Below are 121980 nucleotides of genomic sequence, written 5' to 3'. Positions count from 1 at the left end.
AGATTAATTGTGATATATTATAAGTAAAAATGTAATTTGATTGTATTTTATTTATCACATTTACTACTGTATAGAGTAAAACAGTAATAATAAATATGACATACAGTATAGTAACGTTAATTGTAATGATAACGTAATTTGCAAATGCAGTTAGATTGACCACCTTTTACTTATCAACAAGATTGCATTTGATTAAGTTTTCCTTATACATTTTTTTTGGAAAATTTTTCAAAGATAAAATATTTGACAAAATATTTATACTTTATAGAAAAATCAAATGTAATGAACTTTGTCTGTTTTGTTCTATGGAGTGCAAACATAATTTATCTTTTTTCTATTTTAGAAAAAAAAAATTCATAATTTTCTCTTATTTTTTCGATTAAGAGAAAAAAGTTTTATAATAAAAACTTAGTTCAATTGACATCTGTATATATATTAAGAACTAAAATGGGCGCACACTGCTAAATTTTTTTATCTTTTTTAGGATTAACAAAAATATAATTTTGATACTTTGGAATTTGTTTAATTTTATTTGTGGGATGAATTCTATGTAATTTTAATAATAACATTTGTGATTTGATATTACCCATAATTCACAAATGAGATTATTACTCCCAACTACGAAGTTAATTAATTAAATTGGTAGAACAGAAATTAATGATCAAATTAAAGTACCGAAGAAGAATTAAATGGTATCCATTATTATTAGGAATAATTAAGAAATTGCAAATACAAATTAAGAGTATCATCTAATTTTAAGTGCATATGGTCGAATTCAACGAATATTCAGGTTAGCATTAACAAATAGGAATTGGTGTTCCATCCCACTCTTTCAAGCATTCGAAGATAGAGTCAATCATCTTTCCTTGACTTAAAGCGGTGAATACCTTCTCGGACTCTTCTCCGGGAGAAATTACCCTTTCGCCAGTTAGCAATCTTGTTCCCAACTCCTCTCTCACAAATTTGTATAATGGGTAAGATCTACAATCCTTGATTTGATTTTCAATTTTAGAGTTTCCATTCTCATATGCTAACCTTACGTTTTCAACCTCCTTTGGTAAGATTGCCTTCAACTCCTCTTCGCAAGCACCAATCTTTTGGAAGATTGAGGTGTTTTCGTTTGTTTCGTTATCGCTGTTTTTAAGTGCATGCTCAACAATAATTTGCCTTAGCTTTTGCATAAGTGGGTAGGTGGCACTGCATGGATCGTCAATGTATGCAAATGTGTATTCCCTGTCAACAACTTTGAGTAAATCTTTCTCACAAAATCTTGAAGGATGAAGTGCGCCATTGGAAGAGGTAGTCAACACTTTTTTTGCTACTTGGCTAACTGTGCTTTTCACCACGCTCTTCAAGTTTTCCTCCAAATGCCTCAAGTCAATTGCTTGACATAAAGCAACTAAGAATGTGGAAGACATGAGTTTAAGAATATCAATGGCTTCAGCTGTTTTCCTTGAGGAAATTAAACCAAGAGAGTTAACATCTTGGTTGTGTTGCTCGGCGCTTTGGACGTGACTTGTCACTGGATTTGCAAGATATTGAAGCTCAGAACAGTATGAAGCCATGGCAATTTCAGCACCTTTAAAGCCATAATCCAAACTTGGATTTCTACTTGCAGAAAGGTTAGAAGGCAAACCGTTATTGTAAAAATCATTGACTAATTCTGAAAATTGAGCAAACATTAGCTTTCCAATGGATGCAACGGCCAAACGAGTGTTGTCCATAGAAACTCCAATCGGTGTTCCTTGGAAGTTACCTCCATGTAGCGCCTTGTTTCTTGAAACATCAATCAAAGGGTTGTCATTGACTGAATTAATTTCTCGCTCAATTGACTTGGTGGAGAAACGAATCACTTCAATCAAGGGACCCAACCATTGAGGAGAAGTTCTAAGAGCATAACGATCTTGTTTGGGCTTTTGGAGAGGATCCATTTCATGCAATTTCTTTGCCGTTTTCATGTAGGAGCTTCCATCTAAAATGTGCTCCATGATTGCAGCTGCTTCAATTTGACCAGGGTGGTGCTTCAACTTATGGGTCAAATGATCGGTGAATTCAGGCTTTCCTTGCATCACCTCAGCAAATATTGCAGATAAAATTTCAGACAAAACAGCTAAAATATTTGCCTCAAAGAGAACAATGGAAGCCAACCCAGAACCAACGGCAGTGCCATTAACAAGAGCAAGACCTTCCTTCGGCTGCAACTCAAAGAACCCAGAATCAATACCAGCTTGTTCAAAAGCAACCTTTGCATCAAGGATTTCTCCATTAGGTCCAATAGCTTTTGAATTGTGACGACCGGTAAGCAACCCTGCAATATAAGACAAAGGAACCAAATCTCCAGAAGCAGTAATTGTTCCTCTAAGTGGCAAACATGGAGTGACGTTGTGGTTCAAGAGATTAGTAATGGCTTCCAAAATCTCGAATCGAATGCCAGAATACCCTTGAAGAAGAGTGTTGATTCTCACCAACATGGCTGCTCGTGTTGCGGAGTGAGGCAAAGTGTGATTCGATTCACTTCCATTTCCAAAGATGCCAGCATTCAAAAACCGAATCAACTCCTTTTGAAGAGCTCCACCTTGATTGGTTCTTCTATGGGAAGTGGCACCAAACCCAGTGGTGACACCATAGCTATCAGTACCTTTACCCATACTCTCCATCACCCAATCGCTGCTAGCTTTGACACCGGCCCTTGCAGACTCGGCCAATTCTACAAGGACATCATTATCACGAGTGGCAATGGCAGCAACCTGAGAAATGGTGAGAGTTTGTCCTCCAAGCTTAACCAAAGGCCTTCGATACTCTTCCACCATCCGCTTGACCTCATCCAGATGGCTTCCCTTCATGGAATCAGCGGCCAAACCCCAGTTGAGTGGATCCTGATGGCTGCTGCAAAAGCTTTCCATTGAACCATTTTGGTTAGCATTAACCTTTTGGGCCATTTTAATTTAAGAGTGTACTGCACAGAGAGTAAGGAATAATGAGAGAGGATAAATTTGAATTGGGTTTGAAATGGTTGCTGAGTTGATTTTGTGAGGAGAAAATGAGAAGCTTTGTGGTTAAATAGAGAAGAGGTGTGTGTTAGGTAAAGGACTTAGGAAGGATTGAGGAAAGAGAGAGGTGGGAGTTTGTTTGGTGTGGAGAAAGAAAGGTCAAAAGTAGTAATGATAAGAATAATCATAGTGCTATTTTATGTATATATATACATATGGTCATATGGTCATATGGTCAAAGTTGATCGCCAGTACTATTTTTTTGTTTGCTGGCCACCTCCCTCTCACTTTCTTTTACTCCATGTGGTTTTTTTAAATTATAGAATAGAGGAATAAAATTTCTCTCAAGATTTTTTTTTTCTGTGGCATTTGGTACGTTTGATTGATATATTGCACTCATTCTTCTTTGATTAAAATGTCTTTTATAATTGTTTTTATAGATTTAATGTTTGATAAATATTAACATCATTTTACAAAAATCTAAAACAAATTAGAGCTATGTTTGACCCATAATTAAAATGTACTTTTATTATCAGGGTGATTGAAGGCAATCAAACCCACAAAATTACTGTCCAACTTTTTAATTTGTTTTTAAAAAATTAAAATATGCACACCATTAAAATAAATCGATAATTATAAAATATAACAAAATTTTAAACTTTATCAACAATACACATTCTAACGATAATAGACATTTAATAGAAGTTTATCAAATTCTATCGATATTTATTATTAATATAGATTCTAAACTTTTATTACATATATAATTATTTTTAAGTGTTTTATTATTTGAAATAATTTTCTAAATCATCAATTATTTTTATATTTTTTCATGCAAGTAGAAGATTTAATTAGGTCAAGAAGTCATTATTCCAACCCCAAATTATTGGTAATCACTTTTATCTATAAATTTATTTGTCAGTATATTATTTCCATGTGTGATATTATTTGGTGTGAAAATTATGTTTCGTTTAGTTAAAGAATTTGTTGAAAGTCCAAACTTTAATTAATTCAACCCATTACATATTAAACTAAAATATATATCATTACTTAAAAATATATACGAGTGTGAAAGATGGGGTTGGTGAACTTTAACCCATTCATTTGCATTCCCAATTTAATTTTTGTTGTTATACTATAGTTTGATTAAAGATATATGTTGGTTGGAGATTTTTTTTATTAACCTAACCCTCAAACTGATTTCATGAAAATAATTCAATGTAACAATCTAAATATTATCCCACGCCATGCATATCCAACTATGAATAGATGATCGTAAAAAAATTATTACAAAATAGCATTTAAATCAAATGATTTTTTTTTTTATTTCTATGATTTTCAAAGAAGAAAAAATAAAAAATATAATGAGATGAAGTTATTGGAAAATGGAAACAAATTAAAACTTTAAAAGAAAATGAAATATATATAGCATAGGCCGAAAATGGATTATTGGTTTAATGTATATTCATTTTTTCCATACGTCTCTTTGGCTTTCCCCAACCTCTTCTAATTGCTACTCATTTCCTTTCATACACACACACACACACGTCCATTTCTTCATGTTCTTCATTTATATATCAAAAAAGAAGAAGAAATCCGAAGAAAGACATAAGATTATTAATGAGATCACAGATTACAGTGTAAGTACGATTAAGGATGGCCTAAATATACATGACGTTCATGAAGATATTATATTAAATGAGTGTGATCATTTTGTTCGAAACCAACTTGATGCCAAGTTATTTAGTTTGTTGGAGCCATATTTACCAAGCAAGTGATTATTGTCTTCCAATTTGATTCCAAAACAAAAAGGTTATAATCTCTTAAGAAGCGGTACATTAATCCAAGTTTGTTTAATTTTGGTTTATGTATCATCAATTAACTTCAATAATAGTTTAAGGAATATTGTTTTTAAATATAGTAAAATGAATCATAATATTGTGATGATAGATATTCATAAATGTTTAGTGTTGTCTTTCGTTACTATCTTTTTTTTATGAGTTACGTTTTTGTTATATTTATAAATATTTTTAGTAGTTTTGTTACCTTTTTCATTATTTTAGGATTTATTATTTAAAAAAATGTTAATGATAACATTTTTACTCTAAAATTTTAAAATATAATCCTATATTTTTTTTTAATGAAAATTAGTATTTTTTTATTCTATTTAAATAAAAATTAACTTTTGAAAGAATAAATTTAAAATTTGTTGGCCACATGAGAGACTAAAATTTTGAATAAATTTCCTACCGTATTATATGAAAAACTAAAATGATATGAACCTAATCTTTTTATTATTATTATTTAATACACGGTGGGGGAGTGGTTTAGCTAAAATCAGTTTTTATAAATGATTAAAACATATTTAAAAGTGATTTTAACATATTTCAAATTAATTTTAGCATCCACACAAATTCACTTTAAAAAATAAATTATTTTTGTAAACATATAAACATGCAATATAATCAAAGGTATATTTGTAAAAGTGATAGTTCAAGTAGTAATTTTTTTAAAAAAAAAATATTAAATTTATACAAAAGTGATTTTAACGATTTTAAAATTATTTATTTATATATTTAGTATTCTATTAAATCACTCACACATAAGTCATAACTTTGATACATTTTAATATATACTCTTTTTCTTTCTTCCTATTGACAACTTTGAGAAGGATTGATTATTTAGGAGACTAAAACTCTCTCCAAATTCAAGGATGTGTGCATATTAGAGTCAAATAATGGAACCATAATTCACAAATTAAATTAATACTCCCAACAACGATGTTAATTAATTAGATTGGAGTATAAATGAAATTAATGAACAAATTGAAGTACTAAAGAAGAATTAAATGGTATCAATTATTATTAAAAATAATTACGAAAATAAAAAGAAATTGCAAATACAAATTAAGGCTATCATATTTTTCAACAATCTATGGTCGAATTCAACGAATATCCATGCAAGGATTAACAAATAGGAATTGGTGTTCCATCCCACTCTTTCAAGCATTCGAAGATAGAGTCAATCATCTTTCCTTGACTTAAAGCGGTGAATACCTTCTCGCACTCTTCTCCGGGAGAAATTACCCTTTCGCCAGTTAGCAATCTTGTTCCCAACTCCTCTCTCACAAATTTGTATAATGGGTAAGATCTACAATCCTTGATTTGATTTTCAATTTTAGAGTTTCCATTCTCATATGCTAACCTTACGTTTTCAACCTCCTTTGGTAAGATTGCCTTCAACTCCTCTTCGAAAGCACCAATCTTTTGGAAGATTGAGGTGTTTTCGTTTGTTTCGTTATCGCCGTTTTTAAGTGCATGCTCAACAATAATTTGCCTTAGCTTTTGCATAAGTGGGTAGGTGGCACTGCATGGATCATCAATGTATGCAAATGTGTATTCCCTATCAACAACTTTGAGTAAATCTTTCTCACAAAATCTTGAAGGATGAAGTGCGCCATTGGAAGAGGTAGTCAACACTTTTTTTGCTACTTGGCTAACTGTGCTTTTCACCGCGCTCTTCAAGTTTTCCTCCAAATGCCTCAAGTCAATTGCTTGACATAAAGCAACTAAGAATGTGGAAGACATGAGTTTAAGAATATCGATGGCTTCAGCTGTTTTCCTTGAGGAAATTAAACCAAGAGAGTTAACATCTTGGTTGTGTTGCTCGGCGCTTTGGACGTGACTTGTGACAGGATTTGCAAGATATTGAAGCTCAGAGCAATAAGAAGCCATGGCAATTTCAGCACCTTTAAAGCCATAATCCAAGCTTGGATTTCGACTTGCAGAAAGGTTAGAAGGCAAACCGTTATTGTAAAAATCATTGACTAATTCTGAAAATTGAGCAAACATTAGCTTTCCAATGGATGCAACGGCCAAACGAGTGTTGTCCATAGAAACTCCAATCGGCGTTCCTTGGAAGTTACCTCCATGTAGCGCCTTGTTTCTTGAAACATCAATCAAAGGGTTGTCATTGACTGAATTAATTTCCCGCTCAATTGACTTGGTGGAGAAACGAATCACTTCAATCAAAGGACCCAACCATTGAGGAGAAGTTCTAAGAGCGTAACGATCTTGTTTGGGCTTTTGGAGAGGATCCATTTCATGTAATTTCTTTGCCGTTTTCATGTAGGAGCTTCCATCTAAAATGTGCTCCATGATTGCAGCTGCTTCAATTTGACCAGGGTGGTGCTTCAACTTATGGGTCAAATGATCGGTGAATTCAGGCTTTCCTTGCATCACCTCAGCAAATATTGCAGATAAAATTTCAGACAAAACAACTAAAATATTTGCCTCAAAGAGAACAATGGAAGCCAACCCAGAACCGACAGCAGTGCCATTAACAAGAGCAAGACCTTCCTTAGGCTGCAACTCAAAGAACCCAGAATCAATACCAGCTTGTTCAAAAGCAACCTTTGCATCAAGGATTTCTCCATTAGGTCCAATAGCTTTTGAATTGTGACGACCGGTAAGCAACCCTGCAATATAAGACAAAGGAACCAAATCTCCCGAAGCAGTAATTGTTCCTCTAAGTGGCAAACATGGAGTGACGTTGTGGTTCAAGAGATTAGTAATGGCTTCCAAAATCTCGAATCGAATGCCAGAATACCCTTGAAGAAGAGTGTTGATTCTCACCAACATAGCTGCTCTTGTTGCAGAGTGAGGCAAAGTGTGATTTGATTCACTTCCATTTCCAAAGATGCCAGAATTCAAAAACCGAATCAACTCCTTTTGAAGAGCTCCACCTTGATTGGTTCTTCTATGGGAAGTAGCACCAAAGCCAGTAGTAACACCATAACTATCAGTGCCTTTACCCATGCTCTCCATCACCCAATCGCTGCTAGCTTTGACACCGGCCCTTGCAGACTCGGCCAATTCTACAAGGACATCATTATCACGAGTGGCAATGGCAGCAACCTGAGAAATGGTGAGAGTTTGTCCTCCAAGCTTAACCAAAGGCCTTCGATACTCTTCCACCATCCGCTTGACCTCATCCAGATGGCTTCCCTTCATGGAATCAGCGGCCAAACCCCAGTTGAGTGGATCCTGATGGCTGCTGCACAAGCTTTCCATTGAACCATTTTGGTTAGCATTAACCTTTTGGGCCATTTTAATTTAAGAGTGTACTGCACAGAGAGTAAGGAATAATGAGAGTGGATAAATTTGAATTGGGTTTGAAATGGTTGCTGAGTTGATTTTGTGAAGAGAAAATGAGAAGCTTTGTGGTTAAATAGAGAAGAGGTGTGTGTTAGGTAGAGGACTTAGGAAGGATTGAGGAAAGAGAGAGGTGGGAGTTTGTTTGGTGTGGAAAAAGAAAGGTCAAAAGTAGTAATGATAAGAATAATCATAATCCTATTTTATGTGTATATATATATATATATATATATGGTCAAAGTTGATCGCCAGTACTATTTTTTCGTTTGCTGGCCACCTCCCTCTCACTTTCTTTTACTCCATGTGATTTTTTTTAAATTATAGAATAGAGGAATAAAGTTTCTCTCAAGTTTTTTTTCTTTTTTCTGTGGCATTTGGTACGTTTAATTGATATATTACTCATTCTTCTTTGATTAAAATGACTTTATAATTGTTTTTAAAGATTTAATGTTTGACAAATATTAACATCATTTTACAAAAATCTAAAAATAATTTGGAACTATGTTTGATCCATAATTAAAATGTACTTTTATTATTAGGGTGATTGAGGCAATCAATTACCCACAAAATTATAGTCCACCTTTTTAATTTGTTTCTTTAAAATTAAAATTTGCATCACCTATGTACTGATTTTCTTTTTTAAAAAAACAAATTAGTGATGTATATGTAATTCTAAAATCACAAATTAAATATAGTAATTCACCACCACCTTTTAATATATACAAATCGCTTTGAATAATTGTGAACCAAACATGTGAAAACCAATTTTACAATGGTATATCTATGTCAGAGATTCATAACAATGACTTAAAATAATTCTTCCAACATTTTAGAAAACAAGAAGTTGGGTAGTAAGCCAAAATATACAATAAATATATAACTTTTAAATATCATAAAATAGCTAGTATTTGATTAAAAATTATAAATATAGCAAAATAGACATTGATAGTCGCTAATAGACTTCTAGTAGGCACTTAAGTTTGTAGAAGATTAATCATGTCAAGAAGGCATTCCAACCCCAAATTGCCTTGGTAATAACTTTTATTTATAGTTTATTTGACAGTATGTTATTTCCATGTGTGATATTATTTGATGTGAAAATTATGTCTTGTTTAGTTAAAGAATTTGGAAGTCCAATATGGTGCATATATATATATATATAATTATTGTTATGTTAGTTAAATAAAAGGATGAATTAAGTATATTATAAATGTGGAGTTATGATATTGGAGCACACCTTCGTTGAACACTCACATAACTTTAATTCATCCATTTATATATCATTGCTTTCAAATATAGATATGAGAGTGTGAAAGATGGGGTTGGTGAACCTTTTGACTCATTTACTTTTGTTGTTAATATAATTTGATTAAACTTAATATGTTAGTTGGAGATTTCTTACTAACCTAACCCTAAATTTTTAGAAAATGAGAGAGTGATTCTATCTCAACTAACATATATATTATAAATATATATACGTAAGAGTCCCAAATTATTTAGTTTAAAAATAAAAATAAATGAACTTCAAGGGTGTCTACACTTTTCCTCTTTACATATAACAACAAAAAAAAAGTCATATAAAATGAAATTTGAGAAAAATTAAAAATAACTGTCAAACCGATACTATGAAAATTATTAAACGTAAGAATGACTTTAAAATGATAAAACTGTTGAAAATGTTTTAAAATATAGTAAAATGTTATTTGTCTATCCAAATTATTACATTAGTAAGTATGTTATCGATAGATATGCTAAGACAAATTTGTATATATTTGTTTTTGAAGAAAATATCAATTTATATTTTCTAAACCTTATAGGAGTTGTAGTAAAGAAAAAAAGTTAAAAGTATTATCAATTTGATGAACTAATAATTGTATTTTCGAACTTTCGTAACTATATCATTTTACCTTCTTGTTTCGTTTGAAGATAAATCTTATATATGTAAAATGATTTATATAATTATATTAATTAAATCCTTAAAGTTAATCAACCGTGTAGCCTCTAATAATCCTTTATTTTTTGTAAAATCAACATATGAAAAAAGTATACATGTGTTTGACAATTAATGCATGTGAACGGTATTCAAAGGTATTATTGTATAAAGAGAGTCTAACTCGATTGACTATGAAAATTGAGAAGTAAAGCAAGATTTAGAGAAAGGTGTGTCGCAATTAAATCAATTATAACTCGATATAAATTATCAAAATAGGTTTTAATTAATACAACTGGAGGATAGATTAATTTATACTGCTTGCCATTTTTTAATTACCTTACTGATATACATTACCAAAATATATATAATATCACTGAGGCATTATATAGTATTAAGTGCACGAAGTCTTACTAATACACTTCCATTCCATAATAATTTTGTGCAATACTCATAAATTATGTCAAAATATAATGTATATGGTGATTATTCAAAAAATAAAAGTTACATGTGGATATCAATTGTGTTTAAAATTGATTTAAAATGTGAATGAAAAACAATAGCCAATACAAAATGTAATCATATATCTTTCAATAATTTGAGAAATGCATCGTCCAACTAAACGAATAGCATAAGAATTATTATAAGCTATTAGCAAATAGGAAGGGGTGCTCCATTCCACTCCTTCAAGCATTCGAAGATCGAATCGATCATCTTTCCTTGACTTAAAGCAGTGAATACCTTCTCGCACTCTTCTCCTGGAGAAATTACCTTTTCGCCGGTTAGCAATCTTGTTCCCAACTCCTCTCTCACAAATTTGTATAATGGGTAAGACCTGCAATCCTTGATTTGATTTTCAATTTCGGAATTTCCATTCTCATATGCCAACCTTACGTTTTCTACCTCCTTTGGTAAGATTGCCTTCAACTCCTCTTCGAAAGCACCAATCTTTTGGAAGATTGAGGTGTTTTCGTTCGTTTCGCTATCACCATTTTTAAGTGCATGCTCGACAAGAATTTGCCTTAACTTCTGCATAAGAGGGTAGGTAGCACTGCATGGATCATCTATGTATGCAAAAGTGTATTCTCTGTCAACAACTTTGAGTAAATCTTTCTCACAAAATCTTGATGGATGAAGTGCGCCATTGGAAGAGGTAGTCAACACTTTTTTTGCTACTTGGCTAACTGTGCTTTTCACCACGCTCTTCAAGTTTTCCTCCAAATGCCTCAAGTCAATTGCTTGACATAAAGCAACTAAGAATGTGGAAGACATGAGTTTAAGAATATCGATGGCTTCAGCTGTTTTCCTTGAGGAAATTAAACCAAGAGAGTTAACATCTTGGTTGTGTTGCTCGGCGCTTTGGACGTGACTTGTCACGGGATTTGCAAGATATTGAAGCTCAGAGCAGTAAGAAGCCATGGCAATTTCAGCACCTTTAAAGCCATAATCCAAGCTTGGATTTCTACTTGCAGAAAGGTTAGAAGGCAAACCATTATTGTAAAAATCATTGACTAATTCTGAAAATTGAGCAAACATTAGCTTTCCAATGGATGCAACGGCCAAACGAGTGTTGTCCATAGAAACTCCAATCGGCGTTCCTTGGAAGTTACCTCCATGTAGCGCCTTGTTTCTTGAAACATCAATCAAAGGGTTGTCATTAACTGAATTAATTTCCCGCTCAATTGACTTAGTGGAGAAACGAATCACTTCAATCAAAGGACCCAACCATTGAGGAGAAGTTCTAAGAGCGTAACGATCTTGTTTGGGCTTTTGGAGAGGATCCATTTCATGCAATTTCTTTGCCGTTTTCATGTAGGAGCTTCCATCTAAAATGTGCTCCATGATTGCAGCTGCTTCAATTTGACCAGGATGGTGCTTCAACTTATGGGTCAAATGGTCGGTGAATTCGGGCTTTCCTTGCATCACCTCAGCAAATATGGCCGATAAAATTTCAGACAAAACGGCTAAAATATTTGCCTCAAAGAGAACAATGGAAGCCAATCCAGAACCGACGGCAGTGCCATTAACAAGAGCAAGACCTTCCTTAGGCTGCAATTCAAAGAACCCAGAATCAATACCAGCCTGTGTAAAAGCAGCCTTTGCATCAAGGGTTTCTCCATTCGGTCCAATAGCTTTTGAATTGTGACGACCGGTAAGCAACCCCGCAATATAAGACAAAGGAACCAAATCTCCCGAAGCAGTAATTGTTCCTCGAAGTGGCAAACATGGAGTGACGTTGTGGTTCAAGAGATTAGTAATGGCTTCCAAAATCTCGAATCGAATGCCAGAATACCCTTGAAGAAGAGTGTTGATTCTCACCAACATAGCTGCTCTTGTTGCAGAGTGAGGCAAAGTGTGATTTGATTCACTTCCATTTCCAAAGATGCCAGAATTCAAAAACCGAATCAACTCCTTTTGAAGAGCTCCACCTTGATTGGTCCTTCTATGGGAAGTAGCACCAAAGCCAGTAGTGACACCATAACTATCAGTGCCTTTACCCATGCTCTCCATCACCCAATCGCTGCTAGCTTTGACACCGGCCCTTGCAGACTCAGCCAATTCCACAAGAACATCATTATCACGAGTGGCAATGGCAGCAACCTGAGAAATGGTGAGAGTTTCTCCTCCAAGCTTCACCAGAGGCCTTCGATATTCTTCCACCATCCGTTTCACCTCATCCAAATGACTTCCCTTCATGGACTCAGCTGCCAAACCCCAGTTGAGTGGATCCTGATGGGTATTGCACAAGGTCTCCACCGAACCATTTTGGTTAGCACAAACCTTCTGAGCCATGTATAATTGTATTTGTATAAACGACAAAGATATAAGATTAGTAGAAGGAGTTGAACGAAGATAGGAGTTCAAGTATCAAATTGAATTGGTTATTTGGTGATGAGATTTGAAGAGAAATGGGGAAGATGAAGTTGTGATTAAATAGAGAGAGTTTTTGATCAGTAAGGCATTGGGTAAAGTGGGGGAGACGATGGCCTGTTAGGTAAAGGACTAAAGGAAGCGTTGAGGAAAGAGAGAGTAGGGAGGTTTGGTGTGGAAACAAAAAGGTCAAAGAATAATATATATATATAATACCAATCTTACTCTTATTCATTGGGTCAGTATTGATGTGCTTTCAATCAAGTGTTTGGTGAACTTAATCATGTGAATTTCTTTGATTCCAACTTCGTTTTTTCAAAACCGTTTTTATTTATTTTTAAGAAAAAGATACACTTACATGCAATAGTTTTAGTTTTCAAATCTCTTGTAATTTGAACACAAATATCATTGTACTACCCAACCACTATTTTAATAACTATAATAGATCCTAATATTTTGCTCTAAATATTTTTGGTTTAATTTTATATCTGAAAATAATTCAATGTATTTAGTTCTAAATTAGATTATTTTTCTTATATGTTGGTCCATAAATTAATTTAATATTTTTAGATCTAAAAGCAACTTGATTTAATACCTATTTATATTTTTATAAAATATAATTTTTGTTTTTTGAATTTGACTACGAACTCAACTACTTTATTCAAGAAAAATGAAAACCAATAATAAAAGACGAAGAGAAAAAGAATTTAAATTTCAAATGTTATCTTTTTAAACCTATTTTAATTTTAGTTTTGAAAAGGCTAAAACTAACTTTAGTACTTATATATGAAAATTGTTCCATTTAATTAAGCTAATAGAATATATATATATATACACATCAATTGGTATAATATTTTCAATTCATAGGTTTAATTCAAGGTTCTCATATATTCAAGGACACATATAACATAAAGATTCTTATCAATGAAAAACAAACAATTATTTACAAAATTGAAACAAACAATATATTATGTGGATATTATTTTTGAATTATTTCTATAAAATACAGCTTTTGTCCCTCAAACTTCATTGTGTTACTGTTAACTAACACAATAACCCAAATAGAAAACTACCCCATGAGAAAGAAATTGTCAATATATATGGCAATAATGATGAAATTTGACTAAAACCGATAGAGCATAAGAACTAAATTTCAAGTAAGTCTAAATTACAAAAAGGATTAAATTAAAACAAAACTCATAAAAAAAGATCAAATTTTTGTAATGGGTGAGATTTGAGAAAGTAGGTAAAAGTCCAATATGTTTCATATGGGTGGGTGGTAGTTATATGTATGTATGAATAGAATAATATGGCACGTAACTTCGTTAATTTTATTCAATCCACTTAGGTCTTTTAATTAAAAAAATAGTCTTAAGTTAGAAAAAGATGAGGTGAGAGAGAGTCTGAGTGCCATTGGTTGGTGAACATATAATTAATTAATTGGACTCCTATTTTATATTATAATATGATAGATTCATTTTTTTTTTTATTACCTATCGTTCAATTAATTATAATTTCGTCCTGTGGAAATGGAAAATTTTGGATAAAAATTTTGGTCTCCCAAAACAAAGAAAGATCAACGACGTCCAAAACAGCCGCCAAAGTAATGTATATAAATTTTAAAATTGGAATCGATCTATTTTGACCATTGAAAGTCAGTAAAGAGATAATTTCTCAACCAACCATTCATTTCCTAATTCCTTCTTACTGGTGTGCTGTTTCCACCACTTTTCCTTCACCTAACACACAATGCTTTCTCTATTTAACAACCTTTCTTCTCAGACTATCACCATAAACAACACTCTCATTTTATTCAATTCTTGATCTCTTCTTTTATTACTTCATTCTTTTTCTATTTTTCTCCCTTTACCTCTATTTTTTCCCTTCTTCGTACTGCTATGGCTTGTCAAAATGGTTCGTTAGAGAGCTTGTGCATGAAGGGTCAGGATCCACTCAATTGGGGTTTGGCGGCTGAGTCCATGAAGGGAAGTCATTTGGATGAGGTGAAACGGATGGTGGAAGAGTACCGAAGGCCTCTGGTGAAGCTTGGAGGAGAAACTCTCACCATTTCTCAGGTTGCTGCCATTGCCACCCGTGATAATGATGTTCTTGTGGAATTGGCTGAGTCTGCAAGGGCCGGTGTCAAAGCTAGCTAAAGGCACTGATAGTTATGGTGTCACTACTGGCTTTGGTGCTACTTCCCATAGAAGGACCAATCAAGGTGGAGCTCTTCAAAAGGAGTTGATTCGGTTTTTGAATTCTGGCATCTTTGGAAATGGAAGTGAATCAAATCACACTTTGCCTCACTCTGCAACAAGAGCAGCTATGTTGGTGAGAATCAACACTCTTCTTCAAGGGTATTCTGGCATTCGATTCGAGATTTTGGAAGCCATTACTAATCTCTTGAACCACAACGTCACTCCATGTTTGCCACTTCGAGGAACAATTACTGCTTCGGGAGATTTGGTTCCTTTGTCTTATATTGCGGGGTTGCTTACCGGTCGTCACAATTCAAAAGCTATTGGACCGAATGGAGAAACCCTTGATGCAAAGGCTGCTTTTACACAGGCTGGTATTGATTCTGGGTTCTTTGAATTGCAGCCTAAGGAAGGTCTTGCTCTTGTTAATGGCACTGCCGTCGGTTCTGGATTGGCTTCCATTGTTCTCTTTGAGGCAAATATTTTAGCCGTTTTGTCTGAAATTTTATCGGCCATATTTGCTGAGGTGATGCAAGGAAAGCCCGAATTCACCGACCATTTGACCCATAAGTTGAAGCACCATCCTGGTCAAATTGAAGCAGCTGCAATCATGGAGCACATTTTAGATGGAAGCTCCTACATGAAAACGGCAAAGAAATTGCATGAAATGGATCCTCTCCAAAAGCCCAAACAAGATCGTTACGCTCTTAGAACTTCTCCTCAATGGTTGGGTCCTTTGATTGAAGTGATTCGTTTCTCCACCAAGTCAATTGAGGCGGGAAATTAATTCAGTTAATGACAACCCTTTGATTGATGTTTCAAGAAACAAGGCGCTACATGGAGGTAACTTCCAAGGAACGCCGATTGGAGTTTCTATGGACAACACTCGTTTGGCCGTTGCATCCATTGGAAAGCTAATGTTTGCTCAATTTTCAGAATTAGTCAATGATTTTTACAATAACGGTTTGCCTTCTAACCTTTCTGCAAGTAGAAATCCAAGCTTGGATTATGGCTTTAAAGGTGCTGAAATTGCCATGGCTTCTTATTGCTCTGAGCTTCAATATCTTGCAAATCCTGTCACAAGTCACGTCCAAAGCGCCGAGCAACACAACCAAGATGTTAACTCTCTTGGTTTAATTTCCTCAAGGAAAACAGCTGAAGCCATCGATATTCTTAAACTCATGTCTTCCACATTCTTAGTTGCTTTATGTCAAGCAATTGACTTGAGGCATTTGGAGGAGAACTTGAAGAGCGAGGTGAAAAGCACAGTTAGCCAAGTAGCAAAAAAAGTGTTGACTACCTCTTCCAATGGCGCACTTCATCCATCAAGATTTTGTGAGAAAGATTTACTCAAAGTTGTCGACAGAGAATACACTTTTGCATACATAGATGATCCATGCAGTGCTACCTACCCTCTTATGCAGAAGTTAAGGCAAATCCTTGTCGAGCATGCACTTAAAAATGGTGATAGCGAAACGAACGAGAACACCTCAATCTTCCAAAAGATTGGTGCTTTCGAAGAGGAGTTGAAGGCAATCTTACCAAAGGAGGTAGAAAACGTAAGGCTGGCATATGAAAATGGAAATTCCAAAATTGAAAATCAAATCAAGGATTGCAGGTCTTACCCATTATACAAATTTGTGAGAGAGGAGTTGGGAACAAGATTGCTAACCGGCGAAAAGGTAATTTCTCCAGGAGAAGAGTGCGAGAAGGTATTCACTGCTTTAAGTCAAGGAAAGATGATCGATTCGATCTTCGAATGCTTGAAGGAGTGGAATGGAGCACCCCTTCCCATTTGCTAATTCATATGGGCTATTACTTGAATTGAACCAGAAGCATTTTAAATTGTTGATAGATATGATAACACATTTGTATTTGCTATATTATTTTACTCTTACTTGTTAAATCAATTTTAATCAGAATGGATACTATCTTATTATCAGTCCCTTATAGTTGCTATTTTTTTCAAATAAATAAAAGAAAAAAGTTCTGATATTTATTTTTTGTCTTCCAAAAAAAGCTATTGAGATTAAAATATGAAGTGTTTCATTCCTAAAGATAAAAAGTTCCAAAATCAGAAACTTCAATCTTTTGGTGAGGATTTGTACAAAATTATGTATGGGAATGAAAATGTACATATTAGTAATCTTTTTTTACTTAATTAATAATACATGGTGCATCAGTCATATTCTCACAAAGTATATCAGTAACCCATGAAAAGTTCATACAAATATTAATGTGTACTTCTAAACTTTATCATTCAAAAACTTGAACGGATAATCGTATCAAGATAAAAACGATAAACTTTCGTATGTGTATCAATTTGCACTCTTCTTCAAATTTTATTTGTCAAAGTCAATATATATCATGTAAAACTTACTATTTCAATCAACCAAAACACTAAATACATTATAAAAGTTTAGAATTTAAATTAATACAATTGCTAGTTTATGATTCAAATTTAATTGATACTACTCTTAAAATTTTATACATATGTGTATGAATTGATATTTCTAAAGAAACTAATACAATTATTAGTGAGGTTTAAATTAATACAAGAGTTTGTTTAGGTTTCAAATTCTATTATGTGATTAATATATACTATCAGTTTGATTATTGCTAATATATCAATAATAATACTTACAATGTACTGATTTGCATGGGTTAGTTTGTGGATTATTTCGTGGATTTTTCTATTACAATATAATATATCGAACTTACACAAACCTGAAAATATCAAAATGCAAATTAAATTGAAACTTACTAATTTAATTTTCTTCCAATAAATTAAATTAGAAATGCAAATATATTTTTTTTAAAGTAATGATAGATATATACTTAATTTATGTTTAATATGTAATGTGTTGAATTAATGAAAGTTATTTCAGTCGTTGTTATCCTTCTTTAATTAAACAATTTAATAATTAAAAGTTCAACATAGATGTAACCATGTGCTTGATTATTTGATGGTAAAATATGATAAATGTTCAAATCAATTGTGTGCTAAGTTAAATTTTAGGTCTTCCTAATTTATGTCCAATTTTGTTAAATGATCCATTTAAAAATTGTTTTTGTTAAGTTTGCAAATAATTTAGTGTAGGTTGGATTGATGGGTTAAATAGTGATTTTAGAACAAAAACATATTGCAATTGACTTTGTAAAATTATTTTTTATTTTTAAATGTAAGTATGATCTAAAGTTAAAATTTATACTTTATAGAATAAATCATTTTCAATAGTTTTGAGTATGATTTTCTAACCTCTTTGAAACCATAAGAACAAAATTTTAGAAGCTTATTATATACGTTTTAAATTTCAAATACTATATATATATATAAACAACTTTAAAAGTATGTGTGGATTAAACATGAGCGACGAAGTACATAAATTGAAAAACCAAAAACCAAAAAACAAAAAGTGAGTTAACAATTCTAGTGGGTTTATTCTTTGAATCAATTCTACTAGAAGCACATTTAAAACGAATCTTTGAAAAGTTGATTCGATATTTTGTAAAGAAAATTGTTTAGTTTATTTTGCTATATTATAAAACCTTTTTTTGTCGTGGGTAAAATGTATTTTAACAATTGTCCAACGTAAATCTTTGGAGAAAAAAATTAATGGGATAGTTGCAAATTTAACAATTAAATTCAAATTAACTGAGTATATAGCAACATTTTAAAAAATTTGTAAATATAACAAAATTTGTCAAATTCTATCAATGATAGAGTCTATCACTGATAGATTATGTTGTAAAAATTGGTCTATCACCGATAGATCATACGAGTCTATCAGCGATAGTTTTGCTATATTTGTAATTTTTTTAAATGTTGTTATATCCTTAATTATTATTCGTCAAACGATCGTCCATTACAATTATCCATATATTAATCACCCTCGTTTCACCTTGATTATTGGGCCAATCAAGCAAGTGAAGACCCAAATTCTAACTCAAGTCCAAGTCCAAGTGCAAGAGCCTAAAGACATTGTTTGAGCTCGAATCATGCGGACCCAACCTTCAATAGTTAGCCTCATGACTCTATCCTTAAGTTTTGACTCTTTGGATCAAAGGTTGAGTTTGAGTTTGAATTGGGTTTATACTGATCCATTATTTAGTCATTTAAAAGTATATATATATATATATAGTTACATTTATATGAGAGTGGAAGAGCATGAGTATTGACGAACGTAGAAGATAAGCTTAATAAGCTCCATTTGCACTCATTTTATGCATCTCCTTCCATAACAAAGAAAAAAAATCTAACTTAAACAGTTTCCTACTGAACACTTGAGTGCATTACATAAAGAGGAGGTGGACAATATATTTGTTTTCTTATAGTAAAAAAGATAGAGAGAGAGAGAGAGAGAGAAAGGTTGGATGGAGATCGAGATGAGATGAAAGCTGTTGGTACTCTTTTGGAGGGTGCTGCCACTTTTAGGACGACTTTGCAGTACACAACTTTCTTTTCTTTGCTATATTTTGTTTGTAACGTTCAATCCATTTTCATTTTCAAACCAAACCCCCCCTTCTCATTTCCCATCCCTTCTTCTTTCACTTTTGTTGCCCATCTTCGGACAATTCTCAAACACCCCTTCTTACCTACCCTTTTAACTTCTTTTCTCTCTCTCTCTTTTTTTCCCCTTTGAAATTTCCTGAAAAAAAACCATAATGGAGATGAGATATGAAACCTTTTGGAATGATCCAAAAGCATCGTTCAGATACATATGGAAGTTTCTTCTTCTCTAACAACATGAACTTTGATGAGTGTTATATCAAACTTAGTTTTTTTTTTTTTCTTTTAATTCTAGTATAACAACTATGAAGATGGTGAATTGAATTAAGTGGCATTAGAGCATCAGAAATAAGAATTAGAAGGCTAACATATATTGAAATAGTTTGTGTGATTTGATTTCATTCAACTATTTGCTAATGGTTGAATGATTTGTTTGTTGTGTACGTCAAATCAGTCAGCTTTTACTACTTCGCATCACATGTGTATTAACAATAAATGAACTTGATTAATGTATTTTTTAAGGCATGGTATCCAACTAAAATGTTTATTTTTCAATATATGGGGTGGAATAAAAATAAAATCGTAAAAAATGAGAACGATACAAAAAATAGAGTTTAATTAAAAATGGTTAAAACAAAATGACTTAAACTAGAACGATGGAACTAAGTTTTGCTCTTAAATCTTGTAATAACGTGACTCATAACAGGATTTCTTTTTCTTACTGTAGTTGGAATGGGGGATCGAACCTAACACGTGTTGGTGGATGAATGGGTGAAGAAAAAACTCGAAAAGAGAAAAATGAAACTTCAGTCTTGGGTTTGCTGAATTTTGAAAGAATGTAACATCAGTTGAAGAAGACTCTTTACCAACCCCTTTGGATGATTATATTTCTTCCCAAACACATATGATTATTATGTCAACCAATTACTCCATTCTATTCTATAATTATTTAACCATTTTCAAAAAATCTCTATACTATGTTGAATTATTATTAGCCAAATTTTAAAATAAAACATTTTTGTTTAGTTTTTAAAATTTTGCCTTAAATATGTAAACTTGATAATTATAAAAAGTGAACTAAATAATAATCTAAATTTTGGGAAACAAAGAAAGGTTGGATTTGTCAGGAAACAGAACCCCACTGCTTAGATGTTTGTTGAATGGTCATTTCATCAAACAATCATAACTCTCCAAAATGGAATTTCCTTTGCACAAAAAAAAAGCTTCTTTTTCATCATCAACAGACAGGTCAAAAACCACTTTACAGTAATACACCCTTTCTTCTTTTCAGATTCTAAAAAATTAAAAATAAAATATCCTAATTCAGCATTGAATTGGATGAGTTTTCAAAAACTATGCAATTGGGTTAACATGTGTACCAACTCATCACTTGAAGGTCTATCTATTGCCTGTTCTGATAAGCAAACAACAGCAATCCTCACTGCCATTAGCATTTCATCCTCTTCCCCTTCTTCTCCTATGATACTCTTATCTAGCGCTTCTCGTGCCTCCCCGGCAACCTGTAAATGTCTTAGCCACTGACCTAAACTACCTCCGCTTGCTGCTTCTCCAAAAAACGGATCTGTTGGATCTTTACCTGTCAGTAGAACAGCCAAAATCATCCCGAAGCTGAAGATGTCGCTCTTATCGCTATACCTGTTTAAACTTGAAACAGCAAAAGTCGAATCAACTACTTTTCGAAACAAGTGCTCATCAATCAAGATTCTAAACAGAGAGTAACTCTGAATATCCTTACTTATGTATCTTTATCAAAGTGATATTAGTTTGCTCTAGTTTCGGCATTAATTTTCTTGTACTATATGCTACCCATTTAACAAGATATCCTGGCCTAAACCTTTTTCCTTCCAAAGAAGATGCATTAAAAATTAAATACCAGATAAGCTTTTGAATTTAGAAGTGGTTTAATTTCATTTGTCAAGAAAACTTGAGGATATTAATTCACAAGTCGCCATTCCCCGGGATAGGTTAACTCATCTTCTAATAGTAGTTTAATTTGATACCAAGAATAAAAGGACTTTGGTTCAAACTCCTATCTTAAGCTTTAGCATAAGCACCAAAAGATATCCCAACCACTAAATCATTTTCGTACTAATAAGAGAACAAAAATCTCAACTTTTTAGCCTTTTGGATTCAATAGTACTTGGCTGTAGTATGAAAACAGACTGTCCAATGATCACAATTCTATAACATCATCATTCATCACAAGTTTTACCAGTAGTTTAACATTTTCAACATCGAAGTTTCAAAACACAAGAACAAACATGAATCAAAATGAAACGAGTATCAAATGAACGTGTTAGTTAGGAATAGAATTCTAACCTGCAGTCCTGCAAGCACTCAGGTGAGGTATAGGCAGAGGTAGAAGCCATGTTCAAGTTAGAGAACAACTTAGGCAAGCCACAGTCAGCCAACCTTGGTTCATACTCACCATCCAACATTACATTTGAAGGCTTCAAATTATAGTGAAGAATCTGAGGATCACACTCAAAATGAAGATACTGAAGACCCTTTATAACCCCAACTGCAATACCAAGCCTAATTTCCCATCCCAACCTTACTTCATTCTCCCTCACTCTCTTCATCACATCCTCAAGGCTTCCTGTTCCCACATAATCATAAACCAACCACACTCCTTCTCCTTCCCCAACATAAGCCCTTAAGCTCATCAGATTCCTATGTCTAAGCCTGGCCAGCCTCTCAAGTTGCAGCTGTGTTTGCCTCTTCTCCGACTTCCTTGCCGTGTTCTCGGACCCTTCGAGCCGTTTCACGGCGATCGTCAGCCCGTTGTCTAGAATGGTCCTGTAGTATTTCCCATGGGGATTGGACCCCAGAAGCTGATTTTCATTTCTGAGGGCGAGATGGAGGGTTTTAGGGTCGATTATGGGGGAGAATATGACAGGGCCTTTGAGAATTGGAGTTTTGTTTAGGTAACGGACGAAGCTGCGGATTAAACAAGCAAAAAGAAAGGAGCCCATTAAGCCTGTAACTACACCTAATAGAACACTGAAGATGATTCTTCGGACGCCATTTTTGAACTGTGGAGAGCTTGTTGGTGTTGATGATGTTGTTGGCAATGGCGGTCCTGAAGAAGCGAAGTGATTGCTTGTTCTTTCCTGGCATTTTGCGTCGGAGAGATGGAGAAAAGAGAATACTAACAGTAAGTGAATCATAAACTTAACGGTATATCTTTTCTTCCCCATTTGAAAACCAAAATAATTCCAAACAAGGCTTCTTCATTCAATTCCTACATAATAATGAGAAAAATATTCGAAACTCAAAACTGGGAAGCGAAGCTAATGGAGAAGTCCCTCAAGTTGAAGGAGACGTGGCCATGGATTCATTGGAGGAAGTGGCTAAAATGCAAGGGAATATCAAACAGAGGAGAAAAATCTTCGGTGGGAAGACTCAAAAGAATCAAAATTAGGAAGCAGAGCACTAGAGAAATTGATCCGTAATGGGAATGAGAGACCAGTCAAATGAGAATCTGCTACTCTCACCATTGAATAAACAACACCCACACTTTCTGTAGCTATTTCCAATAACAAAAGCGAGAGACCCAGAAAGGAAAACAACAAAATATGGGGAAGAATTGGAAAGTTTCAGATAACCAAATGAAAAAATCGACTCCAAAACTCCATTAACAAAGACAAAACACACAAACTGAGCCCGCCTCCCTGAAATGGACAAGAAGAAAATAGAAAAATTCAAAGAGAGAGAGATTGAATATGAACACCAAATGAAGGAAAACAGAGAGAAAACGCTGAAAAACAAAGAGGGATGTAAGAGACAGAGAGTGAAAGTTGAGAATGCAACTGCTGCAAGAGCAAAGAGAAGGACCCCATGTTTTCTTTTCTTCTTTTTCTCTCAGAGTCCTCAGCGACACAACAAAACAGAACAGAACAGAAGAGAACAGAGCAAAAACAGAGTTTTTCTCGTTCCCGCCTTTTGAGAGAGTTTTCAGTGGGTCCCATAGCCACGTCAACACCATCTTGGTTCTCAAACACATCCTGACCGTTGGTTGTCAAAGTCTTTGGAATTTGTGCTTTTCCTTATTTTTGCTTTTTGTTAAGTAATATTGATTACTGACCATAATCACTAAAACTTCCTTTTTCTTTTTCTTTTTCTTTTCCTTTTTCCCTCCAATAATTGCTCTTTCTTTTTTCTAATTATTAATTGAAAATTATACATAATAATACTCTCTTTTCATCTTTCACTTTGCTTTTTTTTTCTTTTTACTTTTTGTTAGTTAATATATCATATCCTCCTTTTACCTTTTTTTAATTCTTTTTCTTCCCCAATACGACCAAGGAGTTCAAATATTTACATAAAAGAAAACAATAATATATATATTTTTCAACTAATTTGAGATATTTTGTTATATTTATAGATATTCTCAACCGTGTTCATGTTGTCATAATAGTGATATAAGAAGTGATATTGATACAACAAACGGCTAAGGCTTCACTAATAAATAATAGGGAGGGAATAATAAGAAACCAATGTACAAATACACAACGCCCTAAAGATTAATAATAATCATCAATAGCTTCACCATGAAATGGAAGCAAACTGAATAAAACCAAAGAAAAGAAACAAAAGGGATTAGCCCTTTATGGCTTGGCTTCAAAGTTGAAGCTGTGCTATTTTGACTTCACACATCAGGCCACAGCAAAAACTCCAAAGCCAAACTGGGGCTATTTTACAACAATACAACTCTGTTGGACTAACTTGCAAAGATTGCCCAGGAGGGCAGGCAAGCTGACCTACCACTCTCTTTAACCCCTCTCAAAAACACTCTTGCCATTTTACTTCCCACTGGATTTTTTTTCCAAAAAAGAAAGAAAGAGAGAAAAAGAAAAAGAAAAAGAACAGAAAAAACACCCACCTCCTCTCCAAAGTCATAAATACATTCTATCTTACAAATTTCATTAACTTATATCTTGATGGTGCCTTCAAATATCTTCCTTTTTTCTGGTATCTCCACAACAATCTCATCCATTTGCATCAGATAGTATAGCAAGAATCTCCACATCATTAAATTTTAATTCTACTGCCAACTCGAGAGGGGTTTTACCATCTCCGTTCACTGCTCGTGGATCGGCTCCCCTGTAATGTATACACAGTCATTTTATAGAACCATTAGTGGTCGCATGGTGGAAAGAATTGAAGTTAAAGAGGGATCTCTTCTCATTTATCACTATCTTACCTGGAAAGAAGCAATCTGGCAAGTGCAGTTCTTCCTTTAGTGATACAGTGATGGAGTGCCGATTGACGTCGAGAGTCAATGGCATTAACATTTGCCCCACATTGTAGAAGGAGCTCGAGCATACCAATGTCTCCAGTTTCACAAGCGAGATGTAGGAGTGTGCAGCCATCTAGACCCTCCATAGCTTGGCCTTCACTTGTACCTTCTGAAATCGAAGAGCTCGTTGATCTCTCAACAAAATCACTGCCTTTGTAATTATGTTGCTCAAGGCCAGTTGGCTCCTGCATTAACATTACTTTAGCAAGAGTTAAGGAGCCACATGGCACTTGCTTATACACTGCATTTACATCTGCTTCTGAGTTTATGATGTGACGATAAACGGCTTTTTTGTCATTTGAGCGTACACCATCCCATATCTGTTGCGCCACTAAATGTGGATATTGAATTTCCTTTGGTTTCCGAACGAAAGCCTTTTCTGCATACTGCCATTCAAGAGAAGTGATAACCATGAATTCATTTAACTTCAAAACCAATACAAGTGATAGAGCACTAGTTACCTAATTTCAAACATCAATATTTGCTTAAGTAATCTTAATGCAGATACCGCTTACGAGTTGCATCATAAATGACAGGATTGCAACATCATTTATTTTCAAAATCAAGAAGTTGCTGTAAATAAAAGGATATTATTGTTGATGTACAAAAAGATGATTGTATTAATAATGAGATTCGGATTCTGTATTTACAGAAAATGATACAATTGCCTGAAATACACTCAGAAATCCAAAACTGAGAAATTTTGGCTTAACTCAGGATCGAAACACTAGGGGCCTTTGTGATTGTTGCTGTTATTCCTACTTCTACCTCGTCAAGCTGTTATGAACTTTGCTACCATTCGGTATCCCAGGAGCTAATCATGTGTATGTTAGATAGATGTTTACTCTTTAACTTGCTCAGTTTAATTGCACAGGTCCCACAAGTAATGGCCAGCTCATGAACTTGCCGGATGAAAAGAAAACTTTTGTTTCCGTTTCAAAAGAAGAAAAAACAATCAAGTTTCATGTTGATTTTCTCATTCTTGGAAACACAGGTGCAGATCATTCTGAAGAACTTGTCAAACTCTAGAAATTAGCTTATGGAAAATTGAATTTTTTTTCACGTTAAGGCCACATCCAACTAGGAAGTCTACATGTAAAGGTTTTACACAGAATCTTATACTAAAATTTTACAGGTACTTTTATCCAGTTCGTTGAGTTTCCAGTACAAATGGCTTTTGATAATCTACTAAGAGGAAGAAAAAAAATATCAAATATTTGTATAAATTTGATGACCTGAACAAACTAGAAGATTTGTGATCATACCTTTGCATGAATGAACTTCTCCTTCACTGATATTGGATCAGAGTGACTAGGTTTGCTGATAAAATGCATATTCTGTTTATCAGACTTGTACAAGCTTCACCACAAAAATAATAGGTGAATGTTAGCAAAACCAAATAAAATGAAAGTGGATATTGAACATTGTCTTGAAAAACTTATGACTGACTGAATAGTGAAGTTCATTTACCCTGCCGTAACAAGATCGACCTGAAAGGCACTTCTAGATTGCAGCATCTCCTCCCAAACCGAGTTCGCAAAGGTATTTCCAAGGGATTGAAACAAACTGATAACTGAAGGTTCCCACACTTTGACATCCAATGTAAGGGATCTCACCTACACAATTGCAGAGGTAAGCCGTAAGCATTTAGAATGCAGGAAGCAACAAGAATTACTAACCACAGAAATATCTTTATCAAAAACCAAGGGCACCACCGAGTGAAAAGCTTTACTTTTAGCAATCTTGTGTACTAACCCAATTAATTTCTAGGTTAATTTTTTTCACTTTTAAAAAGCAACAAGGAACACATTCACATACTTCCTGTAAACAGGACAATAAATGCAATATCATATAAAGGTTATAAAACTATTCTGTTTAAATGGAACAAAAGCATATCATTGATGTGGTGAAATGAATACCAAAGGCCCTATTATAAGGTAATTATATGAAAGCTAGTAATCAAACTATTGTGATGTAAAATTGTCTTACTTATGGCTGCACACATTGACCTTTAACGGTAAAGAAGTACAACAAATTTACAATGAAGCGTTAACAATAATCAACACCATTTCACAAAGGAAAACCACAATGAGATTAACAAAAAAACAGGGGCTGACGTAAAACAGCTGATGTAAGAAGGAGGGGTTAACTCGATAACTAATTAATATTCTAAATAATTTCCTTTCCATCCCCACTCGTAATAACTCTATAAATAGGTGTATTCCCCTCTCATATGAAACACATTATTCATTCTAATAAAAAGATTAACAATCTTGGTTCTCGGAGGATTCTCCTAAAGACCACTTAGGCAACATCAGCACCAGTCATTTATATGAGTTCTTCCCACATTACTTTCCACTAGGAACCCTTTATTTCACATATGGAACTGCCAAGTTTTTTAGCACCTCATCTACTCAAACAGAATTATGAACACGACAAAAGATCAGGAAACAAATGATTGTTTTATTTGCTCCTGGTTACATGAACTACAACACGAATACTGAGTGAATTTCTTCAACTACATGGTTAGTTCCACAAAAGTTTTATCATGCTAGGCTTGTCAGATTACCCAACAGCCATTTGGATACTGCTTTCATGCCACTCAGAACATTGTCATGGAATTAACTCACATTTTTAATAAATCATTACAAGATAATTACATATATCGCATGCATACACTGCCCTTTTATAATAGCATGATGCTTTCTTAATGGTAGAAGATCACCCACAGGATACACCACTACTGGATAAAGTGCATGAAAAGCAAGTTCAAGATACCTTTGATATGTGAACACCAAGATTACGATGAACACCAGAACATTCAATACAAACAAGAACACCAAGATTCAAAGATGCCCAGTCAGGTTCAGGAGCACCACAATCTGCACACTTATCGTTCCCGCATACTCTACGAAGTATGTCTATTGGCTTCTCAATTTTCATCACTGATCGTTGCTGTTGCAAGTTTCTTGAAGGGCGGTCCATATGAGAGGAACTAAGGCTTCTTTCCGATGTGTATTCTTCAACCGCAGTCTGATCAAAGTCAGAACTTTCAAAAGAACTACTCTCACTAGTAGATCTGTGATGACCACTTCCCATGGGACTACCCGCAAGACACTGATACGCAGATAAAAAAGTTGCACAAATAACTTCAAACATTAATATTTGAAGACCTCAAAAGTCAAGCAAAAAGAAAGGCAGAGTGAATACCCTCTCTGGAGCCTGAGAACTTAGTAATGAAGCAATAACTCCAGTTATTTTTTCAATCCAATCCATTTGATCAAGTGCGCTCTCTGCCTACACTAACATGCAGAAATAGATTTATAGGGAACCTTAAAATTATAGAATCTTCATACAACAATTCTGGAAGTGAAGCATCAATTTACAGCTCAAACTAGCCCCTAAATCAAACCTGCAAAGTATAACTTTTGGTTGGTGATATGATACGAAAGCAGAACCTAAGATCAGACTGGTCTGCATCAACTTTGATTGTTGAAGTGAGCAGGTTTACTGTATGATGAGCTACAGATTTCTCATCATGCACCCCACCATGATAATGGGAAGAAAGCCAGCGGCTCAAAAGGCCAGAACCAAGCTCTGAACTATTCCTCTGACCTGCTAGTTGTGATAGAGACGCCTACAAACCCACATACACATGAAGCAAATTCAGACACTACCATTTAACAGAGGGAGGGGGAAAATCTTCCTGCTCGTGACAAGGTAACATGAATAAATTACTCACAGATGATTTGTTACACTGCTTGCGATAATAATACAGTAATCCCCGGCTATCAAGAACAAAAAACCTTCTTTTCCAGTCACCTCTCAAGTTTGAAGAACGCTTTGAGAGATAACCTTGTCGAATGGTTTGAACCTAAATTATAGTTGAACAGAAAAAATTAAAGCCATGCGGCAAAAATGGAAAGAAAAATTAGTCACCCAAAAAAGATAGATAAATGCTCATGTCCAAAGATGAAATATTTGTTACACTGCTTGCACCTTGGGAAATCGGTGATATAATGCAAATGGACACAAAAATGAAATATTTCCTGACCTTTCCTTTTGCAGCAGATTGCATGACTTCTTCTATCATTTTATGTGAACTTCTACCAATGGCTTGAATACCATCTCCATTGGGAGAACCATTAGAACCATTTGACGACCACCTACTCTCCCGATCAACCTGCCTCTTGTACTCTTGCATCCGTTCACTAAGAGCTGCCTGCTCATAGTTGGACCTTTCTCTCGATTGCTGGGCATAGGTCAACACCTGCAAAATAAAGGTGCATCAGTTATTTTAACACCAGTATTATATAAATATACTGTTTGACAGAGGCTTGACATATTAAACCAAGTCAAGTTTCCGATAATTTAGTGTGAAACCATAAACTGCCTTTTCTATGAGAAACATGAAACCAGAAACTACCTCACAAGGAACTATCTTTTATCAAGTCAAAACACAGGTCAATAGATCAGCATGTTTTACAATGGTTTTTTTTAAATAAAATTTATTGGGATTTTAACACCAATAACGGAAAGGATTCCATTCTTACAACACCAATAACGGAAAGGATTCCATTCTTCCAAAAACTTTTTCTTTTAAGGAAACGAGCCTCTTCATTAATATAATGAAATGAGACTAATGCTTAAAGTACAAGTACAAAGAGCTTGAATTTCTAAGGGACAAAGAAACCGGAAACCAAATACATTGGACAAACAAAACGAGGTCCAAGAGCTTAACAAACCCAAACAAGGCAGAAAAACAACCAAAACAGCAGCTGGAGAAAAAAAATCAACCCAAACGAAATGCTGGGAAGGGAAAACAAAAGAGCACCAAAAAAACCTATAACCATGAAAGAAGAAATCTTTAAGAAGCTTGAAGAAGATGCATCTCAAGAGGACGAAACGAAAGAGCTGAACTATCTTGACTCCAACCAAAAACCATCTGATTCGTAAAAAATTTCCCAATTCAATTGCTGAAAAACTGCTGCCAAAACTTTAGATACACAACTGAGGTACCCACATTTGGGTGTCAAGGAAACTCATAGGAAATTAATCCTAGATAGGTGGCCACCATGGATTGAACTCATGACCTCTTAGTTAGTTACTGAAACTATGTCTCTTTTTAACACTAGATCAACTCATGATGGTTTGAGACAATTAACTTTCAATGTAGAAGCCTTCTTAAACACATACATTAGCAGTAGTTGACAGATTATCCAAAGCTTAATTTCCATCCCCACTAAACAAGAGACCATTATGAACAAATTGAACACTGTTTAGTTATATCAGGTCTTAGCCAAAGTCTCCTGCATGCCAACCCTTCCCGGGGACAAAGAAGTCTACATCCATATTTTCAAACTTGAGCAAGGCTTTATCAGCTGAAAAATAGCTTAGCCATGCCTTGAACAGTGGTGAGAAATCTACCCCATGGTTCTACCCTCAGAAACTAAAAAGTCTTCCATTCAAGGAGAAAAAAATAGGATTTTTCTCTGTTATTTTCTCCAAGTAATGAGAAGAAAATAGGGGGTTGCGGGAAGTTTTCTTTGCGGCTAGAAAGATTACAGCATTTTTGCTGTTGATTAGACTTTGAATACTGCCCTTTCTTTTCTTGGTGCTGGTTATTCCAAAAATAGAATTAACGCATGAAAAACAGTCCATCAATCCCAATTAAACCTACTAACTTTATCCTCCTACGCAGCAGCATCACATTAGGTTCCCTCAGGTTTTCAGCAAACTAAATTTGAAAATTATTCCAATGATGTAGCAAAATATCCTTGCTTGAAGTTAAATTTATTGAACATTCAGCACAAAGCTCTCTTGTCTTGTTGATCTTCCTTTCAGTAATTGTTGTTTTTTCTCCTTTTTTTTTTTTTTTTTGTTCTTTTTTTATAAGAAACAAAGAATTAATTGTTATTCTAAAACTGGGAGATGCAAAAATAATAATGATTGACACTCATTAAACAATATATTCAGTTTAGCCCAAAACAGATAGAAGCTAACCTGATTAATATAAGGCTCCATTTGATGCAACAATTCATATCCCTAAAAGGTAAAGTTAAAAGATGAGAAGGAACACAACAATACAGTTAACAAATGTGCTAAAATTAATTTGAAAGCTGACCTGTTTGAAATAACGAAGATGTGCATCCATTGTCCCACTGACCGCCTCTAAAAATTCAAACCTTTTTTTGGCCTCAACATTAGAAAGAGCAGTCACCTACAAAGATGGATAAAATTATAAAATATTGAATTGAATTATTAGGAAATATAATTTGAATCATATATCAGTAGTCAAAGTATAGTGCAGAAATTACTAGACTAAAGCGCGCCTGCTCAAATGTAGATCTTGCATTATGAAGTTCCTGGAAGACCAAATTAGACCTAGTGAGCAAAATAAATACCACTAAATTCTATGCTTAAAAAATGGGATGAGAACATTTAAAACTTTGGGGTTAGCTTAGGACCTCTTCCAAAAGACTAGCAACGTCACTTTTAGTCCCTTTTCTCAGTGACAGGAATTTCTCACGAGCCTGCATGTTATATTCTTTTAAAGTTAACGAAAAAAAAAAATCAAAGACAACATAGATACTTCAACATTAGAACTTACTAAAATAACTTCAAACGAACTGAAACTACTAAAGTGAAGTTGTTTCAGTCACTTGCAAACTACAAAAGTCACATTACAACATCTCTTGAATTTCAGGTCTCGCCAACCTAGCCACACTTTTAAGTTCACTTTATTATCTCACCCGAGTATCCTTTGCTTTCCCATTTCATTTATAAACAAAAGTGGGGGATGGGAAGAATGCTTGTTTTGGGGGGCATAAGAGGTTGGGACAGACCCCTATGCTGTTTGTTTTCACTTATATTCCATTTATCTTCGTCTAGAAATCATTCATTTGCATCTATCCTCTCCTGACTTGGTCCACCTTCTCTTATTTTGGGTTTCCAATCTTTGTTGACTAATAGGAAAACGACGGTTGTCTTTGCTCTTTTGTCCTTGCTTGATAGGTGGATGTTAACTTTTAGAGTCCTTGGCCTGCCTTCCAAGGGTTTTTCTTCCAGTTTCTTCTTCCATTGCTTGTCCAATCTCATCCCAGCCAGTGAGCCTATGCTTTTCTTCCATGAGGGAAGGTGAAAATTTTCAAGGTCAAATTGTTGGTGTGGAAAGTTTTGCATACACAAGTTAACACAATGAATTGAATCTTGATGAGAGGGCTTTTTTAGTCTGTCCGCATAGTTTGCAACGGTTGAAACCTGAACCATATCCTACAAAGTTGTGACTTTGCTCAGGCTGTTTGGTGTGGCTTCTTCAACGCATTTAGCTTTAGCCTCGCCAACTCTCCAAGTTGTAGGAGATGATAGAGGAATTTCTACTCCATACACCATTTCAGAGAAAGGGTTGTTTTTTAGTAGGTTGGGGTTTGTGCTATTAGGTAGTGGGAGAGAAATAATAGGAGTTGGGAGATAGTTTTCTGCAATATTTGGTCCCCTGTTAGATTCTCTATTTCGCTTTGGGCTTCAGTTTCCTGATCTATTAGTAATTATTTGCTAGGTCCCATTTTACTTTATTGGAGCTTTTTCAGTGAGCTCCCTTTTTCTGGGCTTCTCCTTTTTGTATGTTCGTGTTTCCTTTCTTCATTCTTTTTTTTTCAATGAAAGTCCAATTTTTCATTAATAAAATAAATGAGTGCACTTAATTATTACAGCTTCTTGCTTCAGAAGCTGTCCTTTAGGCTTACAAAGAAGCTGGATAGATCCAAGGAAACCTTTGTTAGATCAAGCTGGCACACTGGCCTCTAGAACCTCACAATATTTAAAGTAAACAAAATTTATAACAAACAATTAAATAACTATTTACTATCTAAAAAGAAAAATTATTTTAAATGACAAAAACCTCTGAATATATTAACAAATGTAGCAAAATATCACAATTTATATGTGATAGATCACAATAGACCAAGATAGGCTAATTGACAAAGATAGTAGCCTATCTTGGTGTATCGCGGTCCATTGTAGATAAGATTGATATTTTGCTATATTTTGTAAATATTTTGATTCATTTTGTTATATTTGAAAATATCTCATTTAAAAAATAATATACATATTTTCTCTAAATAATCTCTAAAGAAATCTCTAATTCTAAATTTTTGTTAATTCTTTTACATATTAAAAATCTAAATTTTCTGTTGTGCACCTCAAGGAAAAATATGGCTATGATGACACTCGTGAATCTTTTCCCACGCACATGGGAGTGTAGCTATATGTATTTCATACAGAACTACAGATGTTACAAAAATCACACACCTGGTCATAGAGAAGACTGGCCTTGTCAAAGCGCTTCCTTGCTTCCTGCACTAACAATAGATACCTTAAAAGAGGTGCTCAAGAACAAACGAACAAGCTGCATATGTTGTTCCTTATAGTCTTATGTAGGAAACAAACTTCAAAGAAGTATAAAATAGAGTTTTCAGAGAAAGATCCATAGCAAAACTTCGAAGTATTCCAAACCAAAGGAATCCTTTTTTTTTTTCTTTTTAAAGGAAGGTAAACAGGGAGAGATTCTTAAGCTGCCAAGCTAAAATGATATCTTAAAAGATAAACCATTCTCCATAAGGTTTGGGCTTAGGAACAATGGAAGAAGAGAAGATCAAGATTCTCCCAACTTTTCCACAGTTTCTGATTCAAATAAAATCGTACAAACTTAGTGATTACATGCAAAAATCAAATGTGGTTTTGTTAAACCGTAAGTTTTTGTGCCAAATTACGTGGATTTAGTCAAACAGGCAACATTTAGTCTCATAAACTCATAGGATATAGTATCTTAGATAGTTGAACCCATGGTAATGACATGGTTGTGTTTCAAGAAGCTTGTCCCTTGGACCACCCAACCAAAGGAAAAAGAAGTTTAACTGGCCAATTCACTCATCAAGAATGAATGTTAAAAGCAATTTGTAATTTGTAGTACCTTGACTTCAAGCAAATCAATATTGACAAACTGCAGTAATCTGTCATTAAGCATATGCTCCACCTGACGAATAGAAAACAAAAAGAAAAATGAAAATAGAAAATGTATTCTCAAGTTTTAAGACAATATTCAACGTCTAAAAACACTTTTAGCATCCTCGGCCTACAGAACTTGAATTCAGAGAAGAATATTACGCAGGAAGAAGTTAGTCACAGAAATTGATCACCAACTCAATAAAGCAAAATATAAATTTCATCCCACTTTTACAAGGCAAAACTATAATTGCAGAAAAGGAAAGTGGATAAGAACTTCAATTATTGACAGTGATTAAAGAAGAAATGATGGAAGACTAGAAGCAAATTTATACATGAGACAGAACAGACTATACCTAGTGAGGTTTCTGGCTCACTATGGGCATCGGTTTCAAAGCTTTTCTGTAATTATTCCCCAGATAACATCTTACTAAGTTGGAATTGGAAACCCTTTCTTTAGAGGGTGCTTTCATGGACTTTTCTTTTTTTTGTATGCCCTTGTATTCTTAATTTTTCTCAAGAAAAGTCATTGATTCTATAATGCGTGTGATATATATATATACCTGGGAACGAAGAACTTCCTTGTATGTCCCAATTTCTCTCAAAGCAATTGTAAATTTGGTCATGACAGGTCCTGAAATATCATCTAAAAGTTAATTGACCGCGCATAACTAGCAGATATAGCTCAACTTCAAATAGGAAGAAAATTTATAATACAAGCCATACATGCAATTATCAAGTGAAAAATAAAGGAAACAAAGCAAGAGTATTCACAAATAAAGTGATGTCGATATGACTACATTCAAACAAAGCAAACAAAAAAATGCCACAAAACAATCATAACCATCAAGGCAAGAGTTACCCAAAATTATGCGGTCTAACATCTCAAGCTTGTGTACAACTCGCACATCTAACATTACCAAACAAGTTCTAAAATAAACAGGCATACCTCCAAAAGCAACACTGATTGGGTCATTATGCCCGCCCCCAAAAGTTTCCAAGGAACTTGCGAAGGCAATATCACCATCATATCCCTCACCAAGTCCTTCACTGCAAAATAGAAAAAGAAAGAACAATTAGAAAATTATTGCAAAATCTTGGCCTTGAGAATAAAAGTTGACCAAACCCAAGTATAACCAAAACTACATTGAATAGTAAAGAAAATCCTTGTGTGAGTAGCTATGGTTAAGAAATGAACTTTTATAAGTTCTACATGTGTGAGAGTAAATGAAGAAAATTAATGTCATTGGTGTACAACCCCATCAATAAACCCAAAGAAGTCTGCACATAAAACATGAATAACCATAAAATAACCTTCTATTTCAACTTCCATATCATAGGAAAACAAGAAAACGTGAAATGCTATCATCATCTCCCATGTAACGAAACAGATTAGGAATATATACATCATAGAAGAAGGTTATAATGGAGAATGGCAGATTAAAGAGTCTTTTTTATATATATAAAAGAACAACTTTTGTTGAGAAGAAATGAAAGAAGCAAATTAGAGAACTTAAACACTAATTGGAATTTCCAACTTGAATAAGTTTTCTATTCTAAAGAAGACTCTGATGTCAAGTAGAAGCACAACTGGGTTGATAAAGAAACTCTACATACTTTTTAAACAATAAACCAACTAAAGAATCAAAAATGCCAAAGTAAACATACGTGTATTTTCGACATCCTTTATAAAACTTCAAACTCCGCTCCCTCAATAATTCAGCACTTTCCTCCAAGCATTGTATCTGTATCACAAAACGAAATTAACAACAAAAAATAACACCTACAATAAAACAACTTTCGTAGCTTTTCATTCATGGGTGCCACAAGAGTATGCCCATCTTTAGAATTAGGGTAAGAAAAACTTAGCAAGACATGCATATTTGCACATAAATTAATCTCAAGATGTATTTAACTGCATTCAGAGCCAATGACAGAATTTATAATAGCCATATTTCTTTCTTTTTTCGTTGCTCCTCCTTTTTTTTTTTTTTTTTTTTTTTGGGGGGGGGGGGGGGGGGGGGGGGGGACGTTTCATTGATATTAGCATGGTTGTGTTGGCTATCATATTCTGCATTGTCTTCGGCTTCCCATGTGGATTTCTTGCCTTATTTGGTTTATTCACTGCTGGGCCCTTTCCGGACTGCCTTCCTTGATATTCCCTTGGTGGCTGTCATTTTAGGTTAAGCCGCTCTTGTGTGTTATTGTGCACAATTCTAGGAGAACTCATAGAAAGAACTAGTGTGTAGAAGATTTGTATTTGATTGATCAAATTGATATCAAGTTAAAGGCACTGTTCTAAATGTTAGGAAGTAACATCTAGAGGTTGAAAGTGAAATCTCTGCAAGTTGCATCTGATTGAGGGAGAGCCTTGATCAGACGACTCATTATAAGAACACTGAAGTTGAAGTTAGGGAAGCCCAACATGTTCGCATGTGAAAAGTTAGGTATTACTTAAACATCATTTGAGAGTGTTTTTATTTGTACATGTAAAACTCTTATCATGTTAGTAATCATCTTTCACCCAAGCATAAAGCCTCCCAGACGTATGTGACTTTGCACCGAATTGGGTTAACAAATCTGTGTGTCCCTTATTACTTGTGTTGTTACTGTTGTCTGAATCTTTGGTGAATTCCTCCTAGTCAAGTGATTTTGTCTTTTCCTCAGTCTACAGGGTGAAGATTCCCAAGAAGGCTAAGTTTTTCGTAAGGCAGATTATGCACAGAAAGACAAAGGGTTAAAACCTTGAATTGGATCTTGAGCAAGGGTCAATTTTGATTGGCATGCCTTCTTTTATTCTTTGTGGAGGGCAACTAAAGACGTCAACCATATCCTCTAAAGAAGTGATTTTGTTGATTTTGTTTAGAGTTGTTTCTTGGAGCCATCCAGCTTTTGCTTTACCAGCTCTTGGGAGTGTAGGGAGACAATCTAGAAGCTTATCTCCATTCTCCTTTCTATGAGAATGAGTTGTGTGGCAAGCAAGAGTTTGAGCAATTTTATAGGATCTTTTGAGTGACAGAAATAATAGAATCTTCAGAGAGTGCGCGACATTATCTAACAATGTTTAGTCCATGGATGAATTCATGTTTCTTTGTGGGATTTGATGACAATGCCTTTTTGTAATTGTACTCTAGGTTTTATTTCATTTAATTGGAGCTCCTTTTGTAGCTAGGTTCTCTTTTTGGGTTATTTTTATTATGTCTGTTTTTTTCTCATTTTTTCTCATTTTTTCTCATTTGAAAACTTGGTCATTCTTTAAAGAATAGTAGTAGTCATCAAGTCATATAGGATTAATTCACAAATAAAAAAAAACCAAGACACTATTCAATCGTGAATGAGCCTGCCAAAATAACTGCCATCTTCTTTTCCTTTTCCCCCCTTTATGAGTGCTCGCTATACACTCATTGGGAGACCTCCAGATGACACACACGCACAAACATACAGAAACTTCAAAATCCTAATTGGAATAGTGAATGCACAAATCAGAGCCTATACACTTATCAAGGACCATAGTTTATTTTCTTTTTTGTTGATGAATACATAACAAAAAGTTTTAAATATAAAAACAAAAAACATTCATGTATTATGGGAAATGCACTCAAGCACGAGAATAATTGTCTATTATCCTTTCAGTCTCAACCACGATTTGTCAAATATCCTACTAAAGTTGCTGTAAAGGACTAGTAAATCCCCATGCTAACACAGTTACCAACCCAATTTTCCTGAGCAAGTAAATTTCAAAATTGGGAATACGAGATAATCTGAAATAGGCTCATTGAGACAATATCTAACCATTTAAACAATGACTAAACTAGCTAGTAATCTACTGAATGGTGATAGTTATAACTGGCATATCCGCTCATTAAAGGAAGTTTCCGAGAGAATGAAATTGACTGTTTGGCCAAGAAACAAATAAGGAAAGTGTTCATTAAAAGAAAAGGACGGTTTTCCAGGATTCTCAGAAGGGTTCGTCGAAATATAAAAATACCCTTAAAATTTCTTAAGCTAGTTTCCTTGTATGTCTCAGAAACCCAATAATAATTAATACCCATCAAAATTGAGCTCAATAGAGAAGATGAATTAAAAAAAAAAAACACACACACACACACAAACATTAATTATAAAAAGTGAAATGGAAAGAGAGAGAGAGCTAACCTGCTTGCGGAACATGGGAGAGTCATCAAGCTTCGCGAAATGCATTTTGAGAAAAAACTAATATACTTGCAGCCAAGGAAGGGAAAAACAAATGTCAATAACAAGGCGCCATTAAAACTCGATCAAGGTAAAGGGGAGCAAACCAAGACATGGATCCCCCAAAAATCGTGAGAAACAGAATCAGATCTTCCACATTCTAGTCCATGATCAACAACAAGACAACCCCACAAAAAGAAAAGCAAGAAACAACCACAGGAAACGCCCCCTATCAACAAACCCAGAAAAAGAAACCTAACAACAACAACAACAACAACAACAACAACCCAGCATAAGAGAGAAGGAAAAAGAATAAAAACCCAGAAATCAAAAGGGAAAAATTATTAACCCCAAAGGGTACAGAGAAGGAGGTGATCAGAGAGACGGGACTTTTTTTACAGAACCCAAAAGAGAGAAGAATTAAGAAGGAAAAATTAATGATGTAATTAGCTGAAATTGGTGGGGATTGGGTATGATTCGGTTTTCAAAACCCTAGAAGGAGCGAATGAGTGGCAAGAAAAAGAAAAAGGGAAAAGAGGGAATGAAGAGGAGGAAGAAGAAGAAGAAGAAGAAATGAAAAAGAGAAAGAGGGAGATTAGAAAAGAAACATTAATGGATGTGGGTTATGGTGTAATTTTGTATTGGGAATGGAATTTTGATTTGAGATTTTGAAAATCTCTAATCTAATCTGTTTCTTTGGTAACATTAAACCTGAAAATGTCGAAGGGAAAAACAATGTGTGTGAGAGACGAGGAGAGACAGGGCACAGTCATTGATTAAAGCGAAAAAACAGAGCTTTTTTCCTCTGTCTTTGCCCCCTCCTTTTTTTTTTCCTTTCTTTCTCTCTCTCTCTCTCTCTCTCTCTCTCTCTCTCTTCTTTCTTTTTCATTTTTCTTCCCTAAACTTTTTAGTTTTTTCTCTTTCTTTTTTTTTTCAAATTAACTTTTTACATTATTATATTTTTATTTATGTACCCTAAAAAAAATTCTTTTTTTATTTATTTCAACTTTCATAATATATTTCATTATACCTTCATGATGTACCCAAACAAAACAAATAATTATCTTTCTATATAATTTTGTTCATTGGAATTTAATAAAAATAAAAAGATCGACAAATGTATCAATTAAGCTCGTAATCTCTTGCATACTACAAAGATCCAACTCTCATAGTTTAGCAACGATAGGTCATGTTATCGGTAAAATTTATTATACTTATCTTTTTTTATTTAATGTTTTTGTACCCATAGTTCTTATCCCTAAGAGTGTTTCTTGTTACAATTACCGTTTTTTAATTTATTATCTATTGTTACATGTTTAGTCTTTTAATTTGTACAAATATATCAAGTTGCAATCAATCGTCTTATGGATATCATCAAGCCCTGCGATTCGAGGGATCATTTAGAAAATTTGGCATTTGCCTTCTTTCTTTTCTTCTGTTTGATTTCATTTTATTTATCAAGACTCGAACATTGCTGATAAGTATCGCTCTTATTTAAATTTTTCATATTTTTTTGTTTTTGTTATTTTATAAATTTCTTCCTAGGGATTGGGGGTGTTAGGTATCGATTTGTTGCTCATTTTCATCTAAAAAGAGTTGATTCTAAATTTTAAAATATCAAGAATTCGACATTAAAATTACAATGTTTTAAAAGTTTGTATATCTATGAACATAAAATTGAAAGTTTACGACAACCTTGAAAGGTCATAGATTAAACAAACATACACACAAAATTTAGGAGCACGAACAAACCAAGTAATTTATAACCATCATTACGTCGCTCTCGTTTATCTTGATTACTTTCCCGTGCATGTGACATAGTGTTAGTAAATATACCTTATATTCAAATTTCTTTACCTTACCTATCTAAAGCAAAAGAAAAAAAAAAAGAGAAAACAATGTTGGTTGAAATTATATTATTGGGTACCAAAATTTTAGGTGGAAACATAATAAGACAACAACAAAAGCACTTGATTTCTTTAGTTTAAGTAACTATATCATTACCAAATTAATTGATTTTTATAGTTCCATCTCTAACCCTTTGTTTTTTAGTTTTATTATTTTAATACATGTTTTTAAAAAAATTCTTTCTATTTTTTTTAAGTTGACTTTATTTTTTTAAAAAGTGAAAGTACAATTTATAAGTTTAAATTACATCAACAAAATTGATGTAAAATGTAGAAATGAAAATGAAACGATAGTAGAGGAATAGTAATACATAATAAATTATTTTTAAAAATTAAATAAGATAAATTGCATAGTACGTACATTATTATTTTAAAATTTTATAAAATATAAAAATAAAATTCCATATTATCATCTGGTAAAATTGAAATATTAATATGGTTAGTATAAGTTAGTGTTAAATTAAATAAATGACACATAGTGTGTTAATTAGATATAACGATATAGAGAGAGAGAGAGAGAGAGAATATTTGGAGATATTGATAGAAATATAAAAAAAGCAAAATTGAAATTGGCGTTGAAAGGATTAAATAAGAGAGGAAGAAAGGCGTTGAAGTTAATGGCGCGTGTTCCTCAAACCTTATATTACTCACAAACCCAAACAAACAAAACAAAACAAAACCTAATTATTTATTCAACTTTTCTTTTTTACTTTCTTCTAAACATATTTATCCAACCTTACTTACACTTAATTAATATTGTTTACATTAATTGAAACAATTGATGTACATAATAAGAGAATTCAGAATGTGGAGATCTGAAATATAAGATTATAAGTTTATATATAGCAAAATAAAATACTTACTTGTAAATATATCAATTTATCAAACTCTATTTTTAAATAATTGTTTGTATTATTAGTTTAGAAGAGATTAGGTTTTCACTTCTCATTATGACATTCTTACTAAAAATGTTAACTTTAGTTATTAGAAAATTGTGTTTTCGTGTGTTTTATTTTTTGAAAATTAAATTAAGTTTATTTCGTCTTGTTTTTTTTACCAATTATTATTTACCTTTTACTTATATGAACAAATGAAAATAACGAACTTTTAGTCCATTTGAAAAAACAAAAACAATATTTTATCTATTTTTTTAGTTTTTAAAACTTAAAAGGTTTATAAAAACACTTTATTTAAAAAAAAAACTAAAAACAAAATATTAAACCGGAGCTTTTTTAAAATTAAAAAAAGATGACAAATTATTTACCCTTTGTAGAAAAAAACGATTAAAAGACAAAATTCTTTACATTTATTTTTCTGCAGGACGTAATTATTTTGTCAAATTTTCTACTAAAATAATCATGGAACGATGTTAATTTGATTATTTATTAACATATTTAGAGCACGAATATGTAAGTTAAATTATATATTACTCATACAAATGATAGACAAATCTAACCCACCCCTAAACACATTAATTTTGTTTGGAGTAACATGTTCTAATGACACACCTACCTCTTTTGAGCATACTATTCAATGCTCCAAATTTAATGGCATATCAACTTCTTTTGGTGAGTACGTTTCAGCACATTTTTTTATTCGAGGATCTACTAGCAATTGCTTACATTTCAACCTCTTACCATTTTATATCTTGAGAATGAGAACAAAATGTGATATTATGTTAAATATTCACAACAAGATGAATGTAAATTGAAGTGTAAGAATAAGATAACATAGTTGAGATTAAGAGTCCGTTATACATAAAGGAAGTGAACGAGGAGACGCCCAGTGGAAGGGCGTGGAAGTGCAGAGAGGAGAAAGAAAGGACAAATAATAAAGAGAGAAGAAAAATTGATGCATAGGTTGTAAAAGAAGAAGAAGAGAATGGTCCAAAGCATACACAAAAGTATATTCCTTTGGTTTTTGTTGTAAATATTAGATGAAGGAAATTAAATATTTGACTAAATTCTTTAAAATAATTTACTTATTTTTATATGTTCTTTTTTTTTTTTTTGCAAAAGTGAAGTAATTACCATTTATCAAAATACATTATGATTAATGAAAACATAAGCATGGCCAATTAATTAGTAATTGTTAAGTCAAATAATTTATTTATTATATAGTTTATAATGCAATTAAATAATGTGAACCAAAGTAGCAGATTCATTATTTCATCCATGAAACAAGCTATGATTTGTTTTATTAAAATACAATTCAATATCTGTTTTAGATTGATTACAATCATTAATGTAGAACATAGATTGTAAAGCTTTGCCTTTTAATTCCCTCTCTCTCTCTCTCTTTATTTTTTAAAAATCATTACATATAACATTAATTATAAATGTGATTTATTAGAACGTGAGTTAGAACTAAGCATTTTTTTCTGTCACGTGAAAAAAGACCATGTAACAACTTCTAAATGATCATTTATAAAGTCAAAGTGAGTTTAGCTCAATAATAATTATTGACACGATTTCTCATACATGAAGTGGGAGGTTCGAACTTTAATGATTCTACTAAGAAAATCAAAACAAGAACTCTTAAATATGTTGGGAAAAGCACAAACTACTTAAAACTTTGAATGGTAAGAATTAAACCTTCAAACTTGTAAAGTGTTAAAATTAGACCGTGTTTGTATGGGTGTTTTTTGCAACTTGACCTTGGATATTTACATAAAATATATTAGTTGATATATATTCTACTTTTATTGTTTGTATATACTTTACATTATCTTTTAGGGTATTCGTTTGAGCACCCGTAATGGAATTAAAATGCAATGTAATGTAGTCCAAAAAAAAACATGTTTAGATCGAGTGCTTTAAACCCAAATTATAATACTAAACTCATTCCATTCCAACAGTTTTCAAATAAACTCTCTTTCTCATATCATTTTCATGGTTTACAGTACCATTTTTGTTCCTATGGTCAAATATTCAATACAATCTCTAATTTTCATCAATAATTCTGATTACATTCCAATTTTCAGGTACTCCTAACATAATTTAAAATAAAAGTTAGATCCGTTTAAAACGATGATAGTTTGATATATTTATATTATATATATAAGAGATGGAAAAACATAAGAAATGAAAGGAAAGGTTGTTGGAAAAATAGACAAAGATGATAATTTGTGGGGTAAAGTTCCTTAGAGTTTCTTCATCAACTCTCCAACATCATTGAGGAATATTTCTCTTTCAATCATCCCTTTATGTTACCAAAAAGCATACCCTCATTTTTATTTTATTTCTTTCTTTATTTCTTTTCTTTTCTTTTATTTTCTTTCATGCATGAAAAGAAAAAGAGAGTACAACAAAATTGTAATCAAATATTCATATTTCAATTAAGAAAAATAATTTCCTTTTTATTACCAAATAATTTGGAACTGTTGAATCATTCGTACAAACAAAAAAAAAAAGGTCACAAACAAACAATATATAAATATAACCAAAGAAAACAACAAAATAATTTGTTTTTCATTATTTTTAGAAGAGTATCCTACCAAATTAACTTTAAATATAAAAGAAGAAAAAGATTTTGTTTTTTGTGCATGATTTTCAAAAAAGTATTAATGAATACACAATGAGAGAGAGAAAAATGAAAATAGGGTTTTATTTGTTGGGAAGGTCTTTGATGGACTCTTCATTGCTATGACTTAGGGAAATACCTATTTTGACTCCATCAACTTTCATATCAAACAATAATTCATTATGTATATTATACCCACACACACACCTTTATTAATTACTTAGGGGTAAGCTATAGATAACAATAGACCACATTGTTTTTTATCCTAAAGTTTGAACCGTATAAATTTATCCCTAAACTTTGCAAATGTATACATCAACATAAATTACTGTTCAAATTTAGCTTGAAGATTATCATGCAAAACGTAGTCGTTTCAAGTAATCGAACCTTTAATTCGTTTAAACCATCTATTAAGATTATTACAATTTTAAAAATCATCAATGCAGTCAATTCTTAGAGTGTGCATATTTCTTCAAATGTCTATAGTGTTTGAGTTGCGAAAGCGTTGAAGCTTAATTGATAAAATGATAAGTCTCAAATGATGCGCTCACGAAAACCCTACAATTTAAAATGGATACTACACTGAAGTTAATTTAGACGGGTAAGTTAGTATATCTTTCCTTAAGCTTATTATTATCTAATATTGTTTGAAAGAAAAAGGAAAAAAGGAAAAGAAGAAAACATAAAGAGAAAAAGAGTGGGTATTAGATGGAAAAAGTTGATTAGAAAATGAGGAAAAAGAAGAAATGGGAGTGGAACTTTATGATGATTGATGAAGACTAAGGGCTATGGGTTCTTCCACTTTTTTGACCATTTTGCATCTCTTTCTATGTAAATTGGATCAAACCCTTTTGCTTTTTTAGGCATACAATCCTTCCTAAAAACACTTCTACTCTCTCCCAAAAAACACTTTCATTTCTAATCTCAATACTCTTTTACAAGAAAAAAAAAATGCTCATTTTAAACTCTATGAATAGTCATTTTCAATTTCTATCACCAAATATATATTAATACTTTTCTAGTAAACGTTAGGGAAAGAGACACTGCATTATTCAATATAAAGGTATCAGATTTCCAATTTGATGTTTTCTTGATAGGTTTTTTATGGTGAAAATTAAATAGTAAATTCAAATTTGAGTGACTAAAAACATATTTGGTAATATGAAAACCTCAAAAAATTGGAAGTTGAAGTCCTTTTCGAGTGAGAATCTCTAAATCTAGGTCGTTATTGAGATAGACACAAATTGACTAAAAATCATATACATTGAAACAAATAGTTAACAATGTTCTTGATCAAAGGTTCGAACTCTCCACACGATAGGTTCATCTATCCTACTAAAATGTTTTTGATATGCAACGTCTCCAAGACTTAATTCATTTATCATAAAATATCATCCACCGTATTAAAATTAATAAATTAAAAATAAATAATAATGTAATGTTTAAACGGTCCATATCATTATTATTTCAAAGTTTTTAAAAAATTAACTATTTTAAAATCACTCTTCCCCAACAAAAATCTACCAATTTGACAATTTATCTCTCGTAAGTTTTCTTTTAATAGTAATAAAAAAAAATCAAACAAATAATCAATGATTAAAATAAAAAGAAAGAGAAGTCCTAATAATATTTGAATACAATTGAAACAAAGAACACGTGCAAATGTTCAATCAGTGACAAAAAAGAAGTTGATGAATTGATTGCAAAAGCATAACTAATACACAAAATAGCAACAAACGAAATTAGTAAGAGAATTAATAATAATAATAAAAAAGAGTAAAAGTAAAAGCCAAATTCACACATTGGAGTTTACAATGTTAATTTTATTTTTCTCACGAAAAAAAATCGAACCTTAGACCTTAAAATTAAGTAAATTATTTTTATTAGTTATTGTTGTTATTCTCTCAATCCAGTATAAATTGAAAGAATACAATTTTAAGTTAACTTTTGAGTTCAATTGCATCTAAAGGTTGAGAATTTTTCAGAATGTTTTAGTATTTTGTGTTGTAGTATTTTATATTATGTTGTTTAATTTATGTTTATTTCTCATATGTAAAAGTTTGTTAAATTGTTGGTCTCTATTTAAACGTAGTGAGATAGAAACTATGAAACTTCAATTATTTTCTATCTCCAACTATTTCTCTTAAAGATTCCAACTTGTAAATTTTTTGAGAAATTACAATACCTAAAAATATCTATTGAATTATGCAAAAACAAATTTGCATAATTGATAAAATATCAACCCAATATAATATACAAGTGAAAGAAAAAAGCAAGAAGAGTGGGCAATGATATTTTTATAGAAAACTCCTTGATGTATTGGTAAAAGAGAATAAACTTGATTGCAATTTTCTTCGTGCACTAAAAATTTGTGGAGAAAAAGAATAATATATATATTTTTTTCAAAATGGAGAAAATCTAAACTCTACCTTTGAATCCAAACTCTATAAACTCTATCTTTCTATCTTCTTTCTATCTTTGAAGTTGATAGTACGATACTACTCTTAATCTTTTATTAATTAACCTTACAAAACTATTTTGGAATAGTAATTTTTTTTGGATGTTCGACATCTAAGACATTGAAAACCTAAAATTGTGTAGATTGAGAGTAATTTCATCACTTGCAATTTTAAAAGAATATGAATTTGATGATCTTGTTCAATCTTAAGAAATGATAAGAAGTCCCTCTATTCAATCCTTTTCTTTCTTCTTGTTGTATATCTCGTTCCAGACCTAGGTTTCTATTCTCTCACCAATCCAATCGTCATTCACATTTTTTCTTTTTCTTTCTTACCAATGCATATCTTTACTCAGATGTCTCATATTTCTTGAAAGAGAATAAAAAAAAAAGCAAACAATTTAAATGATGGGATTTGGTATGATACTTATGAGATAGTTGAGCATGATTTTCCAATCTTTCTTTTCTTCGAGCGATAAGCGGGACTGCCACTAGAAGTAGAACCCAATATTTCTTTTAAAGAATGGAATCTCCTAATTGTTAGGGAGCAACTAAAAGAGATTCTTTAACTACAAATAATTCAATTCAGATGTAGGATATCTATCCAAAAGTTTGAACCCTGTCTATAACTCACTATAGGCTCAAGAAACAAAGAGAGATGTGTACAATACAAACGGCATATACAACAAGAAAAATGATTATTTCTTGATTTTTCATGTCACCAAATAATAATGCTTGTACTGCCCTTTTAGACATTAATACACCAAAAACTTCAATCACTGAGAATATGTTCTGCTACTAATATATTTTTGAAATCATAGCAAGATGCATCCATTTTGGCTCAAAATGTACATATACAAATATGAACTTCTCTAAATCCTAGGGTTGAATTGTAAGTTATTAGAATTTAAGAACATCACCCCAAGTAATAGTGTCCCTGTATTGAAATTGGATTGAAATACTATATCTCAATTCTCAAACATTCTAAGAGATTGTGTAAGGAAATCTATTTGCAAGATGACTGAAAAACTCGAAGACTGATTCACATGTATATTTCAAATTTCAGTTAACTGGTGAATATAATTCCTTTCTTTTTTTACTCAAACAAGCTCATCAGTAATTAAAATCAGTACAGAACAACATCTAGCAATTATGAAGATCCAACCTTTAATCTTGTCGAAGCTTGGATCCATGTCCGCCGTGTCAATGCAGTTCAACTCTGAGAGCCCCACCACCCTGAAATAAATAACATATAATTCAAGCTGAACCACCCAGAACAAAAATCCTCAAGTGAATCAAAGACTTGAACAAATTTGCAAATAACGGTAGACAACTACAGATGAAAATATCATTTTTGCATGCGGAATGAGGATATGGCAGCCATAATATACTCTTAATTCTTAAACATCAACATTTTATAAAGATTAAATTTGATCTGTTGCATATAATAGGTGGGGAAGAAGTGATATTTCTATGGAAAATTTTCCAATAAGTTCGTGAGAGAAGTTTACCATCATTTTGGATAAAGGATATCATAATGACCAGGGCGATAGAGCAAAGTAATGAAAGGGATCTTTATCTCAGAGGCAGCACTACCACTTGCGACCTCAGTGGTAGCAGGAACAAAATCATGGTGGTTTACACTGAGGCCACCAGAATCACAGGAGCTTCGATCAAGGTACAGAACACGAATCGGCACACCCAAAGCATCAGATAAGGCAATTATGTGTACATGATCACTCTCTTCACCCATTGGTTCAACTGCTGTCTTGCAGAACTGTGCCAAAGAGGATGAGATTGGAAGTCATGATAAATAGGTTCTCTTTCTTCTTAAATAAGAAATTAAATGTTCATTTGACTTTTTACAAAGTTAATACGAGTCCAACCATGTTCAGGTCTATGTCTAGTTTCCCCACCAAACCAAAAACTAAAAATTATCATCATAAGTGACCAACCCTTGGAAAAGTTAACCCCCAAACACAAAGACCAAGGCTTACTGTTGTTTGGGATTCTGATCCACCAAAAAGGGAATAATAGCAGACCAAAAGGTCAAAAGTTTAAATTTTTTTTTTTTTTCTTTTGAAATGGAAACAAGGTTGAAAAGTTTAAATCCCCACATGTGCACTCAAAAAAAGGGAAATAATAAGGCTAAAGTGATTTCATTTAAATATAAATGTGATGATAAAATCATGAACCCAAGGCTTAGTTTATTTAATGAGGGAATAAAACCATATGGCAATCCATCATGTCTGATTGAATAGAAAAAAAAAAAAGGATTTGAAATAGAATTTCTGAAACTTTGTTTACTACAATTATTATGAAGTCTGGAATAAGAAAACGGTGGTTGATACGATATTGTTTGTTAACATTTAGATTTTTAGAATGAGGAAAAAAGGTCAACAGACCCACAGAAAAGACTTTGAACCCATAGAACAGCAATAGGAGAGAGAATGGTTATCTATTATGAAGTAAAGATGTTGCTCCAAAATAAGAGCAAGGTTCTACATTCTTAAGTGGGTTATACTTATTCCAATCCCAAGAAGAAGTAAACAAGAGCGGAAATCGTAAATATCCATTCTTATTCCTGTCCAAGGTATACATGGTCTAAATCATCATTATTGCTTTATAACAATTAGCTGCTTCTGCTTGAAACTACACTTGTAAAAGGGTTCACCTAGCCAAATCAGCTTAGATTTCAAATATCTTGTAGGGTTGAATTTCCAACATAAATCTAAAGATAAAAGTCAAAACATAATGCAAAACTTATAGGGGTTAAAAATTTAGGAAACCTGATCAACCGTTCCATTTGTCAATCCCATAATAAAAGGCTCAAAAAATTCTGAACGCTTTTGTATTTCACCTGATGTAACAAACCTGAAAAACATAACAACTAGAAAAACAATTTTGTCAGTAGAAATGGAAAGAGAGAATTCAATATTGAATATAAAACATCACTGACCATAATCAGAGATAGACTGGTCCCGACTCCTAATAACAAGTTCTTCATGACTGCATCCAAGAAAAATAAGAGTCAAATGCAATCATGAATGGCAAAATTTCATAATTGATGGCAACAGAAAATTGCACTATCAACTAAAAATTCAGGAATCAAAATTCCAAGGTAGAAGGGCAGGTCATTGACACCTTATAGAGGATTCATTTCCTTGAAGAGCACTTTCCAGCTGCTCAAGGAATAGCTGTAAAGATATTTTAAACATATTTATTAATAAATAATTTATATTTATGGCACCCATCATTAACCACCAAGGATATCTAGCCAGTTTATACCAAAATGAAACAAAGACAGCAATAATAAAGAAGGACGAGTCTAGGCTCTAGACATCTTTAAGGTAGTATAAATCTGGAACAATGTATTTAAAAGTTGGTCCACACATTTTTAAAGAATAGCTCTAGAGTCTATATATGAGTTATGAAAAAGACTGGACTTCGATGAGGTAAAGACATAATATACAAAATGTTCGTATTCAAAGTTAATTCAATATGAGATGTCATTGCAATGACGTTAATGTTAAATCTGGCATCACAAAAAATAGATTCTCATCACCACTTTTTTTCTTTTTGTTAAGAGACAATTTCATTAATGGATGAAATTACAAAGTGGAGGGGCCAATTTCATTAATAGATTCTCATCACCACCTTTCCATCATTGAACTTGCAGCCCCCTATAGTCCTCTTTAGTTTGGTCTAATTTCCTCATTCATATCCATCAATTGGAGAGAAAGCACATACTTAGATGGAAAGGTTCAAAAAAGGGAAAATAAACCTACTATACCATCACAAACTGCAAAGAAAACATCTCAACAACAATAAAATTGATAAAGATGGAACTACGAGATAATCCAATATAAGGCACTTGGAACCTTCCTCTTGAGTATGGCATCCCAAGCCCTATAACACTCGACAATTGCTGGGCACCTTCCCTCACTGACTCTCCTATTTATAACAAGATACATCAACTCCCAATCTAATTGCCCTTATGCCCCTTACTAATACCATACCAATCTCCCTAATTAAGTATCTTACACAATATTTATATATGGTATGTTCAATAACACATTTAGAGACTAGTATGAATAGTTCTCAACTTCCACCAATTCCAGTTGAATGGAAGAAATAAGCCATACTGCTTAGAGCATAGGGCGATAATGTGCAATAGATTAATTGTTTTTTTTTAAAAAAAAAAGGAATGGTAGGAATTTACCGCAAAAAAATCTTCAAAGGTAAATTCTGTATATCCCAGACTTCGAAGTGTTTTCCTACAATTTTCAACATTTGTTTTGATGCGATCAACTTCAGTTTTGTCTTGTGACTCTAAAATGTGTTCCTGATTTGAGAGGCCAAGTCAGTAACAGCTGATGCTCGATGATGCACAAAAAGTATAATAGCAAAGTAAATGAGATAAATTAAAAGAATTAAACTTACAAGATAAGAAAACATGAAGCTTCGGAAAAAGCAGTTCCCATCACCACGTGTTCGACGAATGGCAGCATACTGGCCACTGAGCACCTGCATAACATGTAACATAAATAATTATTCCAAGGACAACTCTACTAAAATAACAATAAGCAACAAGTAAAACCTTAATTTTCTCCAGCAAAATTGGACTTCCCGATTTATATTCAGCTTCTAAAGAAGAAAGTGGTTCCTGCAAAACCATTGCCATTAAGATTCATTACGGAGTAAAAGAAAAATTAACTGATAAAAACATCTTACTACAAGGCCACAGTTGTAAGGCATTCAAAACATACGTTAAAAAGGTAAAAAGAACTTTCAAAGAGTCATTCACTTCTTTCTTTTTTAATTAAATTTTTTTATGGAAAACTATTCATAGAGAAAAAGTGAAAGAGTTCAAGGGCATACAAAAAACCAAGCACACAAAAGCCCTACTAGAGAAAGTGGACCAAGAAAGTAAAATGTAAACTAAAGAGTAATTACAAAAAGTCCTCAAAATTGAAGCCCAAAGGGAAGCTTGAAACTTCACCAAGCCCAAACATCACAAGAGTCCCTTTCCACCCCTAAAAAACAAGAGAAAGAACTACTTTGAACAGAGAGACTATTGCTCAAAGAATACAAACTCCAAAAGGAGTAAAAAGAGTGGAAAAAGCAGAGAATACAGATTCACTTTCAGGAAATGAAAATGAAAAAATAGAGCCAAGCCAAAATAAAGTAGGAAAAATAATAACTAATAAGATGGACCTCCAATTGTTAAGATACGAATTAAGAACAAACAAAAACATGATAAAAAGGGTTAGAACTGTAGGCCCAAAGGTTAGACACCAAAAACGCCATTAAACATACAGAAAGGGTGGCTTTTGAAGCAAAAAGCAATGCAGAATCCCACAAACATTTCTAAGTTCTAAATAATTTCCAAACCTAGGTTACGTTTTGAGAACTTCCCAAACATGTTGCAGCAAATAAAATAAGAGTACTACTTCATAGCATAATTTATGGGAAAAGAAAGAAAGACTAAGGAGTAGAACTCCGTTTCCTACATGCATAGAATCATAAATAACACAGACACGTGAAGGAAGAGGAGGGAAAAAGTGTGGCAAGATCAAGACAGGACAATGCAGGAGACTAAAACTTAGTTGGGTGAAACATGCCTTGTCACCGACAAATGGAACTTTCTCAGCTTCCTGAACAAAAATTGCAGATTTCTGCAGCATGATATCATCATCACCCAAATTGCCCCAGGAATCGTATTCTGATGTTTGAATGGATATTACAGACTCCGCTTTCCCATCTGCATCGAGATTTTCCTGATTCTGCATTCTTTTAACGAAATACTTCTGTTTCAAGTCGGGTTTGAAAAACCTATTCAAGAATTTCCCTTGGAACTTCACTGTAATGATCCACCCAGCTCATAAACTTGCCTACTAGGAGGCCACCTGCTGAGCGTTGAAAAAACATTATCTAGCAATAAATAAACGTGTAGCAATAGCATTCTTCTTCTCATCTTTCAAGTTAACAACTCGATCATTCTCAAACCATATGATACGGATAATCGAATGCCAGTGAATATAGACCAGGCCAGTAATTAAAAAAAATAAAAAAAAGAAAGAAAATATTGCACATCAATATCAAACCACTTGCAACAAACACAGCTTTAAAAACCTAATACAGTCGGCATCCACTTTCTTAGCCGAGTTCTTAAAGATCGTGATGCAAGCAAGTAATCTATCCTACTAAAGAACTAGAAATTGCTCGTAGTTATAATGGACACAAAAAAAGTCAGGTTCCAGTTCGGTCATCAAATAAAACATAAAAAATCGAGATAGAAACTGCACATCTTCACACATTGCTTCTCAATGTGCATTAGTGATTAGATTGAGCACTTCGCATCAGAAATTAGGGCAATCAACAGGAACTTAAAATATGGAAATGAAAGTGTAATAAATCACTGATTCGAACTTAATCTATAAGGAAAAAGATATCGAAATCCAAAATTATTAAATCCCCTCAGCCTACACGGTAAACACAAAAATAATTTCCCATGCACGTAGGGTAAACCCAAGAAAGCGATGCAAACATCGAAGCTCAAATCCATCCATACTAGAAACGGGTAAATCAGAATCCAGATCCGACAATAAGCAAGAATCAATAGGGGAGAGAGAGAGAGAGAGAGAGAGAGAGAGAGAATCTTACAGAGGACGAAGGGAATGAAGGACAGTGAGTGGTGAGTTGTCAGAGGTAGGGGGAAGCAGATACTAAAAGAGGAAAGGGAAAAGGGCGCCATGGAGGGGAGAGATAACCATTGTTGAGGTGGGAAATAATGGAGGGAGCGTTGGAATGGGAAATGAAGGAGAAGTGGGAGTGGTGGAGGGAGGGATTAGGGCTGAAGAAGACGGAGAAGAAGAAGAAGAAGAAGAAGAAGATGAAAAGAGGTCAACTATGGTGAAAGCTAAAATTAAAATTTCCGATGAATCTGAATCTCAATCCGGCCTTCTCTTTGTTTCCAAGATGGAACAAAAATACAATAAATTTTATTTATGATTTATGACATCAATTTTCTAAATTTTTTAATATTTCAAATTTATTGTATTATTAATCAAAATTATTTATAAATTGTAGTAAAATTTTCAATAACTAACTTGATACAAAAACCCAAAATCCGAGAAAACCAAACCAATCTAGGTAGATTTGAATTTGGAGTTAAATGTAAATTTCATAATTGAAATCAAATCTCCGTATCTCATTTATGAAAGAAATATAAAAAAAAACGACACACATTGTTGAATTGTAAGAACTATTTTATTCATATCGTAACTTTGAAATACCTAAAAAAAGTGTAAATCGGAAGATAAGAAAGGTAGCATTAGAAAAATGAACCAAAATCATTGAATATACTCATTAAGATCATTCAACAAATACTTAAGTTCTTTTAATTCTAACAACAGGTGAAAATAGGTTTAGGGTACTTCTTAATTGATTGCACCCTCTACGTAAATTAATTGCCATACAAATAATGATGATGATCATTCATGCAAGCAAATACGTGGATGGAGTTTACCAGTTTAAATAAAGTCACTTAAATTGCTTTCAATGATTGTTATCAAATATCCATCCTCAAATGCTAGCAATTAATTGTTTGCATGAACTCTCATATATGTAGTGTGTACATGGAAGAAATTTAATAACTTACCATTTTCAAAATATGAAATAAATTAAAGCTCAAAGTAATTCTTTTTTCTTTTTTAGTGCAAGATTATACTTAAAACTTATTGTGTATTACTACACCGTTTGAAACATGTGTTTAATAAAAAAAAATATATAGTTAAAAGATTATCTTTCATACTTTAACCTTAATAAATAATAAACGATTTGCCACTTAGAGATAATTTAGACATTGATATTATTTAAATCATGAAGAAATCAAATCCATTTGACTTAACAAGTAGTATAGGAAATTAAATATTCTCCTCTTTTAGACTTGTGAAAATGCATTTGGAAAGAAAAGATTCTCACCTACAACCAAATTGAATTATATATATTATGAATTAGACCTAAAAGAAACATTTTGAAACTATGAACACCAAAATCAACTAAGGCCAAGAATAATACTCAAAAGTACTATTTAAACCCAAAAAAGCTCCCAAGTTGGGCTAATGGCTATAATTTCTGACTTTTGTATATTAACTGTTTTTTAAACCACAAGGTTATAATTCAAACAAGATCTGAAGAAAGGATGAAAAATATTAAAAGAAAAAAAAATTGATCTCTAGATTTAGATTTTGAATCTACCATCCACATGTTTTTCAAAATATTACACTAAAAGTTATGAGTTAGTTTCAGTTGAACCTCTTAATTTCAAAATGTGACATCTTTATCTTCGAGACTTAAGTTTTATTTAAATTTAAGAGAAATTGCATTAAATGAAAAAAAAGAAGAAAAAAAACAGGCTTATAACATCTATTTTTCATATTGCAATTTTGATAAATATGACCGTAATTAACGATAATATACTTTTAAATACACTATTTTTACAATTTTAAAAATGTAAATGATGTAACTACATTATTATAATTTTCTTTTGCTATTTTTACGAATTTTTTTAAATTTAATTCATAAATTTCAATATTTACCCTTTTAAACCATTTTTCGTCCGTATTATTAGCATTTATTAGTTACTTAAAAATAGTTAAGAAGTGAAATTTTAATAGGGTTGAAAAATAATAAAACTTAGTAAATTATAATTTTTAAATTAATTATTAAAGATAAAAAATGAGTATCTAGGAAAAAATTAAAATTAAAAGCATAAATCTTTAAAAAAAAATTAGGCCAACAAGTAAACAAAATTCAAATTAAAACAATAATTCTAGAACCTAAAATAAAATCCATCTTAGAATTAAAAACAAGGTACAATAATTTCTTTAAAATGAAATTATTTTAATTGATTAAACTGTTTCCATTTTTTTATAAATATAACAAAATATACGTTACTATTTTACTATATTTTAAAAATATTTGAATTTATTATTTTATATTTAAAAATAATCTTATTTTAAAATTTATTATTTTTAAAAAATAAAAAGAATTAATAAATTATTTACAGAAACAAAATATTTGACAAAATTTATTAAACAATTAAAAGAAAAAAAATTATTACAAAGTGTAAATATTTTGTTAAATTTTATTTTGAACCATTTTTTTATTATAAAAAGCTAAATTTAAAATAAGTTAGAATATATTATAAAAGGTTAAAACCATGAGACCCACTGTTTTAAGACATGTGAAGGGCAAAAGCAGAAATAGGGATAAACCCTTAAGCCCCCACTATGGAATCCTCACTATTGTTACTCACACGCACCTGTTGTTAAAATCTCTCCTTCACTCTCTCTCCCCAGCTGTCTGTTTCTGTCCTCTTCTTCCCCTTCAAATGCCTTCCTCCTCATAATCTCCCCATCTTCAATCTCAGAATTACGATTCCATTTTTCTCTCAATTCTCTCTCTCCCCCTCTGTTTCTTCTTCAATCTCCTCCCCATTCCTGGGAAGATCTTTCCCAGGTTCTTTGCCATGGAACCTGATAACATCAAATTCTTCAATGTGGGTCTTCTTGTTCTCGCCACTTTACTCCTCGCAAAGCTTATTTCTGCTCTTCTCAATTCCAGATCTAACAAACGGCCTCCTCCCACTGTTAAAGGCATCCCCTTTATTGGGGGATTGCTCCGTTTTCTTAAAGGTCCGATTGTGATGCTGAGGAAGGAGTACCCTAAACTTGGGAGTGTTTTCACCGTTAACTTATTGCATAAAAAAATTACCTTCTTGATTGGCCCTGAGGTTTCTGCACATTTCTTCAAAGCATCTGAGTCTGATCTTAGCCAGCAGGAAGTTTACCAGTTTAATGTCCCAACTTTTGGCCCTGGCGTTGTGTTCGATGTGGATTACTCCATTCGTCAAGAACAGTTCAGGTTCTTCACTGAGGCTCTCAGAGTCACAAAACTGAAAGGATACGTAGATCAGATGGTTAGAGAGGCAGAGGTCAGTATCAATGCATCATAGATCTAATAAATTGATAAGAATTTAATAATGAAAGGGAAAGGACTATAATATTCTTATTCATTTAATGCAAGCGTCAGATAAGGATTGTAAATATTAGGATTCTCTAAGAACCTGTGCTCTGTCTAGTTTTACTTATCTCCTTGCTAATGATAATGCATGCTAAATTTAACATCCATCCTACTTTTCTGATGATTACGTCCAAGTCTTCGATTTCCATTCTCTTTGTTGTACATTATTCTTTAGAATCTCTGTAACCTTGGGATGTGGTGGGGGTATTTTGAGCAGGATTTCTTCTCTAAGTGGGGTGACAGTGGGGAGGTGGATCTCAAGTATGAGTTGGAACATCTTATCATCTTAACAGCTAGTAGATGCCTTTTGGGAAGTGAGGTTCGTGATAAGCTTTTTGCGGATGTTTCAGCTTTGTTTCATGACCTTGACAATGGAATGCTCCCTATCAGTGTTATGTTTCCCTACCTTCCTATCCCGGCTCATCGTCGTCGTGATCAAGCACGCAGCAAGCTTGCGGATATCTTTGCAAAAATCATAGCTTCCAGAAAATGCAACGGGAGTTCAGATAATGATATGTTGCAATGTTTTATTGACTCAAAGTACAAAGATGGGCGGTCAACAACAGATTCTGAAGTCACTGGTTTGCTCATAGCTGCTCTTTTTGCAGGTCAACATACTAGTTCTATTACCTCAACTTGGACTGGGGCTTATCTCCTCTGCCACAAAGAGTACATGTCTGCTGTTTTAGAGGAACAGCAAGAGCTGATGGGTAAGCATGGCGATAAGATTGATCATGATATCTTGTCTGAAATGGACAATCTCCATAGGTGCATTAAAGAAGCTCTCAGACTTCACCCTCCATTGATTATGTTGATGCGAAGTTCGCATAGTGATTTTAGTGTTACAACCAGAGAGGGGAAAGAATATGATATTCCAAAGGGTCATATAATTGCCACATCTCCAGCTTTTGCTAATCGACTTCCTCATGTGTATAAGGATCCAGACAGGTATGATCCAGACAGGTTCGCCCCTGGGAGAGATGAAGACAAGGCAGCTGGAGCGTTCTCCTACATCTCGTTCGGAGGTGGCAGGCATGGGTGCCTTGGCGAACCCTTTGCTTATCTACAGATAAAAGCAATATGGAGTCAGTTGCTAAGAAATTTTGAACTGGAGCTAATATCTCCTTTTCCTGAAATTGATTGGAATGCTATGGTTGTGGGTGTCAAAGGCAAAGTTATGGTCAGGTACAAGAGAAGGAAGCTTTCTGTTAGTTAATGGGAAGAACGTCCAAGTCTTTGTAAACTTAACCGTATCTAATTATTGCTGGGATGTTTGTTTCTCCCCCCCACCTCCACCAACTTCATTTATGCAATACTTCAACCGTTTGTGCTTCTAGGAGGTTTCTATCATCGAGTTTGACCACATGTCCCTTTCAGTGTTGAATCTAATTTATGTTAGTTTGTAATATCAAGTTTTGTTATTGTTGGAACCATTTAGAATGGGTGTTTCTGCATTCTAAGTTTATTAAAACCTCCAAGTTTCTCCATAGCCTAAGCTGAAAATAATGAGAGAAGACATGATACAATCAAATTGAATTTTCATTGCCATTCAGAACAAGTTTGATGGGCGGAACAATATCATATTCCATCGCAAATGGACCTGTTTTTTCTTTATTTTTTATTTCGTCATTATCTTTCCTTCAAAAAAATGTTCAGACCAAGATCATATCAGAAAACTGGAGCGTATTGAAAATTGTTATAATACAGACGAAGTGCACGTGATTCCTATATACGTTTTCAACGGGCATAAACTAGCAATTAATACCCATTCGCAAAGAATCTCACAGCTTGCAGTTAACGGTTTTTGTTGCCTCTGAAACCCCTGTAAAATGTAAGGAATCCAGTAGTAAATGAGAAGGCTTTATAGCCTGTCAATCAAATCGTGATACGTATATATATTAAAGGATGGAAAACAAACCTTCACGGAATCATGTTTGCTGAGCAGGATTTTGCGACACGTCAACCAACCTTAAACTGATGAGTTTGGAATGATTTTCAGAAGCTCAATGTCAAACAAAAGAGTCTTGTCTATCAATCCTTGGTTCCTCAACACGAAGGCCAATGCTCGTTGGCCCTGAAAGTGTTGCAGTCAATAGTGAAAAAAAAATCCTCCCATGTGTTCATGTAACCGTATATAGGTTTAGTATAGAAAAATGAAATGTTACCGAGAATGTCGTTGGCCTTGGACCCTTTTTATTATAGTCATTATCAGGATATCCCAATTCTGGTGGTACTATAATCCTGCTCGAGGTCATGTGGATTATAAATATAGTGCATACATTCAGAAAAGAAAAATGCACATGCAATTTGCATTTATGTACAAGTATAGTTCATTACATTTTAATTTATTAACAACTTGCGTTAGATCAAATTGTATATAGTTTGTACAACAATGTCAGAGGCCACGCAACTTTATCTCAGTAAAGAAAAGCTACATCAAACATTTCACGAATTGATAAGCGATGAAGTGTAACCAATAGTAATTTTATTTAAAAACGCGTCAGTTAATAAATATTCAAGGTTAATAAAGAAAAGGCAGAACCTTCTAACACCACCCAAAGTCATTCCCACAACAGCTTCCTCAAATGCTTGAATCACCTGACATAGAGGAAAACCTAAGAAAGCTTAAATTTTCAAAGAAATAAGTCACTAAGATTTAAAGCTAAATCGAAACCTGTTAAGAAAATTAGTATGAGCGATGATAACACCATGCAATTAAACAACAGCAAAAAAATTTAACATATTGAACAAGCAAACAACAATTAGAGATTTCACGAAAAAGACAATAACTACAGTTTAATTTAGTACACCAACAAATGGAACACAAGTCATAGAAACAGTACAGTAAGTTTCCGAATCATCACAATTAAGTAAAGAAAGGCGCATCTTTCCAAATGGTAACATATCTCTCACCTCTTGAGATCCTAGCCTAAATTTGAAGAAGGCCTTGTCGTCACCCTGAGCAATAATATAGCAATAATATATTAAGATTCAATTAAACGGTCGAGAACATCCTTAGACTCCAAATCTGAGAAGCCAAAGCATTGCCTACCTCGAAAGAACCACCCTTTGTCTTATTTCTGGCTTCAAATATGCGGCCATAATACCCAATTGTATAGCCATCCCAATCAACCTAAAATAAACATATAGGCCTTGAAAAGATGCAGGCAATATCAATTTTCAGTTTGGCTTTGCTTCTTGCTCAATCCTCAATTAGAAACTTCCACTCAAAACATAAAATATTATAAATAGCATATCAATTTATGTTCGTGAGAATTATATATTCTTATATAAAAGATATAATATTGAAAAATAACTCCATTAAGCATTAAACATGTAATGGAAGCCATCAACTTGACATATTTGAGAAATAATTTCTTTCCAGAGTCTTTAGTTATCCATAAACTGCACTATCTTACCACAACGGTATCTCCCACTTTTGGTGAGGGGCCTTCCCCTTTTCTCAGATCCTGCAGTCTTGTTAAGTAAAGTTAAAACAAATAAGACTTGTGAGAGCATGAACAGAAAAATATAGTATTTTATTATAACTTCATAATGCGTGACCTTATATTGAAGACCTGATTCTGTCTCAGTATAGTCCGAATATTTCATTTTAGTCTTGCCGTAATCCTTCCCCCTAAGAGCTGGCACTGTATGTGTGTTCAAATATACCAACTATTAACAAATCCAGGTTCCTCAATTTTTATTCTAAGCAAAAATTTACATAATGGTATCAAATATACCAAAAGGGATTGAAACAAAGCGTGACCACCAAAAGATACTTCAAGGTACATAATATCAATAACGAAACCACGGTAAAGTACCCAAATATTTCTGTCTCATTAAAAGATGGCTATCCTAAGTATTTTTTTTTTCTTTTTCGTAATGGAAAACCAAGTTTGCTTGAAGATTAAAAAAAAAGCAGTTTCAAAAAAAAAAATAAATAAATAAATAAATTAAGCATACTAAAAAAAGATACTACACTCTAACAATTACAAAAATTCTCCAATTAGATTTTATACAGCCATAATGGCGTATTGGCGTATTATTCAAAGATAAATATTGTACTATTTTAACAACATAAATTATTCAAATCTAATTGATAAAGAACTAACGTCTATTCACACTTTAGACCATAACTTAAACTGGACAACAAATAAAGGATAACAATTAACTAACAAGTCACAAGATAAAGAAAAAAAAAAACAAAAATTTGCTAGTAAAAAAAGATTTATCTGACAGAAATCTTCCTATATCTCAAGTCTCAACAAGTTCAAATGCTACCATACATCTAGAGCCCTGTTCTGTCATACAAGAATTTCCCCAACTCGGTCTTAGTTCTTCAAAGTGAAGGTTTTGTTCTGACTAAATATAATAAGCTATTAGCATCAGCAGAGTTTGTTTTGGAAACTGCCTAGTTTCCCAAATACTTTGTTCAATCATACTGCACAAAGTAACAGCTAAAAATGATAGTATTTTTATTACAGTATGATAGTTATGTAGGACTTCCAACGGTTCTTTTCTGCATAGCATATTTGAGATAAATTTAGTTCAATAATACCCAAGTCAAGATCTAGATCTCTGCCCCAATATTTGACCTTGCTGCCAATAACTCCTCCTACAAGTCACTAAATTTAATAGGAAAAATGCTAATAACTAGACGTTCATCTTCTAATTAGATCTACTTAATCGGCTATATTAATATCAAGATTATTACCTTAAGAACTCACTATTTGTCTGTGGAGTAAATATTTTGGTTTCACTCAAATAAGAATCACCAGCCTCTAAACTTAGCTGGATGGATCATTAAGATTAAAGTTGAAGGAGTTGTTGAGACCTTTTTCTTTCTCCTAACCACTAGGCAACACACAATATCCTAAGAGTGCAAAAGTTTTCATGGGATCGATGAGTGTGGACAGGGGCAAATTGACTACAAAGTTTCAAGATGTAAGGAGAAAGTGGTATTGAGATAAGATAATAAAAACAGAAGGATATTCTAATGGATTTCAATCCACTGCAGATGGAAACCCAATCCCTAGACATGTCCAGCAACAGGAATGAGGGAGTACCACATGAAATTTTACCCGTCCTACAACAGTTTGCCCACGTTTCAGCTTTTGTTGTATTACCACCAACCAGAAGGAGGGAGCATAAAGTCGTTCGACCCAGGTCAGTGTGATCCCTTATCCTTAGTTTAAAAAAGAATGTGATAGATTTGCTGCTCAGGGATATGCTTTCAATAGGGGTAACTGGACCAAGTATGAGCCAATTTCTACTCCTGTGTTGATGGAAAAGGAGAAAACGGTAGATGGGATTTCTTTATAGATTATTAGGCTCCTCAATAGGGGGGCAATCCCAAATAAGTTGACCATACTGCTGCCGTTTATTTATGACCAATTGAGTAATTGCCTGGCCCCTTACCTAACATTTCAAAAGAGACAATTTTGGGTGGAAGGAGGAAGTGAAAGCCACATTTTAACAACTGAAAACCATGAAAACTGTACCTGTGCTGGATTTTCCAAAATTCAATTGCCGTTCATAACAGAGATAGATAACGTGCATCATGAGTTGAGGATCGTACCAATGCAAAAAGATCTTGACCCCTATCATGATCATGGTCTACCTCAAGGTTATATCCGTTTATGAGCAAGAATCGATGGAGGTTGCGTTGGGAACTAAGCAATGGCAGCATTATTTAGTGGGATGAACGTGTAGATCAAAAGGCTCTAAAGTTTCTCCAAGAACAGCAAGTAATTTCAGGGGATTATTGGACAACAATTTTGATAATCAATACAAACCAGGGTCAGAACACAAGGCATCTAATTGCCTAGTCTAAGCGGGAAGAAGATTTAAATTCATAAATCACATCAAAAGTGGCAAGAGCAGTTGTACCTTAGATACCCATATCTAAAACCAAAGCAAAAAACTACAACGTGAAGGAGCAGGCAACGGATAACTCAAACACCCACTATCCCTAAATAATCAACAGAAATGAACGAGCGGTAAAGCACAAGAAATTACTATCAGCAAACTCAGATGCCACAGCTACTCCATCATCTGCAACCTTCAACAAGGCTCCAGCGAGTAGACCAAAGGATGAGAAAACCACAGCCCTTCGATCAAATACAACCTTGAGACATCCCGCAGTAGTGTCACCACCTATACATAAGAAATGCAAACAAGAATAACTGAAAAATACCAATCGACAAAACTTTGCAAACCCAACTCCAGAAACAACAATGAAACAAGTACCGGAAGAAGAAGAAGGGTGAGAATCGTGGGGAAAGTTAACGAAATGGGGTCCGCTGCAGCTCTAAAAGAAAAAAAAAAAAAAAGAATAGCAAAATGCATTAGGAAGCAGATGGAATCGGAGTGGTGAAGAGAAAGGGAATAGAGTGAAGAAGGTACGGTGTTGAGAGTCTTCTTCCGGGAGAAGAGAGTGGGGAATTTGAGAAGAGAACCAGTAGCGGAAATGGATGCCATTGTTGAGAAGTGGAAGAAGGGTTCGCGGGAAGATAACGGCCTCACATTTGTAATTGGACCAAATTGCCCTCCTTCGCCTTTTATTTTGGTTTCTACATAAACCTAAACTTATGTTTTTAAATATTCTATTTTGATATCATTATATGTATTAAAGTATTTTAATTTCAGTTTAACTCCAAACATTGCTTTTAATTATTTTAACTTTAACCTTTATAATATTGTTTTGTATTGTAGCTTTATGCTCATGTATTCAATCTTTTTTACTTAAAAGATATCTCTTACTTTTCAACTTTTGTTCAAAGTTATTTTTGCTCTAAACTTAGAGAATGTGTTTGAGATTGATAATTGGAACATTGATTTCCTAAGAAAAAATGATTTAGGTAAAATTGGTTTTGTAAGCTTGATTTCTAAAACAATTAAATTTATGTTTGGAAACAAACTCTTAAAATTAATCTTCAATCCTTATGTTTGATAACAACAAAAGTGATTTTTAAACTAACAAACTACAAAAGAAAATGTGTGTTTTGGATATTAAAAAATTATATAAAAAAAGGTGGTGATTATCGGTTAATCACTTCTTCACAATCACCAAATTGGCGATGCTTCAAAAATTGATTTTAAGTGATATTCTATTTTCATTTTTTAGGTTATCAAACCCCATATTTTTGTGTAACAGTGATTTCGGATAGTGAAAAAGCGATCTTCGTAGAGTTATCACATAATTACCGAATATTTTTGTATGAAATAGCAACTACAATATTTCAACCAAGTATACAAAAATTATTTTATTTTGGGTTTAGATAAAAGTTAGTCAAATCATTCCAATAAAATAAATAAAATATTTTTAAAAATAGAAAAAATTTAAATTTGAAAATAGATAACTAAAATTTTAATTCAAACTCAAAATATCTAAAATACTTTCTATTTTCTTCCATTTATATAAATTAATTATTTATTAGATAACAAAGTATGTTTAATTATATATATATAATAATAATAATAATAATAATAATATAATTTTTATGTTAAATGCATATAACAGTTAGATATATTGTGAAAAACATTTGCACTGTAATGATTTTAATAACTTAAGAAAGTTGCATTTAGTGATAATTAATTTAGATTTAGATAAATGAATCGAAGTTCCAAGGTTTTACAAGTGTATTATCATCCTAGAAATAAAGAATTCAAAGAAAAAGAGAGTTTAATTAAGAAAATGACTCAAAAGAACAACTAAATATAAACATATATTGGATATAATCATTTACAAATAGGAAATTAAAAAAAGATGACAAATTTAATTTCCTTTTATAATATAATTGTGCCTAATAATTTTCTCCTCCCACTACAAATTACAATTACATAACTAAATTACAGAAGGATCATCAAACATATTTAATAATGAGGACATTTACAGAACATGACCATCTACCAATAATTATTCCTAATTGTAAGTGTAGAGCTCTAATCAAATCAAATCAAATCAAGGGGAGTTAACCATTGATGGTTGGTTAATTAGGGTTAGCTTGTGAAGTTGAAAGTGTGTTGTTGCTTTTTTCAAGTTCACTTATCCTCCCACGTAGCTCGTTATTACTGGCAGTTGCATCCTGTGAGAGACCCAACCCAACCCAACAACAACATATAAATCAAACTTATAAATTGTAAACTAGAAGGTTTTATGTATATATGTATGTATGTAGATATATATATAGATGTTACTAACCCATAATCTCTCAGTCAAAGTAGCTATCTCCTTGTCTTTTTTCATAATTTCAGCTGAACTAAAATCAATCTGAAACATACGTTCTTTCTCCTTCACTTCTAGCTTCTGGATTGCTTCATGCAATTGGTTTCTAAGAGTATCAACCTTTGAGGAACAAAAATATGATCACACGATCAAATTCTCATAACCCTATATTATTTTATACGAATTCAAAAAGTTCAACACAGTGTATTTGGAGTCATGGATATGCTTACTGTGCTTTCCAAACATCTATACTTGTCCATTTCATTCAACAAATAAGTCATCAAACTGCTGAAATATGGATCCTTAAACCTGTAGACAAAGTGAAGAAGAAAAATTAAAATAATTTAAAATTGAAACTTTTTCTAAACCGAAATATAATATATATTGATGATTTTATTTAGTCACCTTTCCGGCCTGAGCAGATCAATTAACTTATCTTCATCCCCCCTTTCCAAACTTGATATTATACTGGCCATATTACCAAATGACGTTCCATTTGAGTTGACGGTGGGTGGCTGCAAGTTGGAAGAATGACATTTGGTTTAATTTAATTTGAATGCCTTTATGAATTTAATTGCATCCATCGACAAAACTCGAATTTCACAGTATTCTTATTATCAAATCAAAAGACACATAACAGCTTGAAAGTGAATATGTATTGTACTTTTATTCTTCAAACTTATTTTGTACTATCAATTTAATTAGTCCATGCGATCCATTATTATAACTAAAATCTAGCGTGATTTAAATATAAAATCTTACAAATGCTAAGTTCTAAAGATGTAAATTATTAACAAGCTAGTCTTGTTGTCTCTAATCCAATTTTTATACTTCTAATACATTTGCACTTTAGGTCCCTAATCATTTTTCCATTAAGAAACTAAAATAGTTCATTTTTTGTTAAAACTTAATAGCAATGAGTAGAAGTAGAGTTTATTAACCTATTTACCTGTACAGAAGGTCGTGGTTGTCCGATGACGTGGTTGGCCATACTAGTGGACGGAGGAGAAGGTTGGTGAGATGTGTAACTGTACATGGTTGATCCGGGAGTCGATCCAGGTTTAGCTGTAACTTTTACAGTTGGCAGTACTAGTTTCTCAAAAACCCCATTAGGCTTGGTTGTAGTTGTAGTTGTAGTTGTAGGAAGGACCATCGAAGAAGTAGTAGTAGTAGTACTACTGGTACCTGAGAGATTTATACAGTTACCCACATTTGCTCCACCATTCATTTTATCCATATTATTATTCGATTCTGCTAAACGTCGTCTTGGAGCGTAACCCACCTCTTGACAATTTTTCGTCCTATATCATCAACAAACCATTATGTGGGTCAGATTAAACTAAACATCCTAATGAGATTTTAAGGTTTTATTGATAGCCATTTGGTTTTTTATTTTTTAATTTGAAAAATAGTGTGCACTTATATCTTCTCAATTTCTTATAATTTGTGTACTTGTAACTTATATATTTAAGTGTAAGAGTTACGAAAACAATCTTTTAAAAATAGGGTTTAATTCTTTGTTAAAATGAACTTGACTCTATAATATAAACATCATCTTTGTTCTTAGATGTCAAAAGGTAAAAGAGGAGAGTTTATAAGTTGCTAAGTTTTTTCAAAAAATAACTGATGGGTTAAAAGAAGGTTTTACCAGTAATCTTTTTGAAATTGGATCAATCGTGACTCAAGCCTCGAAAGTACGATGGTTTTCTCAAACCCTTGCTTGTCGTGAGCTGGTTCCACAAAATTAGCTTCCAACACACCTGATAATTGTATATGGAAAAGTACTTAAGAAATTGAATATATGATCGATCATATCCCACGTTTTCTACCAATTCTAGAATGAACAAAAAGAGCTAACCAACAACTCCACGACCGTCACTACCAGCCGGATTCCATATCCTCCAGAATGGCTGACGCGCGACAAAAAAGAAGAAAAAATAAAGTCAGGCAGTTTTAAGAAATCATAATTGTTTTATTTCATTCTCTTATAAGATCTCAATTTAAGAAAATAAGGATGACCCCAACCTTTATTAACCGATTTTTGTGGTAAACATTGAATCCCTGAACGTCGATATGAGATCGTGCATCCTTCACAAATCCAATTGTCACCTTTACACACATCTGTAAAATCAGTTGAGGTGAGTGTAAGTTACTCCGAACATCATCCATGGATTTAAAAAAAATAAGAGAAGAATGGAGAATTAACGATTACATCCGATTGTTTTTTAATTGCCTTGACAGGAAGTTGATGAGGTTTATATATTATCTCCTTTGTTAACATTAAATCATCCGCAAGATTATGATGTTCTACGTCTTTTCCTCGCAGAATAATTCTAAACCCTGATGGCAGACTGAGATACAGAATTGATGCATAAATCTACCGTTCACCAAAAGCAAAGAAAAAAAATGTTAGTGGCCAAATATGTATAGACAATTAATTCAAACTACATGTATAACTTAAATATAATGGCATTGCATACCCTCAGTGAATGTCGGTAGGTTAAGTAGTGGCGTGAGTTAGGATATTGTTGTGCCATTTTTATGTTCTTCTCATCTCGATTCACTCCTCTAATTTGAATGTCCTGTATCGCATTTCAAGGTAAAACATACTTACACAATTAAAAATAAAATGTGTCTTTTCTAAATTAATATTAAAAGAGAAATAAGTTATAAATCTTACATGTAAATCAGTATCGAAATCAAGTTCAAGATGATCTTCGTCATCTTCCCAAAGGTTATATATAATAATGCGTGTCCCATGATCTTTCACAAAATTGAACTGCAAAGTACATCAAGTAGAAAGATGATGACTGTCTTCAATTAAGAAAAGACTATAGTATATAGATAGAATAATAGTAATATTCTTCGTAATTTCTCACTTATTTAGATAAATAGTTAATAACTATCATCATTATCGCCTTCGAAACCCTTTCTTATTAGATCATCCTTTATTTTGATCTCTAAACGCAAACATTGAGGCTAAGCTTGTCATTTCTGTTGGCCTTATTATGATTAGTCGCTAAGAAACTAATTAGATAATAGATTTATATATTTTACCTGTTCTAATAGTTCTTCGATTGAATAAGGAGACCATTGGGCTATAATTTCTAGATTCCTATTCCAATCATCTTCAGAGCGCATCATCTTGCTCCAACAATCTTCTTTAAACTCAAAGTCAACCTTAACATAATTATAAAAAAAAAGTCATTAAACCATCATTTTTTGAAATATTACATTTCATGTATATATACACAATCTATATATGAGCAAATAGTCTTGTCTTACCATGGGAACCACAATATCTTCCTTCCCGGTTTCTCTCAAAAATGTGTATGACAACATGCCAATGCTTTGTGTTGACCTATAAAAGAAAATCAACAAATGTGTCAACCAAAGTTATCCTCAGTCTAAGTTCATAGGTGAATAAATTTACTATTGTATCATCTACAATTGTTTAAAACTACAAATTAATCACATGAGTTGAACGAAACAAACAAATCAAATTCTAACCGCCCATCTAAATGTCGTATTATATGTTACATTAATACATAAGAACAATAATTTAATACGAACTCCTAAGTAATATAAAATGAATGGTTATTTAATCGTAAGTCTTCCAATATAAATAACTCACCCTCTTTGATCACTTCCATTAGAGCGGGAAAACACAATAACATCTGCTCCAAGCCTCATGGTACTTGTTTTGAACCCATTACCATCTAAAACAAATTATTTTATGTATTACATCGATATAGAGATTGAAGAATTGAAAAAAGTTTATCAATCAAAAGCTAAAAAACAGTGAAAGAGTTGCATACATTGACCAATAGTATTGGGCATGTTTCGTTTTGAAGAATAACCAAGAGACATACAACGCCTCATTTTATCAGGGCACATCCCACCGCCATTATCTGCAACAATAATGTAATAACTATTTGAATATTGATTGACAATATAGCAGTTTTATTCCATTGAAATAAAGGAATTATATATTTGATTCACATTTACATATTGATCGTTACACATTACCTTCAATCAGCAACATTCTACTCCCATCCCTTTCGTTTATCAACATGTCAATGTTAACATATGTAGCCCCATTGCAGACCTAATAAGAAATTAATTAACATCAAACACATGAAACTAAAGAAAATTTTAAGTATTTCACCTAAATCAGAGACAAATTCTCAATACCTCATCTAAAGAATTATCCAAAAGCTCTGCAAAAGCTGTTGAAAGAGAAAGATATATTGAACATGTCAAATTTAGAAACAATATGAACTAAAAAACTACAACTTTTACCTCCCAAAGCCCACTTATGGCTTGTTGCATTTGAGTGCAGAAATTTTGGATGAACTCTTACGTGATCCATACCAACTACAAAAAAATATATATATAACTTAATGTCACAACTAATTTTGCTATGTTTAATCATCACTATACTAAGCCACAACAAGATTTATGAATCTATATAGTAAATAACATTGTTAATCAAGAGAAACAAAGGATTATAAAACAGAGAAACAGCTGTTATCCTAATACCTGAGCTCGAAATAGGATGACCGTTGCAATTTCCTTCGTAATCCCCAGCTTTCCAGAACTGTCTACAACTGAGCGGATTATCCTTACATTCATCTTCCAAATTATCCTCCATCGGAGAGATATAAGGAACAACTTCCAACCCCGTAAGATTCTCTACTTTCAGTGAACTTGAGGAAAAATGGGTTTCGTACTCAGAAGATTTCACAGACCTAATCGGCTGAACAAGAAGCGGTATAGTACTGAGTTTAGGTGACTTCAAAATCGAAACAGAACCATCGTCCTCACTGGAACTACCGTTTCCGCTTTCCGAACCGTACTTCCTCTTTTTTGGATTAGAGGCATTAACAGAATGGGAAAACGAATGGTCACTGTCATCACTAATGACGAAACAGGAGGCGGAACCTGCATTATCAGCGGTATGAGCGGAACCATTAATGACGGTGGAAAGGGAGTGAGCGGCATTAACGTCGTCGACTGCGTCTGCGGAGTTGGGATTGTGAATAAGGGAAGAAGCCATGAAGAGAAGAAGAAAGAGAATGGGGAGTTGTGGAGGTTTTGAGGATTTAGGAAGTGAAATTGGCGCGAAGAAGATTTAGAGAGAAGACGAAGAGAATTGATAGAGAGCAAAAGTGCGGACGGTTTCGGTTTGATCGTTATTTGTAGGCCAATAATGTGCGCGCTAATTTAGATTTCCTTTCCTATTTTGACGTAGGAAATAAATATATAAACAATATTCTTGACTTATACAAATATTAACTTTTTAACCCTAAGTTTTGATGAATATGTTACACCCTTTCATATTTAGGTGTTTTCTTTTTTAGACCATGATAAAAGTCTCAGAATTTTATCTATAGTTTATAAATATTTAAATTTATTTTGTTATTTTTAAAAATGCATTATTAAAAAAATATTTTTTTTTAGTATTTGAGTTTTTGAAAACAGTTTTAGAAGCCAACTTTAAATAATTATATGATATTTTAAATTATAATAATAACTCTTAAAAATCATACCTTTCTAAAACTATATTTTTTCTAATTTTAAAAAAATCAAACATAAATGTCATTTTTCAAAACTCATGGATATTCAAGGAAACTTGGGACTAAAAATAAAATTTATTATGAAATAATAAATTACTTTTTATTTTTTATTAAAGTTAAATAATAAAGTACTATAAAAGTTATTTCCTTTTGTTAAATTTTTATAAATATAACTAACATAGTAAGTGTCCGTATAACAATTTAAGAAAGATATATTTAACCGTGATTATTTTTTCATAATTTCATATTTGTCCTTATTAATTTTTAACAATTTTTTAATTATCTCTTTTATTATTCTTTATGATTTTTTCACTTTCGTTTCGAGTTATTTATGTTCTATTTTAGATATATTACTTATTTTCACTCAACCATAAATCTTGTATCATTTTTTTAAAATTGCTATTTAGTTAAAAATCGTGTACCAAATATAAAAGATGTTTTAAAAAAATTGTGGGGATATCGACGCTAGATTTGGGTAGCCAAGGAATCAAAGAATCTTAAAAAAAAAAAAACATTTATATTTGACAGATAGTGTAAAAAATAATTTTGAAAAAAATCGTTTAGATCAGTCAAATATATTATGCACCAGAGTAGCTAATTAATAGCTCATTGATGGACATTTTTGATAGTTTTAACTGCGGGGGCATTTTTTATTTATTTTAAATATATTAAGAACTAGTAGAAATTCAAGTTTATTATATACCACAAATCATATATCTTAAGTTTGATCTTTCCACACACTAACCTTATTAAATGAGTCAAATTACAACAATGATTTTAAATGGCTAATTTTTTTCTTCATGAATAGCTTAATAATATATGTTAGGATATTACTTGAAACTTCATGACAAGCCTTATTAATTTCTAGTTTTTCTTATTTAAACAATTCTAAAAGACACAAATATGGAAAATAATGGAAATCACATGCCTTAATTGGAAGATATTTTATTTCATTCCTAATTTCTCTTATTACAAATTATTCTCTTTACAAATTTACATAAATATAAAAAACACTAAAATATTTACTGCTCTAATAATAAAATAAAAACACACCAAGTCAGTTATTTTTTTCATTTTTCTTTCCATGGTTTTTCTCTCTTGTTGTATTTATTTTTATGAGGGTATATTTTTAGTCCATGAGTTTTTAAATATATATGTTCACAAGGTCGTAAAAGTATTTTTCTATAATGAAAAAAAAAATATAAAGTTTCCTATTACATTATTAATTTCTTATTTCCTAGTTCCGCTATGTTTTGAAACCCACACATCACAAAATCTTTCATCTAATTCTAACTTTAATCTAATATGACAAAAAAAATTATTATAACGATAATCTAATATGATCTACTTTTAAATTTGTTATTTTTACAATTTAAAAAAGATAGTTGGTATTACTATCTAAAAACCCGAAAAATGGTGAAATGGCAGGCAACTTTTTAATCATTTACTAATTTTTGTGCTGTATATATAATTACTACCTGCCCTAAATTTCAACAAAAAATAATAAGACAAATATGGAAAATAGCATTTTTTTGGAAAAACTGTTGAACTATTTTATCTGTTTCAAAATAGCCTTTTAAAGGTTTCATAAGAAGAAACCTACTCTTACTTTCTATAATTTTCATAAATTGTGTTTGAGATTCAGATCTCTCAGAATATTGATTGAGAAACAACAAAACATTATTTTGTTCCAAATTCTGTATACAAAATGTTCCATAGAAATGAAAAATGGCGAAACCAAATATATTCTAAAAAACCTGAAAGGAAAAAACAACAATATTACTAAAAAAAAACCCCTCAAAATTTCAATCCCTAAAAAACATGCACTAACCAACATATATATATAATATATATATATATATTACATCCAAGATCAAGGTCTTTTTAAGACACTGAATGAAAACATTTTACAGCAGCAAATAAGAACACGCCACTTTTTTTATTAACTTTCTCCTCATCACAACACTTTGATCCTCAACTCACAAGTTTTAATGGCTTACCAATTTAAGAGAGTTGCCCTTGTCTTGGAGAGTATTAAGCAGGCTGTCAAAGCTCTTCTTGAAAGAATCCACTCCTTCAATTTCAAGCTGATTCCCAACTTCATTCCAGTCGATTCCCAGCTTCTCCAGTGCACTGTATATTCCTTCCGCCTCGGACACGTTTGAATCGATAGTCCTTGAAACGATTCCGTGGTCAACAAATGCCTCAAGAGCTTGGTCAGGCATGGTTGAAACCTGAGAGGGAAGTGCCACAATTCAGATAAGAAAAGAGAATGCGTGTTTAATCGAATTTGATAGCGTGCCATGTTAGTCACTTACAGTGTCAGGTCCAATGAGTGGGGCAACGTATAAAGTGTCGGGGTATGCTGGGTTCTTAACACTTGTAGATGCCCAGAGCAACCTTTGCTTTTTTGCACCCTTCTTCACTAGAGCCTCCCATCTTGGGCCTGAAAACTTCTTCTGGTAGAGCTGATAAGCAAGGGCAGCTTGAGCGACCGCAGCCTAAAATATTCAGCATTCCAAATATTGGTCAGCGAATCTTACCATAAGTTTGCATAAGTGAAAAGTTAAATTCTGGAAATAATGATGCAGTCACCTTTCCTCGCAGATCAAGGGCCTCTGGGGTTCCAATTTTCTCAAGCAATTTGTCGATAAGGGTGTCGACTCGACTTACAAAGAAGGAAGCAACACTTGTGACTCTAGAAAGGTCGCTGAGACCTGAAGCTTCAAGCCCATCCAAGTAAGCATCAATGACTGCCTCATATCGAGCAATGGAGAATATGAGCTGTGTAAAGAATCATGAAAATGAATGTTAGGCTACCAACCACTTTCCCAGATGTTGCAAAAAGACTAAAAACTAAGAACGTCAACCTTCTAAATACTCAAAAATACCTTTTTCCACTCCAAAATATTTGTTAACATTTAAAAAGTCAACCAAACAGAGTTTAGATTTCTAATTCTAGCGTCAATGGATATTGCAGCTGTGACAAGCGCATCCAAGTATGCAACAGTCAATCATAAAAAGAACCAAGGATGCATCTTGCGTAGAGAAAAAACTTACAGTCACATTGACACTTATGCCATTTGCAATTGTATCCCTAATTGATGGGATGCAAGCAGCAGTAGCAGGGATCTTGATGTACACATTGGGGCGGCTAACGACTTTGTGGAGCCACTTTGCAGCCTCAACGGTTCCTTCAGTATCATCAGCAAGCTTTGGAGACACTTCGACTGAAACATAGCCATCACCAGCATCTGTTTGATCATAGATAGGCTCAAAAAGTTTGCATGCATCTTGAATATCCTTCACCACGAGCTCCCAATATGCACTTTCAATATCTTTTCCCGATTGAACAAGTTCTCTGAAAATTCCATGAATGCGATCAACATCCATATAATGTAGAAGTGATCATAGTGTAATAAAGTACAAAAGGTTTGAAAAAAAAAACCTGAATTGGTCGTTGTAAGCATTTGAAGACGAAATTGCTTTCTGGAAAATCTGTTAGATTATAGAAGGCAAAAGTTACAAAAAAAAAAAAAAAAAGATTGTCAATGAAACCACAAGAAACCTGCATTGCTGATTTCAAAATTACTTGTTCGTATTCTTTCTTTTCATGAAAAGAGTAAGATCTTAACACTTACTGCTGGGTTGCTAGTTACACCTCTGACACCCTTAGAAATAAGAGGGAGCAGATCGGTGACAGGGCGGCAGAGATTATCATACCATGGGGACTGTCCTTCCTTTTCATAGAGATCATGAAGCACTGTTCTCTTCACTGGGATTCCATTTCCATCACCTTGGGAACACCTAACACTGCAATAACAACATATCCATAGTTTCACATAAGTAGCCCAACACAATCAGAGGATAAACAGATGTTAAACATAGACAAGCCTCCAAAGTTTGGAGTGCTAATCAATTCATTTCGAGCATTCAGACAGACCCCACTTGGAGGCACAGATTGTCCAACCAGCTAAGAACAATCGCACCATTGAAATTTATATACAATAATGCAAACGAAATAATCATTATAAATCAGAAAATTCTGTAGGTTTCTATTCAACTTCAAAGTCAAAACCCAATCTCTGTTGTCAGAGACTTGCGAGTTCTCGAATGAGTTCAATCCAGACGAAATATATGACTGCCTATATTTCTCAGATTATTATCATTTCCAGAACTGAACACACTGAAGCACAGTAAGAAATTAGCTAAAAAACCATGAGGTAACATCTATAGAGAGATTAAACAATCCTATTCTATGCTAGATCATCAACTTGAAAAGCAAACCCACAATTCAAGACGATGCATGATACACTAAGATCTAAGAATCATAAAAAGAAAGAAAGAAAGAAAAAAAAAGACAGATCCTTCTAATGCAGTTCTACACACCAGTCATTCAAACAGGAAGAAATGAACCATCCATAGCCGGGAAAAGAGAGATCACAAAATTGAAACAAGATAATAAAAAAAAAACCCATCGCCACATAAACAAAACGAAACACATAGAAACCGACAAAACATAAGCATCAAACAGATCTTCCCAGAAAAACAGAAAGAAGCCGAGAATGAAAAATCGCCAAACCACCGATCAAAATCACATAAAACCCAAGAAAAGAAAAGAAACGTACAACAAGGAGCCCTTCAAATCGGAGCCTCTCTGAACGGACAACCTAGAGGCGGAGAGCTTGGTGAAGAAGTCAGAAGAAGGGCGGAAGGCAAGGAAGGAGTTGGAGGAGAGGGAAGATCGAGGGTTGAAAGAGGAAGATAAAGTAGGAGAAGAGATGGGAGTGGAAAGCTTGGAAATGGAAGCCATGCGAGGAAGCGATCCAAGGAAGAGCCGCGAAGGCGAGGAAGAAGATGGTTGGTGAAATGGGAAGATGCTTTTGGTGGGTTTGTAGAAAGGAAGGAAGACTCTCGTTATAAACGATGAAAAGGGTACAGGGTTTTAAGCTCCCAACGACCTCCTCCTAACTCTAATATAAGTTAAAAATTCAAATACTCGTATTCATAATTCTATCTTCTTCTTTAAAGGTTTATTAGAACAATAAGTTGGAACACAAGATTCATGTAGAAGGGGAAATTCGAGTCATTCATACAATGTAATTAGTTGTTATTTGAATAGGTGAGAAAACAATGAAGGGATAGAGATTAAAAAAAGTGGAAAAAAGAGGATAGAATATGTACTTCAGAGATGAATTGAATTGGAAGAGTGGTTTGAGTTTGACCCAAACCAACTCTGCTCTTTTGAGATTTCTTTTGTGGCGGCTGGTTGGTGCCAACCAACCTCCGATTATAATAAAGAGTAAAGCTAGCTGTACGTATTTTTAGAGGCTGGAGATTTAATTCTGAATCGTACGATTGTTGTATTAAAAAGATTATCACAAAGAGAAAACAAAATTTAATTCATAAACTTCAATATTTGTCATCTCAAATTGGTTCTTTTTCTTAATTAATACACTATTGATTTAGAAACAAAATACATATTTAATGGTCATTGTGATGGTTTTAAGCCTTCTTGAGAGTACATCAACCAAATAATATTAGATTTTAGATACGATTGTTGTGGATTGAACACTAATAACATATATTTATTTCGGTTTAGAAGTTTGAATTTTTTTCTTCTATCTCTCATACTAAATCCCTGTTGAAACCTAGAAACGAATACAAAATATTTTTAAATATTTGTAAATTAAATAAGAGATAAAAAAGATTAATTATTTTCAACATAGTTGGATTATGATATTCAAGGATAGATCAACCAATTCCCAGTGGGGCAGGAAAGACAGTGCCTTTTTCCCTTTACCCACCACCTGATATTTTAACCCAAACTTGGATCATGTGAAAAATAAAAACAAAAAGAGAAAAGGTCACAAAAAAGTTTATTAAAAAATTATAAATATAACAAAATTAAATTAAATATACCGAAATTTTAAATCTAATAAACACTGATAGAAGTTTTACTCAGTTTTGTAAATATTTTCAAACACACGATAAAAATAGAGACTTTCCTTAATAAAGTTAAGTGTATATATATAAATAATAAATAAAAGCAAAGTTCAATATGGTAATGTCAACAATGACTAATAATGTTTATTTTTCCATCTTTTTGGTGACAGTGACCAAAAGTATCAAATATCCATTTCTAAAAATTCGAATTAACTCGAACGTAGGTTATTTTAGATTGAGATGTGTTTGTAGTGTGGATTATTTTAGTTTGAAAAAAATAGTAAATATTATAGAGAATAATAATAAATAATGAACGTAGATAGTAAAAACAGTAACAAATAATAAATTTTGTGGTAATTAAAGGTTTTTAAATAGTGTTTATCACGGACAATGGAGAATTTTGAAATAATATTTATTGTAGATAGAGGTGTAACAATTTAAAGATTTTGAAATTGTGTTTACGGTAGATAATTGAGGATCTTTAGAGTCTTGCATAACCATAGCCCAAAATATGCTCTTAAGGTTTTTTCTAAAAGGAAAATTAAGTCTATTTTATCTCAAATTTTTATAATATTTTGTTGGGCTTTTAATAAAAATAAAAGCTGAATTATTCTTGCCAAATTCTACAAATAAAGAAAAGCTCTTAAAAATGTTTTTTCAAGAGCTTTTAAAATAGCAAAACAAATTAAAATATTTACGAGTTATAGCAAAACTTTGGATTATATCAATGATATTATTTTATCACTATAGCATATCAATGACTAATCAGTGATAAAATTTGTTATATGTTGTAAATATTTTGTAAATAATTTATAAAATTTGTTATTTTTTAAAAAATTTCTTTTTTTTTTTAAGTTTAAAAGAAGTAGTTGAATAGGGAAACAAGAAACTTAGGGGTGGGTGAAATTAGTGCCTAATTGGTTTAATTTTGAAAAACAAAAACCTAAATAATTACCTAATGGAATCTTAGTTTAGAAGCTTTAGATTGTGATATAATTTCTTTACTTTTAATCTTGTAATATCTTATGCCTCAAACTTTAATGTAGCAATTTACCGGTTTATATATATTTAAAATTCAAAACAAACAATCATCATTCTAAAATACATAAGTCAAAGTGAGTTTAGCTTAATGTGGTAATAATTAACATAAACTTCAACTTAGAAGTTAGAGGCTCGATCTACCTTCATATATTTATTGTTGCACTAAAAAACTATTAATACGTTATCCTAATCTTGCTTCTATCAAAGTTTGAAAAAAATGTAAGAATATATATATATATATATATATATATATATATATATATATATATATATATATATATTTAATTTAGAATAAACCACCATAATAAATTTTGTTTTAGGAAAAAGGTGAGATTGGTGGGTCATCATTTAAAAGTGAAGCAATGGTATAGTCAATATGACCCCAGCCCTTGTTGTGTACGAAGGGATATATATTCCTTTGTGCCTCTCTCTCTCCCTCCCTCCTAAGTCCAAACCAAAGGTTGTATATGCATGTGCAGCCAAGCAAGTAGCCATCAATTAAAGGACCAAATCCACATGTCTTCTACTTCCCCATTCTTACTTCAGTTTGTATTGAAAATAACAAAACTGATCAAAATATTTACAAAATATAACATAATATCATATTCTATCAATGATAAACATTAATATTTATTAAATACACGGGTAGAAGTCTACCATGTCTATCATTGATGAAATCTAAAAGATTTCTATATTTTGTAAATATTTTGATTCATTACGCTATATTTGAAAATGTCCTAAGTTTTATTTTATTACTAAATGACAAATCTTAAAAATTATACCGGAAGTTTAAAGGGTGGCTAATTGCAACCATCGATTAATTTTAAGGGCATACTTGATTAAATTAAAAGTTTAGGGGTGTGATTCCGACTAACTCGATAGTAAAAGATCCTCGTGAACTTTTAAAAGATGTAAAAATTTAAGTGTTAAAATACCAATTATGTTTTTGTAAAACTCACAATAATTTTGTAAAGTTGGCTGATGATATAAGCAAAATGCCAAAAGTTCAAGAATCATTTTGGGCTTGGGAGGGTATTTCAAAAATTTGCGAACAGACCGCAGCAATTCACTTGTAGTTTGAAAAAGTTTTAGTTACTGATTCAGCCATTTTCTTTAGTAAGGGAATTCTTGCCTGCAGTTCATAAGACCTTGTTCTACTGGCCTTGGAGAACAATAAAATGAGTTGAATATTCATCAGGGATTGTTACACTTTCTTAATGTTCTTAATCAAATGGATCGCCTATACCATGGAACTAAGAGACACTTAAAACTATGTACCTGTAATCAATCAAAACTTTGAAGGATTCTTATATATTTTGTATGGATTACAAACAGCATCCAAATATTATGAAACATCTTATCTACCAAGGCTTCAGGTCCCCCACAGGTCCTGCAGTCCAATTCAAAATCCTCTCACCAGGCTTCAAGTAAACACCCTTATCGTGCGGCAATTTTCGAGCCAAGCCATTCAGAATCTGATGGAAAGCATCACCTGATTGAGCTGGTTGTGGGAACATCATTGCTCGTTTCATTGATGGATTTGCTAGCAGTCTTTGCTTCCTCAGTATCACGTCGGGTGGTATTGATGTCAGGATTGTGTCGAGGTTGGACACGTCTTTTTCGTCTACAAACACACCAATTTCTTCCCATGGAATAGCATCGGCAAAAGGCAACACAATGTCATCTGCTATGATAACTGGGATACAACCAAACACCACAGCTTCCACCAGCCTTGGACTCCATGGCGCCCACCCAAGAGGACATAAACAGAAAATTGCCCGCTGCATATCTTCATAATATGTCGTTGGATGGTCGGTAGAGATGTCAAAGAGAGGATTGTTTTTGAAGTTCTCCCACACAGCTGCTCTTGCACCTCTGTAGGTTCAATTAAATCGTCAAAACACAAAGTCGAACTTCTATGCCCTATTGGTGTTGTACTCAACCCTGTTCCATAATAGGAATGTAAAAAACTAATAATGGCATAACTGATACGCACCTTGCGTAATAACCACCTTCTGGGTCATTGTTAACATCATAAAACAATCCACGGAAATAGACGAAGATAGAACGAGGAGTTTCCGAAGGGATCAGGTGAGTTTTCATTTTCTGGGGAGGACAGTATGGAGGAATAGTGATGGAACCCTCATTCAAGCAAACATGGTTCCTTTGTCCAAAAGTTTGAACCAAAGTTGCACGTTGGAGCAAGGGAAGAATTCCACGGTCAATAGCCTTCTCCTCCTACACAATACAACAATCAAGATTCAAGAGCACAATGATATATATAACCATTTATACAAATTCTTAATGAACTTATTTTGTGGATTTGAAAATGAGCACAAACCCAACAAGTGATTACCAATACTAAATGAGGAAGAAATAGATTTCAAGATAGGATTTCATACTCCGATATCACATCGAATGATAACTAAAATTAAGAGGTTATAACGTATTTAAGTTTTCAATACACTTTGTAATACTCCTCTCTTGCAAGCTTGAAAATTGATATAAGATCCACGAGTGACCAACGACATTAATTAGAACGAAAATGTTATCATGGCAGTTCGACATATGACCACTTGCTCTCATACAATGTTCAATAACACCTAAGCCCAAACAACATATTTAACCAAGGATATCACTATATGTAATCTTGTATACATACTATAGCAGTGGGAAAGTATGTTAAGGTACCTGATAATGAAAGCAGGCACCAAAGTCATGAGGCACAACAAAGAAGTGATCGGCGCCCTCTGTTCTATTCCAATAAGGCCAATTGGAAGAGATAAGTTGAATGGCACTTCGCATCATTCGAGGGGATTTAAAGGGCAACGGTAAGCCATTGGGGGTGAGGTCACAGGTGACATAAATTGGAGTATAAAACCAATCGGCTTCGTCGGGATTGAGTGTTCTGACAGGACTGTTCAACAAGAACCTATGCATGTAAATCTCAGCAGCAAACATATGAGTGAGACATCTTGGATCCTTTTGAAGAGTCTTCTTATTGTATTTGCTTGGAAGATCATAAACATATACTTTCAATCTTCCAACTGGGTTATCTTCTAAGACATCACCAGCACTTCCTGAATCCATAAACAAACCACATTACCAAATATGCCAACGGTTGAGATCAAACTACAAATCACACTGAAATTCAGAGATTTTAGAGTTCAAAAAAACTTGCAGAATATGAACATGAAGTTCTCGCTATGCCAGCGAGAATCTATGTAATCACTGAACTAGAGCAGAATCTGACTCACAATAACTCAACTAGTTTTACAATTACAGAACATAATTGGGGAAACAAGAAATCTTGGAAAAATAGAAAATCCCAATACTGATCAGAAATGAGGATCAAGATAACAGTAGTAAAACCGAGCAGATCAATACAAAAACAATTTTGAAAGTTAAAAGCAAAAGCATAAAAGAACAATAATAAACCTGAAATTCTTTCAGTGGGAACAGCATTGGGAACAGCGGCAATCCTCGAAACCAAAAAAATGGCGAAAACCCACAACCAGAGCTTCATCATCTCCCACCTGAAGAACCCAAATCAGAGAGCTGGCGTTACAAAAAGAGCAAAAACCAAAATGGGTTGTGGGTTTTCCTTTGAAGAAGAGGAGAAAGAGCAGAGTGTATTTGAAGAACTAGGAAACCCAAATGGTTGGGATGTCGAAAGGGAGGTTGTTGGAAGGAGAAGGGTTTCTTAGAAAATAGATTTAGAGACGAAATGGGGAAATTAAAGAGTTTAAAGAGAAGGGGAGAGATAAAGAAATGGAATTGCTTGAAGAAACAGAGAAGGGATATGTTGATTTGGTAAAGAACAGTGAAATCACAGCAAGAATGGAGAACCTTCCATGGGAAAGAGATGAAAAAATTAGTAAAGTTGGAAGGGAGTAGGTTGATACAAAGTCCAAATCTCTGATAAGCCATGGAAGATGGCTTAAGAGAGAAACCCATTTTCCTGCTTTCAGAAAATGGTCTCTCAACCTTCGGCAGGTCCGCTTTCTGTATCAATTCCCTCCCCAATTAACATTTTTGTTCATCTTCTTCTTCCCCATCCATATGTGGTAGGTAAGTTGGAGTAGAAAATTCTAATGCCACAGAATCCAAGACTATATATACCCATCTTTTGATAACGAATTTATATTCCATGAAAATTGTGAAATGATTCTCTATTTTGAGTCGTGACATAGCTATAAAGTTGTCATACATCGCCCTATGTTATTGTTTTGGGACAAGTCCCTATGGTTGGATGAACTAAGATTATTTATCAGAATTTTATTAAAATAAATAAATTGCTTATAAGATTTTATCAAAACATATAAACAATTCACTTTTTCTTCAACCATACACTTCACATTAAAATAACAAAACAAAATATATGGCTTAATCAACCATAAACTCCTCAAAACATGAATGTCAATAGCTTTCTCCTCATTCATCTTTCTATAGAATGGACAATAAGCTATCTCATCATACCCAACAGGCAAGAACACTCACTTGTCTATTTTAAAATTTTATAACTAACATTAATTATCATAAATAAAATATTTGACAAAATATTTACGCTTCATACAAAAAAAAAACTATACATTTGACTAGAGCAGAAAACCAAAACTTCTTCAAAATTTTATTTTATTTTTCCAGATCTTAGTTCTTTTGTTCTCTTTCACTTTTCATTTCTTTAAATTTAATTTAGTTAATGTCTTAAAAGAAAGTAATCAACTTAGTATGGATTTTAGATACATCGAATGGATGTCAAAACAATCTTTTTAATAGTAAGTTAGATGAAGAGACCTACGTACAACAACGTGAAAGATTTATTTTTTTTCGGTCACGAAACAAAAGTTTGCAAATTAATAAAACAAACACCAAAACAAGAGCATGAAAAATTCGACAAGGCAAATGTGAGTTTAAAATTAATGAATGTGACAAATGTGTATATGTCAAAAGTAATGAGAATAATGATGACAATGATGTGGTTGTATGTCGATAATATGCTAAGTATAGGTCAACATCTCAACATTATTGCAGCTGCAGCTACTATACTACACAAATGTTGACCAATAAAATAAATTATTTGTGATGAAAGACTTGGGTATTGCATATATTGGAGGTATTAAAATGGACTGAAGCTAACGTAGATTTTGATTCACGTGAATAAACTTTTCTTTTCCTATTTTTGGTAGCTAGCATTCACGTTAAAATGAAATTTTTACAAACCCCTCTTCTCCGATTATAGAAAATGTCTCTTAGAAAAACGGAAAAAAAAAAAACCAAAATCATATATATAAAAGAAAAGGTTTGTGACGTGGCAGAATAAGAATGGTCCAACTATATGCTGGAGACAAGTCTGCAGGTAAGTTTTAGTCAATTTAAATGATATATATTTCATTATTTATTTATCATTACATATAATATATATTGTTAATTGGAATTAATTTGCTGTGTATATATATATACAAACAAAACAAATACATTGCTAGACGTAAGTGAAATGAAAATGGTTTGTTTTAGGGTTTAGGGTTGTTTTCAAAAGAAAATGGTTTGTTTTAGGGTTTAGGATTGTTTTCAAAAGAATATGGTTTGTTTTAATGTCGGGTGATGTGGGATTTTGAGTAGTAGAAGTGATAGAAAAAGTCTGTCTTGATCGACTTTTTATTAAGAATCTATTTGAAATATATTCCTTTTGGAAATGTGGTTTTCTTCCAGTTCCAGCCGCTTCCCTTGACTTTCCAGTTTGCCCCTTTCTTTTCTCTATTCAGATTTCTCTCCCATCTATCTTCATTCATCTTTCTATAACAAGGAGAATGGAGATCCACTTCATCTACACACCTTGCACCATGTTGGTGATATATAATTAAATTTGCCTTCAACTACTAGCTTAAGCTTTTGGATGAATTGGTGGTTCAAGCCTTGTATTGTTGTTTCCTCTCCAATTAAAATCAATTTATACCTCTTAAATATTTAAAGCCCACAAGTGAGATGAGTGTTGGTGATATGTAATTAAACAGAAGGACATGAAAAGTAAGTATTGTATTTGTAGATTTTAATTATACCACTTAACCTTGGCCCTATTATAAATGAACAATACCTGTGAACCATGTTGCATAATTTTCAGTGAATGCATGGGAGATCCTTTGAAAAGATACAGAGGAGTTCGGAAGCGGGGGTGGGGTAAATGTACATCTGCCATTTACTACCCCAAGCAGGGGAAGCAGAAGCAACTCTGGATTGGAAGTTTCGACACGCCAGAGATGGCGGCTACGGCATACGATGCTGTCGCCAACTTCTTCCATGGCCCCAAAGCACGTTTAAACTTTCCCGAACTGCGCCACACTCTCCCCAAATTCCCACCTGATGCAACTGTCCGTAAAATTCGAGCGCTGGCTCGAGGTGCCGCTGAAGGCAGCCATGGAGGTGGAGGTGGAAGTTCTATTTCCGGCGTCACGGAACCAATCCAATCCCTCGAGGAATGGCAAATCCAATCCCTCGAGAAAATGCCAATTTATTCTCCATTATTACACCAAACAATGATGGAGGATGATACTTCGGGTTTTGATCTTTACGGCGGTGACACATACGATACTTCGATAGATCTTTGGAACGACCAAATGCACTGAATTATCTCTCACGGCCTCACAGGGGAGGCAGAGGGCAGAGGTAGGGGCTTAGTTTTTATCTCTATATATATTTTGAGATTAAGGGTGTGTTTAGAATTGTTTACAAATGAAAAAGTTTATAAACCTTTCAAAAGTTAGTTCAAATATACCATTAATCTTAAACAACAATATACAATGTATATGGAAAACAAAGAGTTTTCTCATAGATAAATTTCTGCTGTTATTAGTATATGGTTTGAGTACTGTTATTGTTGAGAATGATATATTATTGGAAGCGTGTGATGCACACGCCAACAAATAGAAGATGTATTGTTGTAAGCGTGTGATGAACACGCCTCTAGATAATCACCAAATAAAATATCTTGAAAGGAAATAAAATAAATTTTATTAGAAAACTTCAACTTTTTTTTATGTGTATTCTACTTATAATTTAGATTACAACCTTTCAATCATATTTATAACTCATACCGCAAATTAAACGCAACTTAAAATCTATACTTAATTAATATGAAACTCTTACTAAATTAATTCTAACATTTCAACCCCACCCTCTAACTTCTTCTAGCTCCCATAAATCAATTCACATCAATCATATTTATCTAAAACAGGTTTAATTTTCAAACATATATGGCTTCCCTGTTGTATTAGGGTTTATCACTTTGGAGCTGAGTATGTGCAGAAAATTAAAGGCTGTGTAATAATGCAGTATATTTTCATTTTCTGGGTGATAATTCCTATGTTTAATCTTCCTTCCCTATTAATTGATCCTTCTCTCTGTCTCTTTTGGTAATTTTACGTGTAGACTTAGTTGAGTTTTAGGAAAGGAGGACAGATCTTGAATAATTCTTTAACCATGCATGAATTTAATACTTCATATCATGGTTGGGTTGGGGATCTAACTTTATATCACAAGAGAGGATTTCAGATCAAGTTGAAGAAGAAGGGTCCAACAGAGGTACAAAAAGTATATGGGATTGGAGGAAATCGGACACAAAAAAGCATATAATGTCAAAAGATCAGAGGATTGTTTTTTTCTGTAACAAGAAACTGCCTGAGAGTTTTCAACTAAAGGTTAATAAACAAAAATGGTTATGGGGATAAACACACGTTGATGTACTTATTTTTTAACATCTTTCATCTCAAATGATTGTTTTTAAAATTTTCAATACAAATTAACTAATCTATAATTATATCTATAGTATGTATAATAGATTTTTAACCATTTATTTGTAGACATAGATTTTTTTTTAATATTAAATCCCGTACACAAAATAAAATGTATTGGTTTTTTTGGTTGTGTAAAATATGTTTATAAAATTTATACCGTAAATTCAATTCACAAAAAATTGTATTTAATTTTTCATTGGCTTTCAATTTGTAGTTCATTTTGATTTCATTTCTAGTGTAACTCCAACCCACAACAAATATATATTAATTTTTAAATTGATTTTGTAAAAAAGAAAATTAAACCGTACACACAATACACGATACAAACAAATTGTATTATTTAATTTTCTATATCATAGTATCGTAGTATCGTTCCGAAGATCTACCGTACCGTAGTATCGCATGTTTCGTTGCCATAAAGATCGCTGTAAAGATCAAAACTTAATGTATCATCCATCATTGGTCGGTGTAATGGAGAATATAGAACTTCCACCTCCACCTCCACCTCCATGGCTGCCTGCAGCGGCATCGCGAGCCAACCGTAAAGATTATACATATATAAAAAGAAAGAAAAAAAATGAAATCAAAAGAAAAATTATGAACGACTGTTAAAAATGAAAAATAGATAATTTAACTTCGTATTATTGCAAAACAAAAAGTGAAACATTTGTTGTTACCACGTTAAAAACTTTTTACTTAACTAGAATTTCTCTATTTAATTATCTTTTTAAAATTTACTGCTAAATCTTTTTAGACGAAATAAAAATAAATTTTCATATTAAGTTATTTAATTATTTATACAAATAAGAGTTGAGAATATATTACTTGGAAACATATCAAATTATTTTACAACGATTACCCATTAGTAGTGAGTGAGAATGACATTCTTCCTCCTATTTCATGGGTGGGATAAAATAGAAGATTTTGGAGTTAAAATCTTGAAATCAAAATAATTTAAATATAAATAATACACATAAATATATAATTAATCAAATAACCCCTCGTCCCTCTTACTCTTTCTTCTCAATCCCTCTTCAACTCTTAATAACTCAATCCATCAATTTATTATTTCATATATTTTTAGTTTTTTTTTAACTAATTTAATAATCTTAAAAAAATATTATTTTTTAAATTTATTTTATTTATAAAAATAATTTTAATTAAATATTAATTGGAATTAGTGTATTCTCTCTTTCTAACTTTTCTTTGATTGTATTAAAGAATCAAACAATAAATTTTAACAAAAACAATTTTTTTAGAAAAGCTACGGTGAATGAAAAAATTGTCAATTGTAGACGTCTTAAGGGAACGGTGGAAAAAGATGGTGCAAGTTGGGGGCGATATAAAAAGTTCAACGTGATGCAAATAACCGCCTCAACTCTTAATAATTTCTATCCATTCAATCCTCCCTAATTTTATTATTTCATTTATTTACGAAAGCTGAAAAGAAAATGGTTATGAATAGAAGAACTATTTACAATTAATAAAAAAAAAATATTGTAAATTCACCCACCTTACATACACATGAATCTATATAATCAAATAATAATATTACATACAAATTATTAATATATAATAGTATAATTAACCATTGACATGCATATATAAGACTGATCCCAACAATAGTAATACTAATGATAACAAGATTTACAAAAATCTATGTTTTTTAAGGGAATGAAAAATGGGTGTGGATGTGGGATTTTGAGTAGTAAAAGTGAAAAATAAGAGCACGTGATAGAAAATGTTGAACGATAATAAGAAAACGGTGGGTGGATATTATATATGAGCTATCTGATATGCATGCATGGGCCCAAAAGACCCACTTGTTGTACTACCTTTGGCCACTCAGCATTAGGAGAAGACCGATGATTCAAGGAATTGTATCTTTAGATTTTCATACCACTTATCACCGTAATTAAGGTTATTTAGCAATAATCTATCATCGTAATTAAGGTCATTTAACAATAATCTAGGAATACATTATTGTAATTAGAATATTTTTGATCATTTTCTTATAGGTTGTCCAATTAAGTGTATATGTACCATTGTATTCTTTATTTTATACAAGAAATCAAGAATATCTAGAATATTCCCCGTAATATTCATCACCACTTAACCAAGTTTATGTAGATCAATCCAGCGTCGTTGAGTGGCCATCGGCAAGCCAAATCCAATCCCTCACGGAAATGCCAATTTATTCTCCATCACACCAAACACTAATGGAGGATACTTGGGGGTTCTGATCTTTAATTAGGTGGTGACATTTGAGATTAAGGACGTGTTTAGAATTGTTTATAAATGAAAAAAGTTTAATTTCGCTGTTGATGGGAAGGATATATGACTTCCCTGTTGTATTAGGGTTTATCACTTTGGTGCTGAGTAAGCAGAAAATTAGAGGCTGTGTAATAGTTTTTTCTTTTTTAGGTGATAATTCGTAGGTTTAAATCTTCCTTTCCCTTTTCCTTCTCTCTGTCTTTGTTGGTAATTGTATGTGTACTAGTTGAGTCTTAGAAAAGGAGGGCAGATCTATTGAATAATTCTTGAACCAGGCATGAATTTGAATTTATCTTATAGGAGAAGAGTGTGAGCTAGTTCTCTTGGTTTTTCCAATGTAAAGTTTTTAACAGTAGCTCAACCAGACAATTACAGAGAGTAATGATTGCAAATTCAGGAAATTAAATGAGTCTAAATTGGGAGCCTGCAGTTCCTTTGATGAAGAAACACAAAACAACTAAGGGATGATATCAGAAGCATGAATTTAGGGTTTAGGGATAGCATTAATAGGTATGAAGCATGTGGTCATACTGTGATCCAAATTTACCCAATTAGAATTTGGACCAAACATATCTGGCAACAATAACACTAATTGTGCTATGAAATTAATCTACTGTCAAAATCTTTCATAAAAGAAAATGGAGTACTGAATGCATAATCGTGAATTTAATTTAGTATCAAAATAATGTAACTTTAAGAAAACTTCCTATATACAAGATAAATGTTCAAAGCACATTACAAATCAATTAAACACATTCAAGATTAACAAAACAATGTTACAAAGTCCAGACAAATAATCCTTGATAATTAACTACCATAAGCTTGTGAAATCCTAGCTTTGGCCCCTCTCCCTTTTCCTTTCTCTTGGTCCCTAACTACTACAAAAATAGTAGCATTACTTTGATGCTTTTCTTCGGTTAACAAGTGTCGAGATGAAATTTACTTGTTCTAAAGTACACTTTATAAACATCAAGTATAAGAGATCAATTGACATGTTTTACATATCAAGAATAAACTCTTGACGTGTATTGTTCGCTGAGAATATTTAACTTTGACACTTATCATGTGTCAAATATATGGAAGCTTTTCTTTGACGATAAAAATTGATAATTGAGTTAATTTTTTAACGTTTTGTATGTCAATGTTTTTTTTCAAATGAAAAATTGTACGATTTGAAATACTACAAGAATATGAAACACAACACATAAGCGTTTGAGATCACACAAAGGAATCAATCCAAACTTTCCATAAAAAAAACTAATCTTTAACAAATTTCATATATTATTGAACCACATGTATAGTTGTTCATTAAGCCCAAAAATCTACTGTATAAAAAAATTGTTCTGGCTTGCTCAATGTCTAATAGGAACAAAATATATTTCTATAGCTGAAAAGTCTCCCATCATAATTAGATTGCTCCTCTCCCCACCAATAAAAGTTTAATTAAGAATCTTGAGAGTGGAGTTTACACAACAGTGCTGCTATGATCAAATCATTTTCTGCCTATCACTCAAACAAGGAAAAGTACTATCAAGTAATACCCATAACCAAGGGCAAGGATAAAAAGTATCCAAGCAATATCCTTTTCTTATATATGTTTAATTTAAATTATGTTTTCTTTTTCTATATCGATATATGTGTGAATCTTAAGTTAAAACTTTTTGTCTTCATCGTTGCTTCTTCTTTTGTTTGCTCTTTACTTTTTAACACAGTCAGCTCAGCCAATGTACTTAGAAGTTAGAGACATGTGCATGTGTGCCCCTCAAATGATTTTTTCTCACCCTTTGATTATAGTTTTGTTTAGTTTTGCTAATTTAGGTGGCAATTTTGTTGTTTACATATATTCAACATGGTGAAAGTTACATTTAATTTTTCATCTTTTCTTATTTAATATGAGACCATAATTTTTACATGTAAGTTATATTATTTAATAATCTTGTATGTGTTGTGGATAGAGATTCATGTTCAACTTTGCTCACGGGAATAAGGATAAGGAATGCATTCCTCGACTCCAACTTTGTTCTTGATCATCGCTATTGTTTAATTATTTAGTATATTTACGTAAGATTATGTTATTATTAATTATCATATAAATAATATATTTAAATTTAAATTTGGATTGTTTATAAGTCAAGATAGAGTATGTTTGTATTCAATATTTAAATTTAAATTATATATGAGAATAATTTTATTTATGTTTATTTCTTACTGCTAAAGAATTTAGTTTCTTATCCCAAAATTTAACTAATTTATCTTTAAATTCAAATTGTGGTAAAAAAAAAAAACTAATTTAAATAAAAATTCAAAAAGAAAATCTACAAAATAATATAAAATACTGAAAATTAGGTACAAAATGAAATGAGATGAAATGATCAAATATTCGCAACAACTAAATTTCCTTGTTATGTTGGTGGAGTTGAGTTGTTATATAATTATTCACCGACTAATGTAAAATTGATCTTATAGTGACAAATCTGACAATCACTTGTTGGACATTTGTATCTCAAACTCTCACCTTACAAACTAGAATAAAAAAGATTAACAATTATAAATTAGCAAATAATAAATAAAAGTGAGAGAACGAGGTTGGAAGATATTTTAGTTCGCCCCAAAATCAAAACTAGCTAGGTTCAATCTTATATGTAACTACAAGGTTAGCTATGGTTTTATGGAGATTACGTCTTCTTTCAATCAAATAAAAACTCGAAAACACAACACAACAATTAAGCGGTAAAATTCTCCCAATATTTACAGTCACACACACAAACAAATTGTGTAAGTTTTACTTAAACAAAAAAAAAAACTTACTCACAGTAATAAGTTTAAAAATAGAGTAATATAAATATAATAGGTAATTTTATGATTAATAACTAAGTAGAATGTTTTTATGCGATTTATATATTTATGAAACCATGAAGGTATGTCGTGTGATATGTTATGAAATTATGAATGTTTGTTATGTACATGTTTTCTTAGGGTTCTCGTGCATGGAAATCAATGTATTAGATCGGTTTACATTATTATGATATTATATGAGATCATTGGATATGTGAATATATATTATATAAGACTCTAAATACATATACCCTAGCTTCTTACCATCGAAGTGGTGCATGCATGTCCAAATAGCTCTATATATATGAAAGAGAGATGTGTATGCCTTAGATTCGGTGATACATATCTAGAGGAGATTGAAGTGTACGAAAATGGTACACATGCCCAGTAGGACGTACGTTGTGTGTATGCTAAAAGTCTTGTATACGTAATTATGTGTATAAAAGTGGTGCACACATCCAAATATTTTTAGAAAATTACACTCCAAATAACTTTTAAAACATATTTAAACCCTTATTATTAAAATAAATAAATAAACAGAATATTTAGGGTTATGATCAATACCTAAGAAGGAGCCAATGCGATATAATTAGTGAGGAGTTGGCAATCGACCTTATTGAGATTGCGCAGGTCGAAAGTTTGGTGATCATCATCACAATTATTAATATCATCATTATTATTACTTAATATCTCTGGTTTTCTCTCTAACTCTTTTTAATCATATATTGGATCAGACCATTTCGCTTTTTTTTTTTTAGAATTGCACTTTAACAGACAAATTTATGACAATTTTATAGGCTGTGGGGTAGTTTAGAACATATGGGTGGACTTATATTCATTATTCCATCTAAATCTAATCGTTCGTACATCTATATTTTAAAACTTTTCAAAACAAATTTAAAGGTGTTATTAAAAATTCTATAAAATTTAAGTATTATAAAACAAAGTAACAGATGGAAGTACATTAATTTTCTATAATGTAGCCAACATAGATTATAAACTTTAGAAGTACATCAACTACATAAGTTTTAAAATTGGATGAATAATCTCACACTTTCATTTTCACAAAAATATACTGAAAGATTTGGACAGGCCTAGGGAGTTTCTTCTCAAACAATAATAAATATATATCAGTTTTATCATAAATGTACAACATGGAAATGTATTTGTGGAATTAAAATATGTGATGGAGGTGTGACGAAGGTTGTGAACAAGTGGAATGGACATGTGCCACGAAGAGAAGATTTTAAGAGGCTTGGGATCGCCTCCAATGTACATGTGCCCACACTCCCCACCAAAATTGGAAAGATCAAACTCTCTCCCTGTGTTATTTTAAAATTAATAGCCACAACTAACCACTTTACCAACATCAGAACAAACCCAATTAATTTTGATATACAATATACAATGTAATATAGTTTAACATATCTACATATACTTATATATATATATATGTACAATGTCTTACAAGATTACATTGTATAATAATTTACTCGTAAAGTTACAGACAAATCTATAATGATGGTGTTTATCTCTCATTAATCTTGTACCATCTTCAATATATGAAATCATTTTGGAGAATTGGAGTTTAATAAAACTTACTAAAAATCAAACGAGTGTTACAAAGTGCCAACAATTGAAGATGGAATGAAAAAAGTTAGAACAATGGTTCAACGTTAAAAAAATGTTTCGAAAAAATGTACTCAAAATGTTCGATCTAAACTACGTTACATTGGAGTTTAGCTAACATGATTGAGCACGTACCAGTGAAGCATTGTAGAAATGGGTGCTTTTATAACGTTTGAAAAATGTTTACGTCGATATTAAATATGGTTTTTCTAACTCAACTGCATGCCTTACGTGTCATTGATTATATGATGTCCTAAGGCTAAAAGTCGAACTTTACCTAAAAAAAATCAATTTCTTCTAAACGAAGAAAATAATGCATTATTTCCTAAATAAATATTCATAACAAAGAAAAAAAGATTATTGTGTTATTATTATTATTATTATTTCATGGTTTGAAAACCAATTTCTTGTTGGTGAAAAAAGAAAAAGAAAAAAAGACTATCGGTTGTAATTAATTTCAACTTGAGATAATTAATTTCAGTTTATATATTTTGTTTCCATATGCTTTAAATTTGTACGATCATTATTATATTTTTAGATTTTTTTTCTTCTAAAGTTATAACTTAGCTTTAAAAGTTTCAACTTCCATCCCTCCTATTAAATACTTCTATTTAATAAATAGTTTAAAAATATTTAATGATATTAAATGTGAGAAAAATTGAGTGTTGCATGCACCTAACAATTTAATTTCTACATACCTACATGGACTATTTTCGAAATAATTAAAATTACTTCCCTCCAAAATAGTTTGTATTTTTATATAAAAATTAGGGTGAAAACGAGTTCTCGTTTAAGAAAACACATACTTAATTCTTGTTGTATTGTTTGTTTTACTAGAAGTTAATAACAGAAAGAACAATTACGAAAGTACATAAAAAACACCGTGAACCTTTGTAACCCAGTTCGATGACACTGCATCTATATTTGGAGTTTTCGACACATGATAAGATATTATATTGCTTGTGCAATTATAGATCATTGTAATGTTATGATTGAGGGTACAACAACATGAACAATGGACTGACTCAATAAGTAGAACTAAGGACAGCTCCCTTTTGTCAATATTCAAGTATAAACTTAATTTCAAACATCCTTGAGAGCTGCGTGATTATCACGTATGTTCGGTATGCTATATCGTCGTCCAATAGTTCCTCAAGATACATTCCAAACACTTACCACGTCTAAAAATATATCCATCATAATGCAGAGAAAAAATTGAAGATTATTATTTTTTTCAACACAATACAAACTTTCAAGTGAAATCACCGAGAAAAAGAAAAATATCCGACCACCTCAACCTTCGTATTTAACAGAAATAATTAATAATTTTAATAAAGGTAATGAGACCATAATAAGAGAGACACCTATGAATTCATATCCCAAAAATAATAAAAGGAAAAATTGTTTTAAATAATGTCAAAACAGTTGAAAATATTTATAAATATAGCAAAAAAAATTAATTACGTCTTCACTCGATTTTGATTGATCAAAATCACCAAATCCAAAATAAGGGTCAAATAGGCCACTCAAATGACCAAAACAAGTTTTAACTTAATGATAATCAACGTAACTTTAATTTCATTCTAGAATTCGAAGATTCGATCTTCAATATTCACCCAGAATCATTCTACTAAAAAGAAAGCCAAACAAATACTAACTTAGATTCACATGTTCATCCAACTATATATTTATTATTAATTTAGTTTGAAAAAATAAATACAAAGACACCTTCTAAATAAATAAAACAAAATAAAGAGATCTTAGCAATCTTTTCACATCGTGTAACAACTATATATCAAGTAATAAATAAACGTGGCCAAGTCAACCAACATTCTTTAATCTAAATTCTAATAATACATCGAGATTTATATAGATTTCTATAGCATTTCTATGTTCTCTATAATTAACTTAACTTAGTTGTAATTGACATGATTTTTTTGATAGAAAGCCGTACATGGTAGTTATTAAATTCGGTGGATTCAATTCAAAAAGTCTAATTTTAATTTAAGACGAAGTTGTTGTAGTAAGGAAATATCATTTAATTCGTTTAACCTAATCCATTTTCAATAAATTAAATGGATGATACTGATGACCTAATTAATTCAATAATAGAATCTGCATGTTGTAGTTTATTCATATCATTACCAATTTTTCTTGCCTTTTAGTTTATTCAGCAGAAAAAATGGGCATAATTTCAATGTTTAGACCATTTTATATGTAAATTATATTCCATCATTAGTCAATAGTCACATACCATTTTCGATTCTCAATTTGAAATACTAATTCTATAGGATTGGTCAGATTCTTTTCTTTATTTTAATAAAATCTAAAATATATTTATAAAAAGTTTTTAAAAAATTCATATTCTTTTATATAAAGAGTAATTTACAACCAACAAAAAAAAATACTACAAATATTTATAGTTAATACACCATAATAAGAAAAACTCATGACACACAGTCATTTCTCATAAATTCCATATATATCAGTGTGATTTATTAATTTCAGACCATCTCGATGTAATTAAAATCCGAAATCGAATAACTAAAACTAGAAGTATTTCATCCCAGCACATCTTGAGACAATATGAGATCAAATAAAATAAAGCAAAATATTTTCATCATAGATCGTCTCAATGTCACTAAGATCTGAGATACAATAACTAAAGGAAGAGTTCTTTCATATTAGGGCATCTTAAGGGTATTGTATGTCAAAGATCGTGTATCAAAATTTATGCGATCATGTATTGTGCGCGCGTGGCCAATTCAATCATGACTTGGGTAATTTTGGTATTTTATATTGTAGACAGCGGTGGATCTATAAATCATGGGTAGAAGGGGCATTATATGAAAAAAGAAGGAAATAGTAGACAAGATTCAAACTCAACCGTGAAATTCTAAAGGGGCATAGTCACTATACAAAGGTAAAATTTAGTAATAACAGAACATTATTTAATATATATTGTAATTTAATCTTTCAAAATTAATATTAAAATATAAAATTGAGAATATAAGAGAGGCACGTGTCCGTGGCCTCGTGTTCAAAATTATTATAAGGTGACGGTTTATTATATTAAAGAAAAAAAAAAAAGAAAAGTTCCTAAATTTATATTGGTAAATAATTTGTGTATACATTGAAATTCTATAATTTAAAAGTAGAGAAATGAAAGGTTATTACAAAATTGATTGATTTTATTGAAACCTAAGAGACTAAAAGAAAAAAGAAAAAAACAAAACGGAAGCTTCATGACGATTACCCGAGGGAGAAATCCGGTTTAACCGCTGGAGACGGCGCGTATAACAACACGCATTTAATTAACTCGTCTTCTTCTTCTTCTACTTCGTCTTCTTCTTCTTCTTCAACTCTGTTGAAATGGAGACTCACACAGCAAGGGAGATCTAGTACTATTACAAGTTCCTCTCTCTCTCTCTCTCTCTCAAATCACACTCTCTTTCATTCATGGCGACTCACCATTCGACTCCTCTACAGCCCAACGGAAAGTCAATGGAAAACTCAGAGTGGACGACGGAGGAGGAGGAGGAGGAAGAAGATGACTTCAAGGAGTGTGTTGAAGAATCGAATGGTTCTTTAACGCCTGTGATCAATGATACCTTGGATTGGAATGATGTTGAGAAACAGAAGGTTGCGATCATGAGAGCTTTTGTTGAAAAGGAAGACTCCTCTGCTAAGGTTAACTTTACTTATACTACTCTTCGATTTCTTGTCATTCGCCTGTTTTGATTGCGTGTTTCTTCTGTTTTCATGTTTTAATTTGTGTTCTCGTGTGTTTCTTTTGAAATTTTTGGTTCTTCTTAATGGAAAGATCTCGAGGATTGTTTTTCTCGATATACATTTTACTACGGCTTGTGTTCATTGCTCCAGTTCGATCTGTTCTGTTTTCCTGTTGTTCTGAATTCAATTTGTTGATCAGTTCTTGTCCAATCCTTCTATTGGATCCATATTTTCCCTCCTTTTAAGTACTTTTTTCGGAGGTTAATATGAATTTTACGCTCTTTGGATTTGTCCAAATCTGTAATTCGTGTTATTGTGTTGTTAGAAGTTATTTTTTAAATCCTGATGTTGAATTCTGTGTTGCTTTTACTTCAATTGGCCCACAGAAATTGAACCATACGGATTCTTTGAAACTATTTTTGAAATATTTTGGTAGAGTTGCATATTTTGCGGACTGTCCTTATCTTTTTAAAATATTCAAACATTCAAGAGCAATTAGCGTCTGTAAGAAAATCCTGTGAAACAGAATCTGTGCCGACTAATTCATTTGTTGTTGTAGGGATATTTGTTATGAGAATCGAGAGGATAAATTTTACCTAGACGCGTACAACTTAGATTAACAAGCATTTGTCTCTTCCATTGAAGAACTTGTTAGGATATTCGGATGAATTGCTCTTGTGCAATGAACTTTTTCCACAGAATTCTTAAAACTTTTTACTATTTCCTATGACTTAAGAACATTATGTGCATGCAAACAACTCTTGATAACTTTGTTTTTTGTAAAGATCCTGAACATTTTCTGCATGTTGGCAGGATGTAGATGACTTCATGATCCGAAGGTTTTTACGAGCTCGTGATTTAGACATAGAGAAGGCTTCTGCCATGTTTCTGAAGTATTTGAGCTGGAGAAGATCTGCTATTCCTAACGGATTTATATCACCGTCAGAGATATCAACCAATCTTTCTCACAACAAGCTGTTTATGCAAGGTGTTGATAAGAAGGGACGTCCAATTATAGTTGGCTATGGTAACAGGCATAAACAGGGAAACATAGAAGAGTTTATTCGTATGTTATGACTTTGAACTCATGTGATTTGAATCCAAATTTGATGTTAGTTATTTCACTTTAAAATCACAGATGAAGATTCTGATCAGTTTTATCTTTTAATCTTTTGCAGGTTATGTAATCTTTGTTCTAGAGCAAATAAGTTCCAGGTAATTTCTGCTCCTCAAGTATTTCAGTTGGTTCCAATGGAGAACAGTACCTCTTTTCTAGGGGAAATTTCAAACCTTCTATATTTTTCAGGATGCCAAGTGGGCAGGAAAAGTTTGTGTGTATTGGTGACCTTCAAGGATGGGGATACTCTAACAGTGATATTCGTGGATATCGAGCATCTCTACAAATCTTGCAGGTTTGACATTTGATCAATACTCAAGAAAGATCATACCAAACAGTGTTTTTAAACAGTTGTTTGATTGTTTTGATCACAGGATTGCTACCCTGAGAGGCTGGGCAAGTTGTATATTGTACATGTTCCTTACATATTCATGACAGCATGGAAGATGGTTTACCCTTTTATTGACAAGAAAACCAAGAAGAAGGTAAAATCTCTCTATCACACATTCTGATGGATGACCAAAAATTTGATTGAAAATGAAACTTACCGTAATTTTCAAAATTGAGGTTTTATTATGTAATATTTGCGTTGTATGAAATTATCAAAACGAAACCTCATACACACATGCAAATTTGCCTCTCGCTTTCCACTCCTTTTCTCATAGAATTTAAAATTTTGAGTTTTGTGAAAAGTACTTTTAACCAAAAACTATGCATTTGTGTAGATATGCTTTGTGGAGGACAAAAAGCTGAGATCCACACTACTTAATGACATTGATGAGAGCCAACTGCCTGATGTATATGGAGGCAAGCTTTCACTAGTTCCAATCCAAGACTGCTAAATAAATAACCATCAACACAGTTGCAACGTAAACTGATGCAATCCCAATCGCAATCGCAATCGCAATCACTCACTATCAATCACTCACTCGTAACCCTTCTCTTTTTCTCTACCTTTCTTTTACTTTGTTTTCTAGTGCCTTAAGGTTTAATAAAAGTAGTGTGTAAGCTTTGAATTAACTCTATTCTACTACAGAAGTTCTATTTTAGAAATCATATACTCTCCTATCTATTCTACTACTGAACTCTAAGATTAGTTATTCTTATTGCGATTTTATGAATAATGGCTATAGTTTAATTTGGTTCCTAAAGTTTTCTTTTGCTGTTCTTGGAACATTTTAATATAAGTTTTAAATTCATTCATTCATTGTTGTTAAGATCTTTAATGAAGAAGTGAGATTACTCCTGTTGTAAGAGTTCATTTTATTGAATTTGTCTAAGAATTTAGTCATTATATTCAAGATATATGCAAATTTCCAAAAATTCAAACAATAACATAATATATTTTGGTTTATTCTAATCTATAATATTTTATTATATCTTATAAATATTTTAGTTCAAAATTAATGGACGTTAAAGGTATAGATTTTATTAGAAAAAGAAAGAAATTCATGCCACAAAAGGTAGGTAATTTTCATAATTAAACCAATTGATAAATTTATTATAATTGTTCATTTTAGGTATTTTGTGCCAATTACTAGACATGCATGCTTTCCATAATATTCTTACAAACCTTTAATACCCAAGAAAAAATGTGATACAATTTTTTTTAAAAAAATGATGAAAAAAACATGAGGATTCAAGCATCTCTATGTTATCATCAATATGGCAGAAATTTCAAATCATTCAACCGCAAATTTTCTCAGAGAAAAACAAAACACTACACATAATTGATAACCAAAACGATTGATCTCGAGCACATTTAACAAGTCTTCTTAATACATGGAATTAAGACGAAGATACAAATTTTTGGTTTCAACGTAACTCGGACTCTGACGTTGGCTGCCATACTTACCTATAGTTTGGCCTTGTAGCAGCTGAAGAGTAATAATATGAGGATGGTGGCAAATTTGGTTCACCATATCTAAGATTACTAAAAGCTGTCCCTTGTGGCACACTAGCATACACCATGGGGACTCGCTCCTGAGAGACCACCGTAGGATAGTAAGAATGATGTGGAGATGTCATCCTGTCCTCTACACGATATGGAGGTGGTGAGTTGTTCCATGCTTTTGGCAAAGGAGCAGTATGCAAGGTTGTAGAAGACGGCCGATGGCTATAGAAACCAGGAAGATAATCTGACAAGAACTGTGTTGTAAAATACTGGTTGCCATACACAAATCGATGGTCTCCATGATTCGTCTCATTTGTATTCCGAATACTGTTGAAGTTAAAAAGAAAAACGTATCAATTTATGTAGGTAGGAAGAAGAAAATGCTAAAAAAGATGCCCAAACCAATAGCATAACCACAAATCTAAAATTCCAACTTTCATGTACAAGATGCAAAGTGCCTTGGCAAACCCCAAATGATTAAGCATTCAGTAACAAAAGTAATCAGTTACGTAAAACAGCAAATAATCATTGTGCACTATGATTAATTAAATAAAAACCTAGACCGCCTCAAGAAACTCAGTCTAAAAAGTGTTCTAAATATTTGAGGCGATAAAAACGAATACCTTGCATATGATTCTGGAGGGTGTCTAAAAGATCCTTCAGGAAAATATGCTTGTGCCTGCTCAGGATGATAAGGTTCAAATGGACGGGGATGATGATAAGGTTCAAAATGACGGGTAGGGCCATCTGTTCTTAAGAGCCTAGGCTGCAGTTGTGAATGAGACTGAGAGACGTGGAATCCTGGTTCAAATGGATTATACTTCCCCTGATGGATATCATGCCCATGGTGGACATCATGTTGAGGTCCTGTCTCAAGGATAGGCAGGCAATGCACTCCAAACAACGGTTTCTCAAGAGGATATGATTTAACCGCTTCTTGGGTTCGTGCAGACTTAAATGATGACTGGATCCCCACATTTGGACGAATATCTGATCTCTTAGCAAATGATTTCTTGGGGATTGGGCGGAACAAAGAAATTAGCCTTTTCACCTTCATGATAAAAAAAAAAGCCTCAGCCAATTATAATAAGAAGCATTCTCTTTCATAAAAATAAACATTTGCTTGACAATTACATGAAACCTAGGATTCGAAAGCAATTCAACATAGAGAATTTGGACAACATAACCTGTGTGCTACTGAGCTCCTGTTTAAATTTTCGATGACCGTCGTAATTGTCTTTAATAGCGTGTTTGAAAGCATTCTCGTGAAGAGGCAAGCAATCCTTGAAAATCTCAAACTTCACCTACATCAGAAGTTACCCAAGGAATAAAAAAAATAAGTCAATGAGAACATAAGACGATAGATAATCAATTGGATATTTTGATGCATACATCCCGTCCATCAAGAAGTCACAAATGGACCAGACAGAAATGACTTTCACTCGTTTTCATTATTAATGCCTCAAAACATATCCACCATTCATGCTCCAAAATACCTTTTGAATCTCTCACCAAAATTTCATGCAAATTGTCACCTTTATTTTACAACTACAGCCTACGTTCTCCCATGGGCCATTGAAAATATTTTGTAATTTCCTTTGGATAGGGTTATCTTCCCCCATCATCACTTCCATCTAGGAACCACAGACACAACACGACATGCATGGTAATTTCTGGAAATGTAAGAAACAAACACGTTGTGGACATACGGACACGGAAAACAGATGACACAACAAAACATGACAGTAATTTCTGAAAATGAAAGAAACGAACAAACACATTTTTTTTCATTTTCTTTAACTGTGTGTATTGAAATAGAAACTTAACTAGTCAACAAAGTTACACCTTGTGACTACTATTTCACGGTCCGGTCTTATGCACACCCATAGAAAATCCCCACTTGCATGTCACCTACACTAACACATTCGATCTCTATTTTTAAGGAAAAATGCATCAAATGACAAAAACATTTAGAAAAAATAGCTCATGGCACCTATTGTTTGCATATTACGACAAAATTAGTGATATCAGACGACTATCAAACGGTAATCATAGGGCTGTCGAAGGACTATCGGATTATCAGCTTTTAAATTTGCTACTTTTGCAATTTAAAAAATGTAATGATATGAGACCCATTATCATAACAAAAATTTGCTATTGTTGCAAGACCACCTATTTTGAATTCATAAAAAGCATGCATGGCCTAGTTTAATTTTATAATATATTGATTTTAGAAATCAATCTTTTTTTATAAAGAAACAAAATAATTAAGAAAAAAATATAAAAAAATACAAGGACGTACAAAAAGCAAACCCAACAACACACCCCAACAAAATGAAGGGAGCCAACTAAGTAAAATGGTTCCTAGAGAATAGTTATAAAAAAAGCTTCAAAACAAAAGCCTAAAGGGACACAAGAAACCTGTCCAAAGATTAAACCTTGCGAGGATCCATCCCAAACTCTTATCAATCCCCCCCCCCCAAATATCCCAACCAATCGCACACACCTCAACCCACCAAAGAAAGTGGACTATCTGTGAAAGGCGAATGGAGGAGGAACTCTTCAATTGTCACACGAACATCTCTCTGCTCAACAAAACTAACATCGCACCCATGCAAGAGGAAGCTCCATAAAGTCTTCGAATACTAAAAATCCTAGAGAAGATGATCTTGTCTTCCTCAACCTTTTCAACAGAGAATACAGAAGTGAAGTCCTCCTAACAAGCCTATCAAAAGTAAGAAAAACTTGCCAAATAAAAAATCTAACTTTCCTAGGTTTCTTAATCCTTCATATCACATCACATACGAATTCCGGATTTCGGATTCCGCTGTAAGAAAGGGATCCAACAACCTAAAGAAGGATTTACAAGAAAACTCTTTGCTAGGATTTGTACTCCCAAGTACAAGCATCCCTCCTCCCCACCCTAAAGGAGATAGACACATAATTCTCAAAACGACCCTGAAAACCAAAGATCGTGCGGTTTCCCAAAGAAGATAAGTCGTACAGATGAGAAGAGACAAAAGAAAGAGCTCTATCATGCACCCAATGATCCTCCCAAAAAAAGTGTCCTTCCCATCTCCCATAACTAGAACAAGTAGGAAACTCCAACAAAATATCTTTATGCAGAATTCGATGTGTGCCTTTAACCCCTTTCTCTACCAATTCAAAAGGATGGTTACCATGCTTGCTCACAATGATCCTACACCACAAAGCTTCGAGCTCAAGGGTAAAGCACTACAACCAATTAGCCAACAATGCTCTGTTACCCTTAAATAACCAACCAACCTCCAACCTCTCCCTAGCGCACAAGCCTCCCCCTGACGAAGTGAGACCCCTTCCCTTCGTCAATACCCTCCCAAGGAAGTTCCTCATAAGTTTTTCTTAACTCTTACAAACCGAGCTAGGAATCCAAAAACAAGAAAAATAGTACACATGAATGTTGCTCAACACGAGAATTTGATCAGAGTTAACCTTCTACTTTAGAGAAAAAGCCTTTCTTCCACATAGCAAGCCTCCTTCGGATTTTGCTCATAAACAATGTCCCAGAACGTTGTAGCCCGTGGATGACCTCCCAAAGGAAACCCAAGATAACATGGGAAAAAACCCACCTCACAACCAAACTTATCAACCCACCTTTCCATCTTCTCATGGTCACTATCAATCCCCATGAGCACTTACCCCTATTAATTTATTTTGCAATGTAGAGGTGTTTTGAAATTTCAAATAATTTTGAGTTGGCCATGTGTTTTCTTCCCTTGCATAGGGATTTCAACACTACAATTGGTATCAGAGACGGGTTCCAATCTTATGACCTATGGGTTATGGGCCCAACATTTCATAAAATTTACACAATAACTATTATTATTATACTTTTAAAAAAAATATGCGCATAACAAAGTTTAAATAAACAATTTCTTCAACAATAAAATACTAAAATAACTTAAAAAATTAGTACTCTTATTAAGTAAATTTTTAAAGAAACACAAAAGTGTTCAAAATAAAATTTAATTGAAAAACAACTTTTAATAAAATTAAATATAAAAACCCAAACAATATTTGCCTATGAATTTTAAAAAACGAATCATATATTGGGCTTGTCAATGGATCAACCCATTACTTATTCAAAATTTCATCCAATGAACTAAGTCCACATATGAGAACCACGAGCTAAAGCTATCAAAGGTCTTATGGGCCTAAACCCATCTCCAAATAATGGTTTAGGCTTACGCTCTAGCCAAGCTCAAAGCATCACTTTTCTAGGTCAAGTTTAACTTGAGTGTAACTTGGAACTCAAAGACAAAATCATACAACCTATAGAATATTTTGATCGAGGTTGTAGATCTAGGAGAGCTTACAACCACCTGATGTGTCTCCAATGCATAATGAAACACAAATGTTCACACAACATACATTATATGCTTAATTCATAAGGCAAAAGGCATTGCCTAACATGATAACTAAATAATTTCAATGATATGCTTGATTCAAAAGTCTTAATTGAGAAGTTTGAACTAGTCAAGGAACCCTTGCCACTAAACAAGGAGGGTTTCCACCATAACGTAGCATATCGAGTTGTAAACTTGAGTTTTAAACCTCCCCATCCTTGCTGAAGACAAAAGTTAGCATATTATGCACACATCGAGTTATACACTCGAGTTTTTCCATATCAATAAAGAAAGGGAGCATAAATGCTTGCATAAATCTTAGTTTTATAAAAAAAACCACCCATCTTATTTCAAATCTAAATAAGGGTAGTCTTTTTTACCTGTGCTTGAAATTGTCCATTGAAAGCCGTTGGTTCCAAATCCAATGCACCATTGCCGGTAGCTTGATAGATTCCATAAAGAAGCTTCAAGTCAATGTCAAACAAAAATAGCTTAGTGTCAGAATTGATATTCTTCACAACTTCAATTTTCCCTTTTGGTAAGCCAAAAACACGATATTGATAACATTCCGGCTTCGTTTTTCCATTGCACATAAAAATGAATCCTGAGGTGCCTTTGTTCCCCTCTACTTTCTCGTGCTTCTTCTGATCATTACCAGGAGGGATTGAAGTTGAAATTGAAGCACAAGTTGGACCATTAACAAGATCTTCTATAGTAGTATAGCCAACATTTAGAATGGAAGCTTTGCTCATCTTCCTTGACTTCTTCTTCTTAATAAGTTCATTAGCACCTTTTTTTGAATGATCCAAAGGTTCTTCACCCTTTTTACCCTTCGACGCTTTCCCTCTCTTCTTCGTCATTGATGACTGCCATAGCTTAAACAATCAAAACGGTTGCATATTTACAAGAAAAAAATCTTTGAAAAAAGAACTTAGGGATACATTATCAACCGATGAGGTTTCACAAATGAACTTGATTCAATGTTATCTATGATGAACTTGTTATAGAGCTTTAAAAATTATAGCAAAATTCGTGAGCTTTCTAAAATGCTTCAAATTTATGTGACAATAACTTGTTTGTGCTAGCTAATTTAACGAAAAGGTGATGAGGCATTTTTAAATGGTTGTATGTATATCACAATAAAATTTATGTGCTAAAGATAATTATTGTTAGATTTCCATTGGATACCCCTTCCTCGTCGCTCCTCATGCCTTCAGCTTAATAATCATTTTCACTCTTCCTACCTCTAAAGGACAACAAACTAGACCTAGGTGCTCATCCCCTTTTGAAACATACTAAAGCAATACTAGAGAACAACAAACCCATATAAGCAACGAAATGAGCATTTAGCAAACAATCAAGTAAAAGCAAGATTGAATAGCAACTTTGAAAAGCTAGAGCACGAACAATGACAAATAGCAACACTAAGAACTTTTTTAGTAGCCACCTTGTTCCTATGTCTCTCCACCTTGTTCGTATCTACCCTTCTTCCCATGTTGTTCTTATGTCTCTCCACATCTTATCACCGCTCTAGCATGAAAAACTAAATTCGGTAGCCAAAAATGAGACAATTAGAAGAGTGATGAACCAAATTAGAAACAAAAACCAAGCAACAACCCCAAACCAGCACAACGAGCAAATGCTAGATAACAACTTCCTGTGCTTAGTCATTTCATGTTTAGAAGAGGGGCGGTAAACCCAAGAATAAGGAAGGTTGACTAGGTAAGAAAAAGGATGAGTGAGAGCAGCTAGGCATGGAAGTAGGAGAGAGCAAAATAGGAAGGAAAGAGTGCATACATGTTATTTTTAATTAGTTTTGGTCCACCTCAAAAAGTAACATAAAGTTCTTGTCCCATGGCCATCGAACTTTAAAATAGTATAAAATCAAATTTAAAAAGGTTGCATCGTCTTTTTTTAACTTAGCAAATGGAAAGCCAATTCACACCAAAAGATCGCCAGGAGCGAAACATATCAATGCTTGATATGTTCTTTACCCCGGAATAGATATTTCAAACACCTCATGTCACATCAAAAGAATGCAAAAAAGGACACCATGTCACACAATTTACTCCCTAACCACTGTAATATAGGTCTGAAAGGTCCCACGAGCTGGCAATCAACTTGTGCTAACCAGATCTTATTCTATGTTGTGTAGACTCCCTTGCTTTTCCCTTTCTTTTTTTCATTGGAAATGATTATGCTATTAGAGTGTATCAATGTTGGCCTGGACACTCGTAATACTGAAGCCGCCACCACCACCTCCCAAACGAGCCATGACATCTTTGTTGCCTCCCTTCTCCTTGCATCTCTGAAAGGTACTTTTCACTCTCCTCTCACTCCATTGATTAGTCAATCCTTCCAATTATTGTTTGTTACTTGACATTTAGGCCTGTCTCACATTGCTCAATTTTCTTGTACTTTTGAAGATCGCTCTTCTCTAATCCATCAAGTACTCAATTTCTATGACCTAATCCATTTGGTTTTTTTCTTGTTTGATTGTTGAATTGAAACCTTTGTTTCAAAACTAGGAAACTCGAATCTTGTAACATGTACAAATTCACAATAGATTGATATTCTTGAACTCGAGGAAACCAAAATAGATTGAGTAGAAATAATTTATTCCCTACATTCACTAATTCACATTTATGCTTTTATCTAGTGATGAAGAAATTTGGTTATCCTCTCATGAGTAAATAAAAAGGATGAGTACATGTAAACATAACACTTAAAAGATGACTACTGGCCAGTCAACTTTCAGAGGACCAATTCATGTAGTACAGCAAATGATTCAGAGGAATTTACTGCAAACGCATCGCTGCTAAATGGAACAAAATGCTTTCAAGGAAAAAGAGAGGAAGAGGGAAAGAGGGTAGTCACTGTGAGAATCAATCTCAACATGATAAAACCAAAAGTTAAATCACGAAAGCGATCAAGATAGAACATATTTGTTTGACATCATTAAATCAGCCCTCAACAACATATCGCTGCAGTAGTCAAATACCAAAGATCCCACAGCTATTTCATATCAGTAATGATGTTATATAAATGACAATAGCAATGATGTGATATAACCCCATTAATCTTACCCTCTACAACACAGATATTTCATTTCTGCTTCTACCGAGTGTTTTTTAGGTGAGGCCGTGAGGGTAGACCATTACCCATTATTTTCTCTCATCTTTTCTCATTCACTCCGTTGTCTTTTATTATTTTTATTCTTCTATTCGCTTGCCACTAATATTCTTATTTTTAGGTGAGGCCGTGAGGGTAGACCATTACCCATTATTTTCTCTCATCTATTCTCATTCACTCCGTTGTCTTTTATTATTTTTATTCTTCTATTTGCTTGCCACTAATATTCTTATTTTTCAGTCTCTTCTCTTCCTACTTGATGAAGATAAACAATTCTAGAGATGATGTTTGCTGGAAACCATCATGAAGTAGTGTTTTCAAAGCATAAGGTGCGTCTTGAGGTGACAAGTCCTCGACACCTTCAGCAGGTGGCGACAAAAAAGTGTCGCCTAACTAGAGCAAGGCGCAATGAATAGATAGATACATGCAAAATATGTTTATGGAGTGCATAAATTTATATAAATATAGTCATCTAAACAGTCAAAAGACTCAAATGTTTAGTAAACACCCAAAAAGATCACTTAAAAGTTTTTTGAAGATCACCAATCGTAGTACATATTTGGTGAAGTATTTTCGCATATTTAACCAGTGACTGCCCCAAAACTTGACGAATAAAAAAAAAACCCACAACCTCCTTCAGAGACCAAGAACGTTTACTTTAGCAAGCTAGATTTTAAGGAAATCACATCAGTAAATAAAAAGGATGAATACATGTAAACAGAACACATAAAAGATGATTACTGGCCAGTCAACTTTGAGAGAACCAATTCCTGTTGTACAGGGAAGGATTCAGAGGAAGTAACTGCAAATGCAGCGCTGAAAAATGGAACAAAATGCTTTCAAGGAAAAAGAGAGGAAGAGGGAAAGAGGGTAGCCACTGTGAGAATCAATCTCAACATGGTAAAACCAAAATTTAAATCACGAAAGCGATCAAGAGAGAACATATTTCTTTGACATCATTAAATCAGCCCTCAACAACATACCGCTGCAGCAGACAAATACCAAAGATTCCAACAGCTATTTGAATTCAGTAATAAGAACAACAATTCAAGAAAGGCAATTTTCATTTTAAAAAGAACCAAGAGAAAGAAAAAATTGAAGATCAAAACTCGAGAAAATTAGAAAATTCAAATGAAATAGAAGACGAGAGACTATCTGCCCATGATTAATAAGAACAACACGGATGATAAAATTGATATAACCAAAGAAAAATAACACGAAATTAATGGAAGAAAGCTTCGAAATACCTGGAAACGTAGCCTCTGAAAACTCCGCTGGCGACGATTAGGGTTGCGGCAGACAGGAAGGGAAAAATGAATCGACGATATCGACCAAAGGAAAGAGGATATATTTATAAAACCCTTCAGCTTTCAAGGCAAATTGTTTATTTTTCTAAATTAATAGAAAATTCTGGAAGAACGGTAAAATAACACAATTTTAGTTTTCATTTTCAAAACTAACACATTTTTAAATCTCGTAAAACTATTTTTTTCGATAAAAAATTCATTAGGTAAGATAATAATTACACTAAAACTAAGTATTTAAAAAGTCATTGTTTGTGAGTTGTAATAATTTGTGTTAGTGTAGTTGTATTTGGATATAGACCATAAGAACTATTTGTGATAAGGATTAGAATAGTGAATATCAAAAAGTTCTTATGTCTTTGAAAGTCGTGCACTCTGAATTTAGAGCGTAAGAAATTGATAAGATATAAAATTGATATTTTTTTAACGGTAGATCTTCAAAGTGTAAGAAATTGATAAGATATAAATTGATAGATCCCACCAAATATTTGAGTCAAGCAAATAGTAGAGTTTGTAACATCATACTTTTCCTTACTCCTAATTTCAAAATTCTTGGACTTGTTTGGGCTCGTGGTACTAATTATTTTAGTATATGTTTGAATTGAAAGATTATTATTGTTTGAATTATTACCGTATAATTTGATATTTTTATTTTACTCGAATTTTAAAATAAAATTTCATAGGTTTTTTCATTTTAATAGTTTTTTTTTATCATAATATAATATGCTAACTTCAAATTAAAATAAAATTATATTTTAATCTTAAATACATTAACTAAAGAATTATAATTTTTTTCATCAAATTTATGTTTGAAAAATGAAAAAAAAAATCACAAAATTTAAATTTTAACTGTTATTTGGTCGTGATGATTTTCCAACGTTGTAAATTTTAAGTTTAAAAGATAATTCTAATGTTTTGGGCCAATCAAAGTGTCCAATAAAAAAACACAAAGATGTTATTAAAGGAAATTAGAGATTTATAACCAAATAGCATTAATAAATATACTTAATCCTTATTTAGAGAGAAAAAAAAGTTAATAAATATACTTAATCCTTATTTAGAGAGAGAACAAGTTAATAAATATACTTAATCCATTTGTTTTAGTATGTCATTTTTACTATTATTACTATGAAAATTGCAATTGATGACTATTTTAGCAATAGTAATTAAGGATATAGCAACATTTTAAAAAAATTGCAAATATAGCAAAACTATCACTGATAGACTTGTATCGCTAATAGACTTAGTATGATATATCAGTGATAGACCAATATTTGTAACATGATTTATTAGCGATAGACTTATATCATTGATACAATTTGACAAATTTTGCTATATTTGTAAATTTTTTTAAATTGTGGTATATACTTAATTAATTTAAATTTAATTGTTAAATTTGCAACTATCCCTTATTACTATTCTTAATGGGACATTGTCATTACACAATTTCAAGCTTAGTTCAATATTTTGTATGTATTTTATAGTTTATTTGATTATTTTATAGGTTTCAAACACATATGAAGTAGAATGAAGCTTCAACGACAAAATGGAGCTAACACGGATCAAAATGAAACTTCAATACATCAATTGAAAACGAGGAGACCAAAGAAATTTAAATGGAAACTAAGAGTCGACATAAAAATTGTTTTGATTCTTTAAAAACAAAAACACCATTATAATTAGCATGGCAAAATTACGTGGCTTTACAATTTAGTAAAAACAATACGAGGATGATTGTATGATTGAACCTTCAAAATATTATTGGATTCTCATAAACGATCGAAAAGTGAGGCTTGAACTTGGGTCTAGCTATAAGGGGCTTGAAAGAAAACTTTACCACTAAGCTATCTAATGATAATGATATTATATAAGTAATAAAGTTGAGGGAGGCTCGAGTTCCCCTAAATTTATACCAATTCCGCTGGTGATTATAATTAAACATATATATTTTTTAGTTTTATCAAAAAAAATTACTATGCATGTTTTTTGTTTTTAATATAAACAAAAAACCAAAAACAGTAACCTACAAATGAACGATTTTAATTTTTAAAAACAAAAAACCAAATAGTGTTCGTGTATATTATCAACCGATGTGATATATAAAACATTAAAATGTGTGTATATGTATATATATATATTGGGTTGTAAGGTTTTCGTTCATTTCATATTTTATTTATTTATTATTATAAAGCTACATAGAAATTAAACATAGTCTTATTAGATTTATTATTGGTAAAAGTAGAATATCAAATTGAAGGGAAATGTGTGTTCAATAATTTCCTTCCTTTGCTCATTAGTAGATACGGCAGATGAAGAGTTTCTTCAAACCCTACAAAATAGTCAAGAAAAAAAGGTGCTCAATTATAATAAAACTCTACTAGGGGTAGAGAGGATCGAAGATGGTTTCTTAAAAAATATATATCTACACGAGAACAAATTGTATTTACAAAGTTTCAACATGTTTCGATCGAATGAATACATTTTTTTACATCAATGAATGAGATGAATAAATTGTCTTAAATGATAAGTTATATGTTCATGTTTTACCTTGGACACAATTTAAATGAACTTTAAAGTATGGTTAATAAAACACACATTTTAACCATTAATTAATAGACTTTAACACTAAACACAACAAGTAATATTTTTATTGAAAAATCAAGGCTAAAAGTATAAATTTTGAATTTAAAAACAAAAATTGAAATAAAACTAAAATATCACGAATAAGATGGAATATATTTTAAATCTAAGGAGCCAATTGAAACTAAACTCAAAACATCTATTAATAATATAAATATAATGAATTGTTCTTTTATTCAATCTTTCAACTTTAATTTAAAACGTTGTAAAAAATGTCCCAATTAGTAACTATTTCGTTTTTATATATATATTTTTAAAAACTAGGTCTACTTTCTCCAAATTTCATATAATTCTTAACTACAATATAGTTGATTTTTTTTGTCAAATAATTAAAAAAGAAAATTAAGCTACTTTTTAAATTAGCTTTCAAATTTTGTCTTTCTAAAAATAAATAATAAAAGAAACTAAAAAGTAGATAACAAAGGAACAAAGTTGGAGATGAGAGAGTATTGTCTAAAAAACTTAATTATTGTTTTTGAAAAAAACAAAAACGAAACAAATAGACCTAAAATAATTAACTTTTTTTTTCAATAATAAATGGAAAAGAACGAGAAATAAGAAGTAATAGAAGAAAATAAGAGCTTTTTAAAAAAAAAAATTTGAAAAACAAACTATTTAATACATAAAACAAAATCAATCAATTCAAATATTAAATATTTTGTCAAATGTTCTAAACGAAGAAAAAGAACGAGAAAGAAAAAACCCTAAACATAAAAAAAAAAAAGAAAAGAAAAACAGGTCAGTGAACAAATAGGGGAATGATCGGAGAGTTAAGACAATAATGGAGAGCGAGAGCAGCTTACTGAGTAAAGTCAATGTTAACTTTTCCAGCATCAGGGTTGGCAATCATGGAGAAAGCTTCTTGAGAGAGATCAATGGTGCCTTGGCAACCAGGAGAAGGGCAACGATCAACCACTTTAACAGTGACAGAATTGCCTGTGCATGGCTGTTGAACTCCCAAGTTTGTTGGGCCAGTGCATGTCACTGTATACATTCTCCCACAAGCCTCTCCATTGTTGTATAATCCATCACTTGCTGCTGCTATCATTGTTCCTTGATCTTCAAACCCATAGCATGCAGATGCTACAAAAATAACGTTTCCCATATTAATTATTCCCCATTCTTATTTTAATACTCTTTTAAAGTTGAGTGTGTATAATTAAAATAGATCCCTATTATTAGAAAAGATCGAGAATGTAATTGCTGCAGTTAGTCATAAACTGAAGAAAAAAGAGAGAATAATATAGTTTTTATGTACTCACGAACATAAGGAGGCGTATAATAAGTTGCTGTGCCTGTTTCTGCATGAGCATAGGAAAGTGCCAAAGCCAAACTCACCACTACCACCACAACCTTCATCAATGCTTCCATTTTGATAGGATTATTTTATCACTTGTAATCTTAAACTCTAATAATAACTCTTCCTTTTTAATTTGCCTATGAATCCTTAATTAAACCCAGTATGAGTTCTTCAATTTATAGATCAGATCATAATCAAGAGTCACGAGACCAAAGTTTTCAACACATTTGGCAGTTCTAACACGCTATGTTAGTAAAAGAAAATTAAAATAATTAATCATGTCTTCCAAATTAGCACGTAATTAGTGCAACGAGACTGTTGAAAAGTTTAAAAAAAACGTAATTAGCTGAAAAATTGGTTCATACGGCAAGGTCTCTGTAATTTTGAACCAAAGTTGGGAAAATGTTTTGTAACTTTACTTTATTGGTTTCATTCTAAAAGTTTGTATTATTGTGTGTATATCGTATCATTCACTTTCTAAAAGCTTTGTTTCAAATGCATGGTTCGATTTTTAGCACTTTTCTCACAATTTCTTAATAATGCATAGTTTTCATCTTAAACATTTTAATTCTTTTAACCATATATATATTTTTTTAGAAAGTAAAGTATCAGCATTATAAACAAGAGTGTCTTTTTAGTTTACTAGCATGTGATGGGGTAAACTCAAAACGTATATGTTTGTATCAATTAAGTCATGCAATTGTTGGCAAACATGTATAGTGTTTTAGTAATTTTAATAACAAATTCCTATACGCTTCAAATTTCTTCCTTTTAAAAAGAATAAATTGTTTTTTAAAAAATTGATGTAAAGTGAACTTGACTTAGTGGTATTGACATGACCATATTTAGAGATAGAAACTTCAATCTCATTTTTTTTTTGTTTCAGATTTTTTTTATAATGTGTAACGGGTAAAATTGTGTAACCTGAGGTAGGATTTATTGTAGTTAAACGAATAAACTCTCACGAATCGTCCAAATATCAAGTTGAATGAGTAGTTCCCTTGGCTTCTTCCAGAAGATCTTCATGGTTTGCAAATAGGTGGCAATTTAATTAATAAAATTCAATGAGAACATATATATATATATATATATATATCAAGAACGTAAACAAAATATTATAAAAAAAAAATACAAGGTAGAAGTAGACCACAAATATCTATAAAGAATATTAATAATACAAATATGGATAAATATAATAAAGTAAAAGTCCTTTACGTCCAACATTAATTATATGTACTGAGTCCTAAGTCAAGTATGATGCTGTTAAAAAGCATTTTAAGGCAAAGGTTTGAATCTTAAAAATGGTAAAGACGAGTGAATGACTTAGATCATGATAATGTTTTGAGGCCAAATTTTATGTTTTATAAATAATTTATCACCAAAAAAAGTTTGAGTAAACCATTTTCTTTTAGTTTTTTTTTTATATATATATACAATATAAGGTTTAGGATTTGAATCACAAATTTTGAATATATAGAGATCATTGTAATTGAATCTCTAGGCATATTAGACTATTGTGTGTTATTCATGAAAAGTCAACTTTAATTTGTTGTATTAACTCCTACCACTACCATAATTAGTTTTATGCATAAATACATCTTTGTTTAACTTTGATCCATCATATTGTTAATAACTCAAACATAATACCTTCCTACTTTCCTTTCATGTGTGCTTAGCCAACTATAATCACTGACCCGATAAAGTTTTAGAAAACTTCTTATGGTAGCCTCAAGTGCCATATACACAGTACTTAAAATGTTCATCAGGATCAGTCTCTAACTCATATTATTGAGTACCATGTGATTGAAAATATTAAACACTTCACCATATTGTGCTTAACAAACAGAATGATTCTCTTGGGGATCTTCTCATCACGAATAAAATGTAGCTTCATGGGCCCTCCATACCCTTTTGTAACTAATATCCACCACGTACTACTTGCAAAAGTCTTGAACTATTTCCTTCTGTTTATAACCATGCGACTAACATCCTTGTATTTCTAGTTAATCAGTTCAACTATGGCCCAACTTTTAGCTTGTTTAATTATGATCCTATTTTTGTAAAACCATCTTATGCATGTGTGTGCGCTAACATATTTAGTAATTCTTGAACATATAAGAACCTTTCATTTTAATGGTCATGACTTTCCACATGCAGCTAATCAATTCTACCATTCTTAAAACATATAACTTCTTAATCAATCTATCTAACACAACATTGGTTGTTTCTTCGTAATGGAAAAGACACAAAGTTTCTTAGTAAAACCTTTTTTTGCTTAAAAACAAATTACACCAATGCCTAGATCATATCTTCTACAGTAGACTCGAGCATTAGTTTTCAATACGCTTCCTCTTCTTATATAACTGACACATGGTTCATCACTTTCTACTAAATTCGTGCAGCTGCTCATCGTAAGTTGTCGGGTTATACTATCACCAAACGGTCTTTAGACACGCCTTGACTTTACATTCAAAGTCGAATCCACCTCTGTTGGTCATCCAGTTCTGATCATTCGTCAAGCCAACAAGATCTCTGCATGTTCAACGCATTAACAATCACTACCTCAGATACCTCCATATCCTTCACATTAATGTTGACATCTCAGAATATATTCATTGACATGTCAACGTCATAGGTACATACTCATCATGATTAACAAAAATAACCTTAAATAGATAATATGCATGTGTCCATAACTATTGGAAATCTCGACATTAGCTCATATAATATCTATGATATTTGAAAGAATCTATGTGGGACTTTTAGCCCAATACTCCCTATCAAGACATAATCTCTAGCTGTCATTTCATTTTGTACATGATTACACACAGTTTTGTAATTAGCTTCTTTACTTGGGTGACTACTTTATTTAGCATTCATTTGTATTAGGTACTGTAATCTATTAGTTTACATTAACTCTCTATTAAGCTATGGGTTTGCTTTCTTCTCCTTCTTACATTGATTGTATATATTTAAGCTAGAGACTAAACCTTTTTCATAAGTACATACTTATTTTGGTTCTAAAACTCAACCTAAGTTATCAGATAATTTTCACTTCATTTAGGAAAACAAATGCTTGAGCATATTTGTTAAATAATCTTGATACTTAATCTTTTAAAAATGTTTTTATGATCATAAAAACCACTAAAATAGATCATAAAAACTTAGTTTAGTTGAGGTTAGCATTTGCTGAAGACCAGAAGTTTGTGGTTCAAATCTTCATCCTCATAAGAGAGCTGTAATTACAATTCCGATGCAACAACGTACCCTTTATGTGAAGTGTACAACTTCTCAAATAAATGAAAAAAATATCAACCCATTTGGAAAGGAGTTTTCTTTAGCCATTACAAAAAAGAACTGTTGGTATTTTCTTCTTACCGTCGTTATCTATGCTTTCTGTTTAACATTTGTGATTGCGTGACGAGTACTCACTTCCATGCTTTTTCAAATACGATAGTTAAGATACACTTTATTTAACTTTTACATATTCATCACAATTCACCTATAGTATTTTTGAGTATATATAGAGTAAGTATAGATAGATGTATTGTAATGGAAAGAATTTAAACTGAAGATATAGGTGTGTGTGTGTACTACAGTTGTTAGAGACGTTTGAATGAGGCCAGGCTATCATACTAGTCGGTATTAAATGAACATTTCCAACCTCCAACCTATAAAAGCTTTACAGAATTCTAATATTCAATTCTTTTTTTCATTTGGTTATAAATTCTCATACTTCTTCAACCACATTTACCCAAACTCTGCTCCAAACCATAAATGCACTCTCCAATTCCTCCCCTTTTCCTGTTTTAGTTCATTAATTTAACACTTCCATAACACCCCCATACCCAAAATAAAACTAATTAAATTATATTAAAACTACCGGACCCGTTTACTCTTTCGTTCTAAAGACGTGTGTAAGAGTGACTTTAGTCTTTAAAGATAATAATTTGTTTGTAAGAAGATATATCAAACATTGAGTTAAATACCATTTTAGTTTTGGTAAGCATACGATACGCGATACAAATATGACTAAAAAACTAAAAGAATATTAGAATTATCAAAATATTAAAGAAGCATTAGAAGAGTGAAAAACGGATTTTGATTGAATATAAATCAATTTTAGTCGTCCCAAAATCACTCAGAAACATACCCTTCCATAGTTGGGATTATGAAAAATAAATTTCTAACCAAGCAAGCGGTGTCCAAGAACAGTTGAAACAATTCTCCCTACCCTAATCCTATAGATAGAGAGAGGTTTTGTCTTTAAATTGAGGCCAATAATAATGACTATTTTTGCTTTGTGGTAAAGAAATTGATTGGTTTCTGATTTTCTTGTGTGGTGGCCTACACTTGTTTGGTTGGATGTTTATTAATTAGGCACTCAAAATCACTCACTAACTGTCAAGAAATATGTCCTTATAACCAAAGATATTTCTTTCTTCACTGTGTGAAATCAAACTCCCAGATAATGCTACTGCAAGATATTAGATTCTTCTTTTGACAAATCTCACAAAAAGGTTTGCAGAAAATTTTTCTTGTTTTCAATTCTTATAATTAGTGTCAAAATAGTGAGTGAAAGTGTTCGTTTGATTCTTTTTAGAAGTATGGGAAGTAGAGAAATAAAATCACTTCATGAGGTGAATGAAACACCTGTGCTTGGTAGATTAGATGAACATTCTGAATCATTTCAAAGGAAGAAACTTGGGATGTTTTTCATCGAATCGGACGATCGGAGGACGGCATTTGGGCGTGGTTATACTGGAGGAACGACTCCGGTTAATATCCGTGGCAAACCTATTGCTGATCTTTCAAAGACTGGTGGTTGGATTGCAGCCTTCTTTATTTTTGGTAAGTAGAGTTGCAAAAAGAAAAGGGTACTTCTTGTTTTGTTTTTTAGTATTTTGACTTGAAAAAGATGTTAAAATTCAATCTTGTTTTTGTTTACTAGGGAATGAAATGGCGGAGAGAATGGCTTATTTTGGGCTTTCAGTGAACATGGTAGCTTTTATGTTCTATGTAATGCATATGCCATTCACTACTTCATCAGATGCAGTTAACAATTTCCTTGGTATCTCACAAGCCTCCTCTGTTCTTGGTGGTTTCCTTGCTGATGCATATCTTGGTCGATACTGGACGATTGCGATCTTTACTACCATTTATCTTGGGGTACGTTATGAAAACTTATAAAACTCCATTCAAAGCTATAATATGGGGAAGATATTCAATTGATCGAATCCTTGGTTTTGTACTTAATGCAGGGCTTAGTAGGAATAACTCTATGTGCTACGATTAGTACATTTGTACCAAATCAAGCGAAATGTGATCAATTATCACTGCTTTTAGGCCGATGTGAGCCAGCAAAACCATGGCAAATGACTTACCTTTACACAGTCCTTTATTTGACAGGATTTGGGGCTGCTGGTATAAGGCCATGTGTTTCTTCATTTGGGGCTGATCAATTTGATGAGAAAAGCAAAGATTACAAATCTCATTTAGATCGTTTTTTCAACTTCTTTTACCTTTCTGTTACTGTTGGAGCCATTATAGCCTTCACTGCTGTTGTTTACATACAAATCAAGCATGGATGGGGTGCTGCTTTTGGCTCTTTAGCCATAGCTATGGGCTTTTCCAATGTCGTCTTCTTTCTGGGTACTCCTTTGTATCGCCACCGGTTGCCGGGAGGTAGCCCTCTCACACGAGTTGCTCAAGTTCTTGTAGCAGCATATAGGAAGAGAAACGCCTCGTTTTCTAACAGCGAGTTTGTTGGCTTGTTCGAGGTTCCCGGAAAGCAATCTGCCATCAAAGGTAGTGGAAAGATCCTTCACACCGATGATTTCAGGTAAACTATCCGTTCGTTATTCACATGTAGAGTAGTTGAGTTAAAAATTCAAGGATCTCTAAACTTTCTTGAACACAACAATTTAATTAACCGAAATACAACTATATTTTTATCAACGCAAGTTGTTTTAAGTTTAGTGGTGATTTAACGATGGATTGCAGATGTTTGGACAAAGCGGCACTACAATTGAAGGAAGATGGAGGGAATCCAAGTCCATGGAAGCTTTGCACAGTGACACAAGTTGAAGAAGTGAAGATTCTTTTGAAACTAATTCCAATACCAGCTTGCACAATAATGCTCAACTTAGTCCTAACAGAATATCTCACTCTTTCAGTTCAACAAGCTTACACAATGAACACTCACATAGGCCGTCTTAAACTTCCTGTCACATGTATGCCAGTTTTCCCTGGCCTCAGCATATTCCTCATACTTTCTCTCTACTACTCGGTCTTTGTTCCGCTCTCTCGACGCATAACAGGGCACCCCCACGGCGCGTCTCAGCTCCAGAGGGTTGGCATTGGTCTAGCGATCTCGATATTGTCGGTCGCTTGGGCTGGGGCATTCGAGAGATATAGAAGGAACTTTGCTATAAGAAGTGGATATGAGGCAAGTTTTTTGAGTCCTATGCCTAATTTGAGTGCTTACTGGCTGCTCATTCAGTATTGTCTCATTGGCATAGCTGAAGTGTTCTGCATTGTTGGTTTGCTTGAATTCTTATACGAGGAAGCCCCGGACGCGATGAAGAGCATTGGATCGGCGTATGCTGCTCTCGCGGGTGGTTTGGGTTGCTTTGCGGCGTCGTTGTTGAATAGTATTATAAAATCTGTCACGGGGAGTCCGAACGGAAGGAATCCGTCTTGGCTTTCGCAAAATATTAACACGGGACGATTCGACTACTTCTACTGGCTTCTCACTGTGATGAGTATCATCAATTTCTGTATTTTTTTGTACTCAGCTCATAAGTACAAATATAGGAAAGATCATGAGGTTGGAGAAGGAATAATGGAAAATGGAATGCATGATAAAATGTGAGATTCCATCCATATCATTGCTTACAGTTTATTTTTAGAAATGTAGAAAAAGAAACCAAACCTACTTCTTCTATATTTATTCACAGCTTTAGTAATAGTAAAGAAAACAAAACTTATTTCCATATCCTTCTTGTTACAACGTATACTATCAAGTTTGAAATTAGAGGTATGATCTTGGCGGAGAAGAATCACACTACTCGTTTCGTTGAAAAGAATATAAAATGTCATGATCATGCAGCTGTTTGGAATTAGAATTGAGTATTGGAATTTAATGTCACCAACCAATTATATAGTTGGCAATAATAATTATGATGAAATTAAATGCTCAGCAGTGTGCAACTACAAAGTTTTATTTTATTGTCTTATTATTATATTAAAATTTAAATTTAATTTCAAACATTAATTATGACATCTCTTTGTAAGGACCTAAACCTTTGAACATTTTATGATTCCAACCTTCCTTCCATCCCCATTTTGCTTTAAAATTGTTTAGTAAGAGTTGGGTTGGATAACTATTTCTTTTTTAGTTTTTAAAATTTATGTTTGTTTTCTCGTTTTTATTTTTTTTTTATAGGAAATCGGTGAATTTAACCTAAATATAAATATAAAAATAAAATTTTAGAAACTATATATTTTTATTTTTTAAAATTTTCTAAAACTTAAATTGATTTTTGAAAACATCCGTAGAAAAGTGGACAACATAATGTAATTTTATTTGATGTTTGGTCTCCAGATCTTTTTGTAATTATGCCAAAATTTTCATTAGTCAATGATTTTAGATTAAAAAAACCTTAATATATCTTTTTGTTTTTGTTAGAATACTTGATTTTAGATTAGTAAGATGAATTTGAGTATTGTAAAATGATTAATGGAAACTAGAAAGTTAGGAAACAATAATATATTAAAAATTATTTGGTAACATTTTCGTTTTCGTTTTTTTTATTTTTGAAAATTAAATGTATTTTGTCTTAAGACTAGATTATTAGTTAAATTTTATAAAAGCTTTATTTTCAAAATCTAACTTAATTTTTTAAAGAACTGGAAAAAAGGAAAATATTTAAAGGTAGAAGTAGAGTTTATATATTTAATTTTTATAAAAAAATAAAGTAAAATGATTACCAAATAGTGGTAAATAACTAAAATAAAATATTTAAAAGTTTATAGATCAATCTTATTAAATAAAAGAAAGTATAAAAAATTGATCCTAATTTAGGCTTTTTAATTCCAGAGATTTTATTCTCATTTCCAACTATTTTTTCTTTGAATAAAGGATCACAAAGTCTCCTCGTTCAATGTCATCCATAATTTCACTTTGAACACATAAAAAAATTAAGACGTTTGAAGACGTAAAATCAAAAGTTTATGGACTAAATTTCACAGGATAGCAAACCGATAATCAAATAAACGTAACCATGATATTCATAAACTTTTTGAAAGGGAAGTCGTATTTATTTTCTATAAGTAAATGACAATATATCCATCTCGCAATCAAATCAAGAGAATAGAGTGAATAATTTGTCGTAGTAGAAGGGGTACTTTGATAATCTATCTGCTGATAATATTAATCATATACTAATGAAAGTAGGAAGATAATTTCAGTAGTGATCCTCAAAGAAAAGTCTAACAAAATGGACAATTCAAGTGACAATAGAGTAGTAGAGGCGTAATCACTTTACCCTAATCGTATGCAAAGATTATACTCAATAATCACTTTCATACCCAAACTACAAGACAGATTCTATCAAATAATTTTCAAAATACTACACTCCAAAAGCAAATAAGTATTCTCCCCTTTGGTCGAAAACATATTTCTTAATTGATAGTCTTTTAAACTGTTAAACGATAGCTAATAATAACAAAAATATCTTTGGTATATAATAGTAAAACTAGAATGCAATTGTATTATAAAAGTGATGTAATAAATACTAGAGATGATTTTGGCTAGAGTGATGTAAATAACATAAGATAATAAGAAGAAAAGAAAACAAGGCCAAAAATTAACAAAAATTCGAGCCGAAAATAATACCCTACAACCAAAATAAGCCAAACGCAAATCCAACGTGCTCGATAAAAGAGATGCCCACGGGTAGGGTGGGGATGAAGAAGGCTTTTCCACTCCTTTCCTTCATCACCCGAAAAGTAGAAAATAGATTCTCATTGAAACATTTTTTTTTCTTGTATTTTTAAAAATAGAAAAATATGAAATATAGCGAAATTTATCCAAATTTAAGTTTTTTGTTTTTTTTTTTTTTGAAATATTGGGTAAATAGTTTCTTTTTCCTTTTTCATAATAATTCCTTTTAAGTAATTTTCGTATATTTTAAACCAAATAAAATTTTGAGAAGTTTCAATTCTATTTAAAAAAACATTACAAATTTTCAAATAAAAAGCATAATATTCTATATGTAAATATATAATTAAAATGTTAATAGATATCCATAATTTATATATATATATATATAGGGTTAAATATAGGGGCATTGTCATTTATAATTATTTTCCTATATATATATATATATATATATATATATATATATATATATATATATATATGATTGGAAACCATCCAACAAATTGATTGGCATATTTTGAATTTTTTTAAACCTAAACTAACAGTAGGTAACCATTATTCTAAATCAGTTGTTCTCACATCAGATGATATGAATTAGAGCTGGACACAATTGTTGGATTTTTGAGACGTAGAATTGACCAGGTCGGTCGGCTGCTTCTTAGTTTTAGGTCTATTACATTTTTCCTCAATTCTACTTTTCAAGTCTTTGACAATGATGATGACTGATGAGAAGGAACGGTTCACAAAGATAATGCAAGACTGAGGGAGGTGGTCGCAACGACTATGACGACAAAGGCTGCTACAGCTACACAACGAAACTCGTAATTGGCATCTTGATGGAACAATTTTAGAACCTCGTTACACAAAAACACAACACCTTATTTTGAAGGGTCCTACTTAAACCCCAGTAAAAGAAATAATGAGTAGAATCAAACTAATAACCAAAGTATTTGTCCCTTCAAATGTTCATAATATGAAGAGAAATAAAACGGGGATAAGCATAATAAAGCTAAGAATTATTCCTAAAGTCGGTGTCTTATTACTACTTACTACAAAGCCATATCCTGCACTGGAAGTTGGATTAACAAGTTCCATTAGTGTTATTTCAATACGGGTGTAAAGACGTGCGCATTGTTCTCTTGCTAATCTATCGAAAAAAGAGTTGATCAGAATCAGCAGCAGTCATACAAATTACATAACTAATTATTATTATTTGCAAGGTAAAAATGCAAGAGTTTGGTCACTCACTATTCCTTGAAAAATGTAGAGTTTGGTCCTAAGAACTAACCATGAGGGAAGCCACCTTCCAGAAGAAAGAAAATGGGGAATTGAACTATGTGTGCTGAATGAACAGATTCTAAATGAAAATAAAACAAGCGCAGTCAGATGGAATCCGTGTGTGTTATACATGAAACAAAAATTCAGTGTCCCATGATAAAGATGAGCCAATCACCCGAAGTCCAGGCAATAAATTGAGAACCTAGTGGCGTCGCATGTCAAAATTCCCCGACATAATAAGCATGGCCAGATTCTAGTACATTGTTATCATATAACATGCTCAATCAAAATTGAAACATGTAGCTGGGCCGACAAATGTAAGAGATACCATTGATTCGTCAAGGAGGTTAGACAAATGGGAATATTCTTAAAAATCACTAGCCTCCTATAGAATGAAAGAAAAAGCAAAATCATTAAGGCCTTGGAAAAGCAATAGTAAATACCATAAGCAGCAAAGACTGGAGTAACGAACCTTAATTGCACTGCTTGTTCGAAAATTGCACCACATAATCTACAGAGTACAATCTGTCTAAATATACTTTAATCCCGACATATACTGTTGTCTGGAGATTATATATTGGGCGAAGGAATAAATAATTCCTAAAATCCCCAATATTCTAACCTTAAGCACATCTGTCATGATGGCAGATGGTAGATTAAGGGGCACCGTTAGCAGTGGTGTTGAGTCCGAATGCTTCGTAAAGCTCCATACAAATCTGTTGAAAAGGATCTGACTTGGGAATGTAAGAACGAGAAGAGCTAAGTTTTTAACAGCAAATATCCAA

At 32.5% G+C, this 121980-nt stretch overlaps 17 protein-coding genes and 1 pseudogene across 21 annotated transcripts in view; 5 read left to right on the top strand and 13 right to left on the bottom strand.

Annotated features, from left to right (window-relative positions):
- Positions 1-797: 797 nt before the first annotated feature.
- Positions 798-2939, bottom strand: PAL (phenylalanine ammonia-lyase-like). Its single transcript, NM_001308910.1, is given in 1 exon segment — positions 798-2939. A coding segment is annotated over 1 exon segment (2142 nt).
- Positions 2940-5821: 2882 nt separating this feature from the next.
- Positions 5822-8199, bottom strand: LOC116401606 (phenylalanine ammonia-lyase-like). Its single transcript, XM_004152107.3, has one exon. It carries the CDS (start codon positions 8096-8098, stop codon positions 5957-5959), a length of 2142 nt encoding a protein of 713 aa, XP_004152155.3. The 5' UTR covers positions 8099-8199; the 3' UTR covers positions 5822-5956.
- Positions 8200-10500: 2301 nt separating this feature from the next.
- Positions 10501-13038, bottom strand: LOC101204574 (phenylalanine ammonia-lyase). Its single transcript, XM_031883873.1, has one exon. The coding sequence runs from the start codon at positions 12864-12866 to the stop codon at positions 10725-10727; it is 2142 nt and encodes a 713-aa protein (XP_031739733.1). The 5' UTR covers positions 12867-13038; the 3' UTR covers positions 10501-10724.
- Positions 13039-14729: 1691 nt separating this feature from the next.
- On the top strand, positions 14730-17137 carry LOC101203192 (annotated as a pseudogene).
- Positions 17138-20797: 3660 nt separating this feature from the next.
- Positions 20798-23845, bottom strand: LOC105435166 (inactive leucine-rich repeat receptor-like protein kinase CORYNE). Of its 2 annotated transcripts, none has more exons than XM_011654708.2 (2): positions 21993-23845; positions 20798-21317 (listed from the first exon to the last, which is right to left on the bottom strand). In XM_011654708.2, the coding sequence occupies exons 1-2, from the start codon at positions 22871-22873 to the stop codon at positions 20999-21001; spliced, it is 1200 nt and encodes a 399-aa protein (XP_011653010.1). In that variant the 5' UTR covers positions 22874-23845; the 3' UTR covers positions 20798-20998. The 2 variants fall into 2 exon arrangements, with proteins under 2 accessions (XP_011653010.1, XP_011653011.1); XM_011654709.2 differs by having other exon boundaries at positions 20798-21308; positions 21993-23840.
- A 265-nt stretch (positions 23846-24110) lies between these two features.
- LOC101203435 (ADP-ribosylation factor GTPase-activating protein AGD3) lies at positions 24111-38993 on the bottom strand. The gene is made up of 19 exons (XM_011654710.2): positions 38134-38993; positions 35647-35723; positions 34928-35028; positions 34542-34612; positions 33947-34009; positions 33286-33330; positions 31443-31508; positions 31293-31340; positions 31100-31195; positions 30979-31020; positions 29030-29245; positions 28718-28849; positions 28388-28612; positions 28186-28272; positions 27754-28092; positions 26446-26591; positions 26241-26334; positions 24880-25361; positions 24111-24779 (listed from the first exon to the last, which is right to left on the bottom strand). Exons 1-19 carry the CDS (start codon positions 38176-38178, stop codon positions 24665-24667), a joined length of 2490 nt encoding a protein of 829 aa, XP_011653012.1. The 5' UTR covers positions 38179-38993; the 3' UTR covers positions 24111-24664.
- Positions 38994-46972: 7979 nt separating this feature from the next.
- LOC101204814 (OVARIAN TUMOR DOMAIN-containing deubiquitinating enzyme 1) lies at positions 46973-53049 on the bottom strand. 2 transcript variants are annotated; one of them, XM_004152111.3, is made up of 10 exons: positions 52723-53049; positions 51681-51965; positions 50657-50722; positions 50500-50583; positions 50279-50401; positions 49201-49253; positions 49016-49065; positions 48846-48946; positions 47568-47833; positions 46973-47292 (listed from the first exon to the last, which is right to left on the bottom strand). In XM_004152111.3, the coding sequence occupies exons 2-9, from the start codon at positions 51846-51848 to the stop codon at positions 47570-47572; spliced, it is 909 nt and encodes a 302-aa protein (XP_004152159.1). In that variant the 5' UTR covers positions 51849-51965; positions 52723-53049; the 3' UTR covers positions 46973-47292; positions 47568-47569. The 2 variants fall into 2 exon arrangements, with proteins under 2 accessions (XP_004152159.1, XP_011653009.1); XM_011654707.2 differs by having other exon boundaries at positions 51681-51968; positions 52723-53027.
- A 2542-nt stretch (positions 53050-55591) lies between these two features.
- On the top strand, positions 55592-57361 carry LOC101205062 (sterol 14-demethylase). Its single transcript, NM_001308880.1, has 2 exons — positions 55592-56056; positions 56363-57361. Exons 1-2 carry the CDS (start codon positions 55592-55594, stop codon positions 57359-57361), a joined length of 1464 nt encoding a protein of 487 aa, NP_001295809.1.
- A 348-nt stretch (positions 57362-57709) lies between these two features.
- On the bottom strand, positions 57710-62700 carry LOC101203685 (peptidyl-prolyl cis-trans isomerase FKBP19, chloroplastic). Its single transcript, XM_004152272.3, has 11 exons — positions 62554-62700; positions 62398-62458; positions 62167-62304; positions 59710-59795; positions 59565-59615; positions 59198-59278; positions 59059-59103; positions 58688-58743; positions 58311-58386; positions 58064-58219; positions 57710-57967 (listed from the first exon to the last, which is right to left on the bottom strand). Exons 1-10 carry the CDS (start codon positions 62626-62628, stop codon positions 58115-58117), a joined length of 774 nt encoding a protein of 257 aa, XP_004152320.1. The 5' UTR covers positions 62629-62700; the 3' UTR covers positions 57710-57967; positions 58064-58114.
- Positions 62701-64139: 1439 nt separating this feature from the next.
- LOC101203924 (protein MICRORCHIDIA 7) lies at positions 64140-69434 on the bottom strand. Its single transcript, XM_011656019.1, has 19 exons — positions 68918-69434; positions 68678-68752; positions 68570-68604; positions 68405-68483; positions 68194-68286; positions 68010-68094; positions 67661-67736; positions 67433-67555; positions 67056-67154; positions 66856-66957; positions 66582-66752; positions 66401-66484; positions 66234-66285; positions 66024-66135; positions 65325-65676; positions 64781-64890; positions 64606-64684; positions 64352-64495; positions 64140-64235 (listed from the first exon to the last, which is right to left on the bottom strand). Exons 1-19 carry the CDS (start codon positions 69432-69434, stop codon positions 64140-64142), a joined length of 2484 nt encoding a protein of 827 aa, XP_011654321.1.
- Positions 69435-71718: 2284 nt separating this feature from the next.
- LOC101205302 (transaldolase) lies at positions 71719-74933 on the bottom strand. The gene is made up of 7 exons (XM_004152113.3): positions 74583-74933; positions 73596-73767; positions 73403-73452; positions 73015-73315; positions 72550-72738; positions 72273-72455; positions 71719-72188 (listed from the first exon to the last, which is right to left on the bottom strand). The coding sequence occupies exons 1-7, from the start codon at positions 74765-74767 to the stop codon at positions 71943-71945; spliced, it is 1326 nt and encodes a 441-aa protein (XP_004152161.1). The 5' UTR covers positions 74768-74933; the 3' UTR covers positions 71719-71942.
- A 3150-nt stretch (positions 74934-78083) lies between these two features.
- On the bottom strand, positions 78084-81047 carry LOC101204172 (probable beta-1,4-xylosyltransferase IRX10). The gene is made up of 4 exons (XM_011654706.2): positions 80380-81047; positions 79633-80021; positions 78938-79179; positions 78084-78816 (listed from the first exon to the last, which is right to left on the bottom strand). The coding sequence occupies exons 1-4, from the start codon at positions 80468-80470 to the stop codon at positions 78303-78305; spliced, it is 1236 nt and encodes a 411-aa protein (XP_011653008.1). The 5' UTR covers positions 80471-81047; the 3' UTR covers positions 78084-78302.
- Positions 81048-83069: 2022 nt separating this feature from the next.
- Positions 83070-83564, top strand: LOC101204414 (ethylene-responsive transcription factor ERF021). The gene has a single exon (XM_004152275.1). It carries the CDS (start codon positions 83070-83072, stop codon positions 83562-83564), a length of 495 nt encoding a protein of 164 aa, XP_004152323.1.
- An 11104-nt stretch (positions 83565-94668) lies between these two features.
- On the top strand, positions 94669-97476 carry LOC101205539 (phosphatidylinositol transfer protein 3). Its single transcript, XM_004152114.3, has 6 exons — positions 94669-95159; positions 96015-96267; positions 96380-96416; positions 96508-96613; positions 96693-96803; positions 97044-97476. Exons 1-6 carry the CDS (start codon positions 94929-94931, stop codon positions 97158-97160), a joined length of 855 nt encoding a protein of 284 aa, XP_004152162.1. The 5' UTR covers positions 94669-94928; the 3' UTR covers positions 97161-97476.
- Positions 97477-97921: 445 nt separating this feature from the next.
- On the bottom strand, positions 97922-107125 carry LOC101205772 (hypothetical protein). Of its 2 annotated transcripts, XM_004152115.3 has the most exons (6): positions 106977-107099; positions 104045-104140; positions 102978-103463; positions 99400-99516; positions 98836-99263; positions 97922-98539 (listed from the first exon to the last, which is right to left on the bottom strand). In XM_004152115.3, the coding sequence occupies exons 2-6, from the start codon at positions 104090-104092 to the stop codon at positions 98170-98172; spliced, it is 1449 nt and encodes a 482-aa protein (XP_004152163.1). In that variant the 5' UTR covers positions 104093-104140; positions 106977-107099; the 3' UTR covers positions 97922-98169. The 2 variants fall into 2 exon arrangements, with proteins under 2 accessions (XP_004152163.1, XP_011653007.1); XM_011654705.2 differs by lacking the exon at positions 104045-104140 and having other exon boundaries at positions 106977-107125.
- Positions 107126-110419: 3294 nt separating this feature from the next.
- On the bottom strand, positions 110420-111105 carry LOC101204660 (EG45-like domain containing protein). Its single transcript, XM_031884820.1, has 2 exons — positions 110936-111105; positions 110420-110756 (listed from the first exon to the last, which is right to left on the bottom strand). Exons 1-2 carry the CDS (start codon positions 111042-111044, stop codon positions 110473-110475), a joined length of 393 nt encoding a protein of 130 aa, XP_031740680.1. The 5' UTR covers positions 111045-111105; the 3' UTR covers positions 110420-110472.
- Positions 111106-115368: 4263 nt separating this feature from the next.
- LOC101206001 (protein NRT1/ PTR FAMILY 6.1) lies at positions 115369-117970 on the top strand. Of its 2 annotated transcripts, XM_011654702.2 has the most exons (5): positions 115369-115493; positions 115577-115824; positions 115925-116142; positions 116235-116815; positions 116977-117970. In XM_011654702.2, the coding sequence occupies exons 2-5, from the start codon at positions 115581-115583 to the stop codon at positions 117845-117847; spliced, it is 1914 nt and encodes a 637-aa protein (XP_011653004.1). In that variant the 5' UTR covers positions 115369-115493; positions 115577-115580; the 3' UTR covers positions 117848-117970. The 2 variants fall into 2 exon arrangements, with proteins under 2 accessions (XP_011653004.1, XP_031740724.1); XM_031884864.1 differs by having other exon boundaries at positions 115411-115824.
- Positions 117971-121108: 3138 nt separating this feature from the next.
- LOC101204901 overlaps positions 121109-121980 on the bottom strand; it is an 8582-nt gene continuing 7710 nt past the window's right edge. The window contains exon 4 of the mRNA XM_011654701.2: positions 121109-121980. This exon is cut by the window's right edge and continues 1091 nt beyond it. Coding sequence (XP_011653003.1) covers positions 121725-121980 — 256 coding nt within the window. The 3' untranslated portion in view covers positions 121109-121724.

The sequence above is a fragment of the Cucumis sativus genome, chromosome 4 (assembly GCF_000004075.3).
Source record: "Cucumis sativus cultivar 9930 chromosome 4, Cucumber_9930_V3, whole genome shotgun sequence".
Classification (NCBI taxonomy): domain Eukaryota; kingdom Viridiplantae; phylum Streptophyta; class Magnoliopsida; order Cucurbitales; family Cucurbitaceae; genus Cucumis; species Cucumis sativus.
This window is presented reverse-complemented; position numbering and strand designations above follow the sequence as displayed.

What these genes read in the sequence shown, in the direction of transcription:
- LOC116401606 (XM_004152107.3), bottom strand. Translation starts at nt 8,098, where the DNA reads ATGGCCCAAAAGGTTAATGCTAACCAAAATGGTTCAATGGAAAGCTTG.
- LOC101204574 (XM_031883873.1), bottom strand. Translation starts at nt 12,866, where the DNA reads ATGGCTCAGAAGGTTTGTGCTAACCAAAATGGTTCGGTGGAGACCTTG.
- LOC105435166 (XM_011654708.2), bottom strand. Translation starts at nt 22,873, where the DNA reads ATGGGGAAGAAAAGATATACCGTTAAGTTTATGATTCACTTACTGTTA. An exon ending in GAGTGCTTGCAGGACTGCAG is followed by an intron (nt 21,318 to 21,992) that starts GTTAGAATTCTA and finishes TGCTGTTTCAAG; the next exon opens with TTTAAACAGGTATAGCGATA.
- LOC101203435 (XM_011654710.2), bottom strand. Translation starts at nt 38,178, where the DNA reads ATGCATTTCGCGAAGCTTGATGACTCTCCCATGTTCCGCAAGCAG. An exon ending in TTGATTTGCTTGAAGTCAAG is followed by an intron (nt 33,331 to 33,946) that starts GTACTACAAATT and finishes TTGTTAGTGCAG; the next exon opens with GAAGCAAGGAAGCGCTTTGA. An exon ending in CCAGTCTTCTCTATGACCAG is followed by an intron (nt 31,509 to 33,285) that starts GTGTGTGATTTT and finishes TATAACATGCAG; the next exon opens with GCTCGTGAGAAATTCCTGTC.
- LOC101204814 (XM_004152111.3), bottom strand. Translation starts at nt 51,848, where the DNA reads ATGCAGAATCAGGAAAATCTCGATGCAGATGGGAAAGCGGAGTCTGTA. An exon ending in TTTTGCTGGAGAAAATTAAG is followed by an intron (nt 50,584 to 50,656) that starts GTTTTACTTGTT and finishes CATGTTATGCAG; the next exon opens with GTGCTCAGTGGCCAGTATGC. An exon ending in GCTTCATGTTTTCTTATCTT is followed by an intron (nt 50,402 to 50,499) that starts GTAAGTTTAATT and finishes CTCTCAAATCAG; the next exon opens with GAACACATTTTAGAGTCACA.
- LOC101205062 (NM_001308880.1), top strand. Translation starts at nt 55,592, where the DNA reads ATGGAACCTGATAACATCAAATTCTTCAATGTGGGTCTTCTTGTTCTC. An exon ending in AGATGGTTAGAGAGGCAGAG is followed by an intron (nt 56,057 to 56,362) that starts GTCAGTATCAAT and finishes TATTTTGAGCAG; the next exon opens with GATTTCTTCTCTAAGTGGGG.
- LOC101203685 (XM_004152272.3), bottom strand. Translation starts at nt 62,628, where the DNA reads ATGGCATCCATTTCCGCTACTGGTTCTCTTCTCAAATTCCCCACTCTC. An exon ending in TCACCCTTCTTCTTCTTCCG is followed by an intron (nt 62,305 to 62,397) that starts GTACTTGTTTCA and finishes TCTTATGTATAG; the next exon opens with GTGGTGACACTACTGCGGGA. An exon ending in ACTTTGGGTGGTGTTAGAAG is followed by an intron (nt 58,387 to 58,687) that starts GTTCTGCCTTTT and finishes GACCTCGAGCAG; the next exon opens with GATTATAGTACCACCAGAAT.
- LOC101203924 (XM_011656019.1), bottom strand. Translation starts at nt 69,434, where the DNA reads ATGGCTTCTTCCCTTATTCACAATCCCAACTCCGCAGACGCAGTCGAC. An exon ending in TAGAATGTTGCTGATTGAAG is followed by an intron (nt 68,287 to 68,404) that starts GTAATGTGTAAC and finishes TTATTGTTGCAG; the next exon opens with ATAATGGCGGTGGGATGTGC. An exon ending in CTTTGACTGAGAGATTATGG is followed by an intron (nt 64,236 to 64,351) that starts GTTAGTAACATC and finishes GGTCTCTCACAG; the next exon opens with GATGCAACTGCCAGTAATAA.
- LOC101205302 (XM_004152113.3), bottom strand. Translation starts at nt 74,767, where the DNA reads ATGGCTTCCATTTCCAAGCTTTCCACTCCCATCTCTTCTCCTACTTTA. An exon ending in GTGTAACTAGCAACCCAGCA is followed by an intron (nt 73,453 to 73,595) that starts GTAAGTGTTAAG and finishes ATAATCTAACAG; the next exon opens with ATTTTCCAGAAAGCAATTTC. An exon ending in GCATAAGTGTCAATGTGACT is followed by an intron (nt 72,739 to 73,014) that starts GTAAGTTTTTTC and finishes TTCTTTACACAG; the next exon opens with CTCATATTCTCCATTGCTCG.
- LOC101204172 (XM_011654706.2), bottom strand. Translation starts at nt 80,470, where the DNA reads ATGATGAAGCTCTGGTTGTGGGTTTTCGCCATTTTTTTGGTTTCGAGG. An exon ending in TCCCACTGAAAGAATTTCAG is followed by an intron (nt 80,022 to 80,379) that starts GTTTATTATTGT and finishes TTATGGATTCAG; the next exon opens with GAAGTGCTGGTGATGTCTTA. An exon ending in GAAGGTGGTTATTACGCAAG is followed by an intron (nt 78,817 to 78,937) that starts GTGCGTATCAGT and finishes TTGAACCTACAG; the next exon opens with AGGTGCAAGAGCAGCTGTGT.
- LOC101204414 (XM_004152275.1), top strand. Translation starts at nt 83,070, where the DNA reads ATGGGAGATCCTTTGAAAAGATACAGAGGAGTTCGGAAGCGGGGGTGG.
- LOC101205539 (XM_004152114.3), top strand. Translation starts at nt 94,929, where the DNA reads ATGGCGACTCACCATTCGACTCCTCTACAGCCCAACGGAAAGTCAATG. An exon ending in CTAGAGCAAATAAGTTCCAG is followed by an intron (nt 96,417 to 96,507) that starts GTAATTTCTGCT and finishes TATATTTTTCAG; the next exon opens with GATGCCAAGTGGGCAGGAAA. An exon ending in CATCTCTACAAATCTTGCAG is followed by an intron (nt 96,614 to 96,692) that starts GTTTGACATTTG and finishes TTTTGATCACAG; the next exon opens with GATTGCTACCCTGAGAGGCT.
- LOC101205772 (XM_004152115.3), bottom strand. Translation starts at nt 104,092, where the DNA reads ATGGGAAGAAGGGTAGATACGAACAAGGTGGAGAGACATAGGAACAAG. An exon ending in ATGGACAATTTCAAGCACAG is followed by an intron (nt 99,517 to 102,977) that starts GTAAAAAAGACT and finishes CTTCTGATGTAG; the next exon opens with GTGAAGTTTGAGATTTTCAA. An exon ending in CCTCCAGAATCATATGCAAG is followed by an intron (nt 98,540 to 98,835) that starts GTATTCGTTTTT and finishes TAACTTCAACAG; the next exon opens with TATTCGGAATACAAATGAGA.
- LOC101204660 (XM_031884820.1), bottom strand. Translation starts at nt 111,044, where the DNA reads ATGGAAGCATTGATGAAGGTTGTGGTGGTAGTGGTGAGTTTGGCTTTG. An exon ending in TTATACGCCTCCTTATGTTC is followed by an intron (nt 110,757 to 110,935) that starts GTGAGTACATAA and finishes TTATTTTTGTAG; the next exon opens with CATCTGCATGCTATGGGTTT.
- LOC101206001 (XM_011654702.2), top strand. Translation starts at nt 115,581, where the DNA reads ATGGGAAGTAGAGAAATAAAATCACTTCATGAGGTGAATGAAACACCT. An exon ending in TGCAGCCTTCTTTATTTTTG is followed by an intron (nt 115,825 to 115,924) that starts GTAAGTAGAGTT and finishes TTTGTTTACTAG; the next exon opens with GGAATGAAATGGCGGAGAGA. An exon ending in TTACTACCATTTATCTTGGG is followed by an intron (nt 116,143 to 116,234) that starts GTACGTTATGAA and finishes TACTTAATGCAG; the next exon opens with GGCTTAGTAGGAATAACTCT.